We start from the raw sequence: 144,179 nt of genomic DNA, 5'->3' as shown, positions 1-144,179 counted from the left end.
GCCCTTGACCGGAATCGAACCTGGGACCCTTCAGTATGCAGGCCAACGCTCTATCCACTGAGCCAAACCAGTTAGGGCTATTTTCAGGATATTTAATTATTTCCATGGTTAACTACTGCTCATGACATGCTATTTGTCTCAACTGACTTTCTTTGCCACCCAATGTACTTCTGTTGCTTTCCTATATCATGGCCCACCTTCATCAGCAATACAAACTCATTCAACATTAGCATGACAAAATTGCACTGAGAAATATAATTTTTTTAAAATATATTTTTATTGATTTCAGAGAGGAAGGGAAAGGAAGAGAGAGATAGAAACATCAATGATGAGAGAGAATCATTGACCGGCTGCCTCCTGCATGCCCCCTATTGGGGGTCAAGCCCACAACCAGAGCATGTGCCCTTGACTTGGAATCAAACCTGGGACCCTCCAGTCTGCAGGCCAATGCTCTATCCACTGAGCAAAACCAGCTAGGGCGAGAAATGTAATTTTTAACCAAAATATAGAATATATTATACATATCTAAACCTTATGCAAAAGTTACTTAGACATTTCTTTTGTTTTTAATTCTTATTAGAGATTATTTTACAAAACATATAATTCATTTTGTTAGTAAGTAAAATTTAGGGAATATCTTACTTTGATGGCCAAGAATATTGTTGAATCCCAGAGACTTCAACATCAATTTTCATCATAGACTACAAGATAAATGAATAGACCAAATGTATACCAATTTCAGTCTTCGGAAGATTTTTTTTATGTCATAAAACATGCAAAAAAATAAGGTTAACAACAAAAGCAAAATAGCTACAACAACAAAACCTAGATAGAATATTAATTATTAAGCCACACTTCCCAGGATTGAAAATGGTTCTCCTACTTCCTAGTTGTGTGACCAGGGGCAATACTTAAGCCTTCTTTGCCTTAATTTAAATGGATTTCTTAAGCAGGAAACATAGTTTTATAATATAATCTTGAATTAAACTATTCTTTCACTAGAGAGTTAAACCTGAAAATATCAATCTTTGGGAAGACATTGACATGTCAGTCAGGATTGATCACTCTATGCCTTTAAAATGCGTTATATGACCTTTTGCTTAGTTGCTAATTCTGCCCTTTAGTTTGTGGTGTATATGTTTACCCATATCTGAAATCTAAAATCAAGACCACATAGTAAATATTTCCCATAATTAAGCAAGTCTTCCCTACCCAACATTCATTTCAATTTTTGCAAAGGCTTCTAAATTAGGTCTTATACTGACAACTTAGTTCATATTATAAAATATGCAAAATCATATACATAGAGAGAAGGGTAAAAAGAAAAATTATGTGTTTGTTTCCCTTTTTTTCCCTTTGGAAGTTCTAGACATTTTCTAATTCACATGAAGCCCCATTAGAGTGTTAAAAATATAGATGCTTCCACCATTCCTGGTTATCTGGAGAATATTTGATTGTCTGTTTCCCTTTCACAGTGGTCAACGGCTATATTAAACTACATAAACATTCACCTAGGAGTTTAGGAAAAATCAAGCAATAGCTTCAATCACCAATGCTGGGTATAAAAAGCTTCCTTTATTAGATAAGAAGGAAGATAAGATTCTGGACAGTTTGTGCATGTTACAGGGATCTAAGCAGGAAACAAAGAAACATGAGAAAGTTTTGGTGATAAAAGAAGAAAAAAGGACTATTAATGTTTAGGAAGAAAGTAGGTTCTGCTTAGGATAAAATGAAGAAGGGAATTATTGCAATTTATAAGTCTTGACCTTCAGCAAAACCTTGACTAATTCTGTTGAAATAACAACTGTTTGCAATAATCTTTGTCTTTTTGTAGATCATCCACCCATACTCTTTTAGCACTTCTGCACAGAAATCCAAACTCTCTTATATTTTTCAATTGTATGTATGCTTCCATCAGTAGCTAGCAAATTACATGCAAGACTGTATCTAGGTTTTAAAGCTATCTGAGGGGACCTTAGCAATTTAAATAATATTCTAATTGACTAATATGACCAAAGGGAAAAAAGTCCAAAGCCCTATTTACATGCCAACATCCACTCTAAAATACTTCTTTTGGGGGGCGGGGAGAGCAGTGGATTCTTTCTTTACTTTAAAAAATTCAAATTAACCAGAAAAAAACAACACAAAAAAGAGTTCACTTATTTCTCCCAACCCCAACCCACCCCCTCTGTGAACTACCAATCTATTCTCTGTTTCTATGAGGTTGGGTTTGTTTGTTTATATTTTTAGATTCTACATATAAAAGAGATCATAAGGTATTTGTCTTCCACTGTCTGACTTACTTCACTTAGTCTAATGCCCTGGAGGTCTATCTGTGTTGTTGCAAATGATAAGATTTCATTACTTTTTTTATTACTGAGTTATATTCCATTGTGTATATACACTACTATTTCTTTATCCGTTCATTCATCCATGGACTCTTAGGTTGCTTCCATATCTTAGCTATTGTAAATAACGCTGTACTGAACATACAGGTACTGATATTTTTTTGAGTTAGTGTTTGCATTTTCTTGAGATAAAAACCCAGAAATGGAATTGCTAGATCATAGGGTAGCTTTATTTTGTAATTTTTTGAGGAACCTCCACACTGTTTTCCTCAATGGCTGCACTGATTTACATTCCCACCAACAATACACAAGGGTTCCCTTTCTCCACATATTTGCCAACATCTATTATGTCTAGTCTTTTTGATAATAGCCATTTTAACAGGTCTGAGGTGGTACTTAGTGTGGGTTTGATTTGCACTTTCCTGATTATTAATGACATAGAGCATCTTTTCATGTACTTCTTGACCACCTATATGCCTTCTTTAAAAAAAAAAAAGTCAGGTCCTTCGCTAAATCAGATTGTTTGCTTTTTTTGCTATAAAGTTTTATGAGTTCTTTATATTTTTTGAATGTTATTAGCCCCTTTATCAAATATATGATTTGTAAATATGTTATCCCATTCAGTACGTTGCCTTTTTATTTTGCTGATAATTTTCTTTGATGTGTAGAAGATTTTTAGTTTGATGTGGTCCCACTTATTTGTTTTTGCTTTTGGTGTCAGATTTAAAAAATCATCACCAAGACCAATGTCAAGGAGCTTATTATGTATGTTTTCTTCAATGAGTTTTATGGGTTTCAAATCTTTAATCTATTGAGAGTTAATTTTTGTGTGTGGTATAGTGGTCTAGTTTCATTGCATGTGGCTGTGAAATTTTCCCAATATTTTTTATTGAAACAACTGTCCTTTCCCTATCGCATATTCTTGGCTCATTTGTTAAAAATTAATTGATCACAAATGCATGAGTTTATTTATGTGCTCTCAATTCTGTTCCATTAATCTATGTTTCTGTTTTTATGTGAGTACCATGCTGGCTTTATTAGTATAGCTTTATAATATAGTTTTTAATCAGGGAGCATATGCCTCCAGATTTGTTTGTTGTTGGTGTTCTTTTTTTTTGCGTTTTTATTTATATTTTATTTTTTACCTCCATATTGCTTAGGCTATCAGGGTATTGTATAGTTTCATACAAATTTTAGGATTGTCTGTTCTATTTCTGTGAAAAATGTCATTGGAATTTTGATAGAGATTTACTGAATCTATAGTATGGGTAGTATGGACATTTCAGCAATAGTAATTCTTCCAATCCATGAGCACAGAACAGCTTTTCATTTATTTGTGTCTTCTTCAATTTATTTTATTAATGTTTTATAATTTTCAGTATGAAGGTTTTTCACCTACTTGCTTAAACTTATTCCTAGGTATTTTATTTTTCTTGATCAATTATATATGGGATTGTTTTCTTAATTTCTCTTTCTAATAATTACTAGTGTATAGAAATGTAATAAGTTTTTAATGTATTCATGCCCTGCCTGACACCATGTTATACATAGACCCAAGGGTCTCAAGAACATAGGCTGTTCCATCTCATTAAAAGCAATAAAGTCAACAAATATGAAACCCAACCAATAAGATAAAAATGGTATCTGTCTAGATTGATGGATGCTGTTCTTCCTGCCATAGCCTATGGAAAATCTTAACACTAGCTAATATCTACTTAGTTTTTATTCTGTGCCATACATTGTACCATGAATTCACCTAACACTCATAGTAACCCTATGAGATAGGTAGTTATTTTCCCATTTTATAGGGAAGCAAACTGAGCTTTAAAGAAAGTTGGGAATTTACTCAAGGTCATGAAGCTAATGAAGAGCAGAACTGAGAATAGAATTCATGTCTGTCTGACTTCAAAGACTTAGCTTTCATTGCAGTTTCATGAGGCTGGAGAGATTGAAAAAAAAAAAGTGTAAGGGCATGTACTTAAACCTTGTGTGCCCAATATCCACATCTATAAAATGGGAATGATATAATTATACCTATCTCATAGGAGTGCTAAGAGTATTAAATGAGTCAATTAATATAAAAATTGTTAGCTATTATAAATTAGGGACTTTTAGTTAGTTCTTATTTATTTAAATTGTAAGCACAACATGTATAGTAAATTGCCCAAAGTAGAGTAACTTAGTAACTTTAATTTTTAAAAAACAAAGCCTTTTAGAGAAAATACCTTTTAGAAGGTTGTTGGCAATTTTTAATTTCTGGATGTGAGTATATTATTACTTCATTTTGATAAACTCTCCAAGATAAGCCTCTTAGTCAAACAAATAAGGCTTCCTGAAGAACTCTGAGAAGCTGTTGCCTGGGTTCACTCACACTTGTTCTGCTTAGAGAGGTAGGCACAGAGAGCATGGGGCTTTCAAGGCAGGAGAAAAAGGATTGTTCTAAAAATGTTAAGATTTAGATTCAAGTTCTGAGGCCCCACACAAGCTAAATATCCTAGATCTAAAAAATGGGTTGGGGATTATTATTGTTGCCTTCTATAGACTCTGCAAGCTGCCGTTAGTCAGAGGTGGGTTGAGGAGTTGTTCTCAGGAGAAGACTGTGTAAAGTGTGGGGCAAGCTAGTGGGGGAGGTCTGGTCCTGACACAGGTGCTAACATCTCTTGAACTAGCACCCAGAGAAATCAGTGCTCTGAGCAGTAGTAGTGATGTTGAATAGACATCGGTTCCAGCTTTTCCTAAGTCCTCAGGTTTACGGTAACAACCTGCAGAGATAGCAATAGGGAATATCCCTTTAGTGGATCAGCTAGACAGGTGACAACAGAAGTCCGGAAAGGTGAAGCGGCCTGCCACATTCGCTCAGGCAGTCCGTGATAAAGGTAGAACCAAAGCTCTAGTTTCGTAACTTCTCATCAAACGTGCTTTCAGTTCCTTCCAGGTACTTCTAGAAATTTAGAAATTTTGTTAGAACTGTATGGTGCCTGTAACTCTTTTATTCTTATTTTTCAATTACAGTTGACTTTCAATATTATTTTGTATTAATTTCAGGTGTACAGCATAGTGGTTAGATAGTCATATGTTTTATAAAGTGTTCCCCCCAATATTTCCAGTATCCATCTATGGTGCCTGTAACTTTATATATATATATATATATATATATATATATATATATATATATATATATATATATATATATTGATTTCAGAGAAGAAGGGAGAAGGAGAGAGAGATAGAAACATCAATGATGAGAGATAATTATTGATCAGCTGCCTCCTGCACGCCACCCGCTGGGGTTGGAGCCCGCAACCGGGGCATGTACCCTTGACCGGAATCAAACCTGGGACCCTTCAGTCCTCAGGCCAACGTTCTATCTACTGAGCCAAACCAGCTAGGGCAGTGCCGGTAACTTTTGATAAAAATTTAGTTAGATGCTAATGCTGCAAACCTTGTCAGTGTACTATGTCTTCTTCAATGGGGATGTGCACATGTCCGGGTAGAGGCTACCTGGTAGAGTGTAGCTTCAGAGAAATGAGTCAGGAGCTATACTTGACAATGTGTGCAGTATGAAATATGCTTTGGCCCACTCCTCTCTAGTTATACCACTTCTATTTCTGTGTACTGACAAATGCAAAGGACACCAAAGGAAGCTTTCTACACACTTAGCAAGCTACCCAATATACAGGAGGGTGATTTGGAGAACCACCTCTCTTTAATTAGGGGAGGCAATGGTGGCTCCCACATTTCTTCCGGAGGAATGGAAATTAATATCTTGATCTTTTCCCTCCAGCAAAGACTGTCTGCTAATACCCCAACTACTTTCAGATTTATTGTGACAAGTGATACAGTATCATGTTCAAGGAAGAATTTTGGGATGCGTGCCTTGGAAACTTTTTTTTTTTGTTGCCCATCTGTTTTGCTTGTCACAATTCCTGTTTGTTTAAGATGTACGTGTGCCAGAAATGTGGAAAGGATGTGTGTAGCGACAAGTGCTATCGAGCCATTTTCACACTGGACTTATGGGAAGCATGTGCTGCCCATCTGTGAAGTTCTCATTTTATGCAAATTTAGAAAATATATTCTTATGTCATGTTGCCTTAATGCCCAGGGATAGATTGGAACGTACATAAGGAGGAGAGAGACAGGGAGGAAACAACCTCACTCCCAGTGACAGGGTGGCCTTGCTATGACTAAAGGGAAGTCTGAGATGCATGCTATTTGTCGAAAGTGGAAAGCCGGAGGGAAATTTTCTCTCCAAGAGTGTGGTAAACAGTAAAGCAGTGTGTCTTTAAGAAGATTGGTTTTTAATCTATGAATGAGATTGTAAGAGTTCCTTTTTCAAGAAGTTTTGAATGGTAGAGAGACAGAGTCCACACTTATCTGTGGGTCTTTCTCCTCTTCCGGAACATTTTGTGATGATGGCCTCAGATATTCTCTGAATTCTGAAGCAGAGCATTTTTAAGGAGGACATCAGTGTGTTGTCAGGTCAGTGAATATCTCTGAGGGGCTGCTCTCTCTGGACCTTTAAGACTGTGATTAGAGTCTCATTTATATCCGTGTTCCAACTTAGTCAATAAGCATGTTAGGCTAAAGTCACCACAAGTAAATGGGGAAGGAAACTTCTCTGAGAGCACAGCCCTGTGGACTTAATGTGGGTTGGAGAAGCTATCTGAAACTGACTGTGGGGTGTCCCGAGACTAGGTCAGGCTAAGGGTCTGGTGTGTTGAGAGTACTTGCCTCATTAGTGTCTCCACATTCAGGGTATTGGGTGGAAATAACTCCTCGTGTTTCATTTCAGCATAAAATATGACTACTTAAAAGTGTATCTAACTCTATCCTTAGTCTTCAAGACAATGACAATAAAAAGCTGAATAACTTCTCAAGACAGTGAGGGTTAGAAAATTCTAGAGTTCTGTTAGGTTGTTAAGTTTTATGTGCCTATTCATAAACTAGTGGAGGTAAGAGTCGGTGGTTGCATATAATTATCAGAACTCAGATAAGTTCAAGGGTCCTATAACTGAATTTCTACACATCCACTACCATTGCTACACAATGACCCAAATATAGCTTAAAGATTACCCTGTATCAGAACTCAATTAAATCTTAGCTGATGTCTTCTTTTACTTGTCTAGGTAGGGGGAAACAATAGGGTCACTTTATTCTTCCACTTATACTTATTCCACTTTTATATAATGATAAATAGGTCACTAGGTGACAACAGTGAGTTGGGGAATGGCTTGACATAGAAGCGAGTACTAGGATGTAAAGGAACAGCTGTAGATAGCCACACTTGGCTGAATGTTTTTACAGTAATTGTCATGCCCTGACTCTTGAAACAAGCTGAATTTGGCTTATGATGGACTGGCTGCCTGAGAGTGGGTCAACTTGCTCAGTGTCTGGCACATGCCAGGAGCTCAGCAAACATCTGTTAAATCAATGGCATGCCTTCAAAAAACATTTCTTCAAATTGAATATAGAGTAAGTTACCTATAGGGTCAGTCACCTAGACCCTAGGGAGCCCTAGTCATAGTCAGAGCCTCTGTATCCCTAGTGGAAGTTTGTTGCTACTGTTGTTCATAATGCTTGTTATGGGCTTACTTCATGTGCTGTGCATGCTAGAGAGAGAGAGAGAGAGAGAGAGAGAGAGAGAGAGAGAGAGAGAGAGAGAGAGAGAAGCAAGCATAGAATAGATTATTGTTTGTTTGTTTTTTAATTTTGATCAAGAGAGAGAGTATTTGACTTTCCTAAAAGAAAAAAGATTTAGAACTGAGTCTTCAATTCTGAATATGCTGTAGCCAAATATCCATTTGATCCCAGTTACTTTGTGTGGCTTTTATTTGAAGTCAATTTCTCTTCCACTTAATTTGTATAACTTTTCTATCATGAGTGGCTGTTGTCCTCAAGCTGTCTTTCACCGCCAAGCATTCCTCTGTAGAAGGTTGAATGGAAGCTCCCATTACAATATATACACATTAAATTCCCAGAACTTGTAAACATGACCTTATTTATAAAAATGTCTTTCCAGATGTAATAAGGGACTCAAAATGATATCATCTTGGATTATCTGTGTAGGCCCTAAATCCAATGACAAACGTCCTTATAGAAGATACACAGGGAGAAGAGGAGAAGGTCCTGTGAAGACAGGCAGAGATTAGCATTTTGTAGCTACAAAGCAAGCAATGCTTGCAGTCACCAGAAGATGGAAGAGGCAAGGCTGAATTCTCCCCTAGAGGCTTTGGAGATAGCAAGGCCCTGCTGATACCTTGATTTTGGACTTTTGGCTTTTAGAACTGTTAGAGAACACATTTCTGTTATTTTAAGCTCACCCATTTGTGGTAATTTATTACAGCAGCTGTAGAAAATTAACACACCTCCTGTGATGTTCTTCTGAGGAGAGCTTATATTCTAAATTCATTCCTCACTGCACCTCACCAAAGCTCCACTCTCCAGGTGATATTCCTTATGGACCCACATGGGTGAATAGCTGTGCCATCCAATAAACCAAGGTTTATCTGCTTGTCTATTAATTATGGATGGCATTTGCATTTCTATGGAGATCTTCCTGCCTGGATGAAAATATTGTATTATTTGGATAATACTTTATATTTTAAAGCAATTTTAGGAACATTATCTTATTCCTCCAACATATCCCATTAAATAAGTTAGAGACATCACCACCCCATTTTGCAGATGAAGACTGAGAAATAACAGATTAAGTAACTTACCCCAGAATACCCAAACAGTAATGACACAGATAAGATTGGAACCCAAGTCTTTGGCTCAAAGTTTATTAATTTTCTTATAGTCAAAGGACTCATGGAGAGATATATTGAACACAATAGCATGTACATGCTTCTTAATTCATAGCAAAGAGGTAACTTGCAAAGCTGTCAATTACTAAATAACTAACCCTCTGATCAATATTAGGTAAGTAACTCCCATCTCATTTAGAGGGAAAGTCAAATTCTTAGCAGTGGTCTACAGGATCTGGCCCCACTTCTTTACCACAGCCTTTCCTCTCTCACCTCCACTCCTGCAAGCCTCCCATTGCTCCCTCAGCTCTAACCAACCCACCCTGTGTGCTGATGCTCTGATGCAGGCTAGACCTCCTCCCACTGGACACTGGCTTGTGCCTGGCCTGACATATTCATCTGCCAGCTATCCTTACTGCCAGCTCACTCCTTCCTTTTGGACTTTGTTTACAAATCACCTTCCCCGTGAGGTCCACCTCAATTACTCGAATTAAAATGGAATCTTAACCTCACCTACAATTCCGATTTGCTTTCCTGCTTAATTTTTATTCATATAATTATGTATTCTGATCCTGAAGGATGAATGAGACCACTAAAATAAAAATGAAAATAGGTTGGAAAAGACAGTTTTATCCATGGGAACACCATGAACAAAGCAATAGGGAATAAACGTCTCGGGTCATCTTCGAGCCAACATAAAAGGCCAGCTGTGCACTTTGAAGTTTCTGTGTCATAGGACACATGCTGCTATGGCCAGGGCTTTGCTTGCTGTGTGTGAGGCCAGTCAGCGGCAGCCTCAGGCCCTGCTCTGGCTGTTTCCAAACCAGAACATAGTGACAGCCTGGAAATATCAAAATAGCATCTCTGAAGGGAAAGTAAATAATGATTTGAGAAGTTTTCTGTTTTTATTTATAAGGAAAAAAAATGTATCAACAGAGTAGACAATCACAATCACAGATTAACTGCCTAAGATCTTCTGATATAATTAGGAAGTTGGTCTCTGGAACTACTGGTGTGATTTGCAGGCCACAAGGGCAACTGTCACACTCACCTGTGACAGCTAGTGCAACTTAGGGTCTAGTGTTGCATCTCACCCACTCCACAAGAATCACAGCTTGCTCAAAGAAAGGAAAATAAAGCATATTTTTAAAATATATATATTTATTGATTTAAGAGAGGAAGGGAGAGGGAAAGATAGACAGAAACATCAATGATGAGAGAGAATCATTGATTGGCTGCCTTCTGCATGACCAGGAATTGAACCATGACCTCCTGATTCATAGATCTATGCTCAACCACTGATCCATGACGGCTGGGGGATAAAACATATTTTTAAGGGCATGGAATATGAATATTGTTAACCAAAACCAAGTCTTAGTCAAAGAGGTATGTGTTGGTATGTCTGTAAAGTTCAAAATTTTATCCTCAGGACTTTGACAGAAAAGTTTAAGGTTGTTAGTTAAATGAAAATAAGTGAGTTTCTACCACCTCTAATAAGGGTCTAGAAAAAGACCATTGATTGCTTCTTGATCATGTGATTAGGGAATAATAAACGGAGTCCTTCCCTCCGTGCCCTGTCCCTTCGTTTTACCCCTGAAGAAACATGCAAGTCAGGGTAAAGGAGAGAGGGTGCTAGACTGGAGTCTGACAGGCCACATGCATGAGCCTGGCTCAGAGCTCTGCATTTTTACTTTCAAGGCAAGTGAGTTTGGACAAGCCCTTGGCCTCTCTTAGCCTGCTTCCTCATCACCTATCTCCAAGACTCGTAGTAAGAATCCACCTTTACCATAGATATTAAAAAGGCCCAGTATTGCATGGTGGACAGGTCAGACTACCTGTGTTCAAATTCCAGCTTTGTCTCAAGCTGAGCATTCAAACTTCTACAAGTTGTTTAAGGCTCCTAAAACTCAGTTTTCTCATCTGCAAAATGGAGATAATAATAGTGCCATTTGCATAGAGTTGCTGTAAGGATGAAAGCAACCCACAAAAAGCTGCTTAGGACATGCATACATAAAACTCAATACATATCCTCTCTAATAAAATGGTAATATGCAAATTAACCATCACTCCGCTACATAAGCCATGCCCACCAGCCAAGCCACGCCCATCAGCCAATCAGGGTGAGTATGCAAATTAACCCCAATCCAAGATGGCTACAGCCACAGAGAGCAAGGTTTCCTAGGTAACAGAGGAAGCCAAGCTTTCCACCTGCCATTGCCAGGCCTAAGCCTCCACTCAAGCTACAAAGTTTCAATTATAGAAGGTAAACAAATTCAAACAAATGGCGGCAGAATGGAGCTTGAGAGAGCAGGCCAGGGTTGCCGGCGGCAACAGGGGAAGCAAAGCTTTCCGCACACCCTGGCCAGGCTCACCCACTTAAGGCTACAAAGTTTCAATTGTAGAAGGTGAATTAACTGCCACAGAAATGGCTGCCGCCCCAGAAATGGCTGCCGCCCCAGGCTACAAAGTTTCAATTGTAGAAGGAAAATAAATTCCAGATACCAGGGCCTCCCCTTGGGTTGCCAGGGGGCGTGGCCAGCCTGCAAACCACCACAGGCCCCTCGCTCAGGCCGCCCCACACCCCAAGGGAACCCCCACCCTTATCTGTGACACCCTTCAGGGCAAACCACCTGGCCCCCACCCGTGCACCAGGCCTCTATCCTATCTAATAAAAGAGTAATATACAGATTGATCATCACTGCAACACACAATATAGCTGCCCCCATGTGGTCAAAGATCCTGCCCCCATGTGGACATAAGATGGCCACTACAAGATGGCCAGCAGGAGAGGGCAGTTGGGAGGCACCCGGCCTGCAAGGGAGGGCAGTTGTGAGGGACCAGGCCTGCAAGGGAGGGCAGTTGAGAGGGACCAGGCTTGCAAGGGAGGGCAGTTGGAGGAGATCAACCCTGCAGGAGAGGGCAGTTAGGGGTGACCAGGCTGGCAGAGGAGGGAAGTTGGAGGCAAACAGGCTGGCAGGGGAGCAGTTAAGCATCAACCAGGCTGGCAGTGGTTAGGGGGTGATCAGGCTGGCAGGCAGAAGCAGTTAGGGGCAATCAGGAAGGCAGGCAGGCAAGCAGTTGGGAGCCAGCATTCCTGGATTGTGAGAGGGATGTCCGACTGCCCGTTTAGGCCCGATCCCACCAGGATCGGGCCTAAACGGGCAGTCGGACATCCCTCCAGGAGTCCCAGATTGGAGAGGGTACAGGCTGGGCTGAGGGACAACCCCCCACCGTGCACGAATTTCGTGCACCGGGCTTCTAGTATGTACTATAAGAATAGTTGTTGATTAATCAAATGTTATAATTATTTAGTACAGGTCTTGGCATGCAGAAGGTGCGCAGGAAATAAAAGTGGATAAGTTAAATTTTGCAACCAGCCACTTCCAGCAAGAAGGTGCTTCTTCCTTCTGTTGAGTAATTCCATTCAGAATGAAGTACCCATATGGCGTGTGGACCTAGACAGGAACAGGTCAGATGCCACAACAGCCAGGATTTATGTTGGGGAATAAATATGTTGGGGTGGCAATGCATTAATAAAGTTCGACAGTTCTAGAAGTGAAAGTCCTAGAGAACCATATAAATTTCCTAAAAAAATGGAGGATTGCAAAGGACTAATATATTATTCCCAGTCTACAGGCAGTTATTTCATTTGCTCTTCCCAATAACTCTACAGATTGTCATTGTTACATACTCACTTTATACATCTGAGGACACTGTACCTTAGCATGGAAAAGCAAATTGCTTTGGGTTCCAGTCAGGCATTCCTGACTCCAGAATCCGTATAACTACCCCTCGGCAGGATAAAGCCCTGAGCAAGACCAAGACTTCTGCATTTAAAGTGCTTATCAGAGTAACTGTGCAAGTGAAGACAACTATGTAAATGGTGGAAGTTAACACAGAAAAGTAAAGGTCCCAAGAAGGTGTCATTATAAATGTTGGAATTTCTTTCACCAAGGTTCAAAGGAGAGAGGCCGCATGTGGGGGATCAGGATAGAATTTATTGTCGTCTGGTCCTAGAAGGGATTCTTGGTTCTACTGGGCAGAACCAAGGGCAGGGGATGGAGAGAGACACAGTCCAGCAAGGTCAACAGAATGCCATATCAGGAGCCAGTGAGACCTGTTTTCCTAGCTCTGACATTTGGTGGAGGGATTGTGAGCATTAGAGATCATGCATGTCCAGTGTCTCCATAAAAGGTGCTATTATGATTTCTCCAGGTAGCTAGGGGTAAATTATATGCTCTACTTAAGGGCATACCTAAGAATAAAGATAACATAGGAAAAAATTGAAATATTGAGACAGGAAGGAAAATTTGCCTCTACAAATACACACGTGCTAGTGCATGAACATGAACATGAACTCAGGCATGTAACAAAAACAGAAATATTTTATCTGTGTCTTGGGAGTGGGCGGGGCTGGAGACCATTTTTACTTTAAGGAATGAAAATGTAGCTGCTTTGCCAAGTGACTTCTTTTTCTATATCTGGAGATTTACCAGGACAAGAAAAGAAGTACCTTCCCTCTACCTCAGTTTTTTTTGGGGTCAGATATTAGTCAACTTTCATGAAATGTGGGGTCTGGTCAAGGGGCTGATCCCAGAAATGTAGCATATTTCTCACAACCACAGGACTAAAAAAAAAAAGCACTCCAAAACAAGCGGCAACCCAAAAAAACAACATATTGCCACCCTGCAAAAAAATCTAAGTGTGCCGAAAAAACAACAACATATGGCTGGGTGGGGTGTGACCAAAAGGAATATAGTTATCACGTTTTGAACATTCCTTTTACAGACTTGAGTGAAAAGAAATTTTCTAGGACAGGACGTGGAGTCATCCCAAAGCCTGTCTTTTCTGAAAGCACAATTGGGGACAGGAAAAGCAAAGAAGGGTTTGTTCTGGGTGAGTTACAGCTGAGAGCCAAGAATGGAATCTCACCCTTGACCCAAGAATATGCTGAAAAGAACCAAAGCAGACAGAAGAAGAAGAGATAAGGTCAGGCTCTCTGCTTTGTAACCAGAATGCTGTTGAGATTAAAACAGAGAGAGGAATGGAATGTACTTGAACATGCTCATTATCAACACCAAAGCCACAATATACACTGGTAATAGCTCTGGGGTGCCATCATTATGTACCTGGAGTCTAGATTTTATTTGAACAAAACAGAATCAGCTTCAAGTGCAGTGCTCTGCTGGAGATCCCTATATATAACTGTTTCATAACTCAAGGGGAAGTCACATGATGAAGCTAGAAGAGTTCGCGGCAATGAGTTTTCAAACTTTGGAACTTTGCTAGGTATCTAACCCTGGCCTGTTTATCCACTAGTTACACAAACCAAGAGTACCTACAACTGAGCCCTGTCTCTGTAGACTAATATATCTTTGGATTATTTATTCTTTCTGTAGGAAATTAAAGAGCATCTCTTTTGTGCCAGACCTGGAGATTGATAGATGAGCAAGAAACATTCCTCCTCCCAGTGAGCTCCTTGTCTAGGAGGAAAACTTATCATTAGACAGATCATTAAAATTTACTACTTGTAGCATGATCACAAGTTTCTTACTACAATTCCAATGTACAAAAAAGGAATGCTCTCTGTTTTCAAGCTGATCTCACCCAGTTCTTGCTTCTCCCGTCCTGCTGTACCACAGCTCTTGCTTGGTGGTGGAATAAAGAAATGATGTTTGTCCATTCAAGGTATCTATTTATATTTGGGTACTAGTGGTCCAGTGCACGAATTAGTGCACATTGAAAGAAAATTAATTAGAAGAAATATTTTAATATTGCTATTCGCCCTTTCTCTATGAATAGAAGTGTCAACCAAATTAATGATCGACAATGACAGATGGAAACACACGTGTGATTGGCGCCAGCGAGAGCTTTATATGTATTGTGCATGTGTGAGTCAATTTAGCCTTTTATCCTATCTAATAAAGAGGGAATATGCTAATTGACCATTATGCCCTCACAAAGATGGCGGCGCCCACAGCCACAAGATGGTGGTGCCCAGTCCCTTCAGCCCCCCAGCCTCCCAGGGCCAGCCTGAGGTGCAGGCAAGCCTGGGATGGTGGCTTCCCAGCCACCCAGGGCTGGCCCGAGGGATGAACAAATGACTGAACAAGCAGGCTGCATGGGGCAACCAGGCTGGCAGGGGGGGGGGGCAGTTGGGGGTGACCAGGCCAGTAGCGGGGGGCTGTTGGGGATGACCAGGCCAATGGCAGGGCAGTTGGGGGCAATCAGGACAGCAGCGGAGGCAGTAAGAGGCGACCAGGCCAGTGCGGGGCGGGGTGGGGGGGGCAGTTGGGGAAGACCAGGCCAGCGGGGGGGAGCGGTTACAGTTGGGGGCAATCAGGCTGGCAGGGGGCGGCAGTTGAAGTGATTAGGCTGGCAGGGGGGGGGGGCAGTGAGGTGTGACTAGGCCTGCAGGGGGGCAGTTGGGGTGACCAGGCCAGCAGAGGGGGGTAGTTGGGGGCGACCAGGCTGGCAGGGAGGGGGCAGTTGGGGGCAACCTGATTGGCAGTGGGGGGCAGTTAGGGGTGACCAGGCAGGCAGGCAGGTGAGTGATTAGGAGCCAGTGGTCCAGGATTGTGAGAGGGATGTCTGACTGATGATATATATATATATATATATATATATATATATATATATATATATATATATATATATATGTATATATACACACACACACACACACACACACACACACACATATATATATATATATATATATATATATATATATATGTAATAAACTTGCTTAATTAGACCTGCTTTCTGATTTAGCTAAACTTTTCCAGCCCAGTGAAGCACCCCAACTTCTCTTTCAGGTAATTGTCAGCAACACAGCAGTAAATATCAACATGAAGCAGATTATTATTATAGATTATTATTATAGATCACGCAGGGAGAATAAAGGGTAAAATATTTAACTGCAGCAGTATTTGACTATATTCCGTGCAGTGAGAAAACTGGAAGTCATTTTCAAGGTCCACCATTTTTTCTTTTCAGTTGGGTCAAGCTTCTAAGCTTTCTAAATCTCCATTTTCCAGCTAATGAAAAGAAAATAGGATTCCACTGAGTCTCCTATCTACCTACTCCAGGACTTCTGTAAGGATCAAATGAGATGAGGCATGGGAAAACACTTCACAGACATTTGGTTAAAGTGTGAAATGTTTGCACCTGGCTATAAAGCAAGTTGTGTTGCTGGGCTGAAGAAACTGCAAGGAGGCTAGTTGTCACTAGGGAAAGGAAGCTGGGCGTTGCTACGTGACATCATTACCGGGCACCCACAGCGACCGTTTCTGGGCTGGGCTGGACTGTGGACCACATTTTGCACCATGGGATCTTGGCAGCATTGGCTGTGATTTGGTAGGCTGTCACTCTGAGGTGGTGGTAGGGCCTGTGTCCCACTTGGGGGAAGCTGAGTGTTGCTTTGTGGGTGCCAGGACCATGGTGCCATTTCTCTGTAAATGGCCAGTGCATGTCAGCAATCTAGTAAATAAAGTTCTGTGTTGAGCATCTGTCCCCTGGTGGTCAGTGCTCATCATAGCAACCGATCGAATGGATACTTAACATATTAGCCTTTAGATAAGTGGATCTTTAAAATAAATACCAATTCAGAATAACGCAGACTAGGTTGTTTATTAACAACTGAAATTTATTCCTCACAGCTCTGGAAGCTTTATGGCTGCCCCAGTGCTTATCTTGCATTTGCTGGGGTTTGAACAACAGGAGGCTCTGTCAGATGTTTAGAGGCCTAGGGGAGAGTGAGGACAAAATGGGTTCTGGGTGTCCTGCAATTCAACTCAATTTTGACACTATCCTCCTGGAGGTAGCACCAGATCGCACATGGGAAGGGCTCAGTCCCACAAAACTGCTCCCTGCTCCCCCTCCCCTTCAGATGCCAGTTGCAAGCCCAGGTTGTTCTCTGTGCTTCTCACAGACAGACTATAGATTGGGTTTAAATTATTTTGCTAGAATGCCCCAGAGAACTTTATTTACTAGATTGCTGGTTTATTATAAAAGTATATAATTCAGGAATAGCCCGATGGAAGAGATGTGTAGGACAAGGTATGGGGAAGGGTCTCAGAGCTTCCATGCCCTCTCAGAGGGCACCACTCTCACCGAATCTCCATGTGTTCAGCAACCTGGAAGCTTTCTGAAGCCGGTCATCTCTGAAGCAGGTCCTTTTGGTTTTTTAGGGAGGATTTATTACATGAGCATGATTCATTAAGTCATTGATTATATTATTCCAACCAGATAGATAATCACATGGTTGGCTCCAGGGCAGCCAGTCCCCATCCTTAAGTAGGATCCAATAGCCACCTTGTTATCATAACAAAAGACATCTTTACACACTCCTCACTTCAGAAATTCTAAGGGTTAAAGAGCTCTGTGTCAGAAAGGGGGATGAGGACCAAATATATATTTGTTATTATGAATCACAATATGGCAGAAGGCCAGGTATTCATTCCCCTGCTCCTCTCCCTGTCAGACCCCCTGGTCCCAAGGCCACATCTCCTATAGCCAGTTATTCTTTCCATGTTCCATTCCTCTGCCTTTCTCAGGCTCCCTCTCTTGGTCCATTCTCCATCCCTTGTTGGTTTCCCTTACCCCTATCCACACCTTTGTAAATAAGTCCTTCATTAGACTCTTCTTGATTTTTTCCACTTGAGTGGGCCACCTGTTTCTTACCAGGACCCTGGCTCATACAGTCTCCCCTAGTCGGAGGTGAGCCTTTGAAGCCTAGGCTTTAGAGATTTTAAGGCGAGGCTGTCATTCAGCCGTGTATTCTAGCACAGTAGCGGATGCTACACACTTGAAGTTAAATTTACATCTCTGAATTAATTAATGAGCAAATGGATGATTAACACTTTGGAGGAGGGGGAGGGTAGGCAGGAAAGGCTTCAAAGAGCAGGTGATTGTTGAGCTACGTTTGAAGAATGTTATGCAGGAACATTTCTTGCAAAGAAAATAGCTTGTGCAAAAGAACAAGGTGTGACTGTGTTTGGGGAACTACAAGTAATAATTATTCTGGAGCACAGAACATGTTAGGCTCGCATATGAGCTTTCTTTGGTACAAATGATTCTGCTGCTATTACAAAGTTTGAAATCACTGTCTTAGCCAAGTTTCTCAGTTTACAGATAGAAAAAAAAAAGAATATCTAGTAAAGAATAGAGGATAAATCTAGGAAAGAATTGTCTAAGTTCACTGTAAGCCCTTTGGAGCAGTGTTCATTTATGACAGGAAGTTCAAGTCTCTTGACTCCATCTGCTACCTTGAGTATACTCAGCCCTGGAAAACCAAAGAATTTGAGCCCCATAGAGTGAAAGCAGACGTACTACAGACCTTGAGGCAAGGAGATTAATGGAGCCAATCTCATTGCTTTGTTAGAGGCATGCTTGCCAAATGGAGTTGGCTGTGTAGGGAGAGCTCTGGGGCAGAGCCCTTGGGAGGCTAAGGACATTGCATTGCAACAAGCAGACATCGTTAGGCCAAGATTCCATTCTGCATGGTTCCCTTCACCAGAGAGCTGGCCTGGGAGACCAGGTTTCAAGGGGTGAGTCAGATGGCAAGCATGTAAGATGCAGTCACTTGGTCTCATCCTAAAGGTCCTTGTCCTTGCTGAAGTAGAGTTACAAAAACGTGGGAGTCCACTGTCCAAATGGCAGGAGAGAGCTCCCTGTAGGAAACTACACCTAACACCTCTTCTTTGTAACGACTTTTCTCCGTGGGCTACTAGTGATTGAGAGGGGAAAAAAAGCAAACTGGATGTCACTTAGCAATGTGGTAGTAATGATCATATCTGCCTCCCTCAACCTTGTGTAAGGAGAAGTGTGTGGGTATAGCAGGTGCTAAAGTGAAAGGTTTAATTCATAAATGAGTGAATGAATAAATACCTTGTATCTCATCTGTTTATCTTGTTCCTCAGCTATTTACATAACCACAATTATGGACTAAATGTTTGTGTTCCCCCGCCCCTAAATTTTGTTGAAACCCTAACCTTCCCATATGATAGTATTTGTATGTTAGGGCTGTAATAAATACGTTACATATATCAGCTTATTTAATCTTTAAAGGAGAGAGGAAACTATTAATAGAACCATTCTACCTATGTTGAAAACTTCTAAAGATCTGTGTAACATGCCTTAGACTGCATAGCTGGTCACCTTTTAGCCACTCTGCCACACTGCCTCCTGCTGTATGGACAGAGAGGCAGAGAAGTTGGTTGACATGAGGTAGAGAAGATTGAAAAAGAGGCAGAGACAAGAAATGGCAAATGAGAAAATTTTTATTTTCTATTTACTGGTTTTAGCCCTTCCTGAGATTTTGCTTTTTTCCTGGGTCATAATACATCCTATTTCCTTAACAAACTTAATTTTGCTTAATCTATTTTAGAATGGTTTTTATTACTTGCAAGCAAATAGTTCCAACCAATTCTATGTGTGGAAAATATTATTTACCCAACTGTGATAGGTGAAGATATTGAACCTCAGAAAAATTAGGAGACCTAACATAAGAAAACAACAAAATCAAATAAGCCCTCTCCTGATCAGTAGTCAAGGTAGTTCTCACACCAAGGTTGTCTACCCAATGAGCTCTTTCTACTACACCATGTTGCCTCTTACTAAGTAAGAACAACCTTTTCTGCATTGATTAGCTCCATGTTATATTTAGTTAAAAGTTTCATGGTGTGGTGTTATAAGCTTGGGAAGAATGCTTTCAGTGCAGAAGCAGTAAACACAAAAGAATGACACTTCGGAAAGTGAAAATTTTAATTATACATTGAACTCAAAGAATCAACCAAGGTGAATGGGTTGTAATTTTCAGGGTTTGTGTGTGTTGTTCAAGGGCAGCGGGGGTAAGGAGAAAAAAAGCAAGACTGGGGCTCTTTGTTAGTGTGAAAAGCACCCTCCAAGTTGGCCATTAGCTCAAGGCCATTTCTGTAATAAATGGCGGCCACATTGCCCATTGCTCCTAGGGTGACCATACATCTTCTGTGGGTGCTGTTGGTTTTAGCTCCCCTTTTGCAGCATGGATGTTTCTTTTATTTATCTGCACTATCTTACACAATATACTACCTAATTCACTAGAGAGCATTTAGCAGGCAAGCCACAGAACACATTGCATTACTGTAATTGGTCTACAGCTAGAAGGGGTGAACTGCAATGCCACTTACGATACTCTGACACAGGCAAGCTCTGGTTTTGTCTTTGAAGATGGCTAAGGGGTTAATGGTCATCCTTAGGATGGGAATTTTGGCCAAATTGTATACCTGTGCTCAGCAGACAAAACTTTATACTAAAGACTTTGGTTCAGTTCTGTAGGAATTATCTTAGTAGTGAAGTTTGATAAGGGAGTACACTTGTGGTGCAACATAGTATAAGAAAAAGAAGTGTTTTCTTAAAAGAATGCCTCGTCTAAGCAGGACTCAGGGTTCAGTCTAGACCTGGCTACAAATCAACGGTGTGACCTTGATTAAGTTACTTAAATTCTCTAAGACTGTTTCCTTACCTGGAAAGTGAACAGATTCAATAGACGTTTTTAAAGGTGTATCCCAAATTGTAAACTTGAAAACTTTAGAGACCTTGAAATTATTTAACTATGAAGAATTTAGTAAGGTTAGGAGAAAAGACACAGAACTTAGACTAAATTAATTATTTAACTCTGGGCATAGGGCAAGTCAGTGGATTTCTCAGAGGACAAGTTTTCTCGAATAGAAATTCTTGGGGTAACAATGTCAAGATAATAGAACTATTGTGTGAAGCTAATTAGATAACAAATGTTAAAATACTGGAAATTTTAAGAGAATTTGCTGTTAATTTTAAATAATGCTTAATCCATATGACTGCCATCTAGTGGCCATTAGAATAATTACACAACACAGATTCCTTGGGCTCCTGAAATCTGTGACAAACGTGTAGCATAAATGGGACTTAAGAATGAGGTTTTAATCAGTTCCCCACATCAGTAAATGCCAGTTATAACCTAAATATTATTTTACTTAAATTTTCAAAGGTAAGTATCTTATTAGGATTATTAGACATTTGTTGGCTTTTTAGCTAGTCAGCTTTTAAAAAATAATGGTGCAAGATGTCTTTGGGGGAAATTGCTCTTCTCTGATGGATCTATACTGGGAAGGTGATCCACACTGGAATTTGGATCTTGAACAGGAAGACTACAAGAAACTGTCTGGACATGCCTAACAAAATCCCTATTGCTGCTCAGGTCCACAAGGTTACTTCTCATTGGTGTGCCTCACTCTCCAGTTTCCCCTTCAGGTTTTTATGTGACTCATATCTATATATATAAAACCCTAATATGCAAATAGACCGAATGGCGGAAGAACCGAACAACCCGTCGCTATGACGCGCGCTGATCACCAGGGGTGCGCAGGGAACATGGTGGGCGTCAGCAGCAGGCGGCAGAGTGTGGAACATGGTGGGCGTGGGCCATGGCGGGATGGTGGAGCAGATGAGCGGGGGCGCCAGACCAAGGTGGGGCGCTGGTCGCTGTCATTCGGGCGAGCCTCTGGTGGTTACTGAAAATTCTTTGCTCCCCCGTGCCACCGTCCTGCCCAGCACTTGCACCCACTGCTGGCACCCAGCGCTGACCCTGATCGCTCAGCACCGTTAGTGGGTGCGAGCAGCAGCTGCCGGCCCCGATCGCCCCTCAGGGCTTCTCCACCTCCCCCTGATCCTGAGGGGCCGGCAGCCACCTCTTGCACCTGTTGCCAGCGCTGGAGCCACCGCTCGCACCTGCAGCCGGCGCCGGAGCCACTGCTCACACCTGCTGCTGGTGCCCGGTGCCAGTCCCCATTGCTCGGTGCTGTCAGCGGGTGGGAGCAGCAGCTGCGGGAGCAGGGCTGCTGACAGGGGACTGGGGGCCACGGTGAGAGGGGCTGGGCGGGGGCACAAAGGATGGGCTGAGACCCACCCCTGTGCCCACCACAGCCTTGTAGCCCACAGTTCCTTTCAAGGTACATGAATTCGTGCACTGGGCCCCTAGTCTTTTTAATAAAAATCTTCATTTTATGTATGTGGAGCAGATTTAATTTTATTTTCAACCTAAAGGCCTTCACTTATATATTAAGGACAGAGCATAACATTGTGATATTAGCAGCAAAATAACGGCCACACGACCTCCCATTTATTGCTCTTAGTATAGGCCGTGGGCCAGGCTAAATTTTTACCATGTACTATTTATTTTATCAGTACAACCATTGTTTGAGTTGTTACCATAAATCCCCATTTTAAAGATAATGAAAGTGAAGTTGAAAGAAGGGAAGTAACTTGCCCAAGTTCACACAGGAACTAAGAGGCAGAGCCCAGGGAGGCCCCAGCCATTTTTGGTGGCCCCGGAGAAAGAATAGCAGGGCTCCCCTTTTTCAGTAATCTGTAATTTGGATGTCACATTTCTTTGCAGCCTAGGAATTTCAGTAGCTACATCACATTGTGAGCCTAACTGAATTTGTTAGCCAAAATCCTATACTGTCCTTTATTTGAATTGCTATCACGCACTTCCCTGTCATTGAGCCTTGCATGGTTCTTCCCCTTGAAAGAGAACACAGAACAGCCGGGACAGAGAAAAGTAGGAAGGAAAGCATTTTCCTCTGTCCTGTGACTTACACTTTGTCCTTGGAGTCATTCTGATTCATACTGGCATGGAGCCATATCCATGCCAATCTAGTCCCCAGGAGTGACTGAGACCAAACAAATATTTTCATGGCACATGGCCAACCCCCCCTCCCCCCCGCCCGCCCCCCCGCACTTCCTTAGCTTCTCTTACTACATGTGAAACAGGATATAATTTTAAAGAAGGATTTAATTATCTACTGATAGCAAAACAAAGACAAGCAATCCCCATGAGGAATCATAAGAAATTTGAGTCAGAAATCTTATAGAGTTTTGGTAATGGGGTTAGTGGGGTTAAAATGGATCCTGTTCTACGTTTCATCCTGTCTGAGGGTCTATGAAGAAAATGACACTTTTTAATTTGGAGGCTTTTTCCTGATCAGAAGAGAGATCATGACCATAAAGATCTTTAGGAGAAGATAGAATAAGTGTATTAATTTATTCAACAAATATTGATGTCTGAATAAATACATGAAGACCTCGAGTCATTTTCAGAACCAGCCCTGGGCCCCTCGTCTGGACACCTCCTCGCCTGCACCACGATCCCTCCGCCTCCAGTCCTTGCTTCTCTGAGCAGCAGCCAGCGCCCAGGAAGCACTCTCATGCCATCCTGCAGGAAAGGCTCTGATTGTGAGGGTACACAACCACACAGCTGTCTCTATACAAAGCCGATTGGTTCCTACAGGAATCGAAGCCTGATGCCAGGCTCCTTAGTGTCGGCCTGTGAATAACTGAGCCAACTGGGCATTCGGGCATTGTTGCTGCACTGAGTGAAGTGATTCTCTCCTGGCCTGAAAAAACCTACCACACCCTCCTCACGGGGCCCTGGTTACCTTCAGGGGAAGATCGATGAGAAACTGCAGTCATCCAAGATCCATGTCCATCCAGGAGCAGGAAGTAAAATCGTCACCATTCATATGGAGCCAGCAAGGAGTGTATGACAAACCCCAGAGGCCTTGCTTTACCGTTGACAAAGTCTCCACCACCTAAAACCCATTGGCCTGACTTCATCTTGCTTTCGGTAGCAGCCTTCGCAACTCAGTGATGAACTCGGGAGCCCAGGGAGTTGTGCTTTTCTCCTACTTTTGGGACAGTGACCACCCAAAAAATGTCAATGAGGAAAAAAATGCTTTTGCTTGTGACTTAATAAATGGCTCCTTTTCTCTGAAAGGCTTGCACACTTTAAACAATGCAATTGGGACATAGTCTGCCTAGAACAGTTTAGTGCAGGCGTCCTCAAACTATGGCCCACAGGCCACATGTGGGTGTTTTTGCCGTTTTGTTTTTTTTTTTACTTCAAAATAAGATATGTGCAGTGTGCATAGGAATTTGCTCATAGTTTTTTTTTTAAACTATAGTCCGGCCCTCCAATGGTCTGAGGGACAGTGAACTGGCCCCCTGTTTAAAAAGTTTGAGGACCCCTGGTTAGTGGCTAAGAGTCTCAGCTTCAATCAGATGGACTCTTTGTAATTGTGTGATTTTGAGCAAGTTACTTAAATTCCCTGAGGCCAGAGTTCTCATAATTAAGTGGGAATACTAATAACTCCACCTGTAAGATTGTTGGGAATATTTAAACAATATATATGTATATGCATATTGCTTAGCACACAACCTAGTAAATGCTCAATAAATCTAAATATTACATTACTAAATGAATTAATATATATAACCATAGTACAGCTTAGGTGATTTACAAAATTTTAGGGTAATATTTGTAAACTATGAGGCACTATTCAAATGTAAGGGCTGAACATTATGAGCACTTGCCTTAGTGACAAAGCTTTTAGTGCCGTCATGGTCCAGTAAGGGATGAGTCAGAAGGAAAATTAGGGCACATAGCAGATGGCTTTCCCAAGCATATGACCTACTCAGTCTTGAAAATCAGCCCAGGGCTGGGCAAGTAAAATCCTTGGGTATTTTTTATTTGAATTGCTCTCAAGTATTCCTCTCCTTCTGTCCTTGCTAAAAGGTCTGACCTTTCTTCTTTGCTCCAAATGTTCACATACTCCAAGGAAAGCACTAGAAGGAGAAAGTTCAAGTCTAAGCCTTTGACCTTACCTTCCCCTACAGTCATTCTCATTCCTGCTTCCTGCATTACAGTCTGGTCCACAGGAATGCATCAGAGCTCAAATCTGAGTGCGACCAAAGTCCCCTTTCTTTCGTTTCCCTTTGGACATCTAAAATTGGCTGAGCTCTCCAAGAACTTGGCTGCAAACTTATGATTCTTGAACCCAATGACAAAGAAGCTGTGTCTTTCAGAGTGACAAAAGGCCTTCTACTTCTCTTTTCTGATAGTTTTCATTTGTGGTTTTGGGTCCCTCTTGTTGGATGCTGTGTATGCCAGATAATGAGCAGAGCTAACTGACAGGTCTCGTGTGTAGCAAAACGGGCCAGAATTGATGAAGAGGCACAGCTGGGATTGGCTAAGTAATTAGGTGGTGTTAGATTACGCTTTGGATCCTCTTTGAATGTGTCTGATTCAATAAAATCTTTAATATTTTTCCAAAATGCAAATAATTTATGGCACATTAGACCTCTACTTCAGCAGTTCCCAAAGCGTGGTGTGTGCATCTCTTTGTGGGGAGTGAGGGAGAGGTGTGCCTGAGAGTCTGGGGTTCCTTAGGACCAAAACAACTAACATAATAATGCCTGGATATTTTGGGACCTTCTTTACTGGGTTGACATTTGCACTAATGATACAAAAGCAATAGTGAGCAAAACTGTGTGAATCAAGATGGTGGTATTTAACTCTACTTATTTGCCATTGTGTTTTTCCACACCTCACACTGATGGTAAAAAAAGGAAAGTGCCAGTTTCACTTAAAGATGTCCTTAAAAGTAAAAAGCATTTGGTTTCATTAAATCTAGTCTTTTGAGTACACGGAACACCATTTTTACATAAAAGAATGACTTAATTTGTAATTATTAAGAGTTGAATATTTGGCAGATAATTTATTTAAAAACTGAACAAAATGAACTTACCACTTGAAGGAAAGCAACTCCCAGTATTTGTTACCAGTAGTAAGATTTAAACTTTCAAATGAAAGTTAGAATTTTTGAAAACTTGAATTCACCACTGTGGGTTCAACTTCCCAATATGTAAATACTTTTCTAATGAGATAGGTGGTGGTATTAACCCATATGACTTTTCGATATTGTATCATAAAATCTGTCAACATTTGGAGAACTTGTGTAACTCAGTATTGTTTTACAAAGGTAGTTTCAACAAGTTTTGGTATAGTTTCAAAGAATATTTAAAGCACCTTACAAGGCTATTAAAACACACCTTCCTTTTCCAACTTTACATCTGTTTGAGGCTGAATTTTCTTCATATACTTCAACCAAAACAACATCCTAACTAATTGACTCGCAAGCAGATATGAGAACCCAGCTGTCTTCTATTATGCCAGAAGTGAAAGACATTTGCAAAAATCTAGAACAATGCCAAATTTGTCACAACATATAGCATCTTTTTAAAAAATATATTATTTATGCTAACCTGTAGTGTTTTTATGAAATAGTTTTTAATATATTGCAGCTTCAATTTCTTGTATGATAGATTTTGATAGATATAACTAATAGACAAAAGCTCTATTTGGGGCCCTCAATAATTTTGAAGAGGGTAGAGAGGTCTTGGGACCAAAAAACTTGAGAACTACTGCTTCTTTTATCTGAAAAAATCTGACATATTAAACAGCCATGAATTCATTCAGCCATTCTTTCAACATTCACTGAGTTCTTATAGTCTTCCAGGTACTATGCTAGCCTGATAGAGGAGAGGCATGCAAATAATTAGAAAGTGATATGATAATTCTGTAGTAAAGAGATGTGTACTAGTACAGAGTACCAAGAGAGACAAATAAAGGAGCATCACAAATAAGGAGACATTTAAACAAAGGCCTTTGTATGGAGTGGACATTTAATAAGAAGATGAAAAAAGGGAAAGGCATCCCCAAACAGAATCCGTGAAAACAGATCTGAGTGCTGGTGGAGGTGTGGACGCATAGTATTTTCATTTTTAGAGAAGTTGAGTGTAGTTGGAACAAAATGTACTAGTATGTGTGGATAAAATGGGGAAATTCGCTTATTCAGGAAACAAGTGTATGGCAGAAGCCCTTAGTGCCCATCTCCATTGGAGCACTTGTAATTTCTGCTTCGCCTGTGGTGGGAACCTGCAAGCTCAAACTCGCCCACAGCTGTTGGCCTCCACCTCCAATGTGAACACATCTTCCTACTCTCTGCTGTCTGCCTCAGCCCCTTCTCTGATCCCTTGGAAATCTGGCTCGTCCTTAAGCTAGTGGCCATAAGGTACAGGGCAGGCATGCTCCAGCCTCCTGTCCTTCAGGTAGACAACTCTGGGAGGCATGCCATATGCTTTTCAGAGATGTTGGTGGAGTGAAAGTCCCATGACCTACAGTGACAACCTTACAAATGCTCCCTTCTATTGCCTTTTTCTCCTCCCTCACTCTTGCTTCTTGGGAGCACCTCCCAACTAAACTGCCTGCACCCAAGTCATAGTCCCTGACTATGAGCCAACCTAGAACTATAAGTCTACTATGTGCAGGTACTGTGCAAGCAGCTAAGAATGTAATGCTAATAAAGCCAGGTTGCACCAAGCAGTTGAATCTCTACTATGTTGGTGATGTGGCACTATTGAGTGATTTTAGGCAGGGCAGTAATATAATGAGATTTTTTTTCCCATTATGCAATGTACCATCTATTCCAATGAATATATACAACTTTATATACATATAAATAGCACTCATCAACTTGAAAAGATGCCCCATACCCTTTAGCTATTACCCACTCCTATCTGTACAACCCCAATCTCCACTCTCAGTCACAAGCAACCAGTGATTTGCTTTCTGACTTATTGATTTCCCTATTCTAGACTTTTATATAAATGGAATGATTTATTAATGGACTTCTGTGACTGCCTTCTTTCACTATTGAGGTATGTTCCCTCTATTCCACTTTGCTGGAGGTTTTTTTAAATCATAAATGGGTGCTGGATTTTACCAAGTGCTTTTTCTGCATCTATTGATATGATCATGTGTTTTTTATTGTTTATTATGTTTATATGGTGTATCACATTTATTGATTTGTGGATATTGTACCAACTTTGCATCCCCAGAATAAATCCCATTTGATCATAGTGCATGATCTTTTTGAATATTGCTGAACTCAGTTTGCTAATATTTTGTTGAGGATTTTAGCATATATGTTCATCAAGAATATTGTTTTATAATTTTCTTTCTTTGTAGTGTCTTTATCTGGTTTTGGGATTAGGATAATGCTGGCCTTGTAAAATGAGCTTGGGAGTCTTCCCTTCTCTTGAATTTTTGGAAGGTTTTGAGAAGGATAGGTATTAGTTCTTCTCTGAATGTTGGGAAATTCACCTGTGGTCCAGGGCTTGGTAAATGCTATTCTTGCTTTCTCTCATTGGTAGTTCCTTGTGAACAAAGGCTATGATTTCATGGTGATGAGTATAATGGCCTATGCAGGATAGTTGTTTGCTAAATATCTAAGGAATTAATCAGTTACCTAGTAAGTGGGCAGATACGCAGATGATCTTAACTGTGAATGATTTCAACATGAGAAAAGACTGGTGTGGTATGGGTTCCTTACCTTTCTGGATGGCTCCAACCCTCACTCATCTTACTATTTAGAAAAACCATAGTTCATGAGATGAACGGGGCAGGAAAGTGGCAATGATTCAGGACAAGGTCACCCAGGGTAACAGTTCCATGCATTTGCTGTGCTGAAAACTTGTCAGGAGTATAATCCTCTAATGTTAGAGGAAGCTCATCAACACCTCACAGTGGTCTTTATTGGCCTATGTTATTCCATGTACCAAGCACCTTTCTTAACAAAGCACCAACAAAGTAATCTAGTGACCTAAAACCCATTTAATAAGAATCCTTGTAATTCCATATAACAGGCTAGAGGTTAGATAGAACCTTAGGCTGTGGGCCTTTTTGGGGAAGGTGGCCCTCTAACGAAGCCTCAGGGTATCCCTGGGCCATTTCAGATTATTGTATCTGTCACTCCACAGAAACCCAAGCTATGCTGAAATACCAGCCTTTTGTATTTTACTCTTGTTCTTTGTAGTACTTAATGCTAACCAGACAGACCATGTTGATTTGGGATTAACACTAATTCAAAGTAGCCAGATCTGGTGAGAGAAACTTCTTCGATAAATCTTTATGTAAATACAGACTTGTGATTTTGTTCTAAGGCCTAGGGGGGAAATGTCTCTAAAGTGGGTTTTCAAATTTGGAACATTAATCACTCTAGTTCCTTATGGTAGTGGTGAAATATTTTATGTTCCTGATAAAGTTTGGGTTTTCATTCCAATCTGCCCTTGATTAAAAAAATGCAAAAATACTTCATTTTATACAAATTCCCAGAGAAGCAAGAATTTTTCATTATTTCTATTTTTAATTTTTAGTATAAGAGGGATAGTTTCAGAATCTTTATTTACTTGTTTTATAAATCACTATTTAACCTCAATTTGCACACCTTTGCCTTTTAAATGCATTTGTTTTGAAATATGTCATCCTTTTTCTATTTCTTCCCTTTAATAACATTCAAAATATAGCAAAAACATTATGAATACCTGGTTTTCTTCTTTGTGATATCAATTAGTGATATTAAAGAAAAGAGTCTATCGAACTCTTCTGAGTACATTTTCTCAACCCATCTTTGTTTATCCATTAGATTGGTCACTAGATGGCACCAGCAGCTTAGCAGGTAAATGGAAAATTGGCTTGTTAAAATCTGCACGCCAACCCCTGGCAAGGGTGATTATTATCATGACGTTGATGCTTTTATTTTTAAGAAAAGCCAACAGAAAGAGAATGTTGCTGTCTGAATGTGTTGCAATTATAGGCATGTATTTTAAGAAAACAAAATATTGCCCAGTTTTAATATTCATTATGTGTAGGTAGCTTTTGGGGAAATTTGAAAAGGATTAGCTGACTTTCCAGCTCTAAAGGGCTCTATAATCATTGAAAAAAAGTAGTACATAGCCCTAGCTGGTTTGACTCAATGGATAGAGTGTCGGGCTGTGGGCTGCAAGCTCCTGGTTCGATTCAGGTCAAGGGCATGTACCTCGATTGTAGGCTTGATCTCTGGCCCTGGTCGGGGCACATGCAGAAGGCAACCAATCAATGCATCTCTCTCACATCAATATTTCTCTCTACCTGTCTCTCCCCCTCCCTTCTGCTTTTCTCTAAAAATCAATGGAAAAATATCCTCTGGTGAGGACTTGAAAAAAAGTAGTACATAAAAGCTGGAAAAGAAACTCAAGCCATAAAGGGTTTCTTATGTATTGAATTTGTCAGGTAACTAAGTCTTCCCCTTCTTCCTAAATTGGTCCCTTAATCCAGGAGACTTTGTTTTACCCCTTCTTCAGTCCTCTGGTTGGTTGTGGGAGAGGAGCTGAAAGTGGCTGTTGACACATACATTGGACGATAGCACAGTGTGCAGACACTGTGACTCCTCGACTTCCGTGCAATCTTTGCTCACCATGGATGAAAGGACTCTGATTCATCTAAGAGCCTGAGGCTGGAATTAATTATTTCTTGAATCTATATAAGGCCAAACTTTTACATATTCATAAATGACATCTCGTTTCCCCAAGAGTTTCTGTAACTGTCATCTAAGGTTTCCTTTTTATCTTAGGGAACTGTGTCCACAGGTGAGGTTAGTCACCCACACGCCATTCATACCCAGAAAATATATTTCAATATTATTTCCCACCAGTCCCCTTCCTGAGGGCTTTAATTTAATTAGCCTAATAACCTCCAAATGCCATACTTGGTCTTTCCTCCTTGCCTTTTGCCTTTGCTTGAGCTCCATTTTACTTGGATACCTCATCTCCTCTCTCCACCAATGCAAGCACAGCTTTTTCTTCAAAATCTATCTCCTCCATGAAACCTCTTCTATCTTCCTCAATTTGATATGTTTCCATTGTCTTAATTCCCATAGGACTAAGATTCTGTATTGGAATATACAGTCTAGCACACCAGTCAAAATTCAATGCATCATTTTCAAGTTCCTCCCATCTTCAGGCACTGCTGAGAGATGAGGACTCAACAGTGAACCAGAGGGACACACCTCCATACTCACAAGGCTTAGGGTCTAATGGAAAGACAGACCATACCAAGGTAATTTACATGTAACAGCAAAATAAAGACCAGAAGTAGACTCTTATATACTCCATGATGGTCCATGAAATAGGTCAATTTTTAGAGAGAAAAAAAAAAAACCTAATAAAAAATGAAAGATCTGGGATAAAAATGACTTTGGACTTACCAACAACATCAGAAGCAAAAAGACAATGGAGTAATACTGATCGAATTTTGTAGGTGCCTTATTTTCAACCTAGAATTTATACTCAGCTCAACAATCAGCATGAGGATAAGCTAGTCACTTTGCAATAGTGGATGAAAAATTCCCATAACCATCTCACAAGAAACTGTTGTAGGTTATGCCCCCTCTGAATAAGAGAGACCAAGAAAAAGGAATAAAGGAACACAGAAATTCTAGGTGTGCACCAGATATGGAAAGCCAGACAGGGTGCTGAGAACAGGGCAAGCATGGCCATCACAAGGTCCTTTCTTCTTAACTTGAGGACACAGTGCCTGGTGAGTCTGGCCAAGATTCCTGTCTATACCAGGCTCCCTTTGACCATGTGCTTATGAAGTTTGACCATGTGCTTATGATCTTCTCTACTTGCCTTTCTTCCTACGTGTGGAAATTCACATTAATGAAAAAAATTGTGCTTTAAACTTCTCCTGGTCTCTGGTGAGCTTAGAGATATAAAATACAGAGAAGCTTGTTCTCCATGACCGGAGTCCTGTCTGATATTTTAAATCTGGTCTATACTTAAGCCTTGCCACGTGTCCCCACTGGGGTGAGCCCCGTGTTTCCTGGGACTCACTTGTGACCTTGCCCACTGACTTCCTTAGAAGAGGTTCTTGTAAATTGTCAGGAGCTGAAATCAGACTCACAGGCTTTTTCTGGATGCTTCTTTCTGATAGTGACAGTATTTCCTTTCCTCACACAGCTGGATTTGAGCTTACGACTCACCTTTTCGATACTAAACATTTTACTGCTTTAGGGATACATGTACACGTGCTAGAACTCGTAAGAACTGCAGAGACACGAAGAACACAAAAGTCAGGATCATAGCTACCTTTGAAGGGGAGGAAGGGAAAGGGTATCAAGGAGGAATATGCAGAAGGCTTCTAAGGTGGGCTGATGTTCCATTACTTAATCTGGATAGAAAATACACAGCAGCTTATTGTACATATTATTTAAATTGTACATGGACACTCCTTTCTATATATGATACACCTCACAATTAGCACCATATCCCATGGCAAATGTATTAGGCTTTGAGAACTGATGTAAAAACATTCGATTCTGTTTCTTATCTTTCCAGATACTCTGTGTGCTTCTGTAGATGTTGAAGCCTTGCCTAGCAGGATCTCTACAAATCAGGTTTCAGACATTTTACCTTCAAATATATTGACTTTTGAGGTCCAACATTTCAAAATTGCTAAAGACTTATAACTCAATTTCAAATGACAAATAATATTCAAGAATACCTTTACTACATTTTAGAGGCTGTCAGGTATTTTGTGACTATAAACAAACAACATAGTAATTTAATTTTAATTGATCAAGCTACTACTTGTTTCAGGTTATAAAATCTCCACATACAACTTCCAACGACATTCCCCCCTCCCAGAACATTTTTATTGACTGGTCAGACCTAGAAATATCGCAAGTATTCTTCCCTAGGCAGTGGGAACTGAAAGGGAAGAGACTGCAGAGGCGATGGGAGAACCTTGATGAAATGTGAAATCGGAGAGGCACATGAGGCATTATTAAATGATTAGGTTGAATATTGAGGGGCTAATGTAGCCTGGAGAATTGTGAGAAAATGGAGTTCCACATCTCTATTGAGAAAAATCAGGATTTATTAGGCTGGTTGCTGGACTCATTCAAGCCCCATACTTGTTAAATTTAGGAGTTATTTCTCATAGGATTTCAAGAATATTCCAAGGCTAGGGACTATAAATATTTCACAAATTTCTATTTTGATTAAAATGCTTTCCCACACTACCAAAAGAATAACCCCTTGATGAAAGAGGTGTGTAATAGCATGCTATCTTTATTTCCTAATGTGGGGATGGAAAGTCAAGGTCAATGTAGCATGGGAACAATCTACACTAACGTCGTAGGTGTTCATTGTGGACTTCTTGCTTAAAAAGACATTGTTAAGAAGAGATTAAGAAATAAAATTATTTGACAGCTCATCTCAACTTCTTCATAGAATTTCTATAATTACAACTCATCAGGAATATGAAAAATGTTTAACTTGAAGGAAATGCTAAAATCTAATATGCCTTAGATTGTTAGGAGAGTGTAAGCTGTTACTCAACACTGGCTTGTATTTAGGAGGACCAAGAGTCGAAGCATTCTCCTTGCACCCAAGTTAGAAAAAAAAATAATTCTCAAGTTAGCTTTGGACCAAAAACTTTATTTGAAAAGGGAATAAAAACAATACAAAAAATAAAACTATGAACTAATTTCCTTGCCACAATACATATTGGCATTGAACAGACTAAAATTAGCTACAGTGAATATTTAAGAGAGGGAGGAGTGCCTTTATGCTTCTCAGACGATTTGGTTTAATGATTCTTTTTGTGAGCACCTCCAAAATTGTAAGTTGCCATTGTGTCAGAACATCAAATGGCTATCTCAACAGTTGCATGCATGTGGCCTACAATCTCCTCACAATATTGTCAAGGGCAATTTCTGGACCCAAATATAAAATTCATCTTCTGGTTAAATATAATGCTTGTTGCAATATTTATTCCATAGTCCTTTATTGAGTGCTTTTCCCCTCTCTGATATGCTATGCCCATGTGTTCATTTAAAAAAACTGAGATAGTATCTTTGGTTGCTATTCTTAATGCTAAAAAACTCTATTGGTAACAGTGCCTTATACCTTTGAAAATGTTTATTTAAGGTATCCCAAATGATACAAAAAGTTAATACAATGAACACAAATGTACCTGCTACCTGGCTTAGATAAAAAACATAGTCAATAGAACGTGTTTATGCCCTTTCTGGATTACATCACCTTTTCTTTCCCCACCAAAGGCTATTGTTCTCTGGAATTGTTTTCTGACATTTCTTTGCACTTATTTATACTTTTACTATACATAAATACATTTGTAAATAATATGCTATAGCTTCACAGGTTTTTCACATTTATATACATACTGTATATACTCTTCTGAAATTTTCTTTTCACACAATACTAGGTCTTTGATATTCATGAATGTTAATATGTGCAGCTACAGTTTATTTTTAGTATTTTATGAATATCTCACAATTTACTTATTCATGCTCCTGTTGATAAACATTCAATCAATTTCCAACTTTTTTTCTACCATAAACAGTGCCCAAGAACATTCTTGTACTAGTTTCCTCATGCACATGTAAGAGAATAGGCACATGCTTAAAACCGGTATGTGCATCAGAGGTATGTGCATCTTCACTATTAGAAATTGACCTAGTGTCCTCTGCCCTGGTGGTAGCAATTTATATTCCCTAGATTGTAGATTAACAATTCTCTTTTGTTCAATATCCTTGACAACATTTTTATGGTAAGACTATAATTTTCACTAATCTGATGGGTTATCTAAATGTGCAATAAGATTTTAAAGTGTTCTGTGAGGGTCTTCAGGTGATGGTAATTTTGGCATACTTGTAATTTACCACACATTTTCTCTAACCATGAGTTATCAATATTTCTTTGACACAGCAGAAGATTGGTCCTAAATGCATGAGAGAACATTTCTATCATTTTCACAACTCTGTCTCCATCCTCAAGTTCTGATCTTCAGGCTTTGGAAGAGATGGGAGGCAGTGGGTTGTTCGGTCACCTAGAGTACTCTAGACAATGCCAGACCACTGGGCAGTGCATGTCAGGTATATTCGGGATGCTGTTATTGTTTTTTCTCTACCTACACTGGGCAAATCATCTATCCATTCTTAGAAAGGGGGAGAAGAATGTAGACATGCTAGCACATTAAATCAGATCTTGACTTTGAGAGACTGACAGACTAGATATAAATGAAATTTTTGCTAATTACTGCAACTATGGCAACTTCAAATGTGAGTGTAGCTTTTATTTTAAATGAAATTAGACATGGAGAAATATCATTTAGTCTGATCATGCATTCATTCAGTAAGTATTTTAGAACCAAATACATATAAGCTACTGGTTGTGTTCCCAACAGGTGGGAGAGAGAGATATACACAAACAAATAATCATGATGCCACAAATCTTTACAAAGAAGATAATGTGTAAAAATATAGATAGAAAAGAAAATGTAGAAGCAAAACACTGATTTCTAAAATTATTTTAGGCTATGTTCAACTGAAAGATGGAAAAAAGTAAAAATAAAAGCCAAGGTTGTCCATCAAGTCTAATATGTTCTAACTAACTAGATGCCTGAGTTTAAAACTCAGCCTCACCATTTACTAGATGTGTGACCTTGGAGAAGTTAAATATACTCTCTAAGCCACTGATTTCTGATTAATAAAATAAAAAACAACTGTATATATCTCTTAGAATTATCATTAATGAATAATTTATATATGTAAAGTACTTTAAAAATTTACTGACGTTGAGTTAATACTCAGTAAATGCTAGTGATTCTATGATCACTCAGTAATATTTTATGAAGCAGAATAAAGTTTCCCTTCATCCCAATGTGAGGATTTACCTCTATATTTTCTAATTTCATCAGCAATATGGAAACAAATATCAACCACAAAATCATGGTTTCAATCACTTTCACATTCCATGGTTTTCTCTATCTATTTAAAGACTTTGACTTCAGCTGCATATTTGAATCATGTCTCAAGCCACATTAAACTTCTAATTTTGTTCCTTTTATAGGATGTCAGGACATTTGCCCACTGTGCATGAGAGATGCTTTAATCTCTGCTCTACTTTCTGAGTCTTTTAAATCTCATTCTGCCTCTGGGAACAGCATTTTCTCTTTCCCTTCCGATAGCATTGTGGAAGCTTTGTGTCTAACTGTTCTAAAAACTTACCTTCACACTGGCTTCTTTGATTTTGAATGCCATTATTGGGAGGGGGGCGGGCGGTGAAGAAGATAAATATAGAATCGCTATTTCCATTTCATGTGCAAGTCTTGAGAGCCTCCACCTTGTGGCAGTGGCCAGCAGTGAACTTTTTGTAAAGCCTTCTTGGTGCTTTTATCAAACCCAGGCTAGGCTGTCATGCAGGTGAAATGCGCACGGGCAGAGCCCCTATGCAATCTTTTGATGATTCTCCCCACTCTGTCCCCTTCTGATGGCACACCATCACCCTATCTGAGTGAGATACTGGGTAAGGGGAGAGAGCAGAAAAATAATCTAAACTGTGAAATAAGAAGGGAAAGGCTAAGAAAGGAGTGTGAGAGTAAAAAAAAAAGATAGAGTGGAGCAAGAAATCAACATTTATTTAGGATTCATTATATGCCTAGCATATAGAAGATTTACACATGTGATCTCATTTCCTTCTCTGTGGGTGTGTATGTGTGTGATGTGGAGGGGCTGACTCATAGTGTGAGGGCTCCTTTAGCAAGTACTTAGTGAGCTTTATTTGGAAAGTAAATAAATATTTTGGATGTGGCAGAAGGTACGCCCACACATAGGTATTTTGGAATGTTGTTTCCCAGTTGGCAGGAACATTTAATGAAACTTTTGAATCTAAAAGTATTTGTCTTTAATAATAATAATAATAACAATAACAATAACAATAATAATAACTTGTTCTCACTTCAGATTTAACCACAAGTAATTATCCACACCCACTAATTCATTGTCAGTTTTGAAAGAATTCAGTGAGTTCCTACAATGTGCAAAGGAGTGTGTTAGGCACTGCTGTGGGTATATACAATTACGGTATGTGGAAGAGCTAGAATCTACTTTGCAAGTCTTATATTCTGTGGTTTTGAAAATAAAGTTAGCTATGTAGTCTGGGAAGAGCAGCACTGAAGAAATGAAACTTGATCAAGGTATTATTGATGAAAGAATGTAGATAGGCAGAGAGGAGAGAAGAAAGGCTTTCCAGGTAGATCAAGAAAAAAACACACCTGATACTGAAGTCAGTGGGGCCTGCTTTGAAAAGGCTAGTTAGGAATTACGTGGGAAGAATGCTTATGCGTTGCAATTTATGTTTGAAAAAGTACCAAGTACCAGATACGGCAATGCCCGTTGTTATTCTCTAAATGTGACTTTATGATAGTGGACCCAGGATATGAAATTTTTATTTGCTGTGTATAGAAAATGTGCCGCTCTGAAGCAAAGGCTAGTGAGTCATGGGTCAAGCTGTGAGCTCTCTGTGAGGGAAACTGAGTGCTACACTATTGATGATAAACTAGAGAATATGAAGATTGAAAGACAGTGGTTGAGGTGTTTATTTTTCTCCTGTCTGCTGGCTCCACCATGAAATTAAATAAAGAGTCCAATTGCTTACTCCCTAAATGTTTCTGACTCTCTTTCCCTTCATCTCAATCCCCTGTAACCCAACAATAATCCTTAAAAAAGAAAACAAAACCAACAAATAAAAAACAACAACACCCTATGCCTGCAGCTGAAAGGCATTCTTATGCTACTCATTAATATTCCTTTGGGAGAAATGTTCAGAGGAGTGTGTAGAATATAATTGTGCTCCAAGGAAACTCAATTATAGTTTTGAAAAGTTCTTATGGATATTGCTTTCCACATCAAACTTAGGATTCGGCACTTGATCAGAACTAAGGGTGGTCGCTTACCTCACAGACACAAAAGTCAAGACATAAGGACAGGTATGAATGAATAAGCTTCTTGGTGTCCGTTGGCAAGGAGAGGTCCCTGTGCAGCCTGGACACAAGCCAGTGAGCTACTTGGGGTTGGCACAGTTCAGGGACAGGAAATATCAGTGGCTTTTGCATCCGAAGACGTGAGCTCCAGTTCCAACTCTGGCCCTGTCCTGTCCTTACATTTTTTACCACTTCTCTGAGCCACCATGTCTTGCTTTGTACAGTGGGAGAATGTCGCTTTCTTCACAGCACTGTGAAAATGCTGTGGAAACTATTAAGTGCTAGGCAATGGGAGTTTAATGTTACTGTGATTAAAAGGGACTCAAGTGAACTGTACTGAAATTAGCACTTACAGCAGCCCTGGCAGCCATAGAATTTCTAGCATCTCTAATCCTCAGCCTGATGGACAAACTGCTGAGGGCTGAGTATCTGGATCAGCAGGGTTAAAAACTGTTAATGGATTTCACTACTTTGTAGAATTTTAAAACTATACTTATTAGAGAATACAGTTTATTGATAACTACGTTATATCGTTAGTAATTGATTTGTGAAACATGTAGTGGTTAATTAGCATGAATTATTTTCAGTCTGAGAGATAATATGCTCATACCCACATTGGCTAGACCCTCGGACTACTCCAAGAGAAAGGGTCATATACACACATGTGAGTTGTGACCAGCCCTTCATGCTTTTGAGCAGCATGAAAAACCGATGATTCCAACAGGCAGGAACATGTAAGAATATGCATTCACCAGTCACTTGGAAGCTGGTTTCCTAGTTATTGGCTTAATTATCATGTATCATTGAGTTAAAGATGCTAATGGGTTTGGATCACATCCTTCTTCAGTTTCTCATATCTTACTGAAAGTTGGATAATGAATAGCAGGAAAAATTATTTAAAAAAACAATAAAAGATTATTTGGGTTTTAGGTGCTGTATCTGTCAAGTGTGAGAGTAGAAGGACAAACTTACATACAATAAACCTTGAATAGCCTTTGGAAGAATCCACAGCTTCTTTGGGTCCAGATTACTCCACATTATGTTAATTAATTCTGAGCAGTTGGTACAAATTTTAGCTATAAATATTTAAAATACAGCTACTTCTGCCCTAGCCGGTTTGGCTCAGTGAATAGAGCATCAGCCTGCAGACTGAAAAGTCCCAGGTTCGATTCCGGTCAAGGGCACATGCCCGGGTTGTGGGCTTGATCCCCAGTGGGAGGCGTGCAGGAGGCAGCCGATCAGTGATTCTCTCTCATCTTTGATGTTTCTGTCTCTCTCTCCTTCTCCCTTCCTCTCTGAAATCAATAAAAAAATATTTAAAAAAATAGAATACAACTACAACTAATTCTATAAGAAATCATAGTGTACTAACCTTTTATAACGAAGGGTAGCAGAACCTTCTAAAGATAAATGCATTCTGTGAACGTCTGTTCTATGTACCGTATTTTCCGGCGTATAAGACGACTGGGCATATAAGATTTTCCTGGGTTAAAAAGTCATCTTATACGCCAGAAAATACGGTAGATATATTATTATGCATTGAATTACATAGCATTTAGACCATGCTTTATAATTAAGTGTACATTCAATGGTAAGGAAGGATATACACCCATCCAACAAGATCCAATTAATCTTAACTCTGCCGATTATAGTCTCATTTAGTAGGAAGGTATTCCCGCTGCATTAAATAAATGCATTGTTAAAGAATGTCTCCCCAGATAGATAAAAAAAAAAATCATTAAGTTTCATGCACAGTTACCTAAGTGGGAACTAATGTACTTGGTGTCAGTGTTGGATTTCCTACCCTTTCTCAGCCTTCTGTGCCTGACATGTCACTTTGTGTGCCATCTCCGTGTGCTTCCGTTTTCCTTCTTCCTCAGTGTAGCCTGGTTACTCTCATGTAGCCCAGATAATCTCTCCTGAGGTTGGCACAGCAGCAGCCTCTAACCAGTTCATGTCTCAGGATGATTGGTTAGAGAAAAAGGGGAAAAGAAGGCCCCTGCTTGCCCAGGAAGCACATACAGGCTGTATTTGAGAACTGTTGTTTACTTCTCTATATACTAACATGGGAGTTTAGAGGTGTCTATGCATTTGAGGAGGTGTTTTATTCCTTTTATCACTGATGCACATCATTAGTTATCAAATTAACACGTGGAAAGTGCAGAATTGCATTACAGAATTGCAGGAACCTGGATGCAGGACCCTGGATGCCTTTCAGTGCTTTTCCCCCCCCTTGCTCTTTTACACTACAGCCAGAGAGATGGAAAAATGGATCCCAGCTTTGGAGTTTCTCAGAGTCCTTATTTGGAGGCTCCCTGACTGTATGAGAATCCCTACACTCCCATGAAAGTAGCGTTTTGCCTCACCTATGCTATATATATATATATATATATATATATATATATATATATATATATATATATAGCTGGAGAAGGCCCAGAGAGTCCTATGAAGAGTCCTTTCTAACTTTTGAGACATAGAAACTGACTCAGCGGTGAAGTGGTACACTGGGTAAAGGGTTGGCCATGGGAGCATTTACATCCCTTGCCATCTCTGATCCTATGTGCTCTTATCTGGCTGAGATTACTCTGCTGCCCAAGTCTGGGTTCCCCTCCGGAAGTGCTGACTAAGGCAATGGCTTTTGTAGGCTGATAATTTATTTTGAGAGTAAAGCTGTGGGATGGAGTTGGGGTAGGGACGGAAAAGGAGACTGAAACAGAAGGAAGAAAAAAGTTCACTTAAGAGCGTGTTTGTGGGTTGCTCGTGTTGCGGGCTTGATCCTGCCTCAGCCCTCTGAGGAGCTGTGCAGGACGCTTGTCAGCATCACCACTCAAAGGATGAGGCTGCCCACTCCCCTCGGCACCCTGGAAGCCCTTTATTCCCCAAATATCCGTGAATACACGCAGAGAAACTATGACCCTTAATGTCCAGTCTTCGGGCAATTCTGATTTCCTCCATGTACAATGAGAATGAAGAGCTTTCCCATACAGATTATATCAGGTTTCCATTGCTTTTAATGTTGCTGTTATCATCAGTATTAATTTAATTCGGGAATATACCTTAGGTATCTAATTCTATCCTTTCGTTTTTCAAATGAGAAAGCAAGGGCCCAGCAAGGCAAGTTAAATTTCTAAAATCACACAGCAGCCCAGAAAAAGAGCCCATTTTATACTACAACATTACTTGGCTCCCTGTTTAAGCCCTATCCACCACACCCCACTGCCTTCAAAAATGCAAAAAGCATCTGAAGACAGGTTCTGTTTAGATTCCTGAGTTCCAGGACCCTGAGAGATGAGGTAGCCAGCCACTATATACAAGTAATAGTGATTGCAATAACCCTTATTTGGATAAGCATTACTATTCACCAGTATCTCTTATCTTTAATTTCAGATATGTGTATGATTCTAATTCTCTGCATGGCCATGTGAGCAATTCTAGCTAATAAAGTGTGAATGGAAGCAATAGTAATACCTTCTGGGTCAAAACATTTGCCTGTACTTGAATCTCAAGCCTTCTCTTTCCCAAAAATATTGTTGGGACAGATCATGTTCATGTGTTTAAAATGATGACATCTTTAGATAGTGAAGCCTCCATCAGCTGCATTTCTTGAGACACTGCTATGAACAATCTCCCTTACAACCTATGCATGTTACATGCCATTGAGTTGGCTCTGACCCCTGATAGCTCTATGAGTGAGTGATGTCCACAATGTCCTGTCTTTAACAGCCCTACTATTCCTGGACAAGTAGTATGAGCAAGATATCAATGTTTATCAGTTTGGGAGTTGCTATTATCATAGCTTAACCTAGCCCAGTGGTCGGCAAACCATGGCTCGCGAGCCACATGCGGCTCTTTGGCCCCTTGAGTGTGGCTCTTCCACAAAATACCATGGCCTGGGTGAGTCTATTTTGAAGAAGTAGCTTTAGAAGAAGTTTAAGTTTAAAAAATGTGGCTCTCAAAAGAAATTTCAATCGTTGTACTGTTGATATTTGGCCCTGTTGACTAATGAGTTTGCCGACCACTGACCTAGCCCATCCTAATTAATACATTTTGGGAGCAAGGTAATTAGTCTATACTTTTTGAATCATCTTTATCTTCTTAAAAATTTATTTTATTTTCATTTTTTTAAAATATTTTTTTATTGATTTCAGAGAGGAAAGGAGAGGGAGAGAGAGACAAAAACATCAATGATGAGAGAATCATCCATCGGCTGCCTCCTGCACGTCTCCCACCGGGGATCGAGCTTGCAACCTGGGCATGTGCCCTTGACTGGAATCAAACCCGGGGCCCTTCAGTCCGCAAGCTGATACTCCATCCACTGAGCCAAACCGGCTAGGGCTCATCTTTATCTTTTATTGATTGTAGATCATGTTCATATCAAATATGTTTTTTCTTTAATATGATAATAGACAAATCTCTGTTAAAATTCCTAGCAAGGCACCCTTCTATCAACAATAATTTGCCTCTCTGTGGCATCCATGAGAATACCCCTCACACACCTCCAACTACAGGGAATGTATTTGACCAAGGATCCCAGTGCTTGTGCTCTGAAATCTATCATCATGTTTGTTCAGGGTCCATGTTTCCCATGGACGGCCCCAACTTCTAACTATGATCAGAGTACTAGAGCAAGCGTGGTCTTGGATGAACTTGGACATCTCTGACAGCCAACTTTGGCTCACGGACTTCCTGATGACCGTGCCACACTTTTCTACCTTCCCTGCCTCTCTCTTTCATTGAATATCAGACCTGCTCACCTCGCTTACCCACTCCCCTACCATTTTCTCTCACACAGGTATTTTTCCTCAGAAAACATTGCACATTTAATTCCATTTTGGCATTTACTTCTTAAAGAACCCAGACTTACACACTCTTCATATCATAACCAAGATTTCCCCCAAATATAAAGAATTTCTGGGCCTGCTTAATCAGTGATCACCTTTGCTATCTTAGAATTATTAAATTTTCTTTCATTCATAGCCAGAAATTTTAAAGCAAGAAAAATGCTTAGAGAACTGATCCAGAGTTTCTCAAAATGTTGAACAGTTGCACCAGAACCAGCTGTGGTGCTTGTTTAAGTTCATCTCAGACCTCTGGGTATCTCTGAGGATGGGACCTAAAAGACCTACATTTATGAACTAGCTTCTCAATTAGTTCTTATGGCTTATTATAGAGGATCAATGATCAAGTTCATATAAAACTGAAACCCAGTGGAAAAAATAAAGAAATACCAATTACTTAACCAATTCAAGTCAGAGTTCAGTCTAAAACATAGGTCTTCAGATTCCATCGTCAGCACATTAGCTATGTACATGACATACTGTATTATACATACTGCATCACAGCTAAAACATTCCTACTCTCAGATTGTTTGATAAGTTGGATAATCAAAACTTACAGGAAAAAAATCTTTACCCCTTTGGTACACACAAGACCTGTCATTGCCTTGAAAAAAATCTGACACACATCTGACCATTTTCAAAGACTTGGTTAAGGTGCTAGCCAATGGCTGTGAGCAATAAACTGAACAGGTAATCATGACCACTTTTCCTGAGCCATAAACTAAAAATTTCACAGCTAATGATAGAAATTAAAGAATAGCTAGAAAATTACATATGTGCAAGTATTTTGGAATAGACTTTGGAGTGATTAGTTGATTTGGTGTTTATTTTAAATGTTTGAAATAATGAGGTCATAAAGAAGTGGGTCTCATTATTACGACCGGTTTAATAACTGAATTAGTTATTAACTGTTAATCAACCTAATGAAACCAACTGATCTTTTTTAATCTAAGTAAGTCACATTTACAAGCCCTGTAAAAAATAGCATAAAATGGAAAAGAATCTTGATAATTGAAGAAATAGCTCATTAAAATAAAAGAAAAAAATGAACAGGAACAAAACTACAGTTTATCAGAAACATGCATAAATAAAAGATAAGGACCAAATTACAGAGTTTAGATGTACATATAAGTGGTGAAAAATTGATGGGAAGTCAAGATCTGTGTCAAACTGGAAATAAATATAATAACAATCCTATGTAATAAAAGCCTAATGTGCTAAGTGTCCGGTCGTTTAGTCTACTGTTCAGCCAATCAAAGCGTAATCTCTCTAATAAAAGGATAATATGCAAATTAACCATCACTCCGCTACATAAGCCACGCCCACCAGCCAAGCCACGCCCACCAGCCAATCAGGGCGAGTATGCAAATTAACCCCAGCTAAGATGGCTACCATTGGGTTTCCCTGGCAACAGAAGAAGCTTAGCTTTCCACACACACTGGCGGGCACAGGCCTCCACTCAAGGATACCAAGTTTCAGTTAGAGGAGGTAAACAAATCCAAGCGGCAGCAACAGATCCAGCAGGAGGCTTGCCTCCGCTCCAGGCTACAAAGTTTCAATTGTAGAAGGTAAATAAATTCCAGATACCAGAGCCTCTGCTTGGGTCACCAGCAGCTTGGCTGGCCTGCAAACCACCACAGGCCCCTCGCTCAGGCTGCCCCATGCCCCAAGGGAACCCCACCCTGATCCAGGACACCCTTCAGGGCAAACCAGCTGGCCCCCACCCGCGCACCAGGCCTCTATCCTCCTATCTAATAAAAGAGTAATATGCAGATTGACCATCAATCCAACACACAATATGGCTGCCCCCATGTGGTCAAAGATCCTGCCCCCATGTGGACACAAGATGGCCACCACAAGATGGCCACCACAAGATGGCCAGCAGGAGAGGGCAGTTGGGAGGCACCAGGCCTGTAAGGGAGGGCAGTTGGAGGCAATCAACCCTGCAGGGGATGGCAGTTAGGGGTGACTAGGCCGGCAGAGGAGGGAAGTTGGGGGCAAACAGGCTGGCAGGGGAGCAGTTAGACATCAATCAGCCTGGCATGGGAGTGGTTAGGGGGTGATCAGGCTGTCAGGCAGAAGCTATTTAGGGGCAATCAGGAAGGCAGGCAGGCGAGCAGTTGGGAGCCAGCAGTCCTGGATTGTGAGAGGGATGTCCGACTGCCCGTTTAGGCCCGATCCCACCAGGATCGGGCCTAAACGGGCAGTCGGACATCTCTTGAGGGGTCCCAGATTGGAGAGGGTGTAGGCTGGGCTGAGGGACACCCCCCCCTCCGTGCACGAATTTCGTGCACCGGGCCTCTAGTATGCTAATGATATGCTAAGGCCGCTCAACTGCTCACTATGACATGCACTGACCACCAGGTGGCAGAAGCTCTGACCAGTAGGTTAGCTTGCTGCTGGGGTCCGGCCGATTGGGACTGAGTGAGATGGGCCGGACATGCCCTGGAGCCCTCCCACGGTCCCTCCCCAGCTGGCCAACCTCTCACATCCCTCCCTGGCCCCAATCGTGCACTGGTGGGGTCCTTCGGCCTGGCCTGTGCCCTCCTGCAATCCAGGACCCCTTGGGGGATGTCAGAGAGCTGGTTTTGGCCCAATCCTGCAGGCCAGGCCGAGGGACCCCACTGATGCACGAATTCGTGCACCAGGCCTCTAGTAATATATAACAATGTAAACACCAAGTTCAGGCATGACTAGTAAACAACCACTCAAATTTGACAGGGGATAGTAAAAGCTTTCATTATTACCAATGGGGGAAGGAAGTGGAATCTACAAGGGAAATGTAAATGTATTTTCTCATTTATCTTAGAAAAGTAAAACACAAATCCGCTTTTTAGAAAAAAATTCCAATGATTGGAATAGAACCACTTGAAGATAAAAGGACTAAAATAATAATAAGTTAGTTTATGGGAGTAGAAAATTTAACTCTGGGATAACTTTCTAGATGAACTCCATAAGGGTAAAAATCATACTATTTCACTCACTATTACTAGTAAATACTCAACCCATAGAAGAGTGCCTGGCACCTAGTTAGCATTCAAACAGTGAAGAAATGAATGAATGAAACTGTTTTATAGTTGAAAGTCTAGAAGACTTTAGGTGTTTACTAAAGAAGGAAAGGTTAAAATAAAAATTAATTCAAGTTTTTTAATATTTATGATTCTATGGTATAAGTTTGGGTCTTATATCTAATGACTGGTGAGTGTGTTCAATGTTATGTCTAAAAACTCACTTTACTGGGTTCCATTATTCAATTCAGCTAAGAGGAAAAAGAGAAAAAGTAGTGGAAGATGATGTAGAATTTTTTTTAATTGAAAGGACATTAATGGATTTAGAAAATGTTAATTATTGCAGAAAATTATTGCAGTAACAACAGCAGGAGGAAAGAACCAATTTTTAAATGTTTCTTTATTAATAATTCTCTTGTACCAGGGGGTTTTACCACGTTGATTAGATGATTGTCTGCAGATAACTGCAGGAGAGGCAGATTCAGGTCACAGCTAAAGTTGATTTTATTTTTCCCACAACCATGTTTTAAATGTTAACCATAGATATTCTTTATTACTCGCTTTTCTCCTGTATATGTATGTACCTACCTACACACTCACCACAACCTTCTCATATCTGACTAACACAACTGCCTGATGCTTACTGGGCACTTAGAAATATTTGTAGTTTGAGTTGAAAAATTAAGTAAAAATAACCATTTCACAGAATCAGAATCCAGGTTGTAAAAATCACTTATTGATGAATGTATACTTGGGGTGCTTTTGGCCCGTCTCATTTGATTATCTGATTTTGTCAGGACAATTAAAATATACAACTACTATATCCTTATTCTGGGAATTTGGAGTAAAGTCTGGCCAAGACATCCCGAGAAGGGTGAAGTTCCTCTGACATGGAAAATTGATACTATGCAGCTCTGGGTAAGAGAATGACTTTCTCCACTTAATGTTTTCATAGCAACCCAGATTTCATTACCCTTGACTTGACCTTGACCAAAGTTCTTAATGTTTAGCATGTCAGCCTGGAACTCACACTAGCATTGCTATCGGGAACTCCTCTGAAACATTGTGACTAGGTTCCCACTAAGTATCTGTCTGTCTAAATACACTGTGACTATTACGTATAAGCTGTTATACGTAATAGTCACAGTGTACTAAAATAAGCAAGGAACGATTTGAAAAACCAAGTTGCTTTTCCACATATTATTGTTTTGTATTTAAATAAATTAACAGGAGGAGGAGATTTTGCCCAACATATGCTTATGTTATAATAGTTCTATTATTTTACCATGCATACTATTACATTCAAATTAGTGCCTTCTTTATAATTAAAACGTTTGACCAACAACTAGGAAAGGACAAACAATTCTGCCTTTCAATCTATAGGATAAGAGTTGAAAATAAAGTAATATTTTGCTAATTTAATTTTCTATTTTTTCTGTATTTAACATAACAAAATCAAGATTATACTGCATTCCAATGAAGAAACACTCCTTAGATAAAATTTACTAATTACTTAAGAATTTGCTGCATAAATACTTTTACTGAAATATTGAAAACAAAATTTAAGTCAAATATCTTCTTAGTTCTTTCTACGGTAGCTTGAAGACGGAATTGGTCCCATTTCACCCTCTTCTGCCTTGGTAGTACCTTCTGCTTCCACTACTAAGCTGTTTTACTTCCCTGGTTCTTCAATGGAAATATTTTCTCTACACTTTGCAGCTATTGATCTTCTAAAAAAGAATCAATTCCAATTTCTTGACATTTCAATTTTATTGTATCATAAGAGCATGATATTTTCAATTCCTACTCAGCCATATTTCTATATTGTACTAAGTAGCAGCTGATGGAAATTGCAGTGACAGCTGAGTCTGAATACTGGATTAAAAAAATACTGAATTTGTTAAAGCCTAGTCAGTCTAATCTAAAGAGCTTTTATTTTTGTGGTCTTACAAGTATTAAATTCTATATTAATTTTATCTAAGAGCCAGCATAAATGAGGACACAGTAATTGTGTGGTTAATTCTTAAAAGAAGTGTCAGTAATTAGCTGCTTTTATTGTAATACTAGAGGCCCGATGCATAAAAATTCGTGCAAGAGTAGGCCTTTCTTCCCCCAGCTGCCAGCACCGGCTTCCCTCAGGCACCCGCAGGCACCTGGGACCTGGGCTGGCTTCCCTCTGGCCCTGGCTTTGTCAGGAAGGATGTCCAGAATGACCTCTGGAAGACGTCTGGTCTAATTAGCATATTACCCTTTTATTATTATAGATTGCTTCCCACAAATATATTGTTTATATGTTACTCCCACAGTAGTGAATGTTTCGATGGATTCTAAATAGCCGGAAGAAGTTAGGAGGAGTGTTTCAGTTATATATGTCACCCTTGTACAAAGATAAAAAGAGAGGTTAAAGACCCTTCCATGCAAATTCAAACAGCAAATACTGGTGCATGCTTTTCACCCTGGGCAGCATCTCTTGGGCATCTGAGAAGCTCTTTTAGTCAGTTCTCTTTAGTTTTTTTTTAAATTGAACAAATGGTTTTTTAAATAGAAAAACATGTTTCAATATGTATTTTGCATCTTATTTACTTAGAAATTGGTTTTAAACTTATTATAATAACTATTAGGAATATGGTAAAATCTGTCACTGTGTTCATTCTCTCCTGGGTAAAATATGAATTTAATTAGGAAATTGAAATTAAGAAAAAAGAAAAATAATATTTTAACTTTTTAAAAGAATGTTTAGAATGAAAATATAAATGTTCTAACAATTTTTTAAAATTTCATTTAGGCCATAAATTCAAAAATGCATTCTTTGGAGAAGTAGTTTTCAGAAGACAAATATACCTACATTTATATGGAATTTTACACATGTAGACTAATATTTAACTTAGTTTAATATTTAATCAAGACTTTTTTCTATTATAGAAAATTAGGAAATCAGATAAATTTTAAATATTAGCTTAACATTCTCAGCAACCTTATGGCTTAATATTCTTATAAGAGTTCACATTTTAAACTCTTGTAAGAGTTTAAATGCTTTTATATGCTTAAAATGAGTGATATTAGATAGCTATTTCATTCTGGCGCCATAATATAAACAGAACTTTATTTTTGCAAGATTTATTTAACAACCACATTATTAATAGAAACATTTTATTACATTAGCACTGATATATTCAATAACAGTCTTCATGGCAATGATGTTTGTTTAGAAATAGGCTATAATTTTGAAATTTACAACATTGAATTAGTACAACTGTACATATTTCTATTCACTATACACCCTATAACCCATAAAGATTAAAAAGGATTTTGAACCTTTAAAAAAAAATGCCATTTCATTTGAGAAGAGATTGTTTCATACTGAAAAACTCATTTTTAAGCACATAACACTCCTTATGAGTTTTCCTATGCTGCGACCATACCTAATCACTTCTACTCAGAGCGGGTTCTTTGCTAAAGAGGTCTTCACAATTTGATATATAACAACAACAAAAAAAGAGTGCAGAAATATAACTACAGAAATAATTTGACAGATTGAAAATTTCAAAACACTGCCATTTCACTATCTTCCAGAATAGAAGGAAATTATCTAAGGAGTGCTCAAAAATTAAAATCGGGTGGCCCCTTCAAATGTACAACATGATTAGAGCTTTTGAATTTCACAGATTAAATGTTTCTAAGAGCTTAATGTTTTCACCATTTATTGCGACCCAGAGCCATCTGGCTTTTGTAACTCATGTCCTGCCTCTTAGGGGCAGCAGAGGGCGCTCTAGCATTGTTGACTCTAGGTACCTCCTGGTGCATTGCGCTAGCATATTTTTTTTTTTTAAATTATGCTTATTGTTGAAAGTATTACAGATGTCCCCCTCTTCCCCACCATTGACCCTTCCATCCCGCTCCCGCCCTCTCCCCAGGACGAAAACCTACGATTTCCCTGGAGGGTTGTCCTTGAGTATCTGAAAGGGTCAAGCTGTTCCTATATTATTCTGAGAAGCTTTAATTTCAGACCACTAAATGAAAACTGTGATTGTCAAAGGGCCTCCACGGCACACTGAGCCGAAATTCTCCAATTACGAAGTCTCGATTGATTTATTGCAAAAATGCTGAGCATAGAATTTCATAACAGGGGAATTGGCAACAGACATTAAAGCGGATGATTATTTTTAAGAGAAATAGGAAATAGTCTTTAAAAAAACTAGAAATATCACAAATCAATAACCACTTCAGATTTAATCACAGCAAGCAGATTACTAAACTGTGTGTTCCCTTATCTAAGTGGTATTTTACCTTCTCTTTCATAGCATGCATTTTATTTCTACTTAGAAAGTAATTTCTTAAACTGATTAAGCTTTCTGGAGGATGAGTTTAGACTGCCCTACACAGGAAGGATTAGGGTGAGAGAGATTAGGTGTGTTTCTATTATGTAATGTGAATTATAACACTGCTCAGGCAGGAATATTTTGCAACATTGGACCTTGTTCCTTCATGAACTACCTGGGGGGATGGTAACACAGGCGATCAGTACAGTTGTATAAATACTGGAAGGAAACCCAGGCTTTCATGCTAACATGTAATGTTTTAAACCCATTTCAATATGACTGCTCTTAATGGGCACATGAAGAATATTCCCCCAACCCTTTCCTTTTATTATTCAAGTAATCCCCCTTTCCCCAGTATGTTTTACCTACTCCCTCCCAAATTGTATAACATAAAATATAAACCTAAGTCATCAATATATATGAAAGACCAGACTTGCAGAGTTCTAAAATCAGAAGACAAATAAAATCTACCCTGAGGGGTGGGGCAAGGATATATCTGGCTGGGGATATTGTGCTTGGTCATTTATTTTATGAATCATTTCATGTATCTCAATCATTCAGGTATAAAAGAATGAATCTGATGAAATGTATGACCCATTTATAGCCCATTTCCATGTCTGGATCAAAAATTTGTGTTGCTGCCTCTATTGCCCATCTGAATTGTTTTATCTATTCCTAATTTTAACATCATTTACATTTTTGAATTTATAAACTAACGCAAGTAAATGCCTAGCAATTTATTTCGAGAGCCCAGGCTGGCTACAAATTGGTTGCTTGGTTCTCGCTCTGTCTCTGTCTCTCCTCTTTGATTCATTATTTAGCGAGAATTTTATTTATAGAAATGCTATGAATATTTAGGTTAAGGCAATGGAATATGCTGAGATATTTGAATATGTATTGAATACATTGATACTGACCAATAGGTCCCTAGACTCCTAAAGTGAACCTTCATTGACTGGGATTTAGTAAACCGCCCTGCCTTATTCCACCTGCCAGAAATATGAGGATGCTGTGGCTGGTTTTTCCGCAGTGCGGGGTTTCAGGCCTTCTGGCCCTGCAGTGCCTCCCGCCGGCCTGGAAGCGGGAAGCAGGCTCTGCGCCTTGGACCTGCCGAGGAAGGCTGCCCTGGGGTGAACTGGGCCCCAGGCTGCAGGCTAGGTGGTGGGCTCCTTTTTTGGGGTCACCTAGTCTGTCCCCATCCCATTCTGTCCTGGTACTTCTTGAAGCCCACACTTGAGTCCCTTTGGTGAAAACACCAGTATTTTGCATAGCTGAGGACCTTATGTTTTAAGGTAGATGAATTAAGAAAAAAATAAAATAAAAGAGACTTAATTCTCCTCATTCTTCTTACAAGTCCAGCTCATAGCTTCGATTCGGGTGTCAGCCTAAATAGATTGAAGTTGTTTCCCAGGACACGTTACACGAACTGTATATGCATATAACTGCCTGAAGTGTGGCAACAGCTAGAGTATACTGTTTCAGTAAATATTAGGTTTTGCTGTGTACGGCACTTCTCTGCTTTTAATTTTTCTTTCGCAAACTGCCTAATATCATGTTATACTTCGGGGCAGGGCAGGACGGGTCCTATTGCATTTGGGTGAAATTACAGGGAAGAAGGCCCTGGTCAGCACCGCGGACAGCGGCAGGCGCGGAGGGCGCGGCCACCTCCTTGGATCCTCCTCAGCGCCTCTCCTTTGTTCGCGGCCCCTGCAGGCCAAGGCAGAACAAAGGCATCTATCCAGGCTTGCTTTCTCAGCCTGGGTCTGCCTGTGGCTCTAAGGCCCCAGTGCAAACTACAACCTTAACAAAGTCCACCTAACTGGCTTTCACATAAATTCATTTACCAAGTCCTTCTAGAGTTTCTCGTCCTCCTCCTTGGACTAATTTGGCCATTGGGACTATGACGAAACAAGGGAATAATCTTGGCTTTTAAAAGCCAGGCTAGGCCAACTGGAGACTGGGAAGAGGAAGAGAAAGTGGTGGTGGTGGTGGTGGTGGTGGTGGTGGGGTGGTTCCAAGCTTCCCCCAGGAGCAGAGCCGGTGGAGGTTTCTTGCGCAATGTGGTGAGGACGCCATTTAAGGTTATTCTCCTCTCTCCCGTCGGTTCTGCTACCGTAGGTTGGCCCAGATCGCAAACAATCACACTACCGCCTCTTGGAAGAACCACTGCTTTCTACACGCTTCCGCTCTCTAGAATATCTGCACAAACTGGAACTGCCCCTCTCCTCAAACCTCCCTCGGGGATTTGCGTGCGGGTTTCCGAGCTCTGACAGAGAACTAGGGCCCCTTTTTGGCTTGCAGAACACTAGGCGGTTCTGAATCAGTTTCAGGGTCTCTATCCTCAAAGGATGGGCTCCTTCTACCACCTTTCAAATCCTATGACGTCGCCTTTCCCCCTTTCAGATCCAGAGTTGCTCGGGTGTCCTTCAAGTGCAGCCGTAGGCTCCGCTCTTGGCATTCACCGCGTGCCTTAATTGTATGACATTAAATCAAGGTCCGCTGTGAACACGGAGGGCAGAGTCTGATCTTGATCCGAGAGTGACTGACCCCCTGCGAGTACCACACATCTCCTCCTGCCCTTCCCCCCGCCCCTCCCGGGAGCTCGGAGTCCCTAGGACTCCGCCAGGGTCTTCACTCGGAAGCCCAGCTCCTGTCTCCACTCGCTCGCCTCCTGCCACAGCTGCCAGAGCCTCTGCTAATTGGATGTCTGCGCCCGCATAGGCGTACATCTACATACCATTTACAGCGCACCTACAAACATACATGCGCCCATAAATCCAGTGTTCCAGGGAGGCCTGGGTCGAAGTTAATGACCCCTCCGGTACAGATCTAATTTCGCAATCGTGTTATTTCTCGGAGGGCCGCTAGCCGGGTGGGTTGGTTTGTCCGGCAGCTCCTCTAAGTCACTTGCATGGAAGGATTGGCAGGCTTTAAGGACCGAGCCGTGGCAGGTTCTGCGGCCGAAAGCCTCGCCCGCCCTTTCCTGCTGCGGGGCTGAGACCTAGCACCTGCAGGAGGAGAGAATCATGCGTGTGCACATGTAAGGTAGATACGCAGATACGCCTCGCCTCTGTGTCCTCTGATCATGCCACCGCGGTTTGGGCTGGGAGCTTTGGGGGGAAGCTAGGAGAGTCCAAGGACAGGCTGGGTCATCTTTCTTTATCATTCGGAAAAATTAACTCAACCGCACCTGCCTAGTCCCCAGAGAGCTGGGCGGCCCATCTGGTCTGGCTACGGCTTTGCTGCAGAGAGAAAAAGGCTGTTCTTCCTAAGGCTTCCTTCCCCACTGCCCGGGAGCGCGGGCGCAAGGCTGGGCCTGGCTCGGGGTCCGAGCAGGGCAGTGGACAAGCACCCCTCAGACTGCGGCCGCCAGAGTCCAGAGGCTGGAGGAACCTGGGCCGGGCGGAGGGAGGGCGAGCTGGAGAGAGGAAGGGGTGAGGGGAGTTGACCTCTACGGGCGGGCGGAGCCCTCGGCGCAGCGGGCGGGAGGCGGCGGCTTCTGCGGCTCTTTTTGCGGCGTCGGCTCAGGCGCTGTCAACCTGGAGGGAAAGGCCCGCTGCGGTTCCAGGGGTCCGAGGAAGTGGCGATCCTCTGCCACCGAGCCCGGCTGCGGCAAGAGAGAGCGCCCGGAGCCGGTCCAGCTCGGAGAGCCCGGAACACGCCCCTGGAAAACAGAATCACAGAGCAGAATTAGAGAGGGAGGCGGGAGGGGGGAGTGAGAGGCTGGGGAGATGGGACCGGAGGCGGGAGGGAGCAGGCGAGAGAGAGAGAGAGAGAGAGAGAGAGAGAGAGAGAGAGAGAGAGAGAGAGAAGATGATGTGAGGAAGGGACCCCAGCTGGCGGGCCGAGACCTCCGTACCCGAGCTTTAGCCAGGCGCCGAGGAGCCCTGGGCTAGTGGAGTCCGGAGGCGCAGCCCCGGGGGGCGGCCCGGCGGCGGTGCGCGCAGGTCCCGGCTGCGGGAGCCCTCAGGTGGGGGCCAGACGCTGCGGCACCAGCGCGGCCAGAGAAAACATTTCCCGAGCAGGAACCTTCCAAACGCGCCTGCAGAGGGTCCTCCAGTGCAGCCCAGCCACGTCCGTCCCTTGTGCCCCCTTTCCCCTGCCTCACCCCTTCTCTCAGACCACACTCCGGAGCTGCACTCCCCACCCCGGCTTGGCTTAGGACCCTACAAAACTGCAAGACCCGCGAGTCTGAGCAAGAAAATCGAAACGATCGATAAGAGAAAGAATTACATGTAGACATAGCCTACCTACTGGCCCTGCTCAAACCTGCAGAGGACCGAAGCGCGTCCAGTCGCTGCTCTGCGCCTTCAATCGCTGCGTTCTCGGAGGAAAGAGGAGGCTGAGAGGCATCCGGGGTATAAGGTGCTTTGGGGTGGGAGGTGGGGGTGGGGAGGGGGTGGGTCGGAGCGGTCCGGTCTTTCCCCCTCGCTTGCTGATCCAGAATTAGGGATTAATGGCTCGCTCCAGCCAAACAAATAAGGCATCTGCCTTCAGCACAAGAGGATTACACGGGCTGCTGACGTCACCAGTCAGACAGATGTTGGCTCCCAAAGTCCTGAGCAGCTCACTGTGTCCTTGAAACCAAAGAGCCGCAGAAGGCGCTCAGCCCCCAAGAGCTGCGCCTGGGTACAGCAAAGGGCGAGCACCCTGCCCTTGCCTTTCCCCCACCCCCAGGCGCCAACACGGAGGCCCGAGGACAGCCCCCTGAGACGTATGGCCCCTCATCTCTCCAGCCCTTCCCTCAATGCCCAGCTTGCACCAGGCAAGCCCAAGACCATTCTCAGTGGCCTCTCCCTAAAATGGAGACAAGGGCCGATTCCTTCAGAACATCTCATCTAGATCCCTGATTCTAAGCTCTGGGGCCCTTGTTCGCTCACACACGGTTGGCCAAGTAACAGCAAAATAAGCATCTTAGGCTGGACAGAGCCCACGCTCCAGGCGAAGAGCGGCCTCTTGATTATGTGAGCAAGCGGCAGAACAGGGCTTATCTGCATCTCCTCTACTGGATCCACAGCCATTCCTTCCTCAGGCCAAGGTCTAGGTTTCTGTTTACTCTTATGACGAGTGACATTCCAGACGAATGTGCCTCTCTAAACAATGACCCTCTCCCAAACATCAAACTCTGTGCCCCAACCAGAGCCTCAAGCCACCGGCCTGAGCCCTGGGGACCTCACCATGGTCCTGATCATTGTATTCTCTTTGCAAGGACTTTGAAGGTGTGTGTGTGTGTGTGTGTGTGTGTCCAAAACATGTCTAGCAACTAATGTAAGAATTCGTACATTCGTACATTTAATGTTGTTTTGAAATTCAATTTTAAATATAAGCTATTCCAATGTCTCGAACTAGTGCATTATTTTTTCTTTACATGATTCTCCAGGCCTTTACAAGTCGCACTGAAGTCAGGTTATAAAATAAACCAAAGATACATGAAGTTGGAAATTTAAATGAGCAACATTGAATGTGTTATGTAATCCACAAATGAAATGGTTTTAAATGAAGTGAAATTATATAAAGCAATAAAGGCAACTCAAACAATGTTTGAAACAAAATAAATTACTCTTTGATACAGAGCCACACTGAACCAATCCACTACCCCTAATCCAATAAGTATATATATGAAATATCTTCGACTTTCTTAGGAAAAAAATGTTTGCCCACAGCATTGCACTGTTAATTATAGACTGCAGTGTCTAAATAGGAATAGCTGGATTATATCTCTATTCATATTATTCCTGTCTATCAAAGTGGCATTTAATTTTTCCAATTCTATGCATTCAGAAATTCAGTCACTGATAAAATTCAGTTTAATTTGCTCTAGTGTCATTCAGCTATTGCCAGCCTAAAATGGTAACATTTCTCGACCAGCATTCTGCTTCAGGGCCTTATAAGAAACAGCCCACATCTTAAATGGATGGATTTAAATTTGTTCTTTACCAGTAACAAAAGGTAGACCTCATCTTATTTTAAGTGGATAAAGAACATATACTGTTTGATACAAGGTAAATAAGTCATTGTGTTTTTGAAACCTGGTTTGAATAAGTTTGAAATGCCACACTTTATAGGAGTCTAATTCCTTCTAAAAATCAGAAGGATTGTTTTTTTCTCCTCCTAATTTGTTTTGAATGTAAACTTTAATTCTGCTCCCACAAAATTTTACTAGAGTCCCTTTTTCTCAGTGATTTAATATTAGTTCGCTGTCCATGGTCTTGATCCACATGAAGGGAGATGCTAGTGGTGCATTTTGAAAAATATAAATCACAATGTTTTTGCACCAACTTGATGCCCTTACATTTTAAGATAATGTCAAAGGGGAAAACATCTATAGGATTTAAATTTTCTCTCCCATTCTACTTCTTTTCATTTTTTTCTATATTTGCCACCAAAATGGAGAGGAAGCAGATTGGGAAAGTTTGCATTTCATTATTTTTGAGCTGACAAAAATCACCATCCCATTTAGGGGTCCCAAAATTGTAGTAAATATAAAATAGTATTTCAACACACACATATATATATAGTTTCAAAAAAGTCACCTAGACATATTTGTATAGGCAGTATTGTCCATTTTTACATAGAGTTTAACAAGTGCAGAAATTTTTACAAAAATAGTAGATTAGGGGAAAAAAGTCAAACAACAGCCTTCTTACCTCTCTGTTCATAGAAAGACATATATAAGTAGATAGGTATCACACATTCTCTCTCTCTCTCTCTCTCTCTCTCTCTCTCTCTCAAACACACTAAAGAGCATTAAACTGAACCCCTTATTTAAAAGCTTATTTTTTTTCTAATGAAGTAAAGGAGGCATATGCTATAGTACTTAAGGCTACTTAATTCTTTCTGTCAAAAAACAAGATTTCACCTTCACCTTCGGTTTAAAAAAAACAAAAGACTGACCTGGCAGAGTAACATTTTCTGGGGGTGAGAGAATAAAGAAAAACTTCCCTCCTCCCTCCAGATTATCAGGGAAACTGTTATTTACATATATGTACACAAACACATATAAGCAGACACGCATTGTCAGAATCCTTGAGAACCGCTGCTGATCTTTTGAAGGGCACGGACGGACCTGCACATATTGGCCCTATTTTTGTTTTGATACAAGTATCCCAACGGTCAGAAAACAGGCTCTCCCACGAACTACGGTGGGTACCCACGCCGGGCCACGGGGCCAAACTTCAGTGATTCACACTTTCCCGGGCATGAGAAAGCTATTTGCAACGAAGTGCTTAGAACTTGGGAAAACCCTGGTGCCGGAAGAAAATGGCCTAAACACAATAGAACTCGCCATTTTCTCCTTGGGAAGCACAAAGCGCTTGGCGCTGCCGGGCACACAAAGAAAGCGTGGGCCCGCGGAATTCTTGCACATTTTAAAAGAGGCCCCGAAATACCTCCCAGAAGCACTATTGCTCTCGCCTGGGCGCTCCGAGGGACACGTCTCCATCCTCGCACCCTTGCCTCAAGAAGATTCTTGATGTGAGATGTAGATAAAAAGACTCACCGAAGGGGTGATGCTAGCAACAGAGCTATCCCCGCCGAGACTAAGCCCCGCAAACCAAGGAGGCCAGCCCGCGGTGGCTCCGCACTCCATTCCAGGCCAGCGATACTCACATTCTCTCTCTCCCCCTGGGGTACCTCCTCCCAATTCATCCGGACTCTGCGCGTCTGGAAGTCCGGGAGCACAGGATTCTCTGTGACTCGATTTCCATCCGTTGCCTGGGACCAACCTTGCAGCCCGGAGCCGGGTGGGAGGCTCTCCAGGATGCTCGCAATGCGGGAACTCCTGGACTCTCTGCCTCCCGCCGCCCCCGCCCACGGCTCCAAAGTCCCCGCATCCCAGACAGCCGGGTCCCGTTCTGCACGCTCACAACGGAGGACACGCTTTACCCTCTCGCGTGCAGAAAGTGCAAGCTTTGAGGAAGCCCCCTGGGAATAACAACACCCCAACTCAACCGGCGCCCCGACTCACAAAGCAGACACTCCCCATCAGCCAGCGATACAGAGCCCGGCGAAGGCAGGAAAAGATAGTACTTACAGCCCTGTTGGGTAATCCGCGCCTCAGCCCGTTAGGTTAGGTGGTTTGTTTGAAAAATATGTACGCATCTCTGTATATTTGATTTTGCACATCTTCCGCCGTTGAGAAGAGAACGAAAGCAAAAATCTTGTTGCCTAGCTGGGGTGGGGGAGGGGGATGGAGATTTTCATTGTCTACGCTCCGCACACGCAGCCCAGGGAAAGACGCTCATTGCCGTGTGGGGCTCCTTCTACTTTCTGCTTGAAATTCAGAAGCTTTCAACGCAGTCAAGCGGGGGTTTGGTCTCCCTCCCTGCCTCCCTCCCTCTGCGTTTTCTTCTCTCTCTCTCTCTCTCTCTCTCTCTCTCTCTCTCTCTCTCTCTCTCTCTCTCCTCTTTTCCCTTCTCTCCCCTCTCCCCTCCCTCTCTTCTCCAGCCTGAAGTCAGCCTCTCTCTCTCTCTCTTGCTTTTTTTTTTTTTTCAAAAGAGGGCAGGTCGCCTCCTGCATCCCAATGAGTTAAATCAGTCACTTACTTCTCATGCATCAGCAGCCTCTTTAACAACCCGAGGGCTGCAGGCACAAAAGAGCATTTAGCTGCCTCCAATTTGTGTAGAAGGCCTGTCCTTAATTTGTTTTTGGAGTATAATTAAATCATGTATTTCACGTAATATAAAAATACCAAGTTCCCAACTTTAGCAAATGAACTGCTAATGGTAACCTTTGAAAATATATAACCCCTTCTGGTCGGTAGAAAGGGCCTAGGATGATGGCCCAGATATGCACAGGCCAGAGGTTTGGGCCCAAAACTACCTGCCCCTCCCCCTTTCACACGTCAAGGTCACAGTCATATGATTCCCCCCCCCCATTGATTTAAAATAGAACCTTTTATTATTATTATTTAAATCAACCCTGCGCCTTGCAAAGGAATTAAGTCTTTTTTGTGTGGTATGGGAAGATCCGTAGGATTAAATAAATAAATAAATAAATAAATGCATCCTTAATCTGAAACTCACAGGTAAGCAGACCCAAAGGTGATCAGATGTTGGGATGGGTGGGGGAAGGTTGACAGAACCTGTGAGCGTGTGTGGTTTTCATCCCCCGCCCCCCCTCCTCGCCTGGCGAATTCTGAGGTCTCTCGGCTTTGCTCGGGGTGCTTCCGGTGGCTGAGTGGGCCTACGCGAGACAGGGCGCCTTTTCATTTTTATTTTTTGGTAACATTTCAGCTTCTGAGGGGTCCAGAGCTCACGACACCGCCCAATGGTCGGGGGGGGGGGTCATGTGTATAGCTCCCCCTCCTCTAAAGGGGCTGGGGCACAAAGAGCAACTCTGCCTTCCCGCAGTTTCTCTTTGAGAAAAAGAACCCCAGGCCCGGCCATTGTTCTTCCTCAAAGAAGGGGGCCCAGGGTGACAACAGAGACCTCCTCTTCCCCACACTCACCACCCACCTCCTTCCTCACCCCACCCAAGGCCACCGCTGGGGAGACATTTGGGGATATGTTCTTGCTCCTGAGACTCTTGTCTGGAAGATCATGGGATCCAGTATCTTGGTTATCTTCTTTGTATCTCCTTCAGCAAAATCCTTTTCAGTCGTGAGTCCCCAACCCCGTTTTCTGGTTCTAACTGCCTTTCAGAAACATTGTATTTGGATTCGGGGACTGGGATCGCAGATAACTGCATTTAGTTCCATCGAAAGGGAGTGAAACAATGTACGCCACAGTCCCTCCTCTGAATATTCGCTCTTACGCCCTAAATCACCCTGGGGTTTGGAGTAAGGCAGTGTTTCACCTTGAACATTTATCAAACCGGACTGTGCCGCTGCCGCGTTGCTGCCGCAGGAGGATGCGTAGGCCGCCAGCACCCAGCTGACATCTGCTTGAAGTCCACAATACCTCCGGCAGGGTATTTGCAAAAAGTGAAAGCCGAAAATGAAAGGGATTTGTTTTGAAAATAGAAAGTATATGTACCTATGGTATATATTCACATGTATATATTTATTCCCCAAATGCTGAGTTTGGGGGCACAAATTACCCAAGACTTAACATCTCTGCGGCTGAGCCCAGACCAAAGGCCTGGATGCTCCGTGTTTTATTAGCGGTGAGAGACAACGCTCTCTTTGGAGGCATCAAAAGGAATGCACATCATTCCGCTGCCCTTTATCTTTCACCGGATGATGCCCATTCTATCCGTTTCCAGTTTATTGACCTGGGATGTGGGACTGTTAAAGATCGGAACGTCTCGCCAAAGCCTGAGGGAGGCAAGGTCACGCGGTGCGCCCCGCATCCCGCCGCCTGGAAGGTGCGGCTCCGCGCTCTGGTTCGCCAGAAGGGTCTGCCCTGTGGGGTGACGACTTCTGACGACCCCAGAGGGGGGGGGGCTTAATCCAGAAATCCTTCCACCCCCACCCCGTGGCTAGGAAAATGCCAGCTTTGCCTCTTCTTCCCGGCTCCTGGAATTTCAGCCTCGTTGGTGGAGAGGCCTTAGGAGGAAACTCGGGCGGCCTTTGCGTTCCCTCCGTACGGGCCGCTCCCTCACCTGCTGTTTGTTCCCAGTAGAGGCTGCGAAGGAAAACACTAGAGGTCGGAGACGAATGCTGGAACATTCGCCCGGGCCTTTCACCCCACCCCCTACCCCTGGCAGATGGCGAGGCCGGGACACCTGCGCAGCGGCCCGCAGCCGCCGCCTCCGCGCAGCTCTCCGGACGCGGGCCGCTGTGTCCTATCAAACAAGGTCACCTAACCTCCACCAGGTTCCAGATCGCCCAAGGAAGCTTTCTCTGGGACCTTCCGGTCCCTTCGGAGAACAGAGCTTCCCACCCCCGCCTGCCGCCCTCGGCCGGGGAACCCGATCCGCAGACTCCTTTTCAGCCCCGAGTTTTTTGGTTTTTTTTTTTTCGGGTTTGCCAACGCGGAAGCTTCCTCCTGCCCAGCGCACCTTGTCTCCGGGGCTCAGAGCTTATGAAAATGTAACCCAACTCATTGCCAGAGTTGTTGCTAATTAGTGGATAATAAACTTCTGTGGCCAGGGCACAAAAGTCTTTTAAAAGTGCAAAGGTGTTCTTTGTTATGGCATCAGAAAAGAGATTAGCATATCAATTGGACTGGGGGGACCGGACAATGAGCCCTCCCCCCGCCTTAGCCGCCCAGAGTTCGCCGCCCGGCGCTGCCACCTCCTCCTCTTCTGCCCTTCCTCCTCCTCCTCCTCCTCTTCCTCTCAAGGCTCCAAAAGCTGTCAAGTATCCGTGGGGGAGCTCAGGGCGGCGGGCCGGGCGGGCGGGCGGGCGCAGTGCGAGCTTCCCGCCGCGCACCGGGCCGCGGGGCCGGGGCCGCGCCCTCGCCCTCGCCCCGCGCCGAGGCGCGCGCAGGGGGAATGTGGAGGCGCGTGGCGGGACGCGCGGGGACGCGGAGCCCGAGCCGGTCCGGGCAGCCGCGAGGGTGCAGACCCGGCCTGTCCCTGATCCAGGCCCTGAGCGCGGCCTTGAATGGCCCCCACGCTGCGCCCCCTCCCGCAGGCCCGCGCCCCTTGACCCCGGGCCGCACGAATCCCAGGGGGCCGAGCCACTCCTGGGCCACGGGGAGCCGCGGGCGCCCGCCCTCCTGCGGCCTTTCTCCCGGACCCGCTGACCTCCCGGCCCTCGATTGCACGCGCCGGGCCGCTAGCCACCGTTGGGGGCCACCTGAGGCCTGCAGTCTCGAGGCGGCCACGTCTTCGGGGCTGCAGGTCTGCTCGGGGGGCCGCCGAGGCGAGGCGACCGGAGGGGCCCAGGCCTGACCTCTCCTGCCCCGACGCCCCCCGCCCCCCTCAGCCCTTCTCCCCCCCTCTCCCCGCCCAAGCCGGTCCCGAGGGAGCCAGCTCCCTGGGTGGACAGAAAATTCGGAAAAACGGCCCTCGGCCGGGTGCAGGGAAGCGGAGCAGGGGCCAGCCCCTCGGAGGCGGAGATGCGGCCCAGGCCTGCGGGGGCCTGCCCCCCGCTCCCTCCAGGACCCCGCCCGGCTGTTTTGCCCCGGGCTCCGCGGGGCAGGGCCGGGGGCTTGGGAGAGCAGACGCCGAGAACCGCGTGGGAAGAAAGGCGAACCGGGGAGCCAGCAGCGAAGGCGCGCTTCGCTCGCGGGCGCCCGAGCGGGACCCGCCACTTCCCGGCCGGCTGCTCGCCTCTGCGCCCGCGTCCCCCGTAGCACCGGCCACCCCGGCCTGGGAGCGTTTTCTTCTCTGTTTCTTCTCCCCTCCCCCTTCGCCCTTTCTCCCTAGAGGCAGCTTCTGTCCTCTAACTGCATTTCAAAAAAAAAAAAAAGAAAAAAAAGAAGAAAAAAAGGGAATCTCCGGGGCTCTCCTCTTCCACTAGGCTCGCCTCCTCCTAAACACCGGTGTTCGGTGAACAAGCGCCAAACTTACACAAGTTTCTCCCCAAAACGAACCGCTTTAACTGCCGGAGGAATGCTGTGGGGGGGGGGGGGGGGGAGAAAAAGTAGAGGCCGGTGGCTCCCTAAATGCAAAACATCAGAGAGGAATGTGAAAAGAGCTTTACTTTCCCTGCGAAATCTCCATTGTTGCTTGGCAAACAATAGGAGCCCGGGCGACTGTGGGGCTGTGAGGATGAATAGGCGATCCGCGGGATGTGTGCGGGTCAGTGCTTGGGGTCCCGGGCCTAAAGCCCCTTTCTCAGCTTGCCACAATAAACCAGAGCAAGGTTTAGTCTTTACTGGGTCACCGGCCATCCTCTATTATTCAACACTTCACAACAAAAAACACTTATTAATCAGCGCTGACCAGAGGCCCCTTTTGAAACAAGAGAAGAGGAGAGAGGGAGAGAGAGAGAGGGAGAGAGAGAGAGGGGTGAAAAGAAGATTGAGGAGCCCTGGACAAATCTTTCTAAAGCCAGAGCAACCGTAGGATACTTTCCTCCAGTGGCCAAAGTTTATCTGACACAACAAAGTTTCTAACCAGGCCACGGAGACCTGGACTGCTCCTCCTTTGCCTGGCTCTCCGTGGCTTCCCCCGAAGATTTTTGGAGACTTGGTTGCGGGGAAGGATGGCGTTAGGTCAAATCGCTCAGGCCTGATCTTAAAGATCTAATTGCTATTGGAAGAGAAGGCTGTTTCCCAGCTGGGCCTCCACTCTGGAGAGATGGCACAAGGAAGACTGCCCAGCTCTGCTCTGGGCACCCTGCTGATGGATGAGGTGTCAGGCCAGTAGTCATGTGAGGACTGGTTTCCAAATGGTATGGGCAGTAGTCAAATGTGATGCTTATTGGTGATACTGGATGCAATCTGTAGGTTTTTCTACTTCATGATGTTTCCTGCTGGGTATAGTAAACGACTGAACTTGCTTTGCTAGAATCAAGAGGGACTGATTATTCCTATGTTTAGACAGGGGTTTAGAGGAAAGAATGTGATGAATAGTTTTAAGAGAAGAAAATGATTCAAAATGCTCCAATGCCACTAACATCTGGGTTCTTGGCTGAACTTTGATTCTTTTTTTTTTTTTTTTTTTTTTTTGCAGTTTATTTGATGTTTGTAACCTAATTGTATTTCTTTCATTTATCTGGTTACATGATAATTATGAATACATGCTCAGACATATATGGATACTCATATACATCAAAGTGAAGTGTTATATACATCAGCTTTATGGATGCATTTCATCCATTTGGGACTCAGCTAGATACTTTTGATGGCAAAATTTTGTCACTTTTTGATTTGGGGTTGAAAGCCAATATTTCCTGGTTATTCTCTCTGTTTTACATTACTCAAGTTGTAATTTAGCCAAGTGAGAGCAAAGCTCCTTTGTAATGGCTGATGTGTACAAGTGAACAGAGGGAGCAGATATTGAATCATGGTTGTCAAGAGACATAAAACAATTATTTTCCTAAAGAAATAGAAGTGAATGTCAAACCAGTATTCTTTTAAGTCTGAAATTTTGTTTGTGTGCACTTTTGGATTCCTGTGTAACATAACTAAGCATTTCACTTGTTATGACTCCAAGAGTCCTTTAAATCCAGAAAATGTATGGACTGTGAGTTCAGCAAATTAAGCTGTAGAACTAGATGGCTTGGTAATGAAGGCAAGGAGGCAGAATTACTTGGTAGTAAACGACACCAGTATTTACCAGAGTTTATGTACTAAAGGCAAAAATGGGTTGCATGGTTTGGTCTCAGGATGTATTTTATTTAGATGCCTAGTGTTTGAGATTGGCTTTTTATGTAGAAAATATTGTGTTACTCAGATTTTGCAGAGCTCAACGGTTCTTGCAATGGAGTAATCAACTGTTATCTGCATTATTTAAAGCCTGGGATTAAAGGCCTTGGAGTCGAATGCTGACAAGCTCTCACATGTAGGCAGGGGAAAGTTAAGTATTCTTTTCTTTCTGCATATACTTTGAAAATAATTTGGTTAAGTGTGGTAAATTATTTTTAAAACTTATGCATAGGAAACAATAATTCTTTTACAACTTGTCTCCCAAATGAGCAAATAAGGTCATTCAGAAAAAGAGTAGGAATCTGTTTAAGACAAAACAGCGTGTCACCTAAAATGCATTGCTTTTTCAGGATTATTCTTTAAAACACATATTTGCTAGAGAAACCGCCACTGTTTCAGAACAGTGTTAAGGATGTGGATATGCAGACTATATTCATTCAACAAATTCATTTGTACGACATCGCAATTTTATTTCACTCTTTTTCTTTTAGTATTTTTGCTGACTTTCTAATTTGCTTAAAGGAAACAACATTCCATTTGTATGTGTATTTTTACTTGTAAACTGAAGGTATGTACTAAATGGGACTAACCATTCACAGATTATCTTCTGAATGCGTTCTACTGAATAAGCAAATAGTTGAAAAAAGCTTTAATCATAATATATAATACTTTGAATATATATATACATATACATATATATGTATATATATATATATATACATATATATATATCTCACCACATAGCACATCATTTTAACACTTATTTATAGACTCCAAATACTTTTCTATTCTTTCTTTCTGTGTTTTTTTCCCTAAGAAATTAGGTAAATAACATTGTAATGACATTCCCTTAAACATACCAATGAATTTGTATGGAAATTGGAATAGCTTCCACATTTGTCAAAGGGGAAAAGAAGAATATATAAACATTATATTCAGCAAATGTTTAAAATAGAGAAATGTTATTTGATGATATTATTTACCATGGAAGCGATACTTATTAAATTTGGTATATCTTTATGAAATCATTGTTATTCCAAAGTACATTTATTCAGTACTATATACACATTGTTGTATTTTTTAAAAAAGAAAATACATCTGTAACAAAAACCTGAACATTACATAATATATTTAGCACATCATAAAAATTACTTTATAGGTAAGTAATCTATATCCTGGAAAAACATTATTTTTTGCCTTAAAGAAATCCATTTGGATATTGAAAAAATATGACATATTTAAATAAATCTCAACTACAGAAGGAAAGAAATATCTTGATAGAACTTGTGCATCTTGATTCAAATGAAGGTTAGATAGCAAAGCCTATATCGCTATAAAATGAAAAGTGTACACAATCTGGTAAGTTTATTTTGAAACATATTTTCATTTTTGCATTTGTTTTCCTTCCTGACAGATGCATATAATTCAGAAATTTTTCCATCTTGACAGAATTTGTCAAATTCCGTTCCAATTTATATCAACATGATCTGACAAAGTATAGTATCAATAGGTTATCATGAAGTATAAATGTAAACTCTACCAAATGTTGCCTTAATACATGCTGCTTTTTCTTTTATCTAAAAATAAATCAATGTGGTTTTTCATAATAGAGAGAAGGTGAAAAGGAACTGATTGAAATTTGACTTGCCCCCTATGATTCGCCCTGTTGCCAAAGAATCTGGTTCCTAAGACTTCTGTGGAGAGACTCAACCTGGTACTTATTTATTTATAAACTTCCACCTCACTAGAGATACAAAGTTATAGTTAGGAAACTAGAATCTCACATGATATGTGTTTATTTGATGCTTTGAATTAAATACTTCATGAGTACACCAAAAGTAATTTTTAATGGAAAAGTTTCATTAGGGTTACATGCATCCCATCTAAACATCCCTGATGTATTTCTGTATAGACCATTATATGGCATCTCATTTTTTGAAAACAAAGGAAAGTCAAGCTTTTGAATGAAACTTTATCCCCCAAATTATTTCCACAGTTCTTCTTAGTTTAACATTTTCATCAACTAATTGCATTTTGATACATATGCTGATAAGTCCATTTTGGCTTAGGCAACATTTTTTTCACCCAGAAATCTACCTGCTTTTATAACCATTTGTGACAAAGCAGAGAATTCTAGAGAATTTCACAAAAGGCTTCGAAGATGTGTGTCTGCGTGAACTATTTAAATTTCATTGCTTCGTAGCTGTTTAATTATACGTTTAAAAGGAATTATTCAGCACTCCCTATAGGGTAATTTTTAAATGAGAGCTAAGTTTTAGAAATGCCTACAAAACAAAACATATAAGATAGATATTTACCTTAGCAACCAGAGGCTGAGTCAATACGGTTGACACAAGTATTTCTTTAATATAAGGAGGAAATCTGAAGGTACTATAGAAAACTAGCTGTGTTGAGGTTATGGCAAAGGACTTAAAGTACTTTCGTTTGCTCTGTGTGTGTGTGTGTGTGTGTGTGTGTGCTGTTAGGGGTTAGGGTGTAGCTCCATGTCCTTGAACTCCTCTAGTTCTCCTTATATGGTTTATTGCTTTTGTGGGAATACTCATGGGGGTAGTGGGGTTGGAGAGGAGGTGGGGTGGGCAGTAGACTCTACTGAATGAGTCTCCCTGTACCAGAAGAAGGTCCATTTTTCAAGCTTTTCTTTTTCTGCGATTCTCCTGCCTCTCCACTCAAAATGCCTAAGAGACCCCATGAAAATTAAGTGCTGGTAAGAATCACTTGTTCTGTACCTGATGACAAAGGCATCAAGAGGCCTGAGAATGACTCAGGTCTCACGTCAAGACAGGCCCTTTGGAGATCATGCTGATCTGCTGCAATATTATGTTATGTTTTATGTATGTGCATGATGTTTTATTTCCCAGTAGTTACACATACATTGCTGATGCATGGATACCATATTTAAAATTAAAACCTTAAAAATGAGAACATTTACTTGAACATATTTTGTAAGGAAAAAAGAAAACATTAGAGGGGAAAAGGCATTAGCCAAAGTGAAGGAAAATATATAATGACACTGCATTGCAATGAGCTTTCAATCAAACTTCAGTTTTCTGAAGACCACGGTTAACTGAAGTTTATGAATGTCCCAAGAGTTTTTCTAGATACTCCAGCTCTTTATGAAAGGTACATTGATAAAACCAGCCAGTTGAAATCCTACTCTGTCTCAACTGCTTGTTATCCCAAGGTGGGTCAGTGATCCCCCGAGACCGAGAAACAAACAGCTTTGGTTGTGCTTACACATCCCCACAGAGCTTAGCCAGGACAAGGCATTCTGGGGCAACCTGGGAGGAACTGAGATCGGGGCTGTGGGGCAAGGCCAGAAAGGCTGCTAAGCTTGACCTGGCAGGTTCCTCGGGCTTTCGTGAAGGACCATGCTCTCAGGAGCAGAGCCACAATTTCTTCCAAGTGGTAGGATAATACCAATTTCATGCTTTGGTATGGACCTGGGTTTGCTAACAGTAATACTGATGGTCCCTACAGCTTTAAAGAAAATGAGCTTTGTGATTAAGCTTTCCTGTCCTCTCCCTTCACCTCTTCTTCTTTCTCTCCTCCTCCTCTTCCTCCATCTCTTCTTCTTCTCTCCCTCTCTGACTATAGTGGTATGGAATACACCCTGTGGATAGATACATACCCTGCTAGTGGTTTACTTGCTCTGTTAGGTATACTTTAAAACTGGTCAGGTAAGGGCTGAAATGACGTGTCTTCACTCATTTTTTTTTCTATTTCTTCTGAATGTTGCACTCTTCGAAGAAGCTAAATGTCTTAGATGACTGTACTTGCTCAAAACCTCACCTGGAGTGGAGAGATCTGGCCGAAGGCCTGGGAAAGACCAGACTGCAGGTGTGGTTTGCTTCTAGGGTGGACTGAAGGTGTCCTGAAGTTTACTAACAGGAGGCATATCTCTGGGAATTCCAAACACAATTGCAAACCTCTAGGCATCCTCTTTGTTTTAGAAGTTCTTCTGGGTTTGGAAAGAAAATGGATGAGCTGCCCTCCCTGGAGAGTGCTATTTTGATCGTGTCCCCATCCCCTTCTGCAGTGTGCATGTGTGTGGGTATATGTAAGCATGCAGAGGGCAAGAGAGAACTCGATAGAGAGACAGGGAGAGGAGACATGCTGGTAGGAGTAGTAAACAAGGAGAAACCAACTAGGAGAAATAATTGTGCAGCATTATACTGTATCTAGTTTGGTAATGTACGTCAATAGATGGATCAAGAGATTAAGGAGACTCAGAATATGAATTGCCCAGGAGAGAATATGAATTGCCCAGGAGACAGAATTGTTGGATTGTAAGAGAGATTGTCTGAGGATCCTCCAATCTTTAATACTGTGGGAAGACGGAAGCAAAGAGACATGACATTGGTTGGGTGTCCTGTATGTCACGTGTTCCAGCAGGCTCCCTCACAGCATGTTATTTTATATATTCTCACCAGAATCCTTGAAGGCAAGGATTAATTTTTCTTCGTTTTAGAGATTAGTAAACTGAAGCTCTGGAGGGTTATATAATGTGACCAGGGTCATACAGCTAACACATTTTGGAATCCTGATTAGAATTCCAATGAGCTTGTCTCCAGAATCTATTTTTCTTTTTCTCAAATCAGAAATATCTCACATAATTGATTTCCCTCATAATCATTTATGACAAAAGTAAGTGTTTAATCACCATGTGTTTTCCCAGACTCATCTTTCTCTCTACTCTCCTCCCTGTGGTTATTCCATACTCTGTCAGAGGGGCAGGCCCTCACGCTGCCCCGCATACTCCTACCTCAAAGCTCTATTCTTTGGCTCAAACTGTTCAGTTCATTCACAATGCCTTGGACAGACCAGGACATTGACTTGGGTTGCGATTTAGGGGTGTGTGAACTGATAGGTTTGGGGCCAAACATATTTATATACATATAAATACATGGCTTGGTATTTTATGTTACATTAAACTGTGAAACAGAGAAATTGGGCAAAGGCAGTAACAATGTTGCTTTTCAGAAATTTATTTTTATTTTTTTTCTTTATTAAGGTATTGCATATGTGTCCTTATCCCTCCATTGTCCCCCCACCCCCCACTCATACCCTCACCCCCCTGGTGTCTGTGTCCATTGGTTATGCTTATATGCATACATACAAGTCCTTTGGTTGATCTCTTCCCTTTACCCCCACCTTCCCTCTGAGGTTTGAGCATTTGATCAATGTTTCTCTGTCTCTGAATCTGTTTTTGTTCATCAGTTTATGTTGTTCATCATATTCCACAAATGAGTGAGATCATGTAATATTTATCTTTCTCTGACTGACTTATTTTGCTTAGCATAATGCTCTCCAGGTCCATCCATGCTGTTGCAAATGGTAGGGGTTCCTTCTTTTTTACTGCAGCATAATATTCCATTGTATAGATGTACCACAGTTTTTTAATCCACTCATCTGCTGATGGGCACTTAGGCTGTTTCTGAATCTTAGCTATTGTAAATTGTGCTGCTATGAACATAGGGGTGCATGTATCCTTTCTGATTGATGTTTCTAGTTTTTTGGGATATATTCCTAGAAGTGGAATCACTGGGTCAAATGGGAGTTCCATTCAGAAATTTAATTTGAGGATGTGATGATTCCTTTTCCTCACCACCCCCCAGTTTTTAAATATTTATTTTTAAAAAGCTTTTCCCCTCTATCCTATTTCACATCCTAACACACAATCTAGTCAATTAAATCATGTGTGTGAAACTTTGAGGGCTTGAGCTGGTACTTTATTCAGGATAGGCATCATTTAGCATCAGAATTAGCTCTTTCAAGCCCTCAGTTCACTATGTTGCACTTATTAAATGTTTGGTATTTAGTGCTTAATTCTCAAAGAAAGGGAAAATAAGAGTATGCTAGTAATATACCTCTACTGCATGGAGTTTTCTATGAGTATACTTTTAGTATATTGAATGTAATTTTCTGCTCCAGCTTTTTAAAAAAATACTTTTATTGATTTCAGAGAGGCAGGGAGAGGGAGAGAGAGATAGAAACATCAATGATAAGTGAGAATCATTGATTGGCTGCCTCCTGCATGCCCACACTGGGGGGAAGGGTAGAGCCCACAACCCAGGCATGTGCCCTGAACGGGAATCAAACTATGACCTCCTGGTTCATAGGTCGATGCTCAACCACTGAGCCATGCCAGCCGGGCTGCTTCAGCTTTCTTATCATTAGAGTAATAATCCTGATTTTAATGGGACCTGTAAAATTTAATTAATATTGGTAAAACACCTTTAAAATGATAAATAATATAAAGCATAAAAATTAAAAAATGCTAAGTCAGAAAACATTTAGCTTTAGGTTGAATTAATACTTCTAGTTTCTTATTGAAATACTAGTTTTCTTTCAAGATTTTCATAATAAATACTTAAATTACTATTACTCACATACAAAGACTATTTTTGAAAAAAAAAACAACAAAAAGACTTTAATGTAAGTAATTTAAGAATTTCTTTTACTGAGCTAAAAACTCAGAGGTAATGTAGGTTAAAATGAAAATAGAGTAGTATTTTTAAAATTAAAGTATTTTAGTGATTAAAATTATTTAGTAAATGAAGATAGAAACATGAAAGCTAGAACATTAAAATTTAATGTACTGGTTTTGGATTGGAATTAAACAATGTGCATCACACCAAGTATTTGCTCTCTCTCTCTCTCTCTCTCTCTCTCTCTCTCTCTCTCAAAATATATACAGAAGTTAGGATTTTGGATATAAATTTTCTGTTTGTAGTATTGCTCAAAACTGAGGATTGAGAATTACTATGAGGAACACAGAAAAAGAAACAGTAAGAGCACATACTCATTTGGTTTTTTTCAGAATAGTAATCTAATGTTCAGTTCTCAAAATAGTAGTCCAATAATCTTTACATCTTGAGTTTTATTTGGAATCAAATCTCAGGTGAGCCAGTATAGCTCTTTGACTTTAATTTCTCCATCTGCAAAATGAAGATCAAATTGCTTACTTGCAAAGGAGATTATAAATATTAGTTAATTCATGGGTTTGGACATTGCTAATAAATACCACTTTTAAAATTCAGTTTTCAAGACTTCACACTCAGACATACTAAAGATGCAGAAGTTTTGTGTTTATATATAATGTACCTCAATATTTGGGTTGTTCAGATGTGTACCTGGCAGATTCAAAACACAGATGAAGCCCTAGCTGGTTTGGCTCAGTGGATAGAGCATCAGCCTGCAGACTGAAGGGTCCCAGGTTTGATTCCAGTCAAGGGCATGTGCCCGGGTTGTGGGCTCGATCCCCAGTGGGGGCATGCAGGAGGCAGCCAATCAGTGATTTTATCTCAACATTGATGTTTCTATCTCTTTCTGCCTCACCCTTCCTCTCTGAAATCAAGTAAAATATATTAAAAAACAAACAAACAAACACAGATGAGTTTCTTGGATGGCTCAATGCTGGTTTCAAGCTAACCAAATCACAGTGGAACTTTGGGTAGAAAATGTTACGTTCTACTGGTTTCACCAATGAGGCCTAAGATTGGTATGTGTTTTTGAGTGTATGTGTGTGCATTACGTATGTACTTTCTTTTGCCTTTGGTAGAAATCAGAAAAATCACAATGAGTCTAAACGAGTGCTCATCTTCAGTTTCTAATATGTACACAGTGTCTGAAGGCATGGCAGAGTCGCGTGTGAATCAGCAGGTGGGCGTTTAAATGGAGCTGGTTGGATCTGACGTGCTTAAGCTAATTATAAGGAACTAGGGGCTCAGTGCCTGAAATTTGTGCACTTGCGCAGGGGGGTAGGGGGTGGGGGGGTGGGGGGCGCGCACATCCCTCAGCCTGGCCTGCGCCCTCTCGCAGTCCGGCAGTCGGACATCCTTAGTGCTGCTGTGGAGGCGGGAGAGGCTCCCGCCACCGCTGCTGCACTCACCAGCCATGAGCCCGGCTTCTGGCTGAGCTGCGCTCCCCCTGTGGGAGTGCACTGACCACCAGGGGGCCTTTCCTGTGTTGAGCGTCTGCCCCCTGGTGGTCAGTGCTCATCATAGTGACCTGTCGCTCTACCGTTCGGTCAATTTGCATATTAGTCTTTCATTATATCGGATTGTTTCAGGTTTGCAGGAATTAACTTATAAGAGTAACATCTGTGCATAAAATAACTTAGACACCGTGGTAGTCTTCCAGGGTAAATGGGTTTTACTTGTACGTGGTGTCATGGAAAAGGCACTGAATGAGGATTGGGAGCTCCCATTTCTTTTTCTTTTCTTTTTTTAAAAGATAAATCTTTATTGTTAAAGTATTACATATGTCCCCTTTCCCCCCAATTGCCCTTTCCCAGCCCACCCCCAAGCCTTCAGCTCCCATTTCTAAGGCCTTGCTCCATTTCTAACCAATTGAATGAAGAGGGAGCAGAGCCTGTCTCCTCCTCTGTAAAATAAGTGCATTAACATCATGCTCTTCTAGTCCTGCAACCCAGATCTCTTGATTCCTAGGCTGATGCCCTCCTCATTGTTTCACCCTATCTTTGCAAAGGTGTTGGTATGGGCCAGGAATCAACTGCAGACAAACTACGTGGTAGGGAGTATTGCCTGCAGAGAGCTGTGCACATATTCAATAAGTGCATGTTGCTAGAAATACTTGATGATTAATTAACCATCTAGAGAAAGCCGGTGATCAATGTTGATGACTAAGCCTTAATGGCAAAATAGTTAACATTTATTGAGTACCTCTACTATGCTAGGGACTTTATTTGCAGTTTGCATATGATACCTCATTTAAGCAATCATCCAGGAAACACATCTAAATCTTACTGGAGTTTTGACATTAAGGTATTATTGGCTATTCTTCTTAGGAAAAGTCTTTTCTGCTGGGCTTGTTTGCAGCCTCCCTCAAGATGTCATTTGAAAAAATTCAATAAAGGCAAATGGATTTGCATTAGAAGAAAGCAGGGCTAAATATCATAGAAAACGGAAACTAAGGCATTGAATGTATAAATTGCATCTTGAATGCTCTAACCAACACCAATGTTCAGGCCAGAATCTTTCTCATCATCCATAGTTCTTTCCCTTCTCTGAATATTAGGCAGGAAGTGGGGTTTAAAAAATTTCCACCATGTTAATATCTCAAGAATCCATTTTCTCCTCTCTATCCGTGGGATAATTGTTTCAGTTCAGACATTCACCATCTCTCTTGTGGAATATTATGATAGCCTTCTCACTGTTCTCCCTTCTCACCCTTTTCTAATCTATTGTCTTTTCTTGCTGTCAGATTGTTTTCTAATGCTCAAACTGACCAATGTCAGTGTGTTTTTTTTTAAATATATATTTTATTGATTTTTTACAGAGAGAAAGGGAGAGGGATAGAGAGTTAGAAACATCGATGAGAGAGAAACATCGATCAGCTACCTCCTGCACACCTCCTACTGGGAATGTGCCCACAACTAAGGTACATGCCCTGACCGAAATCGAACCTGGGACTCTTCAGTATGCAGGCCGACGCTCTATCCACTGAGCCAAACCAGTTAGGGCCAATATCAGCGTTTTTGACATCCTACATGGGACATTGCCTCTTTGCCATCTCTGTTCCAGGAGGAGGTGGCTGCCCCATCCTCTGGTTTGTGCGTCCTTTGACATAGACTTCTTTTTAGCAAATACATTTTATTAATGTTTCTCCTATTGGTTTGTGAACTTTCTAGAGTGAAACATCTTTGAATCATATCAGTCATTGGCACATTATTAGTAATTGTTGAAGGAATAAAGAATTTGGAGAGCCTGAGCTATTTCCTGTGTTTGTTTGAGGAGACTCCTCTTTCTTTCTGTGACTATCATCTTGGCCACCAACAAAAGGCTAGATCAAATTTTGATTTTTAAGTTTCCATTTCTACTGCCCCACAAATATTTCTCTCAAAGGTTTTATGTTGTTGAGCCAATTTTATAGTTATATCTCACTGAGAATTTCAGCATTTCAAAGCCTCATGCTTGTCTCGATTTGTAAGTCAATAAACCTTTTTCTCTAGCTGCTACTTTTAGAGCAGTATATAGCCAACCAGCAGTAGAATAAGAAAGAGCTAGTTTCTAATGATGATTCCATCATCTATTAGTTGTGTGAGCTTGAGTGAATTTCTTAGCCACTTTGAACCTTAATCTCCTTTTCTATACATGGAGATAATTCTTAGAACTGCTTCCGATCATTCTGTATTATGACATATGCAAAGCATCTGGTGTAGTGCCTGGCATAGAGTAGATACTCATTGTACTAGCCATTTATTATTATTATTATTATTATTATTATTAGTAGTAGTAGTAGTAGTAGTAGTAGTAGTAGTATTGAATGTCTGCCATAGTGGAGAGTAACATCAGAGTTCATTAAAATTGCTTTTCTAATTCATTATCTTGTTTGATTCTCATGAAAAACCCAACCCTACAATTGTGATCCATGACAAGGGCTTGGTTCTTCACCTTAGAATTTCTGATAGGCAACTTATTTTGCCAGGTGACACTTGAGCAGGGACCAGAGATTACTATTTCAGGATTAATTATTGAAGGCCTAATTCTCCTGTCTGATAGTAAGAACTAAAATCTTAGGGCCAAGGTTATCCTGAGTGTCAAAGCTGAATTCCTAGACCCAAAGGAAAATGTTCTCAGTGATGAGTCTACGATGGTACAGGAGGCTGCAGGAAGCAAGGCAGGAGGAAACATTCTTAGAATGATCTGAATGAAAATGAGTGGAGAAGGAGCTTTCTTAGAGGCTCTGCAGAAGCTTCTCAGATTTGTAAAGCCAAAACCTGGGGACTGAGAATTGCCATGCTTTAGCAAATAAAGTTAATTATTAGGGTATTCAGGAGCGTTTTACACTTAGCAGAGATAGCCAAAGGTTTTTTAGCATCAAGGTATTTCTTCAATTTTCTTACCAAATTTCTTCACATTCCATGAAATATGGACTTGTTTTTGTTAATGAGCCTCTTTTCACACACAGCTGTGCGAAAGGCATCTCAAATTTAATATGTCCAAAACAGAGGCCTTGAGTTTCTACCCTCCTTGAAACCTACCTTCGGCCAAATCCTCCCAATTTCCCTCTCAGTAAATGACACATTCATTCACCTAAATTCTTTTCTTTCTTACCCCATGTCTGTCCATCCATCCATCCATCCATCCATCTATCCATCCATCCATCCACCCACCCACCCACCCACCCACCCACCCATCCATCTACAAACCCTATTAGTTCTCTCTTCAAAATATTTCCTAAATCTGGTCACTTTTCTCTATCTTTCGCACTATCTTTTTACACTGAGCCACCATAATTTTTCTCTTGATGTACTGCAATATTTTTCAAACTGGTATCCTTATTTCTACTCTTGACTGGCCTATTCTCCAGTCATAGCCCATCCTCCACAGAGCTGCCAGTGAGCTATTAAAATGTAAATCAAATTGCAGGGCTCCACTGCTGGAACCCACACAAAGCTTTCTATCACACTCGAAATAACATCCAGAGTCCTTGCAATAACCCCCAATTCCCTACATGATCTGCCTACCTCCGACCCCTTCTAGTTTTTTTCCTTTCTCCCCACTCATTCCTTTCTAGCCATTCTGGCCTTCCTATTTGTGAAACTTATTAATTATGAAACTAATAGATTTTCCCTCTTGATTGGTTTCTAATAAGTTTAGAGCAAAATTTATCATCTATCTCTAGTAAGACTATACCAATACACAGTTTTTAAAAAATTGCCAATCTCATTTCTGACTCAGCCTTCCTTTCTTGTTATTATTTTGTACTTTTCTTACCTCAATGAATTAAAACTTAAATATAATTGTTACTGTCTTTCTTATTGTAAAATCAATATATATGTATATGATAGGAAAATCAGGAAATACCACAAAAAATAAAACAATATTCTTACTACATTACCCCTCATTCCAATCCTCCAGGGACTCCCCATTACATTTATTATACCAGGTAAATTTTCAGCATCTTGAGATGAGTTAAAAATCTTGGTGTGTCTTCTTACCTCCAGCCTCATCTCTCAACTCTTCCTCTTCACTTGGCTACTGCCTGTTCATTCCTCAGGTTTCAGTGGAAATGGTAGGAGGCTTTTGCAGATATCTCATCTGTGAGCTTTTGACCTCACTGAATCCTAGCACTCTATTTTAAGAGTCTGTTGCCCCTATTGGAGGACAAGGGCAGTGTCTTTCTTATACTTCATTGTATCCGCAGCTTAGTATCTGGCCCATAGAAAGCTCTTAATGAATATTGATGAGTGAGTGAATCAATGCATGGACGAGAAGCTCTTGCTAGGGGAGTGTTTTTGAAAGTATCTGTCCAGGGCTGACTTTGTACAACAAATGTATTGAGAGGTAGGCAGGGAGTAGGTGTGAATTATAAAACACTTTGAACAGGTACACTGTAAGGGATAATGTTTTTGGAACCCTTTCTCGTGGAGTGCACCCCAAAAGACTCAAGATTGCCAAAGTCCTTTCTTTGAGAGGGGATCTCTTCAGCCATCTTTTCCTCAGGGCTATTCATGGCAGCTATTGAGTTTGAGTGCTTGGACATGGCAGAATCAAACAAAAAGTTGGAGAACCAGAACATGACCTTTGTCACCATTCCAATTTTATTGACTCACAGTATTCATTGTATTGATTTATAAAATCAATGGTGTTTTCTTTGTGTCCATAGCTGTGTAGCAAGCACTGTGAGCTCGCAGCAAATTTGTGGCTATATTTTCAGGCTGTCTCTTATCAGGATAGTGGAGATTTGACTCAAAAGCAATCTATTTTCTGAATTAATTAAGTAGCTTTTATTGGACCCTGCCACATTTATGTGGCTGTTAAATCTTTGCTCTAGGCGAAGCGATGGCAACACCACTATTTACAGAGACACAGCAGTATGCAGGGTTGGGAAATGCACATAGTTCTAGTAAATAGTTCATTCTAGGCTTCCTGTTTTTTTTTTTAATAAATTGGTCCAATTATTTCTTCATATGCAGGTGATTTTTATGAAAATGGGAAAGAAAGCAGGTCAAATTTAGACAGAGAATGTATAGAATTTTAGGTTTGGAGGACATTATGATGGAACTGATTTTGAATGTCATTTTTTTTTTTTTCATTTAGACTTTCTGTGGACACAAATTGACTACTCCCCATTCATTAAGTAGAAGTTTTCTTTCTTGACTACAAATAGTTAATCATTTATTGAGTGCCTACAATGTGTCATATAATCTTAAACTTTCAAAATAATATGCTAGTTGGGTGTTTTTACTCCCAAATTACTGATGAGTAAATGAAGGTGCAGGGATGGTAAATAACTTAAGCAAGATGACAATGCTGGGGTTCCACTCAGACTTCTTTGGCTCTAAAGTCCCTGCTTCTACCACAATAAGGATCTAGGAAGAAAGATGGACTTGTCAATGTATAATATAAAGTATTTGAAAATGTGTAAAGGAAGCGGTAGAGATCTTTTTTTTTTTCTCTAACATGCAACTTTGCATTATAATTTAATGAATAGGCCTATTGTAAAGTTAGGAGAAAGTTCTCTTGGAGGTGAGGGCAGGTGCTTTGGTGAGAGAATAGGTGTGATAAAATTGTGACATGCTCATTGACTCTTAGAGCTGAAAAAAATAAGAACAATTAAAAAAGAAGTTGAAAGGTGAGAAGTGAGGATGGATTATAGATCCCTTGAGTCCTGTGGTTTGTTAAGGAGACAGGAGGAGACAGGAAGTAAAAAGGAGAGTATCCTAAGAGGGCAGATCCTGAAAGCAGGCTTGGAAACAGACCCTGGTGCAGTGGCCAAAGGAAACAAAACAGAAATGGTACGAAGAACACAGAATACTTTGATCAGGAGAATGTGGCCCAAGTTAGAAAATATATACCAATCATGATTGATATGAGGGGTGATGCTTACAAAATGGTTATAGTTCTACCCTATAACTGGAAGCAGAAAGGTATTTTCCTCCAAAACCCATAGGAGGAAGAAACAAAGGCAACAAAATACTGAAGTTTGATCTAGGGCTAGTTAGCAGAAGTCAGGTAGCCTAGACAAAGGCCAAGGTCTAATTGATGGCCTTCCAACCCAAGGGCAGTGACAACACTTAGTCTCTTGGAAGGATTGCTGACTAACTGGCAGATTCCAAGATAAATTGGCTACAATCTCTGTCCTGGTTTCAACAAGACTGCCTTGTGAAGGGAGGAGGGAGGAAAAGAGACAAATGTGTAAGCAGATAAATCACAGACAGAACAGTGAGTTATATAGTACCTATACATACATAGAAGGCACTTTGGAAAGATAAAAAGTCATGACTATTTGAATAGAAACACAGAAAATTGCTATATACTAACACAGTTACAGAAGAATTAACTTCCTGGTGGCTTTAAGGAAAACTTCATTGAATAGGGGATGTTTGAGAGATTTTGAATGATGAGATTTTCTCCAGCCAGAGAATGAAATGAACCACCAAGAACAAGGATCAGGATGCTGTGCCCTTGTTCTTTCACAGAAATATTCTAGAGCTAGACGTATAATCTAATCAACCAGAAAAAGGCTCTCAAACTATAGACTCAACCACATCCTTCTCTTTCCACTAATATTAAAATGGTCCAATGTAAATAGCTGCCTAGCTCCTGGGACAGGTAAGCTTATAATGATGGCTTTCTTTGCACAAGTGGGTTTTTTTGTGGTGCCTACATCTACAGATAAAGCACAGGGGAAGCTACTGGAGCTCTACCTTTTCCACCGGTGGTTGGAGAGAATTCTATGTGTCTCTGGTAGGTGAGAGGATCAAACATGAGGTGCATGAATGTATGTGTCTGTACAAAGGGTGGCGTGTGTATAGGTATCAGTGCCTGATCAAGGCCAAATACAGCAAAGAGGCTATGACTCCTTCTACTTACCTTGCGGCTTATTTAATCACCTTTTGTTTGGGGTCCCTGTGGGAAGACTGTGCTGTCCTGCTATTTAGCTAATAGCCTTTGCAGAATCTGGCCTCAGTCAGGTCCAACTTTCTTAAACAAAAGATCACATGTTCTGCCTCCCATAGTAAGAGAGTTAAATGAGACAGTCTCTTCTTCCAGAGATCAGATTTTAGTTTTCAAATTATTTTCTCTGGTTTAGGATGTAGTGTAGAACATGTCTAGTTGGTTTGCCATTGCTTCTCAGCAGCTGCCCTATGGTGGAAAAAGTCAGGCACAGTATGTACCCGAAACTGTAGAAATGTCAGCATGTGCTACACTGATATATTAATTCCAATACTGGTGATTCAGAAACACATATTGCATATACACCATATGGGCCTTAAATATTTATGAAACCTAAAAGTCACAAAAATAATCTTTTAGTGTAAAGGTTAAAAGTCTATTATTGTAAATTTTCATAAACTGTTTTAAGCATTTAATTTTTTAATTTACAGATTATTACTGAAAGGACACTTAAAAAAACTTAACTTTTATTAATTACCTACTCTGTAAAAGTTACTATGTTAGCATTATGGAGGAATAAAAAGAATGCCAGGAATATGTGAGATTCTTACCTAGTTTTTCTTAGGTTCTGTTTTTATCCCTTCATGGATGGTAATTTTTCACTGTAGGATAAGAATTGAAAAGGAGAATAGGAAAACCAGTTCACTCTGCCTTTGCCAAGTGAAATGGCTTATAGGGGAAAGCAGAGGTTGGGAGAAGACTGTAAAGATATGATTGTAAAAAAAAAAGGTGTCTTCGAATTAGGAAAACAACACTTCCCCCCCCCCCCCCCCCCCCTTAGCATGCCCTTAATGCCCTTCAAGCTTGGTGTAATGCTAGAGTGATTTGGGATAATTTAGTCTAAAAAATCTGGGCTAGAACCCAGGAACCTGGCTTCAAGCTATGGTTCTTACACTAATGAGTTGTATCTTAGTTTCCTCACTGATAAGTGAAAGTGATTAGTTTATCCTTAAATTTGAGGTCATAAAGATTTCTAGCTTTTACATGTTTACAATGAAGACTTTAGGCTGCTGAGAACTAGGATCATATCTGTTGATATGGTACAGGGTATGGCAAAAGTAGTTTTACAGTTGTTCATGTGGAAAATATTACCATAATATATATATATATATATATATATATATATATATATATATATATATATATATATATGGCTAAGTGTTCATCCATCCGACCAGTAACTATGACTCACTGAGCACCAGGGGGCAGATACTCAATGCAGGAGCTGCCATGACGTGCACTGGCCATTTAAAAATAAGCGGCACCAAGGACCTGGTGCCGACAAACCAATATTTGACTTCCCCTAAGTGGGACACAGGCCCCGCCACCACCCTGGAGTGACACCCCACCAAATTGCAGCCAATGCTGCTAAGACCCCATGGCGCAAAATGCGGCCCACAGTGCAGCCCAGCCTGGAAATGGTGGCTGTGGGCGCTGGGTAATGAAGTCACGTAGCAACACCCGGCTTCCTCTCCCTAGAGACTAGCCTCCTTGGAGTTTCTTCAGCCCACGAACCCGACTTGCTTTATAGCTTGGTGCAAACATTTTACAGTTTAACCAAATGTTTGTGAAGCGTTTTCCCGTGCCTCATCTCATTTGATCCTCACAGAAGTCCTGGAGTAGGTAGATAGGAGACTTGGTAGGATCCTATTTTCTTTTCATTAGCAAGACATGAATAGTGATATTAAAATATTTCTTCTAATTTCCTTTCAGTGTGCATGAATTTGTGCACCAGGACACTAGTTAATAAATAATAATACAAGAATAAACTGTGTTTTATGTACTTACAACTGTAAACCTCCTTTTGCCCTACCCTATATACTATATACTTAGTATAATTCTGGGCATACAGACAACCTCAGACATAGTAAGTATGGGTTTGGTTTCAGACCACCACATTAAAGAGAATATTTCAATAAAGTGAGTCATATGAATTTTTTGGTTTCCTAATACATAAAAAGTTATGTTTCATCCCTATAATAGTTCTATTAAGTATGAGATAGTATTGTGTCTAAAAAATGTGTACATACTTTAATTAAAAATATTCTTTTGCCAAAAATGCTAAGCAACATCTGAGCCTTCAGCAAGTCATAATATTTTTGCTGATGAAGAGTCTTGCCTTGATGTTGATGCCTGCTGACTGATGAAGGTGGTGATTGCTGAAGGCTGGGTTGGCTGTGGCAATTCCTTAATATAAGACAACAGTGATGTTTGGCACATTGATTCTTTCTTTTCACAAAGAACTTTTCTGTAGCATATGATGCTGTTCCATAGCATCTTACTCACAGGAGAACTTTAAAAATTGGAGTCAGTTCTCTCAAACCCTGCCACTGCTTTATCAAATAAGTTTGTGTACTATTCTAAATCTGTTGCTGCCATTTTAGCAATCTTCATAGCATCTTCACCAGGAATAGATTCTATCTCAAGAAATCTCTTTCTTTGCTCATCCATAAGAAGCAGCTCCTCATCTGTTAAGTTTTTTCATGAGAATACAACAATCCCATCACTTCTTCAGGCTCCACCTCTAATTATAGTTCTCTTGCTATTTCTACAACATCTGGAGTTACTTCATCCACTGAGGTCTGGGCCTCTCAAAGTCATCCATGAAAGTTGGAAACAACTTCTTCCAAACTCTAGTTAATGTTGATATTTTGAATTCTTCCCATAAACCATAAAATTCTTAATGCCATCAAAATGGTGAATCTTAGCCCTGGCCGGTTTGGCTCAGTGGATAGAGTGTCAGCCTATGGACTGAAGGGTCCAGGGTTCGATTCTGGTCAAGGGCACATGCCCGGGTTGCAGGCTCGATCCCCAGTGTGGGGCATGCAGGAGGCAGCTGATCAATAATTCTCTCTCATCATTGATGTTTCTATCTCTCTTTCCCTCTCCCTTCCTTTCTGAAATCAATAAAAAAAATATTTAAAAAAAATGGTGAATCTTTTCCAGAAGGTTTTCAATTGACTTTTCCCAGATCCATCAGAGGAATCACTTCCTATGGCAGCTATAGCCTTACAAAATGCATTTCTTAAATAATGACCTGAAAGTCAAAATTACTCTTTGACCCATGGCTGCAGAATTGATTTTGTGTTAGCTGGCATGAAACAACATTAACTGCATTGTCCATCTCCATCAGAGCTCTTGGGTAACTAGGTGCATTGTCTATAAGCAGTTTTATTTTGAAAAACATCTCTTTTTTTTCTGAGTAGTAGGTCTTAACTATAAGATTAAAATATTTAGTAAGCCATTTGGTAAACAAATATGCTGTTGTCCCAGCTTTGTTGTTCCATTTATTGAGTACAGGTATTGTAGACTTAGCATAATTCTTAAGGTTCCTAAAATTTTCAGAATGGTAAATGAGCATTGGATTCAATCAACTTAATGTCACCAGCTGCATTAGCCCCTGAGAAGAGAGTTAGCCTGTCCTTTGAAGCTTTGAAAATGGATTTCTCCTTTGTAGCTATGGAAGTCCTAAAAGGCATCTTCTTCCAAAATCAGGCAGTTTCATCTGCATTGAAAACCTGTTGTTTAGTGTAGCCACCTTCATTATCTTAGCTGGATCTTCTGGAAACCTCTGCAGCTTCTACATCAGCACTTGTTGCTGCTCCTTGCACAAGACACACATTTACCAATTAAGTTTGCTCTCTTATATGAACATCCTTTGTGGCATCCTAAAACAATTACAATGGTAACATCAAAGATCATTGAGCACACACCACCATAACAAGTATAATAATGATAAAACATTTTAAATACTGCAATAATTACCAAAATGTGACACAGATTTAAAGTGAGCAAATGCGGTTGGGAAAAAGGCACTGATAGACTTGCTCACCCTAGAACAGCCACAAATCTTGAATTTGTAAAAAACACAATGTCTACAAAGTGCAATAAAGTGAAGCACATTAAAACAAGGTATGCCTGTGTGTATTTAAGGAATATTTAGAACAAATGAAGGAATAAGATGATGTAGAAATATTATAAAAGCTGCCTCTATTTTATGAGAGCCTAAGACATTTTTATTGTGGATCTGAAAAGTCACAAAATACCTATAATTTCCTTGACTGTACCCAACCCTCTTACCATGATTTAATCAACATCTAATTTTAATTAAAAATTTCCTGACACCATCATGTTCTCTTTTCAGGTGATGTGGCTTCTACCTTTATTGCTTACCATTACTTATTGCAATAAGAAGAGATGTTGGGTTGAGAGTTGCTTTGTCACATAATTTTAATATAAACATCCTTGTACTATATTTTGAACACCTTTTATCCATTTTAGTGTCTTCTTTCTAGTCTCTGTGTTATTGATCAATTTCTGACTCATCTGTCTTGATAATTTCAGCTTATAATTTGTCTTTCTACTTTAACTTCTGTGAACATCCTTGATTTTTTTTTTACTTATTTATTGAATACCTGATCTTTTTTCTTAACTTTCCCATTTCTTCACCTTCACTTTATCAGTTTGATTATGCCCATGGGATCTCATTTTGACTGACTTAGAATGGTTTATGTCCAATATCTAAGATGAGTTAAAATATTAATAATTATATCAGTAGTATTATTTTTAGTGTTTCCTTTTATCATCAATTTTTGTAAGTTGTACCTTGAACATTCCCTCATACCAGAGAACTAATATTTACTTTTTATTTTTTATTACTTTTTATAATACCTGGGGATATGTTTCTATTGATTTTGAGAGAGGAAAGAGAGAGAGAGAGAGAGAGAGAGAGAGAGAGAGAGAGAGAGAGAGAGAGAGAGAGATTAGCTGCCTCTTATACATGCACTGATTGGGGATTGAACTCACAACCTAGGTATATTGCCCTGACCAGGAATCAAACCCACAACCCTTTTTTTGTACAGGATAACACTCCAACCAACAAAGCCACCCAGCCAGAGCTCCTGTTTATTTTTACAGCTCCTTTATCCTCTGGGCTATCAAAGGACTTTTGAATTGTTTTGAATCCCTGTCTACTCTGGGTCCCATGATTAGTGATTAAACCTTGACAGTTCAAGAGTGCAATAATCTTGCACCTTCTTGATCTTGCAGTGGATCTGTTGTGGCATTTCTGGGATCAAATACAGCCTGACTCTGCATTCTCTGCTCTTGTCTTTCTGGTTGTAAAAGGTCTAAAAGCATACTAACTGGGTCGTATAGAAATTTATGCAATCTGTCCTCAGCAAGACCTTCCCTGTTCTCTGTGACTTTACATCCCATTTGGGTACAGCAGTTTCAATCCATTTCTCTACTCCCAATGTCCTCAGTCTTGATCTTGCTTTTTTTTTTTTTTTACACTGAACAGATGAGCTTTCCTGATTTACTGAGAGCACTGAGACTCTCTGTGACAATAATGATGTTAACCTCTTTCTCTTTAATTCAGACAATCTCTTGTACCTCCATTCATTATTTGCCTTACTGCCATCCCTTTTTTCCCATGCAATTTGTGTTTAATCTTATTGCCACCCGATTCCTACAGGAATCTGCTTGTTTCTTTAAAGTTAAGGTTCCCAGATCTACCACTTTATTTGTTATTGTTTGTTATTTTGAGTATGTAATTTGATTTACAGGCTCAGTTTTTTCATCTGTAAAATGGAAAAATCATTCACATCATATTAGGTTGCCACAGGATCAAATGAGATAACAGATTCTTATGTTTTTCTAACTGCTTCTTTGTGGTGGTATAATCTTAACTATTTGGAGCAGCATTGTAATATTTTTTCCTCCCAAATCATTAACCTTCTCTCTAACTAGGACCAGAATCAAAGCAAGCAACATACTCTAACTGCAGAATGTGTAAACATAAAAATCAGGCTAGAACTGGAGCTAAGCTGTTATCCCAAGGGTATTTTTTTTTTTCTAGAACTGTAGAGCTTCGGTTGTTAAGAAAAATGAGAACATTCAATTTTGAAAGTAATATTATCAGGCAACTTGGGTATTAACATGACTTTTAAGAGCTCAGCTGCTTTACCTACAAAACAATGGGGTTTGACTGGATGATCTCTAAGGTCCCTTGCAGCTTCAGGAATCTGTGATATTATGGCCCCTTGTCTGAGCTCCCCTTGTGGGTATAAAATTCATAGACTGTACCTCTGTGTGTCCTGAAATATAAGGCAGCAGCTCAGGGATGGTACTATTTCATCAGACAAAGCAGAATTTCTTGTTGCAAATGATTGTACTATTAGTTTTTGAGAGAAAACTCAATGATCTGCTCAGTGTACAAGGAGCAGTATTGAGTGTTTCCTAGCAGATAGATAGCTGGCAGGCTCAAAATGAGTATTGATGTGTTTATGTGGAGATAAGGATACACGTTAGCTTTTCTCAGAATTCCATTTTCAATTACTCTTGAACTAGTTTGAAAATTCATTGTCTTCACGCCAAATATCTCTTAGTGTGCTATGTATGCTGAGTAACAGACCCTGACATGTCAACAGGGCTCACACAAGTATACTCAGGCAAAAATGAAATGGAATCAGGCGAGTGCCGATTCTGGTACTGCTCTGGTAGTCAGAAATTAAGACTGTCTATTAGATGATATATCCATGTCTTTTATCTTTCCATTCTTGTTTTGCTTCTTAACATCTTCCCCTTCTCTCTTTCTTTCTCCTTTTCTCTTTTCTTTTTGCCTTTCATGTAAAATCCATTGCCTTTTTAGAAAAGAATGAGCAAATGCATGCATTTAGGTTTCTCTATCAAACTGCTCTTGATAGTTGAAAGCAGAGAAGTAGGACTGGGAGTGGGAGGGTTCTTGGGAGGTCATTCAGTCCACTACTCTAACTTTATACCTCCCCACACTATACATAGATGACCTTTCTAGATAAAAAAATTCCATCACCTTTCTTGCTCTCTCTTTCAATATTGAGCAACTCTCATTGTCAAAAATGCTGCAGTATTGAACTTGCTGCTAAATTGTCATTAATGCTGGCAACAGTGAATGTGTTGACACTTTAGGGAAAAGAAGGAACAGGGATCTTATTTCTATTTTCATGTTCCCAGAAAAATGCAATGTTTTTAAATATGATACTTTATAGGATGGGTGTAGGGCATATGCCATCTAGAATCAAATTGATCCCCTTGAAATAAAATAAGACTGTAATTCTCAGCTACTTTAAATCCTGTCTTGGTCCCATATGTGGCCACAGCTGTGAGGTCCTCAGTATGGTTATTTTAAATCAAACAAACTATTTTTCTAAAGATAGACAATTAAAAATGTTACTAAAATTGTGGGATGCATATTTTTACAAATTGAAATTTTACTTATTTCACAGAATTTCATGAATTGTGGATTGAAAAGGGACCTTTAGTCCTCTATCAGATGCTCAAATCCCTTTAGAATATCCAAATGACCATCTCTCCTCTGAATGTATCTTGGGGATGGAGTGTACATGTAAAGGCTCTTTCATTTTTAAGGCACACAAATGACTGAAATGTTCTGCATTGAATGAGATTTGGGAAAAATCTAAGTATTTATCTGTTCTTTTTTCTTCAAGATTTGTAGTTTGCTTGTGATAAACCACTTTCCCTTATCCCAATAAAACAAAGTAAAGCACAATAACCTAAATGTAATTTATAAAACCAAATAGATCAGTGAGAGCCTATTAAATTTATGTAATTATTTGCATTTTTTTGGTAGTAATCTAAACAGGTGATTTGTTAAGGCAGGTACACAAACAAAAGAGGATACCTGATTATGTTTTTCTTTTGGGGGATCCAACCTATTATTGGTTGAACTATTGATGAATTCAGCTGTTACTTTTTTCTCAGAAGACTTAGGATCTGCCTTTTGTTTTTGTCAAAAACATGATATTAAATACAAATTAACTTATTTTCATTTCATAAAAGCAAAATCTTTGCAATAACATTTCCTCAAAGCCCAGTGCAAATGCAAAACATTCTATTAGTTAAAAACAAGTCAGCTGAACTAAAAATGGAATCTATTAAGAATACTGTATTTGAACACCACCAAACTATTTACTTTAGCTTGCTGCTGACATGAGAAACAGGCAGGTGTTGGGGGAAGAAAGAGCCATTTGAGTAGATTGTGGGAGACCAAGGGTAGGTTTGGTGGAACGCAGAAGTGTGCTGTGGTCAGACATACTACATTCTGCCTCTGACCCTTGAATTCTTCACACGCAAAACTGGGTTGGTTATAATACCTGATAAAGAAGGTTGTGAAATGATTAGAAATGATCAAAGAAGGGCCATTTTTTAGGACTCATATGCCTAATCTCGAGGTTTATTATGGATCTATACATTGAGAAGGGTCTCAGGGAAGTTCCCAGAATTAAGGACTAAATTATTGCTTCATGAGTTTGGGAGCTAGCTATAGTACAAACATCATGGACTTTGGAGTCTGAAAGACTTGTTTTGAATTCTGGGTGTTCCACTTGCCAGAAGAGTGACTTTAGGCAAGTTATTCATCTTTCTGAATCTACATTTCCTTATTATGAGTATCACACAAAACACATGGCAATGAAAGGTATTAAATAAGGGCTGATGCTCCCCCCACCCCCAATATGGCCAGCCTATTGCAGATACTCCCACTGAGAGTGACCATAATCAGGAAGTGGGGGGGGGCACTATGTGGTTACTTTCAGAGACACCAAGGATTCAGACCACCAGGCAAGTTGTTAGGATTTGACATTGTAACATAGCTAACAAGTTCACCACTGATCCTCAAGTGGGGATTGTTATTGTTCTATGAGGAAGTAGGCATTTCCTCTTCATTTTCACTGAATACGGTATATCCTAAGACATCGAGTCCCTTTGACACCTCTGAGACAATGCAATGAATTCAATGTCTCCAATCCAATCTATGGTTCTATCAAGTAGTATTTATCCAAAATTCATATGGCTTCTTTCTCTCTTTTTTCTCAAGAGACAGAGAGTGGTTGAAGTTTCTGAAGTATGGGCATTGAGGTAGAAATAGGGGCCTGAAGTCCAAATGCCTGGGTCTGGTTCTTAGCTCTGCTATTTACAAGCTGGGTGACTTTGGGGAAGTCACATACCTAACTTCAGCCTAAGCTTTCTTATTTACAACATGAGAATACCCATATTTTCCGGCGTATAAGATGACCTTTTAATCCAGGAAAATCTTCTCAAAAGTCAGGGGTCTTATACGCCGGAAAATACAGTAGTTAAAATACGGTTGACATTTTCCAGAATTGTTTTGAGAATCAAAGGAAATGATAAAGTTGCTGGAAACTGACATGTGCTATACAAATGTGAAGGTTATTATCTTACCAGACTTGAGTGAATCAAGGATCACACCACCTTTGGAATCTCCAATAGACTGAGAGAGCCTGAATTACTGCACTTTCCATCATCACATGGTCCTCTAGGGCTCAGTGCCTGGGGAACATTGTGCTGAGTTCACAGCTGCCTGAGTCCACCGTCTGGGCTAGACAGCTTCACAAGGAGACTGGTCTACAATACAGATTATACCTCTAACTCTGGCCATTCAAGAGGCAGACTGGACAATGTGCGGGGATGATGACTGAAACAACATTACCACCAGACAAATAGCTCAAAATGCATGTCTTTCTTATGGATTCCCATCATAGATAAAGGATAATGCATTTATCAAATTACCTAATAATTAATCACCATGCATGTTACAGGGTGCTTTTATATACATCTTATGCTCTTCTGCATGTAAGAACCCCTGATGTCCATAAATCTAAGCATCGTCATGATTCTTATTTAACAGATTTACTTCAAATTAGTCAAGGAGATTACCCAATGTTGCCTCGATAGTTAAGGATGAAGAAGGAATATAAGTTGAGGTATTCAAATTGGATTGGATTCCTGATCTATTTTTCCCCTTCCGCTCAACATCTTAAGGTGTTACTAATAATGAACCCAGACATTGGGAAAATGAAGCTGCAGTATGTTCAAAGTCAGCATGAGACCATTTCTGTTTTGCTATGCACACAGATAAGCAGTTAGTGGCCCATGGAAATCTAGCATTTGTCCATCAAGAGGACCAGTGGAATCTCACTTCTTTGCTGGATGTTCTTCTTTTGATTTTGGATGATTAGGCAAAGGAGAATGCTAAATGTTAAGAGGAAAACAAGAGCAGGTTAAAAAAGCAGTGCTAGTAACAGAAGTTGTGAATATGAAAACTTAAAGAAGTACCGAAGTTTGTGCACAAGCTCTTGAATGAATCGCTATGCTATGCTTGACATTCTGTCTTTCTGCACTTTGACTTTCAAATGTCTGTGGTTGGACATAAGGGTATGAACACACGTGAAAGCATCACAAGAGGGTTTGCTTGTCCTCCTGTAAACTGACATAGGTTTGTGTCAGGATAAAGTAAAATCTCCTTAGCCTGACAGTCTCCAGGGCCCCAATCTGCCTTTCCAGCATCTTCTCCACCCTTTCTTCCAAAAGTGGCATCCACTTTGATGACAACCACACCAGGATGATGCCAGTTCCCAGAGAAGTCCATAGGAGTGGTCAGTTGGCTTTTCCTTCCCATCACTACCTTTTGATACTAGATTATTACTTGTTGCTGCCACCATTACTACAATTGAGATAATAAGTTAAAACATTTTATAAACTGTCCAGTGGGTTATGTTCTTTTCAAAATATGGCACTGAGAGAAAAGCTTTCTTTTTCCTTTCTCTTACTTTTACCACTGATCACAGTGTTTTCTGCTAAATGAACATGTCACAACTACTTGTAAAAATAATTTGAGGAATTCGTATTTAGAATAATTAATTTCTGGTTTCACTATCCAAAATTGTTCTTCCCTCACCTCCATATCATTCATTTCTTCCAAGGAAAATTTTTTCAAGTATGCCAGACTCATAATTTAAGTAAGAGTCAATAAATGGAGTTTATTTTTATTTCTGTATTCATTTGAGTTTGGGGAAGGAATAAACTAATCCACAGTTTATAAATAAAACATCATTGAGTCTATAATGTATAATATCAGGGCTCCAAACAGCATTTATATTACATTAGTACCTTTATAAATTATCAATGTATCTGACTTATTTATTAACTGAAGAAACAGAAAATATCCAAAAGACTTCATCTGAGCCTATGCAATACAATATTTCACTGTGTATGTGTGTGTGTGTGTGTGTGTGTGTGTGTGTGTGTGTGTGTGTGTGTGATTTTTAGAGCTATGGGGTCTTTAAAATGCTTAAAGCAAGCGAGTAACATAATCACATTTGCATTTTAAAAAGACTCTTTGGATATAGTGAATAGATAAAAATTACAACTCTGAAAACTAAGACCAATGGCCTGACCATGAAGATGGAGGCCAATGGAACTGGGCTGAGAAACACAGTGTTTGTGTGTGTGTGTGTGTGTGTGTGTGTGTGTGTGTGTGTGTGTGTGTGTATGTGTGTATATATATATATTCCTTCACGAGGCGTAAGAGGCTCTGTATTATTTGGTTCCTTACAACCTGGAGGAACTATCCACATTCTCTAAGATATCTTAGGAAATCTTTGAAAGTTCCCTTTCTTTTTTTTCTTTTTTCTTTAAAAAAATATATATTTTATTGATTTTTTACAGAGAGGAAGGGAGAGGGATAGAGAGTTAGAAACATCGATCAGCTGCCTCCTGCACACCCCCTACTGGGGATGTGCCTGCAACCAAGGTACATGCCCTTGACTGGAATCAAACCTGGGACCTTCAGTCAGCAGGCTGATGCTCTATCCACTGAGCCAAACCAGTTAGGGCTGGAAGTTCCCTTTCAATTTAGTTGACTTTAGTTGAAAATGGAAAGTCCAATTTCAATTTAACATCCTTAGAGTCCTATATCTTCATTCATCTTTTATTCTGTTTGGCAAGGGAATTTCCAGCCTATTTTCAGGCAATTTCTAAAAGAAATTAAGTTCATATAAAATAGGTAATACATAATATGAAGTATGTAATTAGCCTGATCAACTACATAAGCGCTTTAAAAAAATTCAGTACATGCAACCTACAATGAAAATTGAAAGATAAAAAATGCAGCTTTTTGGGTGGGGTTAAAAGAAACTGGATCAAATGTTTAGGCCTAGGATAAAAGGTACATGGAGATAGAATGAAAATGCAACAGGGAAGATGGCAGATGGAGCAAATCTCAGAGAAGGAGAGAAACAGGTCTAGAAGGCACTGGGGTGGAAGAGTTAATGTGCATTTCTCTGGGATGAGGGATTAGGTGGAGTGAACGGTGAGAGTGTGGAGAATCTTTAACTGGATCATTGCCACCTTTTCAGAAAGGTAACGATGTCCCCACGGCTGCAATGTGGAGGGTGTGGTTGATGATAGAAACCATACTTGTAGTGAGTCCAACTGACAAGATTCTGTGGCTTTTTCTGGTCATGTTAAGTAATCTGGGGGTGGAAACAGAAAATAATGGAATTGAGTGCCTTGTTTAGCAGAATGTCAATCTCTCAGTTTAGGACTATTTTTTTCACAAGGAAAAAAATCTTCTTTCTCTTACTTAATCTATGTAGTTTTGTCATTTACAAAATCATCAGAATTCCTTTTGGAAAAGTACAAACCATGATAATGTGCAACAGTTGATCACTAATTCCTTCTTCTTCTTCTTTTTTTAAGGAATTCCTTAATATAAAAATTTTCATAAAAATAAATTTACTAATCATATTTTAAGTGTTAATGCTGCCTCACATATGGAACATGCCTATTCACTTTTTATATCATTATTGTCTTACAAATAGCTTTTTCCATATATATTGCTGTAATATTGCAATGTTATTTAAAACATTTCTTCATCTTTCAGTAGAATGATATTGAACAATATAGATCCTTTGGATAACATTATATTATTCATGGAGTGCTGCCAATGAGGTTTTATAACTTTGGAGTTATAAAATGATTGTGTGTTAAGTTCTTGGTATCGTGTTTAGTTATAATAGGCAAAATCTATTTCTTATTTCAAACAGCGATATATCCAAAGATGTTAGTTGCATTCATCATCTTTTCCTCTTGAGCAGGCCAAAGATGGTATTTTGATCAGGTTGGCAGTTTTCCCAGCAAGAGTTGGTATTAGGTATTGACCTTTCCAATATTTTGAGTTCTGTTGACTTGTCTTCATTACTTTGTAAATGTTATCTTCTTGAATGCAACGTCATCAGTCATGCTAAGCCAATAACCAGCTGAGACAGGTAGATTGCTCCATTAAAATATGTAGGTTGGGGATATTTAGGGCAGTGACACTATTTTTCCTGATACTATAATGGTGATGCATGTCATTATAAATTTGTCAAAACTCATAGAACGTACAGTGCAAAGAGTGAACCCTAATGTGAACTATGGACTTCAGTGAATAATATCATAAAAATATTGGCTCATCAACTGTAACAAATATAACACACTAATGCAGTATTAATGATAATAGGGGAAAGTTGTCTGTGTGGGGGTGGAGGAGTGTGAGGATATTATTGGAAATCTTTGCAATTTCTGCTCAATTTTTCTGGAAACCTAAATGGCTCTAAAAATGTTTATTAGTTAAAACACTTTGTAAGGTTACAAAGAGGAGATAAAGATTCATAGCTAAAAGAAACAATCAGCATTATAAAGAATGCTATATCAAGTAATATAGAAAGGAACAGAATATGTGTTAATTTAAAAGTTTATAGGTTACAAGTAAAGCATTGTAATTACCTGGTTACACATGCACTTCAAGCAACATATCCATGTTGGCTTAATTATGCATATAAAAGTAAATTCATTATATATATATACTATTCCTTGTATACATGTAGGCATAAATGAACATGGGGACTGCTGCATTGGTCTTGAGCCATACTCACTACTTGTATTTCTAGCAATGCATCAATTATGTTTCGTGGGAAGATATGGCTGTCATCAGCTTCTGAGATTCAAAATTCCTCCGAAGTTTCCTTATGTTCCTTTATGTAATTATTTACTGTCTAGTATAGATCTTCTTGAAACTCTGATTCTTTTCTGAATAGGTAACATGCTCTAAATACTTACAATTACCAGTCAGAATTTCATGCTTAAAACTCTCTCTTTACAATATTCCATTGTTCTAGAACTCTGGTAAATGAGCTTATTCTCACTTTGTTTGGATCCTTCCTAATTTTGAAAATTAAAAATACCTACCTCAATTCATATTTTTTCCAATGATCACAGCATTATAAGTTATTTTCTTATTTATTGGAAAGAGAACCTTGATATCACATGTTATTCTAAGGAAGAGTATGAGGCTCCCTAAATCATGCGAGTTCAGGAAATCCAATAAAGTGTGTTTCTTTCTAGTACCTTGTTAATTAACTGGTAGTTGCCTGAGATTTCACTGTTCCATACTTATTTCTTTTTAAAAAATTTTATATATATATATATATATATATATATATATATATATATATATATATATATATTGATTTCAGAGAGGAAGAGAGAGGGAGAAAGAGAGAAAAACACCAATGATGAGAATCATTGATCGGCTGGGCTGCCTCCTGCATGCCCCCCACCAGGGATCAAACCTGCAACCCAGGCATCTGCCCTTGACAGGTTGGAATCGAACCTGGGATCCTCAAGTCCGCAGGCTGGCGCTCTATTCACTGAGCCAAACCGGCTGGAGCCCATACTTATTTCTTTAACATACTAGTAATTGTGTGACCACTGTTACAATTTGATTATCCAGGGAGAGGCATATAGAATAAAGAGATTGGAAAGGGAGAAAATCAACTTCCTGAAACTTTGCATCTGTGCCTAAAAGAGCTAGAAACCTGTGAGTGGTTTCCATCAGCAGATGCTCAAGAACGTGAGATGATCATCTCTTATAACCAGTCACCAGAAATGTTGGCTTTAATAGCATGTTAGTCCAGCACCTGGCAGCTGGGTTACAGTGACTCCAAATACACTTGCTGGCTTTTAATTCATTGCTTGGTAAGGTAACTGACTTTGAAATATTTCCTCTGAAGTTGGAATATTTTCCCTAAAATGATACTATTCTGGGAGGTAGCATTTTATGATGCAAAGAACATAAACAGAAGAGAAAGATAGATCTGAATTCAAATTCTGGACCTGCCAATAAGAACTCTGGGACTTTAGACAAATGTCTTATTTTCTCTTTTGCTTCAATCTACTCCTCTGGAAAAAGAGAGCATACACTCATAGGATTACTTTAAGTTATGAGGCAATAAAATTACAGTATGAGTTCAGTGCCTGATATATTGTTGGCACCCAATACATGGTAATGATTATTGTGGCCTCAAATGAAGTTTATCTGCCACTTTTCTGTGCTTTTAGGATCTTCTTATAATTTGTCCTCAGAGGCTAATCCACTGGTAGGAAAAGTCGAGTTTCATAAACTAATATAGACTTTCTTACGCAGTCTTTCTTTCAGATCATTTGGAATCTTGGAATAATAAAATGGGAAAGAACTTGGAGAGAACCTATTTCCAAAGCTTTATAATGCATACCCCCACAAAATCTGATACCAGAGGGTTGGATATGACTATCTGAATTCCCACGGTTCCTGGAGAGCTTCCATGGCTCTCCTGTCTTCCTTTACAGTCTCTTTCTGGTTTATTGCACCAAAAGTGGCCCCACGTAGGAAAGACCTTTGTGCAGGCTGTAAGTGCAGGGAAGTTTGGGGAAGCTGCTTAGAGCAGAGCAGGAACTTAAGGCACCTGAGGCACTAGCCTGCCAGCCCTGAGCAGCTCTGGGCAAAAAGGCTAGGTGGATGTAGCTCTTGGCAGGCAGGCAGGCCAGGTGAGTGTGGTGAGGCCCTTAACAGGAACTTCTGGGGCCCTGAGCATGAGTCTTCTGGGTCCAGGCTGCTGGGATGGAGCAGCTCTCGGCAGAGTGACCAGTTGGGTGTGGGGAAGCCTTGCCATTCCGGCTTGCTCCTTTTGTTCGAAGGCCAGAGGCCCCAGGCAATGCAGGTAAGCCAAAGATTCTCAACTGAGCTCCAGTCTGCCCTGGGTGGAGGGAACATACACCATGGTGTTTACGGTTCCCCTGTCCCAGGAAGTTCTGGCAGGTCCTGCAGGGTTCCCTCAGCCTTCCAGCCTCCTCTGTTGGTCTAGTTCTCTTGTTGGTTGTCAGAAGCTTTCATTCAGTGCTCGGTTGTCTCACAGGAGTAACTGCTGCCTGTATACATGTGCATTTGATTTTGCTCACAGAAGGGGTGAGTTCAGCGTCCTCCTATGCTGTCGCCATCTTGGACCTCTCTCTGTACTCCCAACTTTTTAAGTCTGTTTTCTCAATGAATTCTTTTTATTCTGATGTTGAGGAGTTGAGAGAGAAGTAGTGGATTAAAAGGATGACCTGCTGCCCTCCCAGAGCACGAACACTATTTTAGTAAACACTCATGTATGATTAAAAAACAAACAACTCACAACAAGCTTTATTTTCTTACCAATATATTACAAGATTATATTTAAATTGGGTATTTTAGTACCTTTAGAAATGTAAAATTTTTAAAAGTCACTGGTTTGTAAGGTACTATTTTTGGCCGTCTGGTACAATTCATCTATCTTTTCTAACACTTTCCTTGTAAGCAGTTTTTCAATCTCGGCCTGGACATTGCAATGTCAAGAAGTGTACTACGTTTTGAGGTAGCCCCATATTAGGAGAACTCTTAATGTCAAATTTTCTTTCCAATATAAAGCTAAAAGCTATCTGTTGTATCTTACAGTCATTAGTCTTGGTTCTACACTGGAGATTTGTGGAACAAGTTTAATCTCTCTTCCACATGACAGGCTTTCAAATATTTGAAGCCACCACATGAACAAAAAGCTATAGTGCAAAGCTCAAAAGAAACACTGTAATTGTGGTATGGAGATAGTACTTCTTGAGGGGCATTGAACTGGGTAGAGATAAAATCAATTTAGGGAATCAGGAGTTTGTGACAATTAAGATGGACTGAGATGAGTAGATAAAATGTAAACAGGGGGATTAAGAAGTGAATTTTCCAAGTGGAGTCAACTGCGGAAGCAAAGACACAAAGCAAAGCACAGCATGTGTCTCAGAAACAGTGCAGTTTGGCTGGTGCATAGGAGAAAGGTAAACTCTTAGAAAGGAAGATGGGGAAGGCATTATGAGAAGACTTGCATGCAAATTATTGAAGCTTTCAGAAGTAGGAGGTGTCATGTTTGGATCACAGCTTTGGGAAAGTTAATTGAGCACAAAACTAACAGGACTTGATGGAAATGTGGAAAACTAGGAGGTGAGATCAATTCGTATTTTCTTACAAAAGTATAGTCAGGAGCAATGAGGGTCTAAATATGTGACAGAGTTTGGAATGGAAAGGAGGTGGATGTGGTTTAGAATGTATATAACTTGGAAGTAAATTTAATGGGAGGGGGTAAGAAGGAAACAATGGAAAGGAAGGAACAAAAGATGACTCTGAGGTTTCATTTTATGCTCTAGAAGAATGGTGTGCCCAATCAGAAATCAAATCGTGACCTCCTGGTTCATAGGTCGATGCTCAACCACTGAGCCACACCAGCCAGGCCTGGCTAACTACTCTTGCCCTGACTCCTTCACTGTCTTGATACAATTTCAGCCCTCAGCTTGTTTTAGAATGGAAGAAAAATTCCTCAGGATTCTTGAAGCCCTGTGCTGGCTCCTGTGAACATTCTAAGATATAACCATATTTTCTAGTGCTAAACATTTAGATCAAATCCTGTAAGCAATAAAGCAAAATAATATTTTGGTTTTCTAAAACCCAGTAGAGATATTTGCTTGTGTTATGAAAATGCACATTAACTTTAGATTTTAAATAAAGGAATTACTAATGATATGTGATAAACTATAAACTCTTTCTAATCTAGTTTATTGTTTTTTTTTTCCCCTTGACATAAAAGAGATTAGAAGGTCACAGTGTAAAACAGAATAAATTGGAATCTGAATATATAAAAAATTTTACAAATTATAAAAACCATAGACTCTTGGTGACTTACGTCAATAAATAAAGCAGAACTTTGTTCAGAATTAATCAATGCTTGTTTGCTTTTTGATGTTAGAAAATTAAAATATCAGTTAATGTTTTTGAATACTTTATGAAACTTGGTGGTGTTAGTATTCTGATATTTTGAGTTGGCACCACAATTTAAATTAGATGACTTTTTTTATTATAATATTTTTCAAACTTTAATGTACAGAGAATTCACTTGGGAATCTTGTTACACAGATTCTAATTCTGGGGTCTGCAGTTAGGCCTGAGATTCTAATAAACTCTCTGGTAAGATGCATGGATCACATTTTGAGTAGTAAGGATTTAGGGGACAATTAGAATAATCTTACTTAGGTTACTCATTTTTATTTTCATTTTATCAAATTAAGTTTTTTTTTATTATTTAGCAGCTAATGCTATATTTCCTTGTGGAAAATAATTTAAATATTTTATTGCAACAAAATTATTTTAATCTACAATGCCTCATTATTAAGTATAACTTTTCAGTTATATAACTTGCTTCTTTTTTTTTCATGAGTTGCAACACAATGTAATAAGTAATCTCAAGTAAGAATGTCACCTTTATGAGTTGATTTCATCAATGTTTTAGACAAAAACTAGTTTAATTTTTCAGCTAAAAACAAAAATGGCATTGTTATTCTGGTTGAGACTGTGAAGACCTGGCATAACACTTGAGTGGGCAGATCTATTAAGTTTTTACATGTTAAATCCCTTTGATGGGATATTAGTGGGAAACGATTAATTAAGAAAAAATTAAAAGCAATCAAAATTGAAGATAAGGATATGCAGTTGTATTTGGAAGTGTTACGGTTGAGCAGAAATATTACTTCTTGACATTATTTGTCTGGTACAAAGTTAAGGACTACTTATAGTTGGGGAAATGCCACAGTATTGTTTGTATCATGCTTCAAGAGTGTTGTCCAGCCGAAACCGGTTTGGCTCAGTGGATAGAGCGTCAGCCTGCAGACTCAAGGGTCCCAGGTTCGATTCCGGTCAAGGGCATGTACCTTGGTTGTGGGCACATCCCCAGTAGTGGGTGTGCAAGAGGCAGCTGATCGATGTTTCTCTCTCATCGATGTTTCTAACTCTTTATCCCTCTCTCTTCCTTTCTGTAAAAATCAATAAAATATATTTAAAAAATAATAATAAAATAAAAAAGAGTGTTGTCCAATCTTGGTGGCATACTTATTAATTTTGTTTTCCTATGCACAGTGCACTAAAACCCAAATCAGAGGTCTTTTAGGAGAGTTAGCCATTCACAGTAGGTTGCAAAACAGTGATACAGGTTGACTTGAAGAAAAGCCCAATGCTGTAAATTCTTGGATATGAGAAGAAAGATTTTAAGCTTATTTTATAGAAGGGCATATCCTATATGCATTATAGATCTGCAAACTTACCAAATCCACATTATTTTGGCCTGATAGAAGACATATTAGGCTACAGACATTAGTGATTAGAGCAAGGAGGCAGAAACTGTTACTGAAATGAACACCTGTTGGGAGCAGGGATGAAAGCACTGAATGGAACAGCAATATCTGTGGTCAGCAAGGACAGAGATGTCAGAGTCGAAAGGATATACACAAACAAATAAGCTGTTTTGTAAACAACATTGGTGAGGAGGGCGCATGGTAAACTCTAGTAAATGTAGTGTATTTGCTTACATTTGTAATGCATTAAAATGCTAAATACATACATTCTCCAGCTCAGTCATTCTGACATCCCGGAATAACTTCTCAGAATTATGCCAGTAGAAGAGAACATGGGCTAGTTCATCTTCTAAGACTGATATGAAATACATATGCCTTTTAAAGAAATGTTAGCAAATGAGAAAAACTGATTTTTTTTTTCAAAGAAAACATCATGTTTTTTTATACGGATACTTTTTTTTTTTTTTTTACTATTTATTTGGATAGATCCTAATATCTATATCATATTATTTTTCTTCAACTCAAATAATTTTCTTTGTCACTTATTGTAGTGCAGGCATACTAGTTTCAAATTCTCTCAGCTTTTGATTGTCTGGAAGTATCTATTTCATTTCCATTTTGTAAGTATTTTGGCTGAATATAGAATTTTAGCTTGACACATTTTCTTGCTCACAATGTTTCTTGTTAAAAATTGGTAATTATTCTTATCTTTGATCTCCTCTATGCAATGTCTTGTCTGCTTGCTTTTTAAAACTGTCTTTATCACTGGATTTCAACAATTTAATCACAATGCTTCTTGTTGTGAGTTTCCTTGTGTTATTTTGATTAGAGTTTGATGAGCTTATTGTATCTGTGTTTTTAGGTTTCAACAAATTTGGAAAAATTTTAGCAATTTCTTGAGATAGTTTTCTGCTTTCCTCTTTATGTATCTCCAATTACATGTATTTTAGACCATTTGATATTATTATACAGATCATTGAGAGTATTATTTTTATTCCATGTGAATTGTTCCTAGCATTTTATTGCTCTGTGCTTCATTCAGATTTGATAGTTTGTAATGTTATATTTTCAAATTTGCTGATCTTTATTTCTGCAGTGTTGGATGTACCCATATACTAAATTTATTTCAGAAATTGTGTTTTTCAGTTCTTGAAATTCAATAATAGTTTTATTCCCCTTCTCATTATGCTCAGATACTTCTTTAAAATCTTGAGTATATTTATAATAGTTCTTTTAAAATTCTTGATTACTAAGTCCATCATCTCTGTCATTAATGGGTCCGCTTCTATTGACTGGTTTGACCTCTGGCTATGGGTTAAAATTTGCTGCTTCTTGCCCTAGCTGGTTTGGCTCAGTGAATAGAGTGTCAGCCTACAGACTCAAGGGTCCCAGTTTCGATTCCGGCAAAGGGCACAGGCCCGGGTTGCGGGCTCAATGCCCCCCGTCCCCTAGTAGGGGGGCGGGGGGCGTGCAGGAGGCAGCCAATCAATGATTCTCTCTCACCATTGATGTTTCTATCTATCTATCTATCTATCTATCTATCTATCTATCTATCTATCATCTATCTATCTATCTATCTATCTATCTATCTATCTATCATCTCCCGTCCTCTCTGAAATCAATGAAAAAAAATTAAAACAAAACAAAACAAAAAAGAATACGGTTCCTTAAATGTTAAAAATTTTTTTGCTGCTTCTTCATATGTCTTGAACATTATTTTTCTTTAATAGTTCTCTTGTTTTGGCAGGTAATTAATTTACTTGCAGTACAACTTAATCCTTTTGTGGATCTAGAGAGGCCTTTTATTCTAGGACTATTTCTAATGCATAACCCTTCTCTACTGAACAGTTCTAGTGAATGCTCTAGGTATTCAACATGCTCTCTCCATTTGGCTTGTGGAAATTTAAATGTCTTCCTTCTCTGCATGAGCTCTGGAAATTGTTTAGTTCCCTGAGTGTTATTGTTTGGCTTTACAGAGTTTTATCTTGCACATAGTGCAGTTTTATATTCAAACAAGGACACAAGAAGATCCCTATTTAGATTTCTGGAGCTTTTTACATATAGCTCCCTTCTCTCTGATAGTCTTTTATTCCAAGTACAACTCCTTGAATCTCCCTGTGCTCAGCTTGTGTTCTTTCTCCTATCAGAAATGGTCTGTAAACTTCAATGGTAGAGTCACCTCATTTGTTTCCCTTCTCTTAGGGATCACAGTTTTACACTGTTTTTCAATGTTTGAAAACAGGTGGAGTTCTCCCCCATATATTTTGTCCAGTTTTTCCAGTTGTTTATCATGGGAAGGCAAGTAGCATTGCTGAAAGAACAAATCCCAAACAGAATTTTTCTCCAGCCATTTTAGCTTTTTAACAATTCTTCAAAAAAAGAAAAATCAAGTTAGTACTTGCCTTAAGGCCTTTGCAATTGTACTTAGAAGTCTTCTCTTTAGTCTCTACAAGCTGCCTTCTCATTCTTTACCTACCAAAATAAGCCTTTCTTTTTTTTTTAAATATTTTTATTGATTTCAGAGAGGAAGGGAGAGGGAGAGAGAGAGAAACATCAATGATAAGAGATAATCATTGATAGGCTGCCTCCTGCTCGCCCCCTACTGGGGATCGAGCTTGCAACCCCGGTATGTGTCCTTAGCCGAAATCAAACCTGGGACCCTTCAGTCTGTAGGCCGACACTCTATCCACTGAGCCAAACCAGCTAGGGCCAAAATAAGCCTTTTTTGACTATATTATTTAAAGTCACTATTTATCATATTAGTTCTTTTTTTCCTTTCCTTTATCGAATTTATCACAGTCTGTGATTATCTTTAATTTTTTTTGTATGTGTAATATCTTCCCTCCCCTTGTTATGTAAGTTCTACAAGGAGAGAGATCTGTTGATTGTACTCCTATGTTCCTTGGCTTCCTGAATGGATACCTTGCACATAGGAGGGGGCCAGCAAACATTTCCTGAATGTAAGCTTTAATAAAGGTAGTATATCTCGCTATATAATCTGAATTGTAAGGTAAAGAGGTGCTAAGTTACACAGTACCAAAGGCCTACACACTAGAGTAGGTTATGCCTATATCTCTCCATATAATCTTTTTCTTCATGTATAGTAAAGAGAATTGAATCCATTATGTACACAAGGAAAACATATGACTTTAAATTCTATATAGTTAGCTATGTTTGGTATTGGTCTCTACTTCTTCATATGTTACCTAAATATACTATATCCTTATTAGTTGCATTATAAGTATTGTCTATGACAATTCATTTGAAATAGAGATGGATAAATATTTTCTCAACATTAACCTGAAATACATTGGTTTGGTTGTGTCTTAGTTTGGGCTGCTATAACAGAAATACCATAGACTGGGTGGCTTTAGCAACAAATTTTACTTTATATGATTCTGGGGTCTAGGAAGCCCAAGATCAAGGTGAAGACACTGGCAGATCTGATGTTTTGTGAGGACCCTCTCCCTAGTGTGTAGAGAGCCATATTCTCATTTTCTTGTAGTATCTTCACATGGGGTAGATGATCTTTCTCATGTCTTTTCTTGTAGGGATATTAATTCTATTAATGAGGGCTCTATCCTCATAAGTTAATTACTTTCCAAAGGTGCCATCTCAAATATTATTACATTAGGAATTAGATTTTTTTTTGGGGGGGGTGGGAACCCACAAGCATTCAGTCCATAGCTGGTGGAGAATATAATAGTTTGTATAATGGTATGTCTGAATATTATGTGCCTGTCTTAAATTTGGTTGACATTCAAGGGGCTGGCCTGCTTTAGTATGAAATAACTATGTTTATGTTAATGATTTTAATTCTGAAGAGATAGAAAAATAGCTGACCTAAATAGTTATGCAGTACTTAGGTACATGTTTTTTTATTTTATTTTATTAATCATCTACTTCACTAAAATGTAGGTCTGCATTTTTCTGCATTAAAAAAGAAAAGCCTGTCCATGATCTGGGAATTTGATATTCCCTTAGTATTATTGGTTTATGTGATGGAATTCTAATTCTTTCCCCAGTTAGGGTTTGGTTTTTGGGAGCATAGAAAACTTTGTGACAGCTTTTGGGCCCATACTTAGTTATAGGAATCCTCTTGGAATCTGTAGAATAGCTTTTTTTGGTTTGATTTTTTTGTCCCCAATTTTGTCATTAGGGTTATGTTTATGGACTATTTTTTCATCAGATATTATTAACTTTTAGTATTTCATTTAGAATCATGAGTACATTTTAATACAAACGGAGACATTTATTTAATTTTAAAAGTTATTCCTCAGTAATGATGTCATTCTAAGTATAAAGTCTCAAATTTATCTGTGCTATAATTCAGTATAAAACTACAAACTTAAACATTAACTCAATTTACATAGTCAGGTGAATAAATGATATAATTTATAATATATACAATTTTTTAGATATTTTTCAAAATATTCTGGGGAGCATAATACCTAAATGATAATCCAGCATAAATATTTAAAGCTTAAAAAGGATCCTCATGATGTGGTGAGGCAGGTATTCATATTTTAATATACTTTGCTTATAATTTTTCAGATGTGAAAGAGAAGGATCACTTTTATATCCTCAAAACATTATGAACATTATGACTTTTAGGCTCTTATATGAATAAAGCCAAGGTGGTGATGGATGCCACTAGTAGCTTTTACTTGTCTATCTATCTATCTATCTATCTATCTATCTATCTATCTATCTATCTACTAGTATTTATTTATGCCACTAGAAGCTTTTAGGTAGAGGTCGGAGTGGCTTTCAAGATCTCATGTAATAGCGGTCTAAGAGTAACTTGTGTCTGTCTCTAATTTACGTGGCCTCACTGAGCTGTTGTCATTTTCAGAACACTTGCTCTCAAGGAAACTTTCCCCAGAGTCCTAAGATATCTGATGATAAATTAGAAGCCTTATCCCCACAGCTAAGTGCTGAAAATAAATTTTCTGACCTAAATATGGTGTCTAGGGTTGCAGCCATTTTGCTTACTAAAGATACTGTGGGTCCCTGTCAATCCCTTCCCTACCTCTACTCCTCGCTTGACTTTCCTGATGGAGTAAGATTTAGCTTTTTTTTTTTTTTTTAATTTTTCTTTCCTTTTAGATTGTTTGGGCTGGATTCGCCCCGCCCCCCTTTTCTTGCCAAAAAAGAGAATTTATACTTAACCTCCTTTTGAGGGAAACATATAATTTATAAGATTGAAAAGAAAGGAATAATGCTAGTACATAGGAATATAATACCCATCATCCCCTGCAGGTATCTGTGCCTTTCTTCATAGCTGCCTTTGAATAGATGAGTGGCTTAGTGAACAAATCAACATATTAACATGTTTTAGAAATTCTTATACAAAGAAGATATGTTTTTAGATTGCCAAATCACCAACATCCAGCAGAATTGGATACCTAAATCTATTCTTTCATTAGGGTATGAATAGTAAATATTTAACAAATAATGAAAACTGCCTTTTATAACTAAAGCAGTTCACCAAAACCCATCACTGTCGGCTCCACTTTGTGTTCAATAGTCACGTAAGGAAGTAGGATGCCTCTGCTGAGAGACCCCCATGCATCTATATACCTAAAGTTGTAGCATTTGTCATTTTATTCTGTAATTTGTGAACTAAAGAAGATCAATCTGTTGTGAACATATTGCAAATAGTTTATTTAACAGTTTTATGTTGAAATTGCTGATAATAAGGCAATTGTTCATAAGCATCACCATATTGTCTGACCTTTTCAGAAGTTATCCTACTTCAGACACCCATTTTCTTGCAAAGTTTCCAATTTCCCATTTGCTTTTTTACTTGATTTCTTATCCCCCCCCCCCCCTCCATGAGTTTAACATGCTTTTCTAAGAGGGAAAAGTGTATCAATAAGTTCTTCAGCACTGCTAAAATTATCAGTGAACATCTTGTCAGACAGGGATGTGTGAATCTGTTTTGTAAGCCTCTATCCAAGGCCAGGTTTGTTGATGAAAGGAAACACTTTCTCATTTTTAAACCTGATTCCCACCCCATGTAGAACACATTAGTATAATGCAGAGGCTGTGGGAGAAGTCAACGTTTTAATTGTTTAGCTTTCTTATTTGTCCATGGTTTTCCCTAAACTTGAAGTTTAAAACAATGGATTCCACTAGTTGCTCTTTATTCATGGATGCTTTCAGCAATCTTTTATTTCTTTTAGTTCCGGAAGAATTATACTTTAGTTCTAGAAATCTGTGAGGTAGGAGTGGCGCTTTCTTTGTTATATCCTTTAATGTCCTTTGATCTAGATCCAGCATGCATCGGCTGTTGCAGCTATTCCAGAATAATTTACTTACCCACTAATGCCATCTATGAAAGAGGAAATAAACCAGGTTGGTATAAATGTAGGATTCTAATGTGGCCACTGACATTAAGTCGCTAATGCGACCCCCTCATTAGCTTTTACTTTCAATTAGGTGTTCTCAAACAATTAGCTTTTGTGCTACATAATCTTATTTATAGCATATACATTCCCTGATGAGAGAAGAAATTACTTCTGGGAAAGCTGAGTCTCAAACTTTTAATTTAGGTACTAAATTCAGATACATTACCTCAGTTGGACTTTCTTCTTGTGGAATTACTAAGCTTAATTCTCTTGATCATATGATTATCTAGGCATCATGAGCCTCTTAAGAAGAGAACTACTGAAATCCGTGGGTGCTTAGAGAACACAGGGAAATAAATGCAGCAGAGGCTGCTCTTTGCAAATGGCATTAAAAGTTTTCAGATTTTTCAAAGCATTTTCAGGAAAAAAAAACTCTCACATCTTATTAATATTACTTAAAGCCATATTTACATAGGTTCCTATTCTTATGTGCCAATTTGTCAGAAGTTTTTGTTGTTGCTTCTTTGACTTGATTTCCTACCACAAACTGAGACTCTGAAGTCACTTTATTTATTTATTTTTAAAAATATATTTTATTGATTTTTTTACAGAGAGGAAGAGAGAGGGATAGAGAGTTAGAAACATCGATGAGAGAGAAACATCGATCAGCTGCCTCTTGCACACTCCTTACTGGGGATGTGCCCGCAACCAAGGTACATGCCCTTGACCAGAATCGAACCTGGGACCCTTGAGTCCGCAGGCCGACGCTCTATCCACTGAGCCAAACCGGTTTCAGCTGAAGTCACTTTAAATGATGGTTCTGATAGTTTTCAAAATCTGTAATAACATTTATTGTAGCTATAGTCACGTGCTACCTTCCAGGGTGCCATATAAAATTCTCTCCTAATAAGACATGGTCATTGCCTGCAAAGTGTTTACTATAAATGTCAAGTCATGTAATAGACATTAAATATGTATTTATCCATTTGTTCAAGAAATCTGTACTGGGCACCTCATATTTTCTAGATTCTGGAGAGTCAGCATATAAGAATAGACAAAGTCCTGTCATTTTATTGTATGTGGAGGACTAGGGTGGGAAAGGACAGATAGTAGCAAGGAAACAAATAAAGAAGATAATTACAGATTATAATGAGTGCTGTGTAGAGGTGTCATTTCTTCTAGGACCTGAAGGATGGGCAGGAGCTAATGATGGCAGAACATCCTAGTCAGAGAGAAGAGTAAGTATAAAGGCCCAAGGCAGGAATAAGCTTGGCCCTTTGAGGAACTAAAAGTTCCATGTGGCTGGAATACAGCAAATGAATGAGAGAGGTATCGGAGATAAGGTTGGTTTGAAAGCAAGAGTCATGTCATGGAGTCCCGGTTGGATTTTATTTAAAGGCTGCAGAAAGTCATTGATGCATTTTAAGAAGGATGGTATCTTATTAAACTTTAAAAAAAGGATGTCTCTAGCTGCTGTATGGAAAGCAGATTATAAAGGTAAGTGTAGAAAGAGGGAAAAACATTAGGAGCCTATTTCAGTGTCCTAGTGTCTTAGTGTTCAGGACTAGAATAGGGTCGATATGATGGAGAACAATAGATAGATTTGAGGTATATTTGATATATTTTGATGGTGGATTGGCATTAGGGGATAAGGGAAACAGAGAAGTGAGGGATGATTTATTGATTTTTGGCTTGAAGTGTCATTTGCTGAAAAATAGGGAATAATGAAAATATATAAACTGAAAGATCATAAGTAAAGAGGAAGCAAACTTGTAACAAGTCAGGAAGTCATGATGGTTAAAGTTTCTTTATGTGTTTCTGTATATCATATTGAACAAATATAATTGTGTGCAAAATTCTGTTAAGTGCCATATGCAAGAATAGAACAGATATAATTTTGAATCAGTCAATTACTTTGTATTAAGGGATTATTATGTTCTACACACGCTGCAAAATCCATCATAGTACTCATTCTTGTTCTCCGGGCAGAAAAATTGACATGCCAAAAGCAATTAAAATATGATGTGATGATGCTGTAATGGAGGCATATGTAAAGAACTGTGGGAACAGAGTGGGAGATATAGTCACCCCGAAGGCAGGGCAAAGGCACCAGAAAACAGTCATCATTCTAGCATTCTTAAAGGAGGGGCTGGGGCTTGCAGGATGAGTGGGGTCAGGGAAGAGGCCCCAGTAACCTTGTCCTGATACTGTGTTCGAGTGGGAGGCTGAGGATGAGTGTAGGGAGCCCAAGTTCTCATGACTGTCACTGCCTCAAAAGCAACATCTGTGTTGGCATTTTAAAGTGAGAGAGGAACTTTGCCAAGTAGAAGTGAGACAAAAGGTTTCTACATAGGGTAAAAACATAATGTCCAGGTACAAAGGGAAGGAATGACAAGAAATGAAGGTGGAGAAGTAGATTGGAAACAGCTTGTGAAAACCTTGGATGCTGAACTTAGGAATCCTACTCTTGCCCTTAAGGAGCTTTGCATCTAGAAAAAGAGTTGTACTACTCACGGCATGCTGATGGACTTACCCACCTTACATTTGACATAATTGAGAGCATAATAAATTCTCAGTGAAGACCTGATGACTAAGAGACTGATGTCTTTGCTGTGTTGTTATGTTACCAGTGCTGGGACTTGTGTTTCCCATGATTCAGGAAGAAAGCACCAGCAACCTGGTAAGAGCCAGGAGGGAATGATGAGGGTCTGACTGTTGAGGGGCTTCAACATTAACTTTTTGGATTGTTTCTTTTCTCAACTTCTACTTTTTTTTCTTTATAGTCTTTACTCTCCACCTTCTTTTCATTTTTATAGCTATTACCTTCCACTTTTTGTCTTGGATTTCTCTTACAATTGAAGTGGCTCCCAAGTGCATGACAATTCTGCCTGCTCCCAGCTTCCAGAAACCACCTGGTCAATAAAGTGCTGGAGAGAGAGTTTGGCCTGAGGGACCAGATTTGAATTTTGACTCTGTCATGTATTATCAGCCCTGTAACTTGTGCAAGTTCTTAAACTCCTTAAATCTAGATTTTTTTCTTTTTAACTTGTGAGCTGAAGATAATACTAATGCTTACCTCAGAGGGTTGTTTTAAAGGATAAATGAGATGATGTATATGAACTTAGTTCAGTGCCCAAAGTACAATTTTAAGTTCTTAATAATTGGTAGCTGTACCTCAGCAGTTGAAAACAACTCTTCTGTAGTTATTCTATAAATGCCGGCTGCTATATCATTAACGCTCAACAGGATTAACAAAACCAACAATGACACACCTTAAGTAAATCATGTAACTTAGGTTTCCAATGGCCGTACCACCACAGAAGCAAGGATAGAGTCATGTGCAAACAGATTAGTTTCTCTGGCTCTACTTCCTTTTGCCTATGAAAACAGCATACTTCACCCATTCTTCCTACAAGGCTCAAGAGAACACGAAGATAGCTCTTGTATCCTGAAGAACTGGCCCTTTTGATCACAGCTTAGTTGCCTGCACCTCCACTGGCGCACTGTGGTCATAGCTCCCTTTGCCGACTCCCCTGTGGCTGCTGCCATCATTGCCCCTGATGTGTAGACCTTGTTACAGCCTCCCAGGTAGATCTGGGAGGGTCCAACTCCTGGCTTATTCCACCGTTTCCATTCTGGGCTCAGCCTTGGATCCTAATGGAGAAACAGGCCTTCCCCCATTGGCCTGTGACATTCCTCTCTGTGACATAGGCTACTTTGAAGTACTTCCTCACACTGCTAGTGTACAATTGCGAGCTCATGTCACAGATATTTGAATGTTTACCAGCTACTTTTCTGTGGTGGATTCTTCTTGAAATTCAGACATGATTCCTTGGGAATTAATTTGGAAACATTGAGTATGGAGGACATCATGATAGTCTTATAAAGCATGTTTGCTAATCTTGACTTTGTTGCTGGGATAGTTATTGGAAGTTACTCTAGGCATTTACCTTTTACTTTTATTCTAAAAAATAAATCTCCTTTGTCCTTTTAACTTTCCTTAGGAAAAGCAAATGATAACTGCGTTTCCCTGGGAAGGTTCTCTTAAAGTTCTGTGGAAATCTGGCTTAGCATTGGCTTGCCAGATATCAACACTGTAAGGAAAGAAGACTCTTTTCCCATCTTTAATAACTAATGTGAGAAGAAAATAACTATAAGAAAACTCTATGATTACAGATATACATAAAATACAAACAAAAATGTTTTGTACATAACCCCAAATTTTAATTTTCTTGCTATATCAGTTAATCTTTTCTTGAAGATTAGTGGGAAAACAGGAAAAAAGGCAGGACATAAAGACTAATTAGGAAAAATTGCTCAGAGAAAAGAAGAAAGATAATAAAGGAAAGATAAAAGAGAAAAATAGATTGAAAGAAAAATATATATATTTTTTCACTTGAGTACCTTACAACTGATAAAAAAAAACAACCATGCCCTCTGGCTTCTCCTCTGCTTTTATTTAACAATATTTCCTGCTCTTAACTTAAATATTATCATTTTTTAATATTAAATGTTAAACAAGTATAGAACCTAAATAATCCAGAAGTTTGACATTCCCAGTTTTAAAGGTTTAAAAGACACCGCAATTATTTTAAAGTCAAAATAAATTTTCTGTGTCTAATGGCTACTTAAAACATCATAAATAGTACATTGAATTAAAACTTACAAGTAACTATGTTTATCACCTTTCCATTGGCAAGTAACTTGGCACCAGATGGGATTCTTTAAATAAATATTCTGGCTTCCTGTCTCAAATGAATATTGGTATTATTTGAAATAATAAACTATGTAGAAATAAAGCAAACTGATAGGCAAAAGGAATTCTTTATTTTATGAAGACAAAGGAAAAAAGTATATTACCAAGTCTTAAATTTGGGAAAGAAATCTCAAGAAAGTACTGTTTAGTGTCCACAGTGTCTCAGGGAGTGTGGTGGCAAGTGGCAAACATTTGAGACACTGATGAGAAAATGCAATTGATTTATTTACATTCTGTAACTATTAGGATAGAAATTAGAAATCTACATTAATAAAAGAGAAATATTCAAATTGACCACACCTCCGTGACGGCCATCAGCCAATCAGGAGTCAATATGCAGATTAACCCAACAAAGATGGCGGGTTAATTTGCATACACAGGCACAGAGTGGCAGGCAGGGTGGGACACCTGCTATGAGAGGGAGGGCAGGGGACAGAGAGAGCTACAGGAGCGGCGCTCCGGCCAGGAGTGAGGACTTGCAGGCTCCCGGGTGGCCGGGAGTGAAGCCAGGGGAAGGAAGGACTATTCTTGCACAAATTTCATGCAACAGGCTTCTAGTAATCCTATATAATAAAAGGGTAATATGCAAATTGACTGAATGGTGGAACGGCCGGTCTCTATGATCCGCACTGACCACCAGGGGGCAGACGCTCAATGCAGGAGCTGCCCCCTGGTGGTCAGTATACTCCCACAGGGGGAGCATCACTCAGCCAGAAACTAGGCTCATGGCTGGCGAGTGCTGCGGCGATGGTGGCAGCGCTAAGGATGTCTGACTGACGACTTAGGCCCGCTCCCCACTGGGAGCGGGCCTAAGTCGTCAGTCAGACATCCCCCAAAGGCTCCTGGGCTGTGAAAGGGCACAGGCTGGGCTTAGGGACTCCCCACCCACCCCCAGCAATGCACGAATGTCATGCACCGGGGATCTAGTCTATAATATAAAAGCCTAAGTGACTGTTATGACCAGACAACCAGATGATCAGACAACTGGCTGGTAGCTATGATACACACTGACCACCAGGGGGCAGACGCTCAATGCAGGAGCTGCCTGCCAACCTCCCATGGTCCCTCCCACCCTGGCCAGTCAGCCTTGATTGGGACTGGGTGAAATGGCCAGGCCAAGGGACCCCACCCGTGCATGAATTCGTGCACCAGGCCTCCAGTAGATAGATAAAAGCAAAGCCTGAGCACTGGGCTAGGGATGTTCCACTCAGCTCTGTTGTTCCTTCTTAGGAGTATCCATGACTTTTGGTCCAACAACCTGTCTCACAAAGCCCACTCAGTTAGTTCTCATACGCAGACCAATCCCCCATTGGAATCAGGAGCTGGATGAAGGTGGCTGGGGTAAAAAACAGTCTATTTATATATAAAAACACATTAAGCTTTATTATCAAATACTGCTATGTTCCCTATGTCTTCAAGTCACAGAAATGAAGATGGGTGTTAATATTCACTTTTTCTTTTGCTCTTTTCATATGTGTATATTTCTGTAAAAACCCACCTGATTTTGAGAATTTTGCCATTTTAATTATAGTAAACATTTCTATATGTCTTGATTACTTCTTTAAAAAATATTTTATTGATTTAAGAGAGCAGAAGGGAGAGGGAGTGAGAGATAGAAACATAAATGACAAGAAAGAATCATTGATCAGTTGCCTCCTGAACACTCTCTACTGGGGATCAAGCCCGCAACCTGGACATGTGCTCTGATCAGGAATTGAATTGTGACCTCCTGGTTCATGGGTCCATGCTCAACCACTGAGCCACACCAGCCGAACTTGATTTCTTCTTTTAATTGCTGTCATCTCTAATTTCTCTGACTTACTGCATTTTTGGGAGAAGCCTTCCTTGACCTTCTTGACCTGAGTAGTTCTTAATATGTACTATTGAAGCACAAATCTAATTATAACAGATTGTAATATTTTAAAGTATTTTAAGTATATATATACACATATAATACTTTAAATGTACTCATATATTGAAATTAAATTGTTTTAAATTTCACTCTTTATCATTGATAATTAACTGTCCTTTATTTTAGGGCCTGTTTCTTATTTTGTATTGCTTAAAAGTACCAAAAAAGCACTAATATAATTAGAAAAAATTAAATAGGTTTATAAATTTAAAAAGTTAAATTTTTGGTGTTTCCAGAACAAAATTACACTGACAAATTTCATGAGGATATGCTCATTTAAAAGGTTTGGGCTGGCATTTTGTGTTAAACAGGTTATTTAACTCTTAGGAATTGCATAGTTACTGGCTTCCAAATTACATTTATTATAGACCAGAAGGGACAGACATGAATTCGATCTTGGCAGAGTTGCAGGCCTGGGAGAGTATTCATTTCTGATGGAGAGAAAACTATCTAGAAACACTCTCACAGACATGCCTAGAATAATGTTTAACCAAATATCTGGGCATCCTATGGCCTAGTCCAGTGGTCGGCAAACCGCGGCTTGCGAGCCACATGTGGCTCTTTGGCCCCTTGAGTGTGGCTCTTCCACAAAATACCATGTGCGGGCGCGCACGTACAGTGCTATTGAAACTTCGTGGCCCATGCACAGAAGTCAGTTTTCAGCCTGGCCGAGTCTATTTTGAAGAAGTGGCATTAGAACACTCAAGGGGCCAAAGAGCCGCATGTGGCTCGCCAGCCGCGGTTTGCCGACCACTGGCCTAGTCAATTTCAGATATAAAATTAACCATCTCAACCAAAGTCAGATACAGGTGCAGTATCAAATCACATACTCAAACATCAGAACTGGGGCCCAGGGTCTAGTCAAAGAATTTACAAAAGTATTTTCTATTGAAGCTGAAGATCTGGTATGGTCTCAGACTAAGGGAAGACTGAATAAGGGAACTTATCCTAGCTGGTGGAATAAGAAAAGGGATGACAGGCCAGATATACCACAGTTATCATAAGTCTCCAAGTGATTCTGACTTACAAGAGGGAGGCTGACCAGGGAGGACTTGAGCCTAGTTGATGTTGGCATTGACTTTCACTATGACTTACAGATTTACATTGAAAAGTTTATTGAAAATGTCTCTCTGCAAGATTTGAATAAAGATTGAGAGTTCCCCTGGGCAGGAATATTGAGAGTATTATTTAGATTCCATTCTGTACTCCTGTGCCAGGAAGTCTATGCAACAGTGATGTTTTTACCTGGAGTGGAACAACTTTACACTTGGAGTTGGCAAGTTATGCGAAAAACAAGAATAGCTCGAGGAAGGAATTAAAAGTGAGTGAGGAGGTTGAAGAGAAGGACAGCACAGATGGGTAAAGAAATACCCATGTTGGCTGTGACTATGGAAAGCTGTGGAAGAGGAGAGAAGAATCTGTTGAGTCTGGAAAGCATCTAGGCAAAATTTTTGAAAGAAGAGGTACTGGATTTAAAAGAAAGTGGTAGAAAAACGATCACCGAGTTGGGATTGAATGACAGTGAAATCTTGACTTGGTGCTGAGATTCTAAGGCAGTTTGTGGCCTTAAAAAGAATAGTATTATTTGAAGAGTGGGGATCAAGTAATGAGTCAGCTGACTTGGAAATGAAACCTGGATGAATAACCTTTTAAATGCATGACTATTATGTCAAAATAAATGTCTGTATAACCATCTACTCTTGAAAATAACTTTCAAATCTACTGTTTAAGATAAAAAAAGATATTTCCTACATAAGAGTAAAGTTATGTACTCTTTCTGGTTGACTAAAGCTTGAGTGATATTGTTTCAATAGTATATTTTCCAATGTAGCTATTTTTCTAGTATAGAAATGTAAAGTACTGTACACATTTGTTTACAATATACAAAATGTATTCTTGACATTTTGTAGTTATTTGTAACAAATCTCTGGGAAAGGAATAAAATTCATCCCTCTATTTATTAAGGCATGTCTTCATTACACTTTTATTTGTAACTGCTACCATATTCGGTGCTGGTTATGGAGAAATAAAGGGTGAAATATATGCTCTCCAGAAGACTATTTCTAATAGAGGATCAGACAAATAAATGCTAAATAAGTTAGAGATATGATAGAGGAATGTCATGGAAGCTTGTAAGGGAGCACCTAACCCAGACTAGACCAATGAAAAAGTACATCTCGATAACTATTTATTGGGAGTCAATAACCTCTGTGTTGAGGTTTGAGGAACAAAATAACTAGCCAAGAGAAGAACACTTCAGAGAGAGCAACATGGACAAGGTCATGAAGAATTACTATAAGAAGCTGCACTTGGCATATTGCTAATAATTAACTACAGAATATGGGGTATAGATGTTAGAGAGTTGGGAAAAAGAAGAGGTGTAGAGAAAGTTAGACATCTAGTAATTAGAACATGAGGGGGCATGCTTATCCTGATGTCAGTATTCATCTGAAATCTTTGAAGAGTATTAACAATTTTCAGGTTTGTCTTTTAAAGATATTATCACGATAGTAGAGAGGAACATGGTTAGAAGGAGATTAGCCTGGGGGCAAGATATATTGCAATCCAAACAGAATGTATGAGCTTCTGAGCTAATGTGATGGCAGTGGATGCAAAGAGGGAGCATCCTCAGCAACTCCAGCCATACTCACCGAGGCAGTGGCTGAAAGCCTGTTAATGCCTCCCAATGGTAACCACTGAGATGTGTCCTTTGATAGAGAATTGAATAAAGAAGATGTGGTTACATCTATACAATGGAATACTACTCAGCCATAAGAAAAGATGAAATACTGTCATTTGTGAGAATATGAATGGATCTTGAGAGTTTCATGCTAAGCAAATGATTTTACGCATATGTGGGATATAAATTGAAAACAACAAATAAGCAAGCAAATAAACAAAAACTCATAGACACAGACAACAGTATGGTGGTTACCAGAGGGAAAGGGGGAGGCGGGAGGTGGTAAAAGGTAAAAGGAAGTCAAATATTTGACTTTGGGTGATGGGCACACAATTCAATATAGTACAGATGATGTGTCATAGAATTGTACACTTGAAACATATATACTTTTATTAACCAATAAATTTCATATAAATTAAAAAAAAGAGGGAGCATCCAAATTGGAAAGGGGAAAGTAAAACTGTTATTATTTGCAGATGACATGATACTGTATATAGAGAAACCTAATGATTCCACCAAAGAACTGATAAATGAATTCAATAAAGTAATAGGATACAACATACATATCCAGAAATCAGTTGCATTTTTATACATCAATAATGAACTACCAGAAAGAGAAACTAAGAAAACAGTCCTATTTACAATTGCCTAAAAATTGTACCTAGGAATACATTTAGCCAAGGATGTAAAAGACCTGTACTCAGAAAATTATAAGAAACTGAAGAAATTTAAGGTACAAATAAATGGAAGCATATATTGTGTGTATGGATAGGAAGAATTAACATCATTAAAATGTTCATATCACCTAAAGCAATGTATGGATTCAACATAATTCCTATCAGGACACCAATGATGTACTAGTATTTCACATAACTACAACAAATATTTCAAAAATTTTATATGGAACCACAAAAGATCCCAAATAGCCACAACAATCTTGAGAAAGAATAAAGTTGGAGGAATCATGCTACTTAATATCAAACTATTCTGCAAGGCCAAAGTAATCAAGACAGCATGGTCCTGGCATACAAACAGACATATAGATCAAAGGAGCAGAATAGAGAGCCCAGAAATAAATTCACACCTCTATGGTCATTTAATATTTGACAAAGGAGGCAAGATTATACAATTGGATAGAGATAGTCTAGTTAATACATGGTACTGTGAAAATTAGATATGTACAAAAAAAGTGAAATTAGATCACCTTCTTATACCATATGCAAGAATAAACTCAAAATGGATTAAAGACTTAAATGTAAGACTCTAAACCATAAAAATCCTAGAAGAAAGCATAGGCAGTAATTTTTGATATGTTGCCTAGGGCAAGGGCAACAGAAGAAAAAACAAACCAATGGGACTACATCAAACTAAAAATTTTTGTACAGCAATGGAAAGTATAAAGAAAATGAAAAGACAAATCCACTGAATGAAAGAACATATTCGCCAATGACACATCTGATGAGGTGTTTACTAGTATATCCAAAATTTATAAAGGACTTATAAAACTCAATATCAAAAAACCCCCAAAATAACAATTAAAAAATGGACAAAAGAACTGAATAGACACTTCCCCAAAAAGGATATATAGATGGCCAACAGACGTATGAAAAGTTGCTCAATGTCACTAATCATCAGAGAAATACAAATTAAAACCATAATGTGAGAGCACCTCACACCTGTCAGAATGGCTATCATCAGTTAGTCAACAAACAAGTGCTGATGAGGATGTGGAGAAAAGGGAACCCTCATGCACTGTTGGTGACAGTGCAACCCTATGTTCATGGTAGCATTATTTACAACTAGAGGCCCTGTGCACAAATTCATGCATGGGTGGGGTCCCCAGTGGGGTGGGAGATGGGGGCCTGGATGCAATCAGCCCTCTGGGAGGGTGGTAGGATGCCTTTGCCGGCCCGGGATCTGGATCCATCCTGCTGACATTTGTGCTGGTTGTCAGGAGCCACCTGGCAGCCGCTTTATATTGTTCCTTGTAAAGCATCTAGGGAGGGGAAGCGGCCGTGGTACCTGAGGCCGACTTCCAGGAGGCCGGCAGCACTGTCGGGATCATGCTGGCAGTGCTGGTCCATTGGTGCCTGGCCCTTTCTCTGGAGATTGGACCTGCAGGGCTACTGAGGGAGTGGCTGCCACCGGGCTGGTGGGCCAACAGGATGGGTCTCAACTGAGTGGTGCTCCCACTGAGGGAGCGCACTGACCACCAGGGGGCAGCTCCTGCATTGAGCGTCTGCCCCCTGGTGGTCAGTGCACGTCATAGTGACCGGTCATTCTGGTTGTTCCGGTTGTTCGGTCGCTTAGGCTTTTATATATATAGATAGCCAAGATTTGGAAACAGCCCAAGTGTCCATCAAGAGATGAGTGGATAAAACACTGTGGGACTTTTAAACAATGAAATACTACTTGGCTGGAAAAAGAAGGAAATCTTACCCTTTGCAACTGTATGCATGGACCTGGAAAGTATTATGCTAAATGAGATAAGCCAGTCAGAGAAAGACAAATACCATACGATTTCACTCAGCTGTGGAATCTAATGAACAAAATAAACCAAAATAGAAACAGACTCATAGCTACAGAGAACAGGCTGACAGCTGTCAGGGTGAAGGGCTGTTGGGGGACTGGGCGAAAAAGGTGAAGGGATTAAGCTAAGCAAAGCAAAACAAAACAAAACAAACTCATAGAGACAAAAGTATGGTGATTACCAGAGGAAGAAGGATGTAGGGAGAAGTAGAAATGGGTAAAGGCTACTTAAATGATGATGGAAGGAGACTTATTGGGATGGTGAACACACAATACAATATACAGTTGATGTATTATAGAATCGTATACCTGACGCTTATATAATTTTATTAGCTACCTAGGGGCCCAGTGCATGAATTCGTGCACCTTGAAAGGAAATGTGGGCTGCGAGGCTGCAGTGGGCACAGGGGCTGGTTTCAGCCCATCCTCTGTGCCCCCGCCTGGCCCCTCCTGCCATGGTCCCCGGTCCCCTGTCTACTGACAGACCTGCTTCCGCTGTGGCCACTCCCATGCGCTGACAGCACTGGACCCGCTCTCACCCGCTGATGGTGTGGAGCAAATGGGGCTGGCGCCAGCAGCGAGTGCGAGCGGGGCCGGTGCTGTCAGTGGGTGTAAATGGCGGCTGCTGCCCTGATTGCCCCTCAGGAGCAGGGGGAGGTGGAGAAGTCCTCAGGGGCAATCAGGGCTGGCAGCCACCACTCACACGTGCTGACGGCGTCAAGTGATTAGGAATGGCGCCAGGTGCCGGCAGCAGTTGTGAGCAGTGGCTCTGGCGCTGGCAGTGGGTGCGAGTGGGTCCGTCACCAGCAGCAGGTGCGAGCGGTGGTTGCCGGCCCCGATCACCCCTCAGGAGCAGGAGGAGGTGGAGAAGCCCTGAGGGGCAATCTGGGCCAGCAGCCACTGCTCGCACCCACTGATGGCACCGAGCAATCAGGGCTGGTACTGGGCACCGGCAGTGGGTGCGAATAGAGCCAGTGCTGGCAGCAGGTGTGAGTGCTGGGCAGGACCGCGGCGCGTGGGAACAAAGAATTTTCAGTAACCACCAGAGGCTCACCCCAATGACAGTGACTGGCACCCCACCTTGGTCTGGTGTCCCCACTCACCTGCTCCACCATCCTGCCACAGCCAACGTGTGCCCCCTGGTGGTCAGTGCACATCATAGCGACCGGTTGTTCTGTTGTTCAGTTGTCTGTTGTTCGGTTGTTCTGTTGTTCCACTGTTCGGTCTATTTGCATATTAGGGTTTTATATATATACTAGAGGCCCGGTGCATGAAATTTGTGCACGTGGGCGGGGGGGGGGGTGCCCCACAGCCCAGCCTGCACCCTTTCCAATCTGGAACCCCTCGAGGGATGTCCGACTGCCCCTTTAGGCCCAATCTCACAATTCATACTGCTGGCTCCCAACTGCTCACCTGCCTGCCTTCCTGATTACCCCTAACCACTTCTGCCTGCCAGCCTGATCACCCCCTAACCACTCCCATGCCAGCCTCTTTGCCCCCAACTTCCCTCCTCTGCCAGCCTGGTCACCCCTAACTGCCCTCCCCTGCAGGGTTGATTGCTTCCAACTGCCCTCCCATGCAGGCCTGGTGCCTCCCAACTGCCCTCCCCTGCTGGCCTCTTGTGGTGGCCATCTTGTGTCCACATGGGGGCAGGATATTTGACCACAAAGGGGCAGCCATATTGTGTGTTGGAGTGATGGTCAATCTGCATATTACTCTTTTATTAGATAGGATAGAGGCCTGGTGCACGGTTGGGGGCCAAGCTGGTTTGCCCTGAAGGGTGTCCTGGATCAGGGTGGGGTTCCCTTGGGGCATGGGGTTCCCTTGGGGCAAGGGTGTCCTGGATCAGGGTGGGGTTCCCTTGGAGTGAGGGGTCTGTGGTGGTTTGCAGGCCAGCCACGCCCCCTGGCGACCCAAGCGGAGGCCCTGGTATCTGGAATTTATTTACCTTCTACAATTGAAACTTTGTAGCCTGGAGCGGAGCCAAGCCTCCTGCTCACTCCATGGCCAGCAGCCATTTCTTTTGGGGTTTGTGTATCTTCTATAATTGAAACTTTGTAGCCTTAAGCAGAGGCCTGGGCCGGCCAGGGTGTGTAGAAATCTTTGCTTCTTCCATTGCCGGGGGCAACCCTAGCCTCCCGCTCTTTCCAGCTCCGTGGCTGCCGCCATTTCTGTTTGGATTTGTTTACCTTCTATAATTGAAACTTTGTAGCCTTGAGTGGAGGCTTACGCCAGCAAGGGAAGGCGGAAAGCTTGGCTTTCTCCATTGCCTGGGAAACCCAAGCCTCCCTCCTGCTCTCTATGGCTGTAGCCATCTTGGTTGTGTTTATTTGCATACTCGCTTTGATTGGCTGGTGGGTATGGCCGATGGGTGTGGCTTGTGGGTGTAGCCGAGTGATGGTTAATTTGCGTATTACTTTTTTTTATTAGGTAGGAGATATATATATATATATCATCCCAATCAATTCAATAAAATTTAAAAAAAATTTTCAGAAAAAAAAGAAGGTGTATTGGAACAGAGAATGTGAAATCTTCAAGGAACCAAGGTAGTTATTTACCAGGAGCACAACTACTAATGGATGAGAGAATTGAAGTTTCTCAGGATGGAGCCAGTTTTATTGGGATATAGTCACTAATGCACAAAGACTGAACTCACTAAATGTGACCAGGAAAGAGTTAATGTATCACATCGTGTCAAATTTTCTACTAGTACTTAGGCCCGCGACAGAATCTGAATTAATGTATTTTCAACTACCTTGATAACATGCTGTATTTAATAAATGTTTTCCAATATAATATTTGTTCTACCACCTCATTTCATATCTACCTTGTACTTTTTAATAAGTGTGTTATAGATGAGCTTAAAAGCCATGAATAACCTTGGACAGAGAATTGTATATTAATACCTTCCTTGACCTACAGCCTTAGAACATAAGCTTTCAAATAATGATTGCAAAAAACTCCCATTTAATTGTTCTTAGCTCTGTTGTTTGCATTATTCATGTGTACAGCACCTTGCAATCCTAGTATATATTGTTCTGCAAGGGTGGATTTGCTATGGGTTCTGCCCACTCCCAGCAAAGCTATGATCGACTATAACTCAAAAATACCAGATGGCTGTCTGTAATCAAACAGTAATGTAACAGAGAAAGATTAGTCCTGATTTTTAAATATGATATTAAGCTTTTGCAAACCTATTTCAGGTTAAGCTCAGGTTATTGATTTATGTTATCATATACACAAATATAGAATGTTATGATATTGAAATGGTGGGCCTACCTTTGTCAATATTTACTGTTGTGAGAAAATACAAATGTGACTTCAACTCATCTTGTAATGTGTCTATGTTCACTTGCTTAACCAAAAGTAAGTTTATCTACCCAGTGCATTTAGAACTACAATGAAAACTTTCTTTGATTCCATTAATGAGGCAGAGCCAGGCTCCCCACCCTTGCCCTCTTCAGACCTCATTCATAACATTTGTGCACTTAGTGGAATTCTTTGTTTATCTTTGTCCCTTCTGTGAGCTCATTGAGAGGAGAACTGTGTTTTTTATCTTTGTGTCTCCAGCTACAAGGCACAATGCATTTGTTCAATGAATGAATGAATGAATGAATGAGGTTGAAATCATGGACCCAGCAATTATAATTATCCTTGAGGTCTTCAGTATTAACTTGTATCATTAGTGATGGGTCTAAAAATATTTTCAAATGCAATTTGTTTGCATAAGAGAGTCCAATTTTTATTTTTTATTGAACAGTGATAAGCAGGAGGTACTCTTAAAGGCCTTTGCATGGGCATTTGACTACCTGATTCCATGGATTAAGAGAAAATTGATTTTCTTTATTGTCTATTTCCTAAACAAAAAGAATGAAATTTTAGTCATGCAGATGCCACTTAGTTAGGTAATGTGTCCTAGAAGATCATTTTTTCCCCTCAAAAATAAATGTCCTTGCAATTTAAAGTTGTTTCCAAATGAGTAGTATGTGGCATCAGGAATGTCTTGACATCAGCTCCTCCTGCTTTCCTTGAAGCCTTTGAAGCCCATGTGCTTGTATGTCTGGTTCTGCAGAGACACATCACTGCTCATCACCTATCTTCTTGCCAAAATCCTGCATATTTTTGTTCTGTTTTCCTTCCATTGCATTCACATAACCCCCTCGTCCCCCGCAAAAAATTAATTTATGTACAGTATCTGCCTTTTCAACACCTATCCCAAAGCCACTTAATATCACTGGAGAAAATAAACTGGGTAGAGTAATCCATACGTTTATGGTTTCTACTTCTTTTGTGCCTTTGATACTACTGTGTAGCACACCTGTCTTTCTCTAGTCAGTTCTTTTTTCTTTTTATTGATTTCAGAGAGGAAGGGAGAGGGAGAGAGAGATAGAAACATCAATGATGAGAGAGTATCATTGGTGGCTGCCTCCTGCACGACCCCTACTGGGGATTGAGCCCACAACCCAGGCATGTGCCCTGCCTGGGAATCGAACTGTGACCTCCTGGTTCATATATAGGTCAATGCTCAACCACTGAGCAACACCGGCTGGGCCTCCAGTCAGTTCTTACTCTCATGCTCCACAAATGTTATTTCATGCTCCAACACTGTTTTAAAGTTTTGACTCCCCCAAATCCTGTTTTCTCTCTTCTTTCTTTCTTAAAAATATGTTTTTTGTTGTTGGTAGTATTACCAATATCTCCCATTTTCTCTCCCTTTCACCCCCTCCTCCCATCCCCTTCCCTGCTCCCAGGTATTCACCTCCCTATTGCCCATGTCCATGGCTATGCATATAAGTATATAAGTTCTTTGGTTTATCTCTTCTTGCCCCCCAGTCCCACATCGAGGTATGTCAGTCTGTTCCATGCCTCCCTGCTTTGGGTCTTATCTTGTTGGTCAATTCCTTTCATTCATTAGATTCCACAAATAAGTGAGATCATTTGATATTTATCTTTCTCGTTTGGCTTATTCTACTTAGCATAATATTTTCGAGGTCCATCCATGCTGTCCCAAAGGGAAAGAGACCCCTCTTTTTTCACCTGCATAGTATTCCATAGTGTAAATGTCCCACAGCTTCTTTGCTATTCTCTATCATAAAAGGGTAAAATGCAAATTGACCCTAACAGCAGAATGACCAGGAACAACTGGTTGCTATGACGCGTATTGACCACCAGGGGGGCAGATGCTCAACGTAGAAGCTGCCCCCTGGTGGTCAGTGCGCTTCCACAGGGGGGGCACCACTCAGCCAGAAGCCAGCTCATGGCTGGCCAGCGCAGCTGCGGTGGCTGGAGCCTCTCCCACCTCCACAGCAGCACTAAGGATGTCTGACTAACAGCTTAGGCCAGCTGCCCGCCATTAGTTGGACATCACCCCAGGGCTCCTGGGCAGCCACAGGGATCTCTAACTGCCAGTTTAGGCCTGATCCCCCAGGAGAGCAGGCCTAAGCCAGCAGGTGGACATCCCCAAGGGGTCCTGGACTGCAAGAGGGGGCAGGTCAGGCTGAGGGACACCCCCCAAGTGCATGGCTCCTGTTCCACAGAGTGACTAGCAGTCATTGAGCAGGTATGCCCTCCTCTCTTCCTGTTCCCCCTCCTGTTACTATATATAACATTTTCCCACTTTTCCCAGACCAGTTCTTGTGTCTTTCCCTGCCTAACGAGGAGGATCTTTGCACTAATGACTATTTCTCTCTTCCAGGTTCCTTCTCTACAAGCTCCTTCTTATCAACATTTAAACAGGCTCAAATCTTTCATATCCTATATAATAAAAGGCTAATATGCAAATCGACCAAATGGCAGAACAACCAGTTGCTATGACGTGCACTGACCACCAGGGGGCAGACGCTCAATGCAGAAACTTCCCCCTGGTGGTCAGTGCACTCCCACAGGGGGAGCACCACTCAGCTAGAAGCCCTGAGCCGGGCTTACGGCTGGCGAGCGCAGGGGTGGTGGCAGGACCCTCTCCTGCCTCCACAGCAGTGCAGGGAGTGGGCCTAAGCCATCAGTCAGACATCCCCCAAGGGGTCCCGGGCTGCGAGAGGGCACAGGCTGGGCTGAGGGACCCCCCTGAGTGCATGAATTTCGTGCACCAGGCCTCTAGTATTTAAGAATCTTCACATTCCCCCTAGCGTATGCTGTTCTTATCATAGATAAGCATCTTTTCTGTGTTATGTATTCCTGCTATTTTTTACTTCTTTATCAGTCTCTCACTTTTTAATATTGCTGAACTGGTTTCCAGCTTAACTAATTCTGCTACTGAAATTCCTTCAGAAAATCAGAAATGACTTCTTTATAGAAAAATTCTGTGGATACCTTTCAGGATTTATCTTTTTGGTCTCTGGGTGACATTTGTGGTTGGGATCACTTCTTAATTCTTCAAAAACTTTCCCTTGGCTCTTTGGACAATTCTCTCTCTGATTTCCCCCCAATCTCTTTGAATTCTTCCTCTCAGTCTGGTTTGCAGCTACTTCTTTCTCTGCCTTTTCCTCAACCCTTGGTTTTCCTAGAAGGTCAGTCCAAAGCCCTGCCTCCTGCTCATGGTCACATGTTCCCTGGATGATCTCTTTCACCCTTTGGCCTTGAAGTACCATCTATTTGATTATAACTATCAAATCTATATCCCAGATCTTCCTTCTGAACTTCTCTTGGTACCCAACTATCCTCTGGAGACTTCTTCAGTTTCTCATATAAAGATCAAACACTATATGTCTCCAAAAAAGTGACTAGTGTTCCCTCCCAGTGTGCTTCTTTTCCTGTGATTTATAGCAGTGAGTGGCAGCACTCAGTTGTTTAGCCTTGTGTATTTTCCCGGAACATCTCTAATCCCATGTACATATTTGTTTAATGACCCAATGCTGTGAACATTGTCTCTAAATCATTCAAATTCCCTCCAGGCACATGATTCTGATGGGCTCTTGGGCTGTTTCCAGATCTTAGCTATTGTAACTAATACTGCTATGAACATAAGGGTGCATATTTTCTTTCTGATAGGCATTTCAGGCTTCTTAGAATATAATCCTAGAAGTGGAATCACTGGGTCAAATGGCAGTTCCATTTTAAATTTTTTTTGAGGAAACTCCACACTGTTTTCCACAGTGGTTGCACCAGTCTGCATCCCCACCAGCAGTGTACCAGAGTTTCTTTTTCTCCACATCCTTGCCAGCACTTGTTGTTTGTTGATTTATTGATGGTAGCCATTCAGGTATGAGGTGATACCTCACTGTTGTTTTAATTTGCATCTCTCTGATGATTAGTGCCATTGAGAATGTTTTCATATGTCTCTTGGCCATTTCTATGTCCTCTTTGGAGAAGTGTCGATTTAGGTCCTCTGCCCATTTTTAATTAGATTGTTTGTCTTCTAATTGGAATAAGTTGTATGAATACTATATGTATTTTGGAAATTAACCCTTATAAGATGTATCAATGGCAAATATGTTTTCCTATACCATGGGTTCCCTTTTCATTTTTATACTGATTTCTTTTGCTGTGCAGAATCTTTTTATTTTGATGTAGTCCCACTTGTTTATTTTTTTCCTTTGTTTCTCTTGCCGTAGGCGATGTATCCATGAAAATTCTGCTATGTGCGATGTCTGATATTTTGCTACCTATGTTTTCTTCTAGGATTTTCCAACCTGAGTCAGGTTTACTATGGCTCATCTTTCTGTTACATCAACAGTGTAGAAATGTTGCCAAGTACATGCAAATATAATATAAAATAAACTTGACTATAAAAGATTTTGTATTTATTTATTTTGTGAATCAGTGTACTCATAATCAGGGAGTCTTTTGAAGACTTGGGACTTTTTGTTCATGAATACTACAGCTTTTAATTTCTGAATATTACATTTTTATCCTAGCAAGACAAGTAATTATTGCTGAATAGCTTACATTCATGTACTTTTAAAATTTCTTTAAATAACACATACATTATTTTACTTGATCCTCATAATAACTTGCAAAGGAGGTAATGTGCATTTTCCCCTCATTTTTTATGGTTTCCTGACTTACATTTAAGTCTTTTACCCATTTTTCAGTTTATTCCTGTGTATGGTGTAAATTGGTAGTCTAGTTTTTTTTTCATGTACCTGTCCAATTTTCCCAGCACCATTTATTGAAGGGACTTCCTTTATTTCTTTGTATGCTTTTGCCTCTTTTGTCAAATATTAATGGAGCATAATAGCTTGGGTAAATTTCTGGATTCTCTGTTCTGTTCCACTAATCTATATGCCTATTCTTATGCCAGTACCAGGCTGTTTTAATTGCCGTGGTTTTGTAGTATAGCTTGATATCTGTTATTGTGATATCTCCAATGTTGTTCTTTCTCAGGATTGCTGTGGCTATTTGGGGTCTTTTTTGGCACCATGTAAAATTGTGGAGTATTTGTTCTACATCTGTGAAATATGTCATTGGCATTTTAATAGGGATTGCATTGAATCTATAAATTTCTTTGGGTATTATGAACATTTGTTCTACATCTGTGAACTATGTCATTGGTATTTTAATGGGGATTGCATTGAATCTATAGTTGTTCTGGGCAGTATGGACATTTTAATAATGTTAATTCTACCAATACATGAACATAGTATATTCTTCTACTTGTTTATATCTTCTTCTATATATATATATATTTTTTTCCCAATGTGCTGTTGTAAACTGGGTCTTGAATGTTGTTGTCCTATATGTGGACGGAATCTCCTCTCAGGCTGGCTGACTGTGAGGCCCACCCTGACCACATTGTGCGAGCTATTGTGGAGGTGCTGACAGAACAGAACACAATACAACAAAACAAAATAAGAAACAAAACAAAGACATACACAAGACCCCTGAAACAACAACAAAAAACAACCACAGAAGAAGAGAGAATTAGGAAGGAGAAAAGCGAGCAAAATGCTAGAAGAAGGGAAAGAAAAAAATACAAGGAGAAACAAAAGGGGAAGAAAAAGGAATATGAAAAGGCAGAGATGAAATAATAAAAAAAATAAGAATAAAAATAGGAGAAGGAAATTGTATAAAAGAAAAGAGGAAGAAAAAATTTCGAAAAGAAAAATAGAGGAGAAAGCAGATAGACCAAAAATAAGAAAAGGAAAAAAAGATGAGAGAGCAGGAGAAAGAAGAAAATAGAGTAAGAAAAGGGAAGAGAAAGATTAAATATATGAAAGAAAAATAGAGACTAAATGATAACAAATCAATAAAGTAGAAAGCAAAAAGAGAAAGAAAAAAAAAAAGAAGTGGTGTTTGTCTCAGCAGAGTTAGAGCCTGCTGGGAGCTCCCTTTGGATCCTGCTCTTCTGATGACTGCAGCCAACTGTTTTGCCTGCCAATTCTGAGCTTCCCAGGAGGTACTTAGGTGCTAACCACTGTCAGAAACTGTCTTCCTTTGGCTTTCAGCAACCTGTTTAAAGCTTCAAACGATCCACACTTCGTGTCTGTCTCCACAGGATTTGACCGTGCCGGGAAGGGACCAAGCTGTACTGTAAGGCCAGTTTATTAGCAGCACAGGGCCTCCTCGATAGGTCAGCAAACTTCCCCAGGTTTCCCAGCCTCTGCCTCCATTCACCTTCACCTGCCAGCCAGCTGTTAATCGACTCAAAAGTCTGTTTCTGAAGGGGCTTTAGGTGGAATGGAAATATTGACCCCTGCGTCGCCCATGAGGGGAAGGTGCTGTTCAGATTTCAAGGAATATGGTGGTTGTGTTTCCCCATCCCAATGCTACTCCTGAGAGTGACTTAGAATATTTCCCTGCCTTTGGCTGGGTGGAGATCCTTGTATGCAATCCAGTGGGATCAGCTGGATACCGGAAGTTTCTATCAGCTCTCCTGTTGGAGGGAAACACCTGTCAGGTTCCCAGGATAGTGGGGTGGAGGGCCCCCACCCACAATCCAGTCACTGATGCTCCCTGAGACTGTTTAAACCTGTAGGCTTGGCTTCTGCTGCTGTCTCCTCTGCAAAGTTCAAGTGCAGGATGTGGCAGGCAGGGCCACTGAGGATGGGGCAGGCTGTATCATCTTTTCCTGAGCTGTGGCTTCTGGGAGAGGGCAGCTGTCTCTGGAAAAATGGTGTTTCAGTTTGGGGTGGTACGATTGAATGGAGGTCTCCAGGCCACTGCTTTTGCACATCTCCCCCAATGCTTCCCAGCCCAGCTTCTCCTCAGGCACCTTGAGCCAGCACTGCCCTCCCTCCACTAAAGCCTCAGGTGAGTAGCTGCAAATGAAAACCCTGTGCTCTGGGTTAGAAACAAAACAACAAAACCCCCTCAGGGTTTATCTACTACTGGCTCTGGTCTCCCCAAGCAGCCAGAAGCCCTGCCCCCTTTCATGGCTGGCTGTTACGTGGGCAACTGTTCTTGGCTCTGTTGTCTTGGGCTGTGGAACCCAGCCTGGGTTTGGGCCTTGATCTTTTCAGAGAAATAACCCTCCCATAGCTGGGAGATCCCTCTTCACTCTTGGCCTACTGCCCATGGGACCCCTCTTGGGACCTCACCCTTTCCACCACTCTCCAGGTACCTTCTGTCCTTCCTTGATATAATCTCCTCCTCAGCTGGTCCTCAGTTAGTAATTCCAGGTGAATGTTGCTCAAGTTGGTTGTATTTCCAGTCTGGCCCTGGGAGGAGGTGCAGACTGCCTATTCGGCTGCCACCTTCCCTCCAACTGTTATTTTCTGCATCAAGTCAGCCCAGATATGAAACTCAGTTTTTCTCATAACTTTCAAAGAGCTTAACATAATAATTGTGAGTGTGAGAAACTGACTGAAACCAGAGTGGAAGGGTATGGATGGGAGTCATGGAGGGTTTTATACTGTAGCAGTGGAGACGGCTTCAAATGGAACCTACAACCACCAGGGGTCTCTAACTTGTCCATTGCAGTGATCTTCTTCTCTATTTTTTTTCTTAACTGTCTAGCAAAACTCAAATTCTTGTTCATCTTGTGCAAAACCATTTAGCTCGTCTCCGACCTTGCTTTCTGATCCATGCCTTGAGCTCTCATTTTACTTCAAATAGGTTATTGAGATCTGTTGCCTATCAAAGGCAGTTCATTTATTAATGCTTTTTACTTTATTTTAATTTCTTATTGATTTTTTTAAGAGAGAGAAAAGAAGTATATACTCATCATGTCTGATAGGAAACTTGCACCATGATGCTGTATAATTTATATATGTTGAATATGATCCCAAATAGTTTCATGCTTTCAGAAGTCCACATGGAAAGAAAACACTTCATGGGGTCAACCTTGTACATGGTTGGTTGGTACTGCTTACGGAAGGGTTCATATAAACACTCTCTTCTCTCTGACTCCATCTTTCCACTTCCTACACCCCTGGCCTATTCTCTAATATTCTGTTCTTCCTACCCCTACTAATACATATGCAACAAAAAGGGAAGAGGAAGTGTTTATGTCCCCAAATTGTATCAACTTAATAAGGACTAAGAAATCATGATGTGAAATAAATGTGGGGGAAAAAAGAAGTGTGTGTGTGTGTGTGTGTGTGTGTGTGAGCGAGAGAGAGAGAGAGAGAGAGAGAGAGAGAGGAATATCAATTTGTTGTTTCACTTATTTATTTGTTCATTGGTTGATTCTTGTATGTCCCTTCACTGGGGAATCAAACCCACAACCTTGGCATATTGGGACAACACTCTAACCAACAGAACTACCTTGCTAGGGTTAAAATAATGCCTCCCAAAGCTCATTATGATTCTATTATTGATTCCTTCGTTCAATAAGTATTTTTCAGGTGTGTGGTGTGATAAGCACTATGAACACAGAAGTTAAGAGGATGGGGTCCTTTATCTTGAAGAACTTAGTCTGGTCGGGAAATAGATGTGCCATGAAGAGGTATACTGGTATTTACAGAGCTGAGAGAGCACAGCGAGGGCATGGGGATACTACTTTAAAAAGGCAGGAAGTAGTTGTAGTGGTATTTGAAAGGGAAGAGGACTCTGGATGATACCTGCTTATTTGTAGCCAGGTCAGAAATTTACAGAAGAAGCACGTGGGTAACTGTGGATGCTGAAGTTTAAATAGTTTTATATTGGGGGTGAGCTGGGGTGGGGTGGTGGCCTTTTAGAAGGAATTAACCTTTTGCACTCGGATGTCAAGTGTGACTCGACACGGTTAGCATTAGAATAAAGGAATCGAGAAAAAAGCAAGCGAGTGCAAAGGGTTAATAATGTGGTACAACAGAAATTCTAGTGGTCTAGGTATATCAGTTGTAAATCTAACTCCCCACTAACTAGAAGGTGACCATGAGCAAACTGTATAACTTCTGGGACTTGGTTTCTTTGCTTTTCAAATGAGGGGAAAAGCACTTTTCCTCCTTTGCAAGTTGTTGTTAGGAGCAAGTGAAATAATGTATGTGTTATTTAAAGAAATATAAAAAGTACACGAATGTAAGCTATTCAGCAATCATTACTTGTCTTGGTAGGATAAAAATGTAATATTCAGAAATTAAAAGCTGTAGCATTCATGCACAAAAAGTCCCAAACCTTCAAAAGACTCCATGATTATGGGTACACTGATTCACAAAGTAAATACAAAACCTTATATAGTCAACTTTATTTTATATTATATTTGCATGTACTTGGCAACATTTCTACATTGTTGATGTAATAGAAAGATGAGCCATAGTAAACCTGACCCTGATTTTTTTCCAACCTGAGTAGATTGGAGGTGATGAGTCCAGGATTTTTAATACTGATGGTGCCTCCAAGTTTTTGTCCATTTAATCTCATGGTGCATTCTGCATGGAGAGAGTCCTCCTCTGCATGTGTGTTTAATTACAAAAGAATGCTTTCAAACTGTGAGTCAATTTACAAAACAGCAAACTGTAACATCTCTGAAGGCCACACAGGAACAAAAAGGCAAACCAAGATCTATAGAAATGATTCTAAGCCATTAGCTGGCTCTGGGCTGAAGTTGTTTCAGGAAATATTGCTAGAGGTACAGTGTAACTTTAAAACACAAAGTCTACAGGGTGAAAAAAGTTAAAAAGTACTGATTGGTGTAGATTGGTATATAATTCTCAAAAGAAACATTTTAGAAGAATACATTGGGCTTAGAAATAACTTGTGATAAGATTCTTTTCTCAAATATAAAATGAACTATTATTTGCAATTCAATTTTTTGTGTATTATAAAAGATCAGTGTACAAGAAATCTAAGTTAATATCTCATATCCTTTAAAAATTAAAAACTTCTAAAAACATTTTTAATGAGGAAGGTAATAGTGAATTTAAATATTGTTTTAGTTACATGTTTTATAAAGGTCTTTTTATATTTAAAATGTAATTTGGGAAACAAGGTTGCTTAAAACTGTTTTATTTATTAGTGTGTTTCAGTGTGTCTTAATTAAAATTTATTTATTTACCAAGTCAAAGTTTAAAATGTAGTGGTTCAAGTCTAGGACAAAAATAAATAGCTAAAACCAATAATGAACTTGATTCAGTCTTTTTTTCAGTACTAGTGTTAAAAACAGAATATGAGACTCCGCTCCTATTTTAATTCAAAATGACTAATGGAGTCTAAGTATAAACTATAATTTTGCTTCTACCTGAAAATCAAATATTTCATAGAATTTCAAAACTATTACAAAAGAAAGCAGTAACATCTAGCATTATGTCTCTAGGATTTGATAAACTGTTTGGCTGACTGATTTAAAATAACAATATGAATATTATGTAAAACTTTTATTGGATCAGATGAAAGTTTAGTTTTTAGTATCATGTAAGAATAATTGAAATATGAACTAATGTTTTATTGTTTTGAACATGTTGAATAATAACTAATCATCTGTTAGGCCAACTTCATTCAAGATTAGTGCAATTATGAAATTATTAAGTTCTATGAAAGTGGCTTTGGTCATTTGATCTAGTATTGACTTGACTAAACATAAATGGACTTATTTATAGAAATTTTTCTCTTCCAAGAGACTATTCCTTAAAGAACTGAAACTTTTATGATTAAATATTTTATTTTCAACCTTTGGAAAAGAGAGAATACATTCAAATAAGAATTACACAACAACCCTATAGCAATAAGTATTCTCATATAAACACAGTATTCTCAAGAGGGTATGAAAGGAAAGATGTCTTAAAAATTATGGTGATTTAATTTTATTTTGCCCTAGAATGACATTCTCTTGAGTATTTGTGAAAATGAAGATGAATATGCAGGGATACATTCGGTTGATTTTGTGCCAGATGGCCAGTTGCAGAGGCTGAACTAAGCTGAACTGATTGATTCGTTTTTGCCATATTGCATGCTGGCGTTTACCACAGTTCACATCATTCAAGTGGGAACATATTTGGTAGTTCGTGTTTTTTTTTTAACCATTTCTTAAAAACTTTCTTGGAGTGACCTCTGCTTTACATACATTTTTTTCCTGTTATATCAAATGGTCAGTTCCAGTAAACAGCTTCTTAAATTTAACTGTAATAGAAAAAAAAGTTATGCTTTCAATGTACTATTTTGTGATCATAAGATAAATTATTCATATTGAGAGATAAATATTTAAAGTAAATAAAAAACCACTTGTCTAAATTTTAGGGGGGAATCCATAGTGAATAATAATTATGACTTAAATGAATTAAGTCCACAATAACTTTAAAGGAAAATAGGAGCATAGTTCCTACCTTCAAGGTGCTTGTATACTAATAGGGAGAAGAAGACAAATGTCAAATCTATTTTAATATTGTAGTTGTAATAAGTAGGTATGTACACATATTAGACATAGTTACTTAACAATCTATAGAAAAGCTACATGATTAAAAAGTAAAAATATAAACGACCGGGGTCCCAATTAGTCTATTTTAACAACAATATCTTAGTAGCCTCTTGGGGTATTTTGACATTTCCTCATTTATTGTGATTCTTCTCTGTTTTGTTCATCAATAGTTATCTGAAGGGAAAGAGAGAGAGAAGTTCAAAATATGCAAAATCTAGGTCTCTTCATATAGGCTACTTCCAGTGTCTAGTATGTGAAGGCTTTGGATATGAGCTATTTTATAGTGACTGATAATTTAAAAAGCAAACAGTGGCAAAAGCAGTTACCAAAATCCTGAAGAAAAAAAATCACTAAAGGACTCTTGGCCGTGGGTGAGTGATAAATGCAATGTATATTTCATTCATAGGCATTAAACTCAAAGGAATAATTGCATTTTCAAAACTTTGATGTCTTCAATTTTTAAGATACATTTCATGGGTCACCAAAAAAAAAAAAAATTGAACATTTAGCATAGTTTTTAAATCTGCCCCCCCCCCAAGAGTAAGATGTTCTTGTTACTAAGCAAAGCAAACCTTTAGAAAAATGAAAAAGCAAAAGAACAATCATCATAAACCTAAAAAAATATCATAATTTAAAAAACTTTAATTACAACAAAGGACTTTGAATTCCTTATTTGAATTCCCCTTATTCCTTATAAAGGGAAAATATAATCTGAAAAACACTTAAAAATTATCTCTGGGCATGAGATATCAAGTTTTGAATTTTTGGTTATTCTTTCCCCACAGAAATTTTAGAGCAAATTGTAGGAAAACGAAATGGATTTTCTCAAGGTGCACAAGGCCAAATTCTAATCTATTTTAGTTCTCATTTATATGTTTATCAAGATTGTGTGATGTCTTCTGTGAATGATGAGTGTGAGAAAAATTTAATAAGGAAACAGATTTTATTGTGAAAAGCGGGCTAAAAATAGCATTACCTAAGAATGAAATTTGGCCTTTATTATTTGAGTTGAGAGGGAAAAACTTGCCAAATTATTCTGAGAAATTAGTGTGTTTTTTTCCATCTTCTGAAACTTGAGACTGACCGAATATATAAATCTCCACTCTGCCAAAAATTCCCATGACATCCATGTTACCTCTGGTGATTTGGTGAGTCCAGCAGAGCAGCCGGCACAGCAGACTATAGGATTGAAAGAGATTAAAGCGGGGAACCTACAGTACTTTATTGACCTAGGTTCCCACATTAACCTGATCTGATCCTGTAATTACTCTGAATACAACGGGGCTTACCGTTCTCCTTAATAACACCCCATGCTTTTTTATTCTACAAAGAGATTTTGTACTCATATTCTTTACTCCTTTGCAGATTTGCAGATTTGTAGCAAGAGAGAATGTGTGTGGCTTAGCTGACACATCAGGAGAGAAACATACCTAATGTTCATGGGCACTAAGTGCCATAGTTTAACATGTCCACATTTTTTTTTTAAACTTAACTTGTAAGTTTTGTCTCCTATTTTCAATTATCCAAATTTCCTCCTGCACTTGGGTAGTAAAACAAAATACCTGAGTACAAACACTGGCTAATTATGAAGGAAGATTTGGCATTAAACTTAGAGAATGGTTAAAATACTATAATTTCATAGCCTCTTCCAACTTTTGCTTTTAGAATATATATACTTAAAATTATATTGAAAACCTTTACTTATTTTAACCTATTCAGAATGATATATAGTCAGAAAGATCATGTATATGAGTGATATACAATGGTATAATTAATAATCAGTATTTTCTTTCAATTTAAACAGCTGCGGCTAGCTGATAAGGCATATTATGAAAAGAAAGTAATACCTGGCTATTAATAATTATGATTTGGGGTATCAAAAATAGTGACATAATCATTTTACTCTTAAAAATAGATTAAAGTCTATAATAATTGACTGAGTTAAGAATTAAAAGGTAAATAAAGGTCAATATTAGAAGTTGGCAAGTCAGTGTGTCATGAAGTCTTTAAAAATGTTATAGAGGAGGAGTTCTACTTCTCCATTTATAGCTTTTAATTTTCATTGCAGTTATGCAAAATTTCAAAAGCACATCTTCATAGATAGATGTGCTTGTGAGTAAGAAAGTAAGTGAATGTGAGAGTCAAAACAAAATGACCATCTGCATATCAGTAAGAGAAGAAATGACCATCCCAGAGAAACAGCTTTACCTTCCACACCTGAAGTAAAAATATGTTTTGTAAGATTTCTATGAATATCATATTTGTCTAAGTAATAATCTTTCTAAAGTGTCAGCATGAGTAAGTCTTTTCCAGGATGATAAATAACGTAAGACCATTAATAGAATAAGTTTTGTTAGTTCCATTTTTTTGAACAAATATTTAAAAATCAAGTATGTTCAAGAAAAAAACGTTTGCTACTCAATAAAGTAATGCTTTGACAGTTATGGGATATTGGATGGATGATATAATTTCATTTCTTTTTCAAGTTCCTGTTTAGAGCAATTAATACGAGTAGAATGTGGCATTTAATATCAGAACTTTGTTTTAAAATCTTTTATCGTAATTTTCTCACCCTCCCAAATGAAGGGATTATTATAAGTCAATTTGATTAGTCTGTCAAAAGACTCTTCCTTTGTTTCATTTTATTAAGAGTGTGAATAATATATATCATGCTTTTAAGGAATAAGAAGTTGAAATTAGGCAGGTTAATAGTTTGTCAAACAATTTCAGTTTGCTTGTGTTTGTTGTGAGAACTATATTGCTTTAAAAGTGCCGTGTGCATACACCCTATTTAACTGTAATTCTTGGACACTGTATTGTTATTTGGGGTTTTACAATGGAGGGAATATTAATAATGTAATTAATGGCATTATGAAAATATTTCAGGCTTAAAAATACAAGTTAGTATTTTACAACTTTAAAAAAGCATATGTAGCATGTGTTTGATAAGAGATGCACAGTGAAATCTCATCTTTAGTAGCTATTTTTACCATAAGAATGAAAAAGCATTTGGAAACAGTAGGGTAGTTTTCATCTGTAGGATTAAAAGGAATCTGAACAGAAAAATGGACTCATATCATCTTTTTCGGTACTAAACCTAGAGAAATATATAGCAGTTGATTTATTATAAGTGGGTAGAATTTTCTCTCCTGGTGGGCTTTTCAAACCTTTAGTTGCTGTTCTTATCCTTGCTGTGTGAATATCATTTTTATATCACTTTTTGTTGAAAGGAATTTCCCATGAAAGCTCACAAAAGTAGCCTGGAATGTGGTTATCCTTTTTCCATGAAAATTTTGATGGTTTTGGGTCAGTATTACGCCTCTGTTCACTGATTTAATTTGCACCAGTCTCTATAAAAAAAGGGAATTGTTCATGAATGGGAATGGGCATTATAGTTCCAAGGACCAGAGAGGTTTCCCTCTGTAAAACACAAAAGCACCAAAATGACAGTAATAGGAAACTATGCTATTAGAAAACGCTACGGAGTTTGGTAAATTTTTATAGTACTGGTAGATGATAAAGTAAATATTTTCCTCCTCATCTTGGAAACATTTAGTTGAAATAGAGGGTAGAAAAGAAAAAGTGTGTTTTTTATTCCCCCCCCCTTTGGAAAAACCTTCATTAGTCCTTACTTTAGGCTCTTCGATTTTTAACATTTATGAAATCATTTGAATTATCTATGCCCAAATGTATTTGTCTTATTAAGAAAGAAGGTAGGATGTAATTAAGGCCTATAAGTTGAACATTAGGATAAACAAATAATACATTTTTAAATGCAACTACTATTGTGTTTTATTGTCATAAATGTAGATTTGTCAATAATTAATCATATAATGTGTAATCATTCATAGAGCCCATTAAATAATGTTGGGTTAGAATATATTCTGTGAGTCCTAATGAGCTTACCTCAGACCTTTGAGGTGGTATCAACTGTTGGAGGACATTTGACAATTTTGCTTTAGAAAAAAAATTCAGCTTTTAAAAGCTTGCTTTTTTGCAGCTATAAATAAATGTTTACTTTGGTTCAGTAATTTAATATAAGCACTGTATATTTTCCCTTAAACTATGGAAACTTTGTGCTGTTATAACTTTGTGATGTTATATATTGGTTTATATTTGCATACGACAAAAAACCATACTAAAATTAGTTTGTAGCATTGCACTCTGAGTGGTAACTTTAGCAAATCGGACATTAAAGATTATAAAAGAGGGCTCTCAGCTGAGCAGTTTTCACTTGAAATGTAAACTAAAACAGTGAGAGTCATAAGTTTATATTCAGAGAGCTAAGTCTTATAAGTGATTTAGCTCTTATTAAAATTTATTAAATAAGAATTTTTGAATTTTTCTCTGTAAGAACACTGTACATTTTAATTTTATTATGCACTAGACTGTGTAGAAATTACGAGAATGCATACAAATGCCTACAGAGTTTCAGTTTCTTTTTTTTAAAATTGCTATGATTTTCTTCCTTTTTCTATTTTTTTTAGAAAACATGGAATTATTGTACATGTTTTACTAGGTAACTTTCATATACCTTATTTTTTATTCATTAAAACATAGGTCTGCTAGGAAAAGGGAGCATTTAAAAACATTTTTTCCTTTTTAGTGGAAAATCTTATGGTTTCCATTTAAAAGAAGAATATTAATCCAGATTAGAAAACAAAACATAATACTGCCTGACTATTCTGAACACTGCAAATAAAACTAAAAATTGAATAAAAAATGAGGATACACAGCAACAACAATAAAAAACTTTAACCTAATTCAAGAAAGCTCTTCTTAAACATTAGTATGGATTGTTGCTTTGCATTACTTATGCAGAATTAATGGTGGGCTTTGCTGCATTCTAGATAATTTCCCTTTTGGTTTAATAAGCATGTTAAAAGCACAAGTAATACATGTGGTCTTGGACAAAATTCTTGGCTGTAGAGATATAAACAGAGCTTCCATTTTCCAACTTTCATTTCATATTTATTTTTCTTGTCAACAAACCCAGGTATACCAGGATTCTGGAAAACAAAGTAGGTGGTTATTTTTTCCATCCTGATGTCAGTTACATTCCTATACCACTGCAAAAACTTTAGTTACAACAAAATTTCCCACTGATGTATGTATAATTATGTGTATGTGTATATGTGTAGACACACAATTGTGACACGTGTGTACAAAATAGCCATAGGTTTCCAAAGAGGAGGACCTTTATCTAAGAAAGGTTACAATAGATGTATGTTACATACCTATTTAAACAATTCTAACTATTATTAGTAGCATAATACAGGACATTATGGCTATGATCATGATTTAAAATAAAATTACAAATGTTACATTTAGCACCTACTCTGTGTCATGTACTTTTCACACATTTACTCCTAAATGGTAGCTATTATTATCCTCATTTTAAAAAGAAAATGAAGGCTCAGGGAAGTTAAGTGACTTGCCAAATGTAATGCCACTAGTAGATGTGAGTTTTAATCCCCGTCCATATGGACCCACTTGGTCTCTTATAAAGATTTAAAGTTTACAAACCATCCTGACATAAAAGATTCTAAGATCACGAGTTCTAATAAAACATAAAATATCTAAAATGCTTTAAAGGTAAATTAATTTGATCACATTTGGGGTATTTCCATACTTGATAGGTTGACAGGGATAAATGCATATTCTTTTACATTTTGTAGAAAGACTTTAAACAGGCTGTAAGACTCACATCCTTTACCTAATGTAAGTGGCCTATTGGGCATACGTGTTTCAAATGTAGTCTTCTATTTGCAAATCAGAACCAAGTACTAGATATTGTACGACTGAATGGGATGAAAAAGGAGATAATAAGGAACCTTTTAAAAAAATTTCTTGCTCTAAAAAAATGACAAAACTCCATTTGTACATGTACATTGCCAGGTGGATTGCAAACAGGTAGATACTGTATGTTGTTGATAGATTTTGGAATTTCTTTAATTTCTACTAAATAAATTTCCCCTGAATGTTTCTAATCAATGAAATACCTTGATATTGCTTTATTTAATACTATTCTAGAATTATAGAATTATTTTAAAAATTGAAAAGAAAGCAATTATATTTAGTCTTTTGCTATGCTCTCTGGATTATTATTATTATTTTTGCAAATAATTTTTATTTTTTGCTCTTGTGTTGGGTATTCCAAAGATATAGTGCTGACATAATGAATATAATATATATTTAACAATGATGGGAGAATAATTCTTGGCACTAGCCTTAGAACATAAAGATGCTATGAAACTCCTTTATTTCTAATCTGGACATTCTATCAGCTCTTAGGAAATGGGGGTTTAGAGGAAGGGAAATCAATCACAAAGTGTTCAGGCACCCCAAATTTCCATTACAAGTCACATGAGTAAAAAGGCTGAGGGATCCAGACCCAAACTATAATAAACCAAATTATTTTAAATGAGTTGTAGGTTTTCATACTTTCCGTGACAGCAGCAAATGACTGTGCTGCCCTAGCAATTCATTCAAATTAGTAATAGAAAACTGTACACCCAGGATAGAGGCTGGGTATAGTCCTTTGAAAGAGGTAATCTTCTATGGCCAGACATAACATTTCCTTAGCAGTACTTTTGCCAAAAACGTTTTACCTAAATCTAATTTAAAGAACAATTAGAAGAAGAAATTTAAATTGTGAGACATTTAAAGGACTGACATGGATTTTTCACAAATGTTAATGCATGCACGACAAATACTGAGGACTGTTCTAGATTAAAGGTGACTAAAGAGAAATATAAATAAAATAATATATTCCATAAGTCTTGATTAGATTCCAGGTCCCCACCTCAAAAAAGAAATTAGTTAGAAAGGACATTATCAAGAGAACTGGAGAACTTTTACACATGGACTTTATAATAAATACTACTATGGTAACAGTGTTAAACTGAGTATGATAATGGCATCGTGGTTTATGTAGCAGAATGCCCTTGCTCTTTGGAGGCACAGGCTGAAGTATTTAGGAGGGAAATGTCATGAGGCTTGTAGGTGAAGTTCAAATAGTTCAGCATAAGAATATATGTTTTAGGTTGAAACATGATTTTTCCAATATTCAACAACTTTTGAGCAAGCAAAAGCAAATGTGGCAAAAATGTTAACAAGTGTTGAATTAAGTGGATTTATTACAGTTTTTCAAATTTTCTATAGCTATGAATATTCTCAAATAAAGTTGGAAAAAAGATTATACTTTTGTTTATTTTAGTGAGCTACACAAATAATTTAGTTGAAACCGGTGTACTATCTTTAATGTACACAGCTAATTCCTATTACCCAAGCCAAATCAAACCTTTGTATTCTCAGTCACGGGGAATCGTGCTCAAATTATCCAAATAATTGCGTCATAGATTCATGTCATTTTTACAGAAAATAGCTCTTACGGCTTGTTCATCGGAAAACCACTTTAAAGTGTATTTTATATCTTCAGCCATAGGCATATCCTTTGCTATATTAACTGGGATGTATTCTATTATTATAGAACTCAAAGACTCCAATACTTTGATTAGTTTTGCCATGGCAAATTTAACTTTAGTTTACATTGTGCAAATTAAATTTTTTGTTGTTCAATTGTCCTTGTTATACAAATTGAAATGCAGTATCTTCCAATTAATATAGAATGTCTTTAGCAAGGACCAATATCTAAAACAAGCTGATATAATTTTCAGTTCTTAGTATCTAAAAGGCCGGTTTAAAATCCTGGTTGGTAAGTTTGCATTTACTTGAGGGTGAGCTCTCTGCCCCATTTTCCAGTAAAATGCAAGCTGTGATGAATAGGCCATAAGTGCCAGTCTGCAGAGCTGCACATGGTGCCCCTGCTGCATGTATCAGGTTGGGGATTTGTTTTGTGGTGATCACCCTCTCTGATTTGAAGATTGCATGACAAGGAACTATTAAAGGAAAGGGCAAAGAATTCAATTTCTTGATGTCGCCTTCCTTGGACAGGCTTTAAAAATAAGTCACTTAATGTTATCTGGATTTGTGTGTTGCAGCAGCACCTGCTAACACTACTCTGCTTAAGGGTCTATCAGTGTTTTCATTTTCAGGGTTTGTAGACTGTTCCTTGATTCTCTAAACCCAAATAAGCTTCTGTCCAAACGGCAGTGAATGAGATCTGTGTGTGTGGGGGGTGGGGGGTGGGGGGGTGGGGGGGTGAGGGTGGGGGTAGGGGGAGGGGAATGCATATTTTTATACTGAAATTAAAAAATGAATGTTTGCTTTAATATATGTCAAGAGGTAAAAAAAAAAATGAAAACATCAGATTAACAAAATTGTTCTACCATTGGATCACTCAACATTTGGTTCTTTTGAAAAAGGTTTATGAATTCTGCAATTAGATATCTACTTAAAGGTCCATTAAAATGGTAATTATAAGTTTCTGAGATTTTTGTGTGTGTTATATTTTAACTATGAACATACTAAAGTGCTACCTTTTAGCTATTGTCAAATTTCACCTTTTAAATGTCTCTAAGTAAAGCTTTTAAGAGTGGGCAATTATGCTTTATTATCATGTGCTATTCTACTAATATAAAGATAACACCACTAATACTTTACATATATGTGTGTATTTTATATATACACATAGGTATACACACAGATATTTTATATACTACCATTTTATTCAAGAAATATCTTCCTTGACATGTCTGGATATAAGGTCGTAAGTGATACATAATAAAAATAATGATTATGTTCTATATAAATATTAAAACTGAATAACTGTCTTTAGCACTTGATACCACTTATGTCTTTCTTTAAGTTAAAATGAAAGACTTCATTTTAATATAGCTACATTTTAGAAGTTTATATATAAAAGCAGAAATGCATTTGATAAATCTTATATTTTGTGGATTTGTGAATATTTTTTTACAAATTCAAAAACTGAAAATAAAAAGGCAGTCATTCTATATTATAGAGCAAAAATACTGTGATACCATTAGAGTGTTATTAAATATAATAAAACCTACTCCTTGCTTGTCTGCTGGTGAGTATTACATCATATAAATTAGAAGGCAAAGGGATAGAGTGCCCTTAAGTAAAATACTGATTATTAGCAATAGTTCTTAGCTTTCCATGAAGAAGTATTGCATCTCCAAATAAGATATTAAATATTAGAATAAAATAGTAAATTATTATTATTTTGGTGACTTTAAACCTATATTTCAACAAATATTTTCAATGAATGCTATAGTTAAATGATTTCTAAGTTCAAAATATTGGGCCTGTGCATTAGAGGTTGTCTTTTATGTGAAATATTATTAGATATGCTGGTATCTAAGTATCTTTCAATACCCAGGCTCACCAAGGCTAGATTAAAAATTAGTTGGAAAGAAATATCAGTGATGATTTTCCTACTATCTCTGTTCTTCCGTTTTCTTTTTAAGGATTTTGATACTGGGTCACATGCTGCAATATTTAAGCTTGATGGGATGAGTTAAGGATAGAGGCTTAAGATGGCTTAACTGGCATTTCTGCTTACATTTTAAAGACCTGGATCAGTGTCATCTGAGGTATCTTTGTGGTCTATCCAGATGCAATGGAAAATATTAGAAATACAGATGCAACTTTGGGACAGGGGCCATGCCTTGCGTGTCAGGCTAATTTATATTTTGGCCAAGTTGCTTGTTTCATACAAAGGTTTCTAGGGGTATTGATTTTCTTTTTTCCTGTTGACATTAAATGAGAAAGTCCCCCCTGCCCCCACCAGTTTTCCCCCAGAAAGCCCACAGTTTTCTACATACGTGGGTTCAGACTTAGTTTTAGTGGAAGTGAAACATAGTCAATAGAGGCAAATTAAAACCATATAATTTTGTAATCTTAGTTTAGCTATAATTGCAGCAATAAAACAGTGGAAAGAATAATTGTGGAACATATGTTTGTGAGTGACATTATCTAGGTGACTTCCCCTTTACGGCAATGTGCTGTCCTATTTGTTTCCCCCTCCCTATGTATTGGAATGACAAACCTGCAAGCCTGGAGTTAATGCTGATTGCAGCAGCTGCTTACACATGGAGTCTCCATAGCAACTGTGAAGGTTGCCATGCAACCATATTCTTTTAGGGACAGTGAAAATGCCCAAAGGCTTACTAAAAATACATGGGGAAAAATCTGAAATTTTCTTACTACTTTTAGTGGTTATAAAGAACTATGATACAAGTTGAAAGCACAGGTCAAGCAAATAAAAACCCAGCCCTGACCTTTCAAAAATTGCTTGCTGTTGCCTGAAATCTCAAGCTTTATTCACAGAGATGACTTTTGATCGATTGTAAAATTGGTAGCTTATGCTAGGCAGCCCTTGAAAATGGGAAGATTCAGTATGGTGCTATTGGTATTTCTCGGGAGGTTAAAGGTCAGGAGAAAGTCATCAATGCAATATTGATTGGTGGGGCTGAAAAATGCCCATGTTTACACCTTCGCTCTGCTTAGGGTTGCGTACCAAGCCGTAAGTGGCCTCGTGCAGCCTCTGAGCGTGCTCTGGAACAAACCATTCCATCAGCAAATGTGACATCACTTCAGTCAGCTCAGCTGTTTCTGCAGCTTTCTATAAATAGCTAGATAAAAAATTGAAGACTACTTGCAGAGCATTTAGCCAACCAATCTGCTTATCTGAATCAGTTAAGATGGGCTATGATTCTGGTTTTTAAAATCTTGTTATTATTCATATTTTGCATTGTAATTTGTTATTTTAATAGCACAATCTTTTTGGTATGCATGTAAAATATGCTTATATATTTGCCTTTATTATATCTTGACTCTTTTAAAAAATTTAATAGACATTGGTCAGCATCTAATGGGATAGGCTATGTCCTAACATCTGATCATACATGCTCATGTACATATAGATTTCTTATTCAATTTATTATTTTAGAAACAAAAATTTAGTGAACAAAAGATATATCAGACAAGATGACTATCATTAAGTTATACCATTGTATGGCTTTAAAGATAACCAGGGATGAATATTTGAAAAGGATAAATAAAGAATTTATGTGCATTTTCTTTAAGCATAGAATGTGATCTTAGTCATTTTCTAACATTTTGCTGTGCAATTATTTTCAAAGATGGTTATATTTTCAAATGTATTAATTTCTCTACAAATACTCTTAATTTGCAAACTATTTATATTAGACTAATACTAACATTTCAGTCTTTTGTGTTTAAGGCATTTCTCAGTTTTCCATAGATTTTGTACTGACAATAGCAGTACAGACAATAGCAGGTTATCTGAGTCACAATAATAAAGAATTTTACTACTTCAAATGGGCAATATAGACTTCCTGGAAACCTTGCAGGGAGCCTGTGTACCAAAATATGTGGTTAGCTCATTTGATCTAGTTAGAGGATCAAAATGAACACTTTTCCCTAAGACTTTAAATATCCAGACCGATCGAAGAATGAATATATATGTATACATAAAAATAGAATAAATTTCCATTATTTTGAAGCATGCTTAAGTACAATAAACAACACCCATCTAGTAAGAAAAGCTCAATCTCTGCACCAGCTCATTTTACTATTTTTAGTTTTTTCTTTTGCTTTGTTGCCAGCAGTTTGTGTTTTTAAATACCTTCATCACCTTTTAAAGGAAAAATTATAGTAGGAAATATCAACTTTATCTAATATATATTTTTTCTTACAATAATGAACACAGATATCCTAGACTATTATCATATTTTCCACATTTTTCTTTAATTGAAAATTTATAACGACTATATAGCAAATGTATAATTTAATATAAATTAAATTAATAACTGAATTGAGAGCTAGATTTATTTTTTAATAATGATTTACTTTATTATATAAGCAGATAATACCTAGAACCAGGCATAAAATTAATCTATAGTATAGTGATCTAAAATTAAATTGTTTTTTTGAATGATCATTCTAAAATTAAATATTTATATCTAAAAATTTAATAAACAATAGATTTGAAACCAAGTTATTTGAACACAGCTAATACTTTTACAATTTGAAAATATTTGAATTGACATTGTTTAAGTAAACTGCAAACATGTATGAGCAAACTATGCAATAAGTTGTATAAATGACCCATAGAGCAAGACTGTCGATTTATACTCCACACTGCTATTTCTTAAGCTGCATATCTTATGTTATAAATGGAAATATAATATGCAAACTTGAAAAAAAGTATTGTTATATCACTATCCCTCCTCACATTCTAGTATTTGAAAGCATGAGGGAAGAATGTGCTCATTTTAAGATAATTTTATTTCTTAGAGCTATTTGCTGTATTCAAACTATACATTTTTACTTATTTTACTCTGGTTTGGTTTTAAACTTGATTTTTTCCTAATTTTTTTTTCAAAAGCAGCTTTGAATTTACATTTAATTGCCTTGTTTATGTACTCAAGCAAATTTAAGAATATAGATGGACTATTTTTACTTAATTTGATAGATAAGCTTTCCAAATATGTGAAAATCCCCAAAATGTTCTGGCTTCTTAAGGTTATTGTAATTTAAATTGTTTTTTCAAAGAGCCATCCCAAAATAGAGAGAGAAGTTGTATATAAATTCTATTTGAAAATTAAATAGAATTAGATTGTATAAATATGGTGATATGTCTATTTATCTAAAAATAACAGTACATGTTCATCTATGCCTAAATGTATACCAGGGACAATGCTTAATATTTGACCATTGGTTTTATATTCACTACAAAAATTTTCAGATTAGCATGTTATAGCTTGGAAAGACAACTTATTAATAACCCAAAATTTAACTGTTAATTAAAATACAATAAAATGCATCTTAAAAATAATTTAGGTCAGTATCTCAGGGCATTATCAACATTCTAAAAAAAATGAAAATGAAAAAAAAACACACCTTTTTAGTTTTTTTAATGACAGTGAACCATTAAATCTCATGAGAAATGTTGAAAAAACCTGGCTTGTGCATAGATTGCTCTTTACCCAGGATGCACTTGTGTC

This window comes from Cnephaeus nilssonii (genome assembly GCF_951640355.1).
Source record: "Cnephaeus nilssonii genome assembly, chromosome: 18".
Classification (NCBI taxonomy): domain Eukaryota; kingdom Metazoa; phylum Chordata; class Mammalia; order Chiroptera; family Vespertilionidae; genus Cnephaeus; species Cnephaeus nilssonii.
This window is presented reverse-complemented; position numbering follows the sequence as displayed.